The sequence below is a fragment of the Hypanus sabinus genome, unplaced genomic scaffold, assembly GCF_030144855.1.
Source record: "Hypanus sabinus isolate sHypSab1 unplaced genomic scaffold, sHypSab1.hap1 H_3, whole genome shotgun sequence".
Lineage (NCBI taxonomy): Eukaryota > Metazoa > Chordata > Chondrichthyes > Myliobatiformes > Dasyatidae > Hypanus > Hypanus sabinus.
Genome location: NW_026779044.1, coordinates 510,350 through 654,528, shown reverse-complemented (window position 1 = coordinate 654,528; position 144,179 = coordinate 510,350).

The following is a 144,179-nucleotide window of genomic DNA, read 5'->3' as shown; positions in this document are numbered from 1 at the left end:
ACCAATTTTTTGAGTGTGCTACCTATGCTCCAGAAGTTACTTTCAGTAACGTTACCTTCTCTACACATTGGAACTTTAGTCTTTCTAGAATTAAACCAAGTCAATGGCTGTTCCACTGTAAATGGTACCAGGTAGGTTCCTGAATTCAACTTGCATTGGAGTATTCCATGCCACCTAGCACTCTACATGCAATATCTATACAGTTCCACATCAGTCTGAGTAGTTATGTACAGAAACTTATCACAAAATGCATTGAATAGAAAGTAATGCATTCAACTCAAAGGAGTGTACAGTTCAATTTTGCTGATAAGTACTATGTGCTAACATGATGTAAACATTGTTAGCACACTAACCATATGATTTAGAGTTGTCTGCAACCAATTTTTTGAGTATGCTACCTATGCTCCAGAAGTTACTTTCAGTAACGTTACCTCATCTACACATTGGAACTTTAGTCTTTCTAGAATTAAACCAAGTCAATGGCTGTTCAACTGTAAATGGTACCAGGTAGGTTCCTGAATTCAACTTGCATTGTAGTATTCCATGCCACCTAGCACTCTACATGCAATATCTATACAGTTCCACATCAGTCTGAGTAGTTATGTAGAGAAACTTATCACAAAATGCATTGAATAGAAAGTAATGCATTCAACTCAAAGGAGTGTACAGTTCAATTTTGCTGATAAGTACTATGTGCTAACATGATGTAAACGTTGTTAGCACACTAACCATATGATTTAGAGTTGTCTGCAACCAATTTTATGAGTGTGCTACCTATGGTACTGAAGTTACTTTCAGTAGCATTACCTTCTCTAGTCATTGGAATTTTAGAGTTTACAGAATTAAACCAAGTCAATGGCTGTTCCACTGTAAATGGAACCAGGTAGGTTACTGAATTCAGCTTGCATTGGAGTATTCCATGGCACCTAGCACTCTACATGCAATATCTATACAGTTTCACATCAGTCTGAGTAATTATGTACAGAAACTTATCACAAAATGCATTGAATAGAAAGGTATGCATTCAACTTAAAGGAGTCCACAGTTCAATTTTGCTGAGAACAACTATGTGCTAACATGATGTAAACATTGTTAGCACACTAACCATATGATTTAGAGTTGTCTGCAACCAATTTTATGAGTGTGCTACCTATGCTCCAGAAGTTACTTTCAGTAACGTTACCTTCTCTACACATTGGAACTTTAGTCTTTCTAGAATTAAACCAAGTCAATGGCTGTTCCACTGTAAATGGTACCAGGTAGGTTCCTGAATTCAACTTGCATTGGAGTATTCCATGCCACCTAGCACTCTACATGCAATATCTATATAGTTCCACATTAGTCTGAGTAGTTATGTACAGAAACTTATCACAAAATGCATTGAATAGAAAGTAATGCATTCAACTCAAAGGAGTGTACAGTTCAATTTTGCTGATAAGTACTATGTGCTAACATGATGTAAACATTGTTAGCACACTAACCATATGATTTAGAGTTGTCTGCAACCAATTTTTTGAGTGTGCTACCTATGCTACTGAAGTTACTTTCAGTAGCATTACCTTCTCTACTCATTGGAACTTTGGACATTACAGAATTAAACCAAGTCAGTGGCTGTTCCACTGTAAATGGTACCAGGTATGTTACTGAATTCAACTTGCATTGGAGTATTCCATGCCATCTAGCACTCTACATGCAATATCTATACAGTTCCACATCAGTCTGAGTAGTTATGTACAGAAACCTATCACAAAATGCATTGAATAGAAAGTAATGCATTCAACTCAAAGGAGTGTACAGTTCAATTCTGCTGAGAACTACTATGTGCTAACATGATGTAAACATTGTTAGCACACTAACCATATGATTTAGAGTTGTCTGCAACCAATTTTTTGAGTGTGCTACCTATGCTCCAGAAGTTACTTTCAGTAACGTTACCTTCTCTACACATTGGAACTTTAGTCTTTCTAGAATTAAACCAAGTCAATGGCTGTTCCACTGTAAATGGTACCAGGTAGGTTACTGAATCAAGCTTGCATTGGAGTATTCCATGCCACCTAGCACTCTACATGCAATATCTATACAGTTCCACATCAGTCTGAGTAGTTATGTACAGAAACTTATCACAAAATGCATTGAATAGAAAGTAATGCATTCATCTCAAAGGAGTGTACAGTTCAATTTTGCTGTTAAGTACTATGTGCTAACATGATGTAAACATTGTTAGCACACTAACCATATGATTTAGAGTTGTCTGCAACCAATTTTTTGAGTGTGCTACCTATGCTACTGAAGTTACTTTCATGTAGCATTACCTTCTCTACTCAGTGGAACTTTGGACTTTACAGAATTAAACCATGTCAATGGCTGTTCCACTGTAAATGGTACCAGGTATGTTACTGAATTCAACTTGCATTGGAGTATTCCATGCCATCTAGCACTCTACATGCAATATCTATACAGTTCCACATCAGTCTGAGTAGTTATGTACAGAAACTTATCACAAAATGCATTGAATAGAAAGTAATGCATTCAACTCAAAGGAGTGTACAGTTCAATTTTGCTGAGAACTACTATGTGCTAACATGATGTAAACATTGTTAGCACACTAACCATATGATTTAGAGTTGTCTGCAACCAATTTTTTGAGCGTGCTACCTATTCTCCAGAAGTTACTTTCAGTAACGTTACCTTCTCTACACATTGGAACTTTAGTCTTTCTAGAATTAAACCAAGTCAATGGCTGTTCCACTGTAAAATGGTACCAGGTAGGTTACAGTATTCAGCTTGCATTGGAGTATTCCATGCCACCTAGCACTCTACATGCAATATCTATACAGTTCCACATCAGTCTGAGTAGTTATGTACAGAAACTTATCACAAAATGCATTGAATAGAAAGTAATGCATTCAACTGAAAGGAGTGTACAGTTCAATTTTGCTGATAAGTACTATGTGCTAACATGATGTAAACATTGTTAGCACACTAAAAATATGATTTAGAGTTGTCTGCAACCAATTTTATGAGTGTTCTACCTATGCTCCAGAAGTTACTTCAGTAACGTTACCTTCTCTACACATTGGAACTTTAGTCTTTCTAGAATTAAACCAAGTCAATGGCTGTACCACTGTAAAATGTACCAGGTAGGTTAGTGAATTCAACTTGCATTGGAGTATTCCATGCCACCTAGCACTCTACATGCAATATCTATACAGTTCCACATCAGTCTGAGTAGTTATGTACAGAAACTTATCACAAAATGCATTGAATAGAAAGTAATGCATTCAACTCAAAGGAGTGTACAGTTCAATTTTGCTGAGAACTACTATGTGCTAACATGATGTAAACATTGTTAGCTCACTAACTATATGATTTAGAGTTGTCTGCAACCAATTTTTTGAGTGTGCTACCTATGCTACTGAAGTTACTTTCAGTAGCATTACCTTCTCTACTCATTGGAACTTTGGACTTTACAGAATTAAACCAAGTCAATGGCTGTTCCACTGTAAATGGTACCAGGTATGTTACTGAATTCAACTTGCATTGGAGTATTCCATGGCACATAGCACTCTACATGCAATATCTATACAGTTCCACATCAGTCTGAGTAGTTATGTACAGAAACGTATCACAAAATGCATTGAATAGAAAGTAATGCATTCAACTCAAAGGAGTGTACAGTTCAATTCTGCTGAGAACTACTATGTGCTAACATGATGTAAACATTGTTAGCACACTAACCATATGATTTAGAGTTGTCTGCAACCAATTTTATGAGTGTGCTACCTATGCTCCAGAAGTTACTTTCAGTAACGTTACCTTCTCTACACATTGGAACTTTAGTCTTTCTAGAATTAAACCAAGTCAATGGCTGTTCCACTGTAAATGGTACCAGGTAGGTTACTGAATCAAGCTTGCATTGGAGTATTCCATGCCACCTAGCACTCTACATGCAATATCTATACAGTTCCACATCAGTCTGAGTAGTTATGTACAGAAACTTATCACAAAATGCATTGAATAGAAAGTAATGCATTCAACTCAAAGGAGTGTACAGTTCAATTTTGCTGATAAGTACTATGTACTAACATGATGCAAACATTGTTAGCACACTAACCATATGATTTAGAGTTGTCAGCAACCAATTTTTTGAGTGTGCTACCTATGCTACTGAAGTTACTTTCAGTAGCATTACCTTCTCTACTCAGTGGAACTTTGGACTTTACAGAATTAAACCAAGTCAATGGCTGTTCCACTGTAAATGGTACCAGGTATGTTACTGAATTCAACTTGCATTGGAGTATTCCATGCCATCTAGCACTCTACATGCAATATCTATACAGTTCCACATCAGTCTGAGTAGTTATGTACAGAAACTTATCACAAAATGCATTGAATAGAAAGTAATGCATTCAACTCAAAGGAGTGTACAGTTCAATTTTGCTGAGAACTACTATGCGCTAACATGATGTAAACATTGTTAGCACACTAACCATATGATTTAGAGTTGTCTGCAACCAATTTTTTGAGTGTGCTACCTATGCTCCAGAAGTTACTTCAGTAACGTTACCTTCTCTACACATTGGAACTTTAGTCTTTCTAGAATTAAACCAAGTCAATGGCTGTTCCACTGTAAAATGTACCAGGTAGGTTAGTGAATTCAACTTGCATTGGAGTATTCCATGCCACCTAGCACTCTACATGCAATATCTATACAGTTCCACATCAGTCTGAGTAGTTATGTACAGAAACTTATCACAAAATGCATTGAATAGAAAGTAATGCATTCAACTCAAAGGAGTGTACAGTTCAATTTTGCTGAGAACTACTATGTGCTAACATGATGTAAACATTGTTAGCACACTAACCATATGATTTAGAGTTGTCTGCAACCAATTTTTTGAGTGTGCTACCTATGCTACTGAAGTTACTTTCAGTAGCATTACGTTCTCTACTCATTGGAACTTTGGACTTTACAGAATTAAACGAAGTCAATGGCTGTTCCACTGTAAATGGTACCAGGTATGTTACTGAATTCAACTTGCATTGGAGTATTCCATGGCACCTAGCACTCTACATGCAATATCTATACAGTTTCACATCAGTCTGAGTAGTTATGTACAGAAACTTATCACAAAATGCATTGAATAGAAAGTAATGCATTCAACTCAAAGGAGTGTACAGTTCAATTCTGCGGAGAACTACTATGTGCTAACATGATGTAAACATTGTTAGCACACTAACCATCTGATTTAGAGTTGTCTGCAACCAATTTTTTGAGTGTGCTACCTATGCTCCAGAAGTTACTTTCAGTAACGTTACCTTCTCTACACATTGGAACTTTAGTCTTTCTAGAATTAAACCAAGTCAATGGCTGTTCCACTGTAAATGGTACAAGGTAGGTTACAGTATTCAGCTTGCATTGGAGTATTCCATGCCACCTAGCACTCTACATGCAATATCTATACAGTTCCACATCAGTCTGAGTAGTTATGTACAGAAACTTATCACAAAATGCATTGAATAGAAAGTAAGGCATTCAACTCAAAGGAGTGTACAGTTCAATTTTGCTGATAAGTACTATGTGCTAGCATGATGTAAACATTGTTAGCACACAAAACATATGATTTAGAGTTGTCTGCAACCAATTTTATGAGTGTGCTACCTATGCTCCAGAAGTTACTTCAGTAACGTTACCTTCTCAACACATTGGAACTTTAGTCTTTCTAGAATTAAACCAAGTCAATGGCTGTTCCACTGTAAAATGTACCAGGTAGGTTAGTGAATTCAACTTGCATTGGAGTATTCCATGCCACCTAGCACTCTACATGCAATATCTATACAGTTCCACATCAGTCTGAGTAGTTATGTACAGAAACCTATCACAAAATGCATTGAATAGAAAGTAATGCATTCAACTCAAAGGAGTGTACAGTGCAATTTTGCTGATAAGTACTATGTGCTAACATGATGTAAACATTGTTAGCACACTAAAAATATGATTTAGAGTTGTCTGCAACCAATTTTATGAGTGTTCTACCTATGCTCCAGAAGTTACTTCAGTAACGTTACCTTCTCTACACATTGGAACTTTAGTCTTTCTAGAATTAAACCAAGTCAATGGCTGTACCACTGTAAAATGTACCAGGTAGGTTAGTGAATTCAACTTGCATTGGAGTATTCCATGCCACCTAGCACTCTACATGCAATATCTATACAGTTCCACATCAGTCTGAGTAGTTATGTACAGAAACTTATCACAAAATGCATTGAATAGAAAGTAATGCATTCAACTCAAAGGAGTGTACAGTTCAATTTTGCTGAGAACTACTATGTGCTAACATGATGTAAACATTGTTAGCTCACTAACTATATGATTTAGAGTTGTCTGCAACCAATTTTTTGAGTGTGCTACCTATGCTACTGAAGTTACTTTCAGTAGCATTACCTTCTCTACTCATTGGAACTTTGGACTTTACAGAATTAAACCAAGTCAATGGCTGTTCCACTGTAAATGGTACCAGGTATGTTACTGAATTCAACTTGCATTGGAGTATTCCATGGCACATAGCACTCTACATGCAATATCTATACAGTTCCACATCAGTCTGAGTAGTTATGTACAGAAACGTATCACAAAATGCATTGAATAGAAAGTAATGCATTCAACTCAAAGGAGTGTACAGTTCAATTCTGCTGAGAACTACTATGTGCTAACATGATGTAAACATTGTTAGCACACTAACCATATGATTTAGAGTTGTCTGCAACCAATTTTATGAGTGTGCTACCTATGCTCCAGAAGTTACTTTCAGTAACGTTACCTTCTCTACACATTGGAACTTTAGTCTTTCTAGAATTAAACCAAGTCAATGGCTGTTCCACTGTAAATGGTACCAGGTAGGTTACTGAATCAAGCTTGCATTGGAGTATTCCATGCCACCTAGCACTCTACATGCAATATCTATACAGTTCCACATCAGTCTGAGTAGTTATGTACAGAAACTTATCACAAAATGCATTGAATAGAAAGTAATGCATTCAACTCAAAGGAGTGTACAGTTCAATTTTGCTGATAAGTACTATGTACTAACATGATGCAAACATTGTTAGCACACTAACCATATGATTTAGAGTTGTCAGCAACCAATTTTTTGAGTGTGCTACCTATGCTACTGAAGTTACTTTCAGTAGCATTACCTTCTCTACTCAGTGGAACTTTGGACTTTACAGAATTAAACCAAGTCAATGGCTGTTCCACTGTAAATGGTACCAGGTATGTTACTGAATTCAACTTGCATTGGAGTATTCCATGCCATCTAGCACTCTACATGCAATATCTATACAGTTCCACATCAGTCTGAGTAGTTATGTACAGAAACTTATCACAAAATGCATTGAATAGAAAGTAATGCATTCAACTCAAAGGAGTGTACAGTTCAATTTTGCTGAGAACTACTATGCGCTAACATGATGTAAACATTGTTAGCACACTAACCATATGATTTAGAGTTGTCTGCAACCAATTTTTTGAGTGTGCTACCTATGCTCCAGAAGTTACTTCAGTAACGTTACCTTCTCTACACATTGGAACTTTAGTCTTTCTAGAATTAAACCAAGTCAATGGCTGTTCCACTGTAAAATGTACCAGGTAGGTTAGTGAATTCAACTTGCATTGGAGTATTCCATGCCACCTAGCACTCTACATGCAATATCTATACAGTTTCACATCAGTCTGAGTAGTTATGTACAGAAACTTATCACAAAATGCATTGAATAGAAAGTAATGCATTCAACTCAAAGGAGTGTACAGTTCAATTCTGCGGAGAACTACTATGTGCTAACATGATGTAAACATTGTTAGCACACTAACCATCTGATTTAGAGTTGTCTGCAACCAATTTTTTGAGTGTGCTACCTATGCTCCAGAAGTTACTTTCAGTAACGTTACCTTCTCTACACATTGGAACTTTAGTCTTTCTAGAATTAAACCAAGTCAATGGCTGTTCCACTGTAAATGGTACAAGGTAGGTTACAGTATTCAGCTTGCATTGGAGTATTCCATGCCACCTAGCACTCTACATGCAATATCTATACAGTTCCACATCAGTCTGAGTAGTTATGTACAGAAACTTATCACAAAATGCATTGAATAGAAAGTAAGGCATTCAACTCAAAGGAGTGTACAGTTCAATTTTGCTGATAAGTACTATGTGCTAGCATGATGTAAACATTGTTAGCACACAAAACATATGATTTAGAGTTGTCTGCAACCAATTTTATGAGTGTGCTACCTATGCTCCAGAAGTTACTTCAGTAACGTTACCTTCTCAACACATTGGAACTTTAGTCTTTCTAGAATTAAACCAAGTCAATGGCTGTTCCACTGTAAAATGTACCAGGTAGGTTAGTGAATTCAACTTGCATTGGAGTATTCCATGCCACCTAGCACTCTACATGCAATATCTATACAGTTCCACATCAGTCTGAGTAGTTATGTACAGAAACCTATCACAAAATGCATTGAATAGAAAGTAATGCATTCAACTCAAAGGAGTGTACAGTTCAATTTTGCTGATAAGTACTATGTGCTAACATGATGTAAACGTTGTTAGCACACTAACCATATGATTTAGAGTTGTCTGCAACCAATTTTATGAGTGTGCTACCTATGCTACTGAAGTTACTTTCAGTAGCATTACCTTCTCTAGTCATTGGAATTTTAGAGTTTACAGAATTAAACCAAGTCAATGGCTGTTCCACTGTAAATGGTACCAGGTAGGTTACTGAATTCAGCTTGCATTGTAGTATTCCATGGCACCTAGCACTCTACATGCAATATCTATACAGTTTCACATCAGTCTGAGTAGTTATGTACAAGAACTTATCACAAAATGCATTGAATAGAAAGGTATGCATTCAACTTAAAGGAGTCCACAGTTCAATTTTGCTGAGAACAACTATGTGCTAACATGATGTAAACATTGTTAGCACACTAACCATATGATTTAGAGTTGTCTGCAACCAATTTTATGAGTGTGCTACCTATGCTCCAGAAGTTACTTTCAGTAACGTTACCTTCTCTACACATTGGAACTTTAGTCTTTCTAGAATTAAACCAAGTCAATGGCTGTTCCACTGTAAATGGTACCAGGTAGGTTCCTGAATTCAACTTGCATTGGAGTATTCCATGCCACCTAGCACTCTACATGCAATATCTATATAGTTCCACATCTGTCTAAGTAGTTATGTACAGAAACTTATCACAAAATGCATTGAATAGAAAGTAATGCATTCAACTCAAAGGAGTGTACAGTTCAATTTTGCTGATAAGTACTATATGCTAACATGATGTAAACATTGTTAGCACACTAACCATATGATTTAGAGTTGTCTGCAACCAATTTTTTGAGTGTGCTACCTATGCTACTGAAGTTACTTTCAGTAGCATTACCTTCTCTACTCATTGGAACTTTGGACTTTACAGAATTAAACCAAGTCAGTGGCTGTTCCACTGTAAATGGTACCAGGTATGTTACTGAATTCAACTTGCATTGGAGTATTCCATGCCATCTAGCACTCTACATGCAATATCTATACAGTTCCACATCAGTCTGAGTAGTTATGTACAGAAACTTATCACAAAATGCATTGAATAGAAAGTAATGCATTCAACTCAAAGGAGTGTACAGTTCAATTTTGCTGATAAGTACTATGTGCTAACATGATGTAAACGTTGTTAGCACACTAACCATATGATTTAGAGTTGTCTGCAACCAATTTTTTGAGTGTGCTACCTATGCTCCAGAAGTTACTTTCAGTAACGTTACCTTCTCTACACATTGGAACTTTAGTCTTTCTAGAATTAAACCAAGTCAATGGCTGTTCCACTGTAAATGGTACAAGGTAGGTTACAGTATTCAGCTTGCATCGGAGTATTCCATGCCACCTAGCACTCTACATGCAATATCTATACAGTTCCACATCAGTCTGAGTAGTTATGTACAGAAACTTATCACAAAATGCATTGAATAGAAAGTAATGCATTCAACTCAAAGGAGTGTACAGTTCAATTTTGCTGAGAACTACTATGTGCTAACATGATGTAAACATTGTTAGCACACTAACCATATGATTTAGAGTTGTCTGCAACCAATTTTTTGAGTGTGCTACCTATGCTCCAGAAGTTACTTTCAGTAACGTTACCTTCTCTACACATTGGAACTTTAGTCTTTCTAGAATTAAACCAAGTCAATGGCTGTTCCAGTGTAAATGGTACCAGGTAGGTTACAGTATTCAGCTTGCATTGGAGTATTCCATGCCACCTAGCACTCTACATGCAATATCTATACAGTTCCACATCAGTCTGAGTAGTTATGTACAGAAACTTATCACAAAATGCATTGAATAGAAAGTAAGGCATTCAACTCAAAGGAGTGTACAGTTCAATTTTGCTGATAAGTACTATGTGCTAGCATGATGTAAACATTGTTAGCACACTAAACATATGATTTAGAGTTGTCTGCAACCAATTTTATGAGTGTGCTACCTATGCTCCAGAAGTTACTTCAGTAACGTTACCTTCTCAACACATTGGAATTTTAGTCTTTCTAGAATTAAACCAAGTCAATGGCTGTTCCACTGTAAAATGTACCAGGTAGGTTAGTGAATTCAACTTGCATTGGAGTATTCCATGCCACCTAGCACTCTACATGCAATATCTATACAGTTCCACATCAGTCTGAGTAGTTTTGTACAGAAACCTATCACAAAATGCATTGAATAGAAAGTAATGCATTCAACTCAAAGGAGTGTACAGTTCAATTTTGCTGATAAGTACTATGTGCTAACATGATGTAAACGTTGTTAGCACACTAACCATATGATTTAGAGTTGTCTGCAACCAATTTTATGAGTGTGCTACCTATGCTACTGAAGTTACTTTCAGTAGCATTACCTTCTCTAGTCATTGGAATTTTAGAGTTTACAGAATTAAACCAAGTCAATGGCTGTTCCACTGTAAATGGTACCAGGTAGGTTCCTGAATTCAACTTGCATTGGAGTATTCCATGCCACCTAGCACTCTACATGGAATATCTATATAGTTCCACATCAGTCTAAGTAGTTATGTACAGAAACTTATCACAAAATGCATTGAATAGAAAGTAATGCATTCAACTCAAAGGAGTGTACAGTTCAATTTTGCTGATAAGTACTATATGCTAACATGATGTAAACATTGTTAGCACACTAACCATATGATTTAGAGTTGTCTGCAACCAATTTTTTGAGTGTGCTACCTATGCTACTGAAGTTACTTTCAGTAGCATTACCTTCTCTACTCATTGGAACTTTGGACTTTACAGAATTAAACCAAGTCAGTGGCTGTTCCACTGTAAATGGTACCAGGTATGTTACTGAATTCAACTTGCATTGGAGTATTCCATGCCATCTAGCACTCTACATGCAATATCTATACAGTTCCACATCAGTCTGAGTAGTTATGTACAGAAACTTATCACAAAATGCATTGAATAGAAAGTAATGCATTCAACTCAAAGGAGTGTACAGTTCAATTTTGCTGATAAGTACTATGTGCTAACATGATGTAAACGTTGTTAGCACACTAACCATATGATTTAGAGTTGTCTGCAACCAATTTTTTGAGTGTGCTACCTATGCTCCAGAAGGTACTTTCAGTAACGTTACCTTCTCTACACATTGGAACTTTAGTCTTTCTAGCATTAAACCAAGTCAATGGCTGTTCCACTGTAAATGGTACAAGGTAGGTTACAGTATTCAGCTTGCATCGGAGTATTCCATGCCACCTAGCACTCTACATGCAATATCTATACAGTTCCACATCAGTCTGAGTAGTTATGTACAGAAACTTATCACAAAATGCATTGAATAGAAAGTAATGCATTCAACTCAAAGGAGTGTACAGTTCAATTTTGCTGAGAACTACTATGTGCTAACATGATGTAAACATTGTTAGCACACTAACCATATGATTTAGAGTTGTCTGCAACCAATTTTTTGAGTGTGCTACCTATGCTCCAGAAGTTACTTTCAGTAACGTTACCTTCTCTACACATTGGAACTTTAGTCTTTCTAGAATTAAACCAAGTCAATGGCTGTTCCAGTGTAAATGGTACCAGGTAGGTTACAGTATTCAGCTTGCATTGGAGTATTCCATGCCACCTAGCACTCTACATGCAATATCTATACAGTTCCACATCAGTCTGAGTAGTTATGTACAGAAACTTATCACAAAATGCATTGAATAGAAAGTAAGGCATTCAACTCAAAGGAGTGTACAGTTCAATTTTGCTGATAAGTACTATGTGCTAGCATGATGTAAACATTGTTAGCACACTAAACATATGATTTAGAGTTGTCTGCAACCAATTTTATGAGTGTGCTACCTATGCTCCAGAAGTTACTTCAGTAACGTTACCTTCTCAACACATTGGAATTTTAGTCTTTCTAGAATTAAACCAAGTCAATGGCTGTTCCACTGTAAAATGTACCAGGTAGGTTAGTGAATTCAACTTGCATTGGAGTATTCCATGCCACCTAGCACTCTACATGCAATATCTATACAGTTCCACATCAGTCTGAGTAGTTTTGTACAGAAACCTATCACAAAATGCATTGAATAGAAAGTAATGCATTCAACTCAAAGGAGTGTACAGTTCAATTTTGCTGATAAGTACTATGTGCTAACATGATGTAAACGTTGTTAGCACACTAACCATATGATTTAGAGTTGTCTGCAAACAATTTTATGAGTGTGCTACCTATGCTACTGAAGTTACTTTCAGTAGCATTACCTTCTCTAGTCATTGGAATTTTAGAGTTTACAGAATTAAACCAAGTCAATGGCTGTTCCACTGTAAATGGTACCAGGTAGGTTACTGAATTCAGCTTGCATTGGAGTATTCCATGGCACCTAGCACTCTACATGCAATATCTATACAGTTTCACATCAGTCTGAGTAGTTATGTACAGAAACTTATCACAAAATGCATTGAATAGAAAGGTATGCATTCAACTTAAAGGAGTCCACATTTCAATTTTGCTGAGAACAACTATGTGCTAACATGATGTAAACATTGTTAGCACACTAATCATATGATTTAGAGTTGTCTGCAACCAATTTTATGAGTGTGCTACCTATGCTCCAGAAGTTACTTTCAGTAGCATTACCTTCTCTACTCATTGGAACTTTGGACTTTACAGAATTAAACCAAGTCAGTGGCTGTTCCACTGTAAATGGTACCAGGTATGTTACTGAATTCAACTTGCATTGGAGTATTCCATGCCATCTAGCACTCTACATGCAATATCTATACAGTTCCACATCAGTCTGAGTAGTTATGTACAGAAACTTATCACAAAATGCATTGAATAGAAAGTAATGCATTCAACTCAAAGGAGTGTACAGTTCAATTTTGCTGATAAGTACTATGTGCTAACATGATGTAAACGTTGTTAGCACACTAACCATATGATTTAGAGTTGTCTGCAACCAATTTTTTGAGTGTGCTACCTATGCTCCAGAAGTTACTTTCAGTAAAGTTACCTTCTCTACACTTTGGAACTTTAGTCTTTCTAGAATTAAACCAAGTCAATGGCTGTTCCACTGTAAATGGTACCAGGTAGGTTACTGAATCAAGCTTGCATTGGAGTATTCCATGCCACCTAGCAGTCTACATGCAATATCTATACAGTTCCACATCAGTCTGAGTAGTTATGTACAGAAACCTATCACAAAATGCATTGAATAGAAAGTAATGCATTCAACTCAAAGGAGTGTACAGTTCAATTTTGCTGATAAGTACTATGTGCTAACATGATGTAAACGTTGTTAGCACACTAACCATATGATTTAGAGTTGTCTGCAACCAATTTTATGAGTGTGCTACCTATGCTACTGAAGTTACTTTCAGTAGCATTACCTTCTCTAGTCATTGGAATTTTAGAGTTTACAGAATTAAACCAAGTCAATGGCTGTTCCACTGTAAATGGTACCAGGTAGGTTACTGAATTCAGCTTGCATTGGAGTATTCCATGGCACCTAGCACTCTACATGCAATATCTATACAGTTTCACATCAGTCTGAGTAGTTATGTACAGAAACTTATCACAAAATGCATTGAATAGAAAGGTATGCATTCAACTTAAAGGAGTCCACATTTCAATTTTGCTGAGAACAACTATGTGCTAACATGATGTAAACATTGTTAGCACACTAACCATATGATTTAGAGTTGTCTGCAACCAATTTTATGAGTGTGCTACCTATGCTCCAGAAGTTACTTTCAGTAGCATTACCTTCTCTACTCATTGGAACTTTGGACTTTACAGAATTAAACCAAGTCAGTGGCTGTTCCACTGTAAATGGTACCAGGTATGTTACTGAATTCAACTTGCATTGGAGTATTCCATGCCATCTAGCACTCTACATGCAATATCTATACAGTTCCACATCAGTCTGAGTAGTTATGTACAGAAACTTATCACAAAATGCATTGAATAGAAAGTAATGCATTCAACTCAAAGGAGTGTACAGTTCAATTTTGCTGATAAGTACTATGTGCTAACATGATGTAAACGTTGTTAGCACACTAACCATATGATTTAGAGTTGTCTGCAACCAATTTTTTGAGTGTGCTACCTATGCTCCAGAAGTTACTTTCAGTAACGTTACCTTCTCTACACTTTGGAACTTTAGTCTTTCTAGAATTAAACCAAGTCAATGGCTGTTCCACTGTAAATGGTACCAGGTAGGTTACTGAATCAAGCTTGCATTGGAGTATTCCATGCCACCTAGCACTCTACATGCAATATCTATACAGTTCCACATCAGTCTGAGTAGTTATGTACAGAAACCTATCACAAAATGCATTGAATAGAAAGTAATGCATTCAACTCAAAGGAGTGTACAGTTCAATTTTGCTGATAAGTACTATGTGCTAACATGATGTAAACGTTGTTAGCACACTAACCATATGATTTAGAGTTGTCTGCAACCAATTTTATGAGTGTGCTACCTATGCTACTGAAGTTACTTTCAGTAGCATTACCTTCTCTAGTCATTGGAATTTTAGAGTTTACAGAATTAAACCAAGTCAATGGCTGTTCCACTGTAAATGGTACCAGGTAGGTTACTGAATTCAGCTTGCATTGGAGTATTCCATGGCACCTAGCACTCTACATGCAATATCTATACAGTTTCACATCAGTCTGAGTAGTTATGTACAGAAACTTATCACAAAATGCATTGAATAGAAAGGTATGCATTCAACTTAAAGGAGTCCACAGTTCAATTTTGCTGAGAACAACTATGTGCTAACATGATGTAAACATTGTTAGCACACTAACCATATGATTTAGAGTTGTCTGCAACCAATTTTATGAGTGTGCTACCTATGCTCCAGAAGTTACTTTCAGTAACGTTACCTTCTCTACACATTGGAACTTTAGTCTTTCTAGAATTAAACCAAGTCAATGGCTGTTCCACTGTAAATGGTACCAGGTATGTTACTGAATTCAACTTGCATTGGAGTATTCCATGCCATCTAGCACTCTACATGCAATATCTATACAGTTCCACATCAGTCTGAGTAGTTATGTACAGAAACTTATCACAAAATGCATTGAATAGAAAGTAATGCATTCAACTCAAAGGAGTGTACAGTTCAATTTTGCTGATAAGTACTATGTGCTAACATGATGTAAACGTTGTTAGCACACTAACCATATGATTTAGAGTTGTCTGCAACCAATTTTTTGAGTGTGCTACCTATGCTCCAGAAGTTACTTTCAGTAACGTTACCTTCTCTACACTTTGGAACTTTAGTCTTTCTAGAATTAAACCAAGTCAATGGCTGTTCCACTGTAAATGGTACCAGGTAGGTTACTGAATCAAGCTTGCATTGGAGTATTCCATGCCACCTAGCACTCTACATGCAATATCTATACAGTTCCACATCAGTCTGAGTAGTTATGTACAGAAACTTATCACAAAATGCATTGAATAGAAAGTAATGCATTCAACTCAAAGGAGTGTACAGTTCAATTTTGCTGATAAGTACTATGTGCTAACATGATGTAAACATTGTTAGCACACTAACCATATGATTTAGAGTTGTCTGCAACCAATTTTTTGAGTGTGCTACCTATGCTACTGAAGTTACTTTCAGTAGCATTACCTTCTCGACTCATTGGAACTTTGGACTTTACAGAATTAAACCAAGTCAATGGCTGTTCCACTGTAAATGGTACCAGGTATGTTACTGAATTCAACTTGCATTGGAGTATTCCATGCCATCTAGCACTCTACATGCAATATCTATACAGTTCCACATCAGTCTGAGTAGTTATGTACAGAAACTTATCACAAAATGCATTGAATAGAAAGTAATGCATTCAACTCAAAGGAGTGTACAGTTCAATTTTGCTGATAAGTACTATGTGCTAACATGATGTAAACGTTGTTAGCACACTAACCATATGATTTAGAGTTGTCTGCAACCAATTTTTTGAGTGTGCTACCTATGCTCCAGAAGTTACTTTCAGTAACGTTACCTTCTCTACACTTTGGAACTTTAGTCTTTCTAGAATTAAACCAAGTCAATGGCTGTTCCACTGTAAATGGTACCAGGTAGGTTACTGAATTCAGCTTGCATTGGAGTATTCCATGGCACCTAGCACTCTACATGCAATATCTATACAGTTTCACATCAGTCTGAGTAGTTATGTACAGAAACTTATCACAAAATGCATTGAATAGAAAGGTATGCATTCAACTTAAAGGAGTCCACAGTTCAATTTTGCTGAGAACAACTATGTGCTAACATGATGTAAACATTGTTAGCACACTAACCATATGATTTAGAGTTGTCTGCAACCAATTTTATGTGTGTGCTACCTATGCTCCAGAAGTTACTTTCAGTAACGTTACCTTCTCTACACATTGGAACTTTAGTCTTTCTAGAATTAAACCAAGTCAATGGCTGTTCCACTGTAAATGGTACCAGGTAGGTTCCTGAATTCAACTTGCATTGGAGTATTCCATGGCACCTAGCACTCTACATGCAATATCTATACAGTTTCACATCAGTCTGAGTAGTTATGTACAGAAACTTATCACAAAATGCATTGAATAGAAAGGTATGCATTCAACTTAAAGGAGTCCACAGTTCAATTTTGCTGAGAACAACTATGTGCTAACATGATGTAAACATTGTTAGCACACTAACCATATGATTTAGAGTTGTCTGCAACCAATTTTATGAGTGTGCTACCTATGCTCCAGAAGTTACTTTCAGTAACGTTACCTTCTCTACACATTGGAACTTTAGTCTTTCTAGAATTAAACCAAGTCAATGGCTGTTCCACTGTAAATGGTACCAGGTAGGTTCCTGAATTCAACTTGCATTGGAGTATTCCATGCCACCTAGCACTCTACATGCAATATCTATATAGTTCCACATCAGTCTAAGTAGTTATGTACAGAAACTTATCACAAAATGCATTGAATAGAAAGTAATGCATTCAACTCAAAGGAGTGTACAGTTCAATTTTGCTGATAAGTACTATGTGCTAACATGATGTAAACATTGTTAGCACACTAACCATATGATTTAGAGTTGTCTGCAACCAATTTTTTGAGTGTGCTACCTATGCTACTGAAGTTACTTTCAGTAGCATTACCTTCTCTACTCATTGGAACTTTGGACTTTACAGAATTAAACCAAGTCAGTGGCTGTTCCACTGTAAATGGTACCAGGTATGTTACTGAATTCAACTTGCATTGGAGTATTCCATGCCATCTAGCACTCTACATGCAATATCTATACAGTTCCACATCAGTCTGAGTAGTTATGTATAGAAACTTATCACAAAATGCATTGAATAGAAAGTAATGCATTCAACTCAAAGGAGTGTACAGTTCAATTTTGCTGATAAGTACTATGTGCTAACATGATGTAAACGTTGTTAGCACACTAACCATATGATTTAGAGTTGTCTGCAACCAATTTTTTGAGTGTGCTACCTATGCTCCAGAAGTTACTTTCAGTAACGTTACCTTCTCTACACTTTGGAACTTTAGTCTTTCTAGAATTAAACCAAGTCAATGGCTGTTCCACTGTAAATGGTACCAGGTAGGTTACTGAATCAAGCTTGCATTGGAGTATTCCATGCCACCTAGCACTCTACATGCAATATCTATACAGTTCCACATCAGTCTGAGTAGTTATGTACAGAAACTTATCACAAAATGCATTGAATAGAAAGTAATGCATTCAACTCAAAGGAGTGTACAGTTCAATTTTGCTGATAAGTACTATGTGCTAACATGATGTAAACATTGTTAGCACACTAACCATATGATTTAGAGTTGTCTGCAACCAATTTTTTGAGTGTGCTACCTATGCTACTGAAGTTACTTTCAGTAGCATTACCTTCTCGACTCATTGGAACTTTGGACTTTACAGAATTAAACCAAGTCAATGGCTGTTCCACTGTAAATGGTACCAGGTATGTTACTGAATTCAACTTGCATTGGAGTATTCCATGCCATCTAGCACTCTACATGCAATATCTATACAGTTCCACATCAGTCTGAGTAGTTATGTACAGAAACTTATCACAAAATGCATTGAATAGAAAGTAATGCATTCAACTCAAAGGAGTGTACAGTTCAATTTTGCTGATAAGTACTATGTGCTAACATGATGTAAACGTTGTTAGCACACTAACCATATGATTTAGAGTTGTCTGCAACCAATTTTTTGAGTGTGCTACCTATGCTCCAGAAGTTACTTTCAGTAACGTTACCTTCTCTACACTTTGGAACTTTAGTCTTTCTAGAATTAAACCAAGTCAATGGCTGTTCCACTGTAAATGGTACCAGGTAGGTTACTGAATTCAGCTTGCATTGGAGTATTCCATGGCACCTAGCACTCTACATGCAATATCTATACAGTTTCACATCAGTCTGAGTAGTTATGTACAGAAACTTATCACAAAATGCATTGAATAGAAAGGTATGCATTCAACTTAAAGGAGTCCACAGTTCAATTTTGCTGAGAACAACTATGTGCTAACATGATGTAAACATTGTTAGCACACTAACCATATGATTTAGAGTTGTCTGCAACCAATTTTATGTGTGTGCTACCTATGCTCCAGAAGTTACTTTCAGTAACGTTACCTTCTCTACACATTGGAACTTTAGTCTTTCTAGAATTAAACCAAGTCAATGGCTGTTCCACTGTAAATGGTACCAGGTAGGTTCCTGAATTCAACTTGCATTGGAGTATTCCATGGCACCTAGCACTCTACATGCAATATCTATACAGTTTCACATCAGTCTGAGTAGTTATGTACAGAAACTTATCACAAAATGCATTGAATAGAAAGGTATGCATTCAACTTAAAGGAGTCCACAGTTCAATTTTGCTGAGAACAACTATGTGCTAACATGATGTAAACATTGTTAGCACACTAACCATATGATTTAGAGTTGTCTGCAACCAATTTTATGAGTGTGCTACCTATGCTCCAGAAGTTACTTTCAGTAACGTTACCTTCTCTACACATTGGAACTTTAGTCTTTCTAGAATTAAACCAAGTCAATGGCTGTTCCACTGTAAATGGTACCAGGTAGGTTCCTGAATTCAACTTGCATTGGAGTATTCCATGCCACCTAGCACTCTACATGCAATATCTATATAGTTCCACATCAGTCTAAGTAGTTATGTACAGAAACTTATCACAAAATGCATTGAATAGAAAGTAATGCATTCAACTCAAAGGAGTGTACAGTTCAATTTTGCTGATAAGTACTATGTGCTAACATGATGTAAACATTGTTAGCACACTAACCATATGATTTAGAGTTGTCTGCAACCAATTTTTTGAGTGTGCTACCTATGCTACTGAAGTTACTTTCAGTAGCATTACCTTCTCTACTCATTGGAACTTTGGACTTTACAGAATTAAACCAAGTCAGTGGCTGTTCCACTGTAAATGGTACCAGGTATGTTACTGAATTCAACTTGCATTGGAGTATTCCATGCCATCTAGCACTCTACATGCAATATCTATACAGTTCCACATCAGTCTGAGTAGTTATGTATAGAAACTTATCACAAAATGCATTGAATAGAAAGTAATGCATTCAACTCAAAGGAGTGTACAGTTCAATTTTGCTGATAAGTACTATGTGCTAACATGATGTAAACGTTGTTAGCACACTAACCATATGATTTAGAGTTGTCTGCAACCAATTTTTTGAGTGTGCTACCTATGCTCCAGAAGTTACTTTCAGTAACGTTACCTTCTCTACACTTTGGAACTTTAGTCTTTCTAGAATTAAACCAAGTCAATGGCTGTTCCACTGTAAATGGTACCAGGTAGGTTACTGAATCAAGCTTGCATTGGAGTATTCCATGCCACCTAGCACTCTACATGCAATATCTATACAGTTCCACATCAGTCTGAGTAGTTATGTACAGAAACTTATCACAAAATGCATTGAATAGAAAGTAATGCATTCAACTCAAAGGAGTGTACAGTTCAATTTTGCTGATAAGTACTATGTGCTAACATGATGTAAACATTGTTAGCACACTAACCATATGATTTAGAGTTGTCTGCAACCAATTTTTTGAGTGTGCTACCTATGCTACTGAAGTTACTTTCAGTAGCATTACCTTCTCGACTCATTGGAACTTTGGACTTTACAGAATTAAACCAAGTCAATGGCTGTTCCACTGTAAATGGTACCAGGTATGTTACTGAATTCAACTTGCATTGGAGTATTCCATGCCATCTAGCACTCTACATGCAATATCTATACAGTTCCACATCAGTCTGAGTAGTTATGTACAGAAACTTATCACAAAATGCATTGAATAGAAAGTAATGCATTCAACTCAAAGGAGTGTACAGTTCAATTTTGCTGATAAGTACTATGTGCTAACATGATGTAAACGTTGTTAGCACACTAACCATATGATTTAGAGTTGTCTGCAACCAATTTTTTGAGTGTGCTACCTATGCTCCAGAAGTTACTTTCAGTAACGTTACCTTCTCTACACTTTGGAACTTTAGTCTTTCTAGAATTAAACCAAGTCAATGGCTGTTCCACTGTAAATGGTACCAGGTAGGTTACTGAATTCAGCTTGCATTGGAGTATTCCATGGCACCTAGCACTCTACATGCAATATCTATACAGTTTCACATCAGTCTGAGTAGTTATGTACAGAAACTTATCACAAAATGCATTGAATAGAAAGGTATGCATTCAACTTAAAGGAGTCCACAGTTCAATTTTGCTGAGAACAACTATGTGCTAACATGATGTAAACATTGTTAGCACACTAACCATATGATTTAGAGTTGTCTGCAACCAATTTTATGTGTGTGCTACCTATGCTCCAGAAGTTACTTTCAGTAACGTTACCTTCTCTACACATTGGAACTTTAGTCTTTCTAGAATTAAACCAAGTCAATGGCTGTTCCACTGTAAATGGTACCAGGTAGGTTCCTGAATTCAACTTGCATTGGAGTATTCCATGGCACCTAGCACTCTACATGCAATATCTATACAGTTTCACATCAGTCTGAGTAGTTATGTACAGAAACTTATCACAAAATGCATTGAATAGAAAGGTATGCATTCAACTTAAAGGAGTCCACAGTTCAATTTTGCTGAGAACAACTATGTGCTAAAATGATGTAAACATTGTTAGCACACTAACCATATGATTTAGAGTTGTCTGCAACCAATTTTATGAGTGTGCTACCTATGCTCCAGAAGTTACTTTCAGTAACGTTACCTTCTCTACACATTGGAACTTTAGTCTTTCTAGAATTAAACCAAGTCAATGGCTGTTCCACTGTAAATGGTACCAGGTAGGTTCCTGAATTCAACTTGCATTGGAGTATTCCATGCCACCTAGCACTCTACATGCAATATCTATATAGTTCCACATCAGTCTAAGTAGTTATGTACAGAAACTTATCACAAAATGCATTGAATAGAAAGTAATGCATTCAACTCAAAGGAGTGTACAGTTCAATTTTGCTGATAAGTACTATGTGCTAACATGATGTAAACATTGTTAGCACACTAACCATATGATTTAGAGTTGTCTGCAACCAATTTTTTGAGTGTGCTACCTATGCTACTGAAGTTACTTTCAGTAGCATTACCTTCTCTACTCATTGGAACTTTGGACTTTACAGAATTAAACCAAGTCAGTGGCTGTTCCACTGTAAATGGTACCAGGTATGTTACTGAATTCAACTTGCATTGGAGTATTCCATGCCATCTAGCACTCTACATGCAATATCTATACAGTTCCACATCAGTCTGAGTAGTTATGTACAGAAACTTATCACAAAATGCATTGAATAGAAAGTAATGCATTCAACTCAAAGGAGTGTACAGTTCAATTTTGCTGATAAGTACTATGTGCTAACATGATGTAAACGTTGTTAGCACACTAACCATATGATTTAGAGTTGTCTGCAACCAATTTTTTGAGTGTGCTACCTATGCTCCAGAAGTTACTTTCAGTAACGTTACCTTCTCTACACTTTGGAACTTTAGTCTTTCTAGAATTAAACCAAGTCAATGGCTGTTCCACTGTAAATGGTACCAGGTAGGTTACTGAATCAAGCTTGCATTGGAGTATTCCATGCCACCTAGCACTCTACATGCAATATCTATACAGTTCCACATCAGTCTGAGTAGTTATGTACAGAAACTTATCACAAAATGCATTGAATAGAAAGTTATGCATTCAACTCAAAGGAGTGTACAGTTCAATTTTGCTGATAAGTACTATGTGCTAACATGATGTAAACATTGTTAGCACACTAACCATATGATTTAGAGTTGTCTGCAACCAATTTTTTGAGTGTGCTACCTATGCTACTGAAGTTACTTTCAGTAGCATTACCTTCTCGACTCATTGGAACTTTGGACTTTACAGAATTAAACCAAGTCAATGGCTGTTCCACTGTAAATGGTACCAGGTAGGTTACTGAATCAAGCTTGCATTGGAGTATTCCATGCCACCTAGCACTCTACATGCAATATCTATACAGTTCCACATCAGTCTGAGTAGTTATGTACAGAAACTTATCACAAGATGCATTGAATAGAAAGTAATGCATTCAACTCAAAGGAGTGTACAGTTCAATTTTGCTGATAAGTACTATGTGCTAACATGATGTAAACATTGTTAGCACACTAACCATATGATTTAGAGTTGTCTGCAACCAATTTTTTGAGTGTGCTACCTATGCTACTGAAGTTATTTTCAGTAGCATTACCTTCTCTACTCATTGGAACTTTGGACTTTACAGAATTAAACCAAGTCAGTGGCTGTTCCACTGTAAATGGTACCAGGTATGTTACTGAATTCAACTTGCATTGGAGTATTCCATGCCATCTAGCACTCTACATGCAATATCTATACAGTTCCACATCAGTCTGAGTAGTTATGTACAGAAACTTATCACAAGATGCATTGAATAGAAAGTAATGCATTCAACTCAAAGTAGTGTACAGTTCAATTTTGCTGATAAGTACTATGTGCTAACATGATGTAAACGTTGTTAGCACACTAACCATATGATTTAGAGTTGTCTGCAACCAATTTTTTGAGTGTGCTACCTATGCTCCAGAAGTTACTTTCAGTAACGTTACCTTCTCTACACTTTGGAACTTTAGTCTTTCTAGAATTAAACCAAGTCAATGGCTGTTCCACTGTAAATGGTACCAGGTAGGTTACTGAATCAAGCTTGCATTGGAGTATTCCATGCCACCTAGCCCTCTACATGCAATATCTATACAGTTCCACATCAGTCTGAGTAGTTATGTACAGAAACTTATCACAAAATGCATTGAATAGAAAGTAATGCATTCAACTCAAAGGAGTGTACAGTTCAATTTTGCTGATAAGTACTATGTGCTAACATGATGTAAACATTGTTAGCACACTAACCATATGATTTAGAGTTGTCTGCAACCAATTTTTTGAGTGTGCTACCTATGCTACTGAAGTTACTTTCAGTAGCATTACCTTCTCGACTCATTGGAACTTTGGACTTTACAGAATTAAACCAAGTCAATGGCTGTTCCACTGTAAATGGTACCAGGTAGGTTACTGAATCAAGCTTGCATTGGAGTATTCCATGCCACCTAGCACTCTACATGCAATATCTATACAGTTCCACATCAGTCTGAGTAGTTATGTACAGAAACCTATCACAAGATGCATTGAATAGAAAGTAATGCATTCAACTCAAAGGAGTGTACAGTTCAATTTTGCTGATAAGTACTATGTGCTAACATGATGTAAACATTGTTAGCACACTAACCATATGATTTAGAGTTGTCTGCAACCAATTTTTTGAGTGTGCTACCTATGCTACTGAAGTTATTTTCAGTAGCATTACCTTCTCTACTCATTGGAACTTTGGACTTTACAGAATTAAACCAAGTCAGTGGCTGTTCCACTGTAAATGGTACCAGGTATGTTACTGAATTCAACTTGCATTGGAGTATTCCATGCCATCTAGCACTCTACATGCAATATCTATACAGTTCCACATCAGTCTGAGTAGTTATGTACAGAAACTTATCACAAAATGCATTGAATAGAAAGTAATGCATTCAACTCAAAGGAGTGTACAGTTCAATTTTGCTGAGAACTACTATGTGCTAACATGATGTAAACATTGTTAGCACACTAACCATATGATTTAGAGTTGTCTGCAAACAATTTTTTGAGTGTGCTACCTATGCTCCAGAAGTTACTTTCAGTAACGTTACCTTCTCTACACATTGGAACTTTAGTCTTTCTAGAATTAAACCAAGTCAATGGCTGTTCCACTGTAAATGGTAGCAGGTAGGTTCCTGAATTCAACTTGCATTGGAGTATTCCATGCCATCTAGCACTCTACGTGCAATATCTATACAGTTCCACATCAGTCTGAGTAGTTATGTACAGAAACTTAAAACAAAATGCATTGAATAGAAAGTAATGCATTCAACTCAAAGGAGTGTACAGTTCAATTTTGCTGATAAGTACTATGTGCTAACATGATGTAAACGTTGCTAGCACACTAACCATATGATTTAGAGTTGTCTGCAACCAATTTTTTGAGTGTGCTACCTATGCTCCAGAAGTTACTTTCAGTAACGTTACATTCTCTACACTTTGGAACTTTAGTCTTTCTAGAATTAAACCAAGTCAATGGCTGTTCCACTGTAAATGGTACCAGGTAGGTTACTGAATCAAGCTTGCATTGGAGTATTCCATGCCACCTAGCACTCTACATGCAATATCTATACAGTTCCACATCAGTCTGAGTAGTTATGTACAGAAACTTATCACAAAATGCATTGAATAGAAAGTAATGCATTCAACTCAAAGGAGTGTACAGTTCAATTTTGCTGATAAGTACTATGTGCTAACATGATGTAAACATTGTTAGCACACTAACCATATGATTTAGAGTTGTCTGCAACCAATTTTTTGAGTGTGCTACCTATGCTACTGAAGTTACTTTCAGTAGCATTACCTTCTCGACTCATTGGAACTTTGGACTTTACAGAATTAAACCAAGTCAATGGCTGTTCCACTGTAAATGGTACCAGGTAGGTTCCTGAATTCAACTTGCATTGGAGTATTCCATGGCACCTAGCACTCTACATGCAATATCTATACAGTTTCACATCAGTCTGAGTAGTTATGTACAGAAACTTATCACAAAATGCATTGAATAGAAAGGTATGCATTCAACTTAAAGGAGTCCACAGTTCAATTTTGCTGAGAACAACTATGTGCTAACATGATGTAAACATTGTTAGCACACTAACCATATGATTTAGAGTTGTCTGCAACCAATTTTATGAGTGTGCTACCTATGCTCCAGAAGTTACTTTCAGTAACGTTACCTTCTCTACACATTGGAACTTTAGTCTTTCTAGAATTAAACCAAGTCAATGGCTGTTCCACTGTAAATGGTACCAGGTAGGTTCCTGAATTCAACTTGCATTGGAGTATTCCATGCCACCTAGCACTCTACATGCAATATCTATATAGTTCCACATCAGTCTAAGTAGTTATGTACAGAAACTTATCACAAAATGCATTGAATAGAAAGTAATGCATTCAACTCAAAGGAGTGTACAGTTCAATTTTGCTGATAAGTACTATGTGCTAACATGATGTAAACATTGTTAGCACACTAACCATATGATTTAGAGTTGTCTGCAACCAATTTTTTGAGTGTGCTACCTATGCTACTGAAGTTACTTTCAGTAGCATTACCTTCTCTACTCATTGGAACTTTGGACTTTACAGAATTAAACCAAGTCAGTGGCTGTTCCACTGTAAATGGTACCAGGTATGTTACTGAATTCAACTTGCATTGGAGTATTCCATGCCATCTAGCACTCTACATGCAATATCTATACAGTTCCACATCAGTCTGAGTAGTTATGTATAGAAACTTATCACAAAATGCATTGAATAGAAAGTAATGCATTCAACTCAAAGGAGTGTACAGTTCAATTTTGCTGATAAGTACTATGTGCTAACATGATGTAAACGTTGTTAGCACACTAACCATATGATTTAGAGTTGTCTGCAACCAATTTTTTGAGTGTGCTACCTATGCTCCAGAAGTTACTTTCAGTAACGTTACCTTCTCTACACTTTGGAACTTTAGTCTTTCTAGAATTAAACCAAGTCAATGGCTGTTCCACTGTAAATGGTACCAGGTAGGTTACTGAATCAAGCTTGCATTGGAGTATTCCATGCCACCTAGCACTCTACATGCAATATCTATACAGTTCCACATCAGTCTGAGTAGTTATGTACAGAAACTTATCACAAAATGCATTGAATAGAAAGTAATGCATTCAACTCAAAGGAGTGTACAGTTCAATTTTGCTGATAAGTACTATGTGCTAACATGATGTAAACATTGTTAGCACACTAACCATATGATTTAGAGTTGTCTGCAACCAATTTTTTGAGTGTGCTACCTATGCTACTGAAGTTACTTTCAGTAGCATTACCTTCTCGACTCATTGGAACTTTGGACTTTACAGAATTAAACCAAGTCAATGGCTGTTCCACTGTAAATGGTACCAGGTATGTTACTGAATTCAACTTGCATTGGAGTATTCCATGCCATCTAGCACTCTACATGCAATATCTATACAGTTCCACATCAGTCTGAGTAGTTATGTACAGAAACTTATCACAAAATGCATTGAATAGAAAGTAATGCATTCAACTCAAAGGAGTGTACAGTTCAAATTTGCTGATAAGTACTATGTGCTAACATGATGTAAACGTTGTTAGCACACTAACCATATGATTTAGAGTTGTCTGCAACCAATTTTTTGAGTGTGCTACCTATGCTCCAGAAGTTACTTTCAGTAACGTTACCTTCTCTACACTTTGGAACTTTAGTCTTTCTAGAATTAAACCAAGTCAATGGCTGTTCCACTGTAAATGGTACCAGGTAGGTTACTGAATTCAGCTTGCATTGGAGTATTCCATGGCACCTAGCACTCTACATGCAATATCTATACAGTTTCACATCAGTCTGAGTAGTTATGTACAGAAACTTATCACAAAATGCATTGAATAGAAAGGTATGCATTCAACTTAAAGGAGTCCACAGTTCAATTTTGCTGAGAACAACTATGTGCTAACATGATGTAAACATTGTTAGCACACTAACCATATGATTTAGAGTTGTCTGCAACCAATTTTATGTGTGTGCTACCTATGCTCCAGAAGTTACTTTCAGTAACGTTACCTTCTCTACACATTGGAACTTTAGTCTTTCTAGAATTAAACCAAGTCAATGGCTGTTCCACTGTAAATGGTACCAGGTAGGTTCCTGAATTCAACTTGCATTGGAGTATTCCATGGCACCTAGCACTCTACATGCAATATCTATACAGTTTCACATCAGTCTGAGTAGTTATGTACAGAAACTTATCACAAAATGCATTGAATAGAAAGGTATGCATTCAACTTAAAGGAGTCCACAGTTCAATTTTGCTGAGAACAACTATGTGCTAACATGATGTAAACATTGTTAGCACACTAACCATATGATTTAGAGTTGTCTGCAACCAATTTTATGAGTGTGCTACCTATGCTCCAGAAGTTACTTTCAGTAACGTTACCTTCTCTACACATTGGAACTTTAGTCTTTCTAGAATTAAACCAAGTCAATGGCTGTTCCACTGTAAATGGTACCAGGTAGGTTCCTGAATTCAACTTGCATTGGAGTATTCCATGCCACCTAGCACTCTACATGCAATATCTATATAGTTCCACATCAGTCTAAGTAGTTATGTACAGAAACTTATCACAAAATGCATTGAATAGAAAGTAATGCATTCAACTCAAAGGAGTGTACAGTTCAATTTTGCTGATAAGTACTATGTGCTAACATGATGTAAACATTGTTAGCACACTAACCATATGATTTAGAGTTGTCTGCAACCAATTTTTTGAGTGTGCTACCTATGCTACTGAAGTTACTTTCAGTAGCATTACCTTCTCTACTCATTGGAACTTTGGACTTTACAGAATTAAACCAAGTCAGTGGCTGTTCCACTGTAAATGGTACCAGGTATGTTACTGAATTCAACTTGCATTGGAGTATTCCATGCCATCTAGCACTCTACATGCAATATCTATACAGTTCCACATCAGTCTGAGTAGTTATGTACAGAAACTTATCACAAAATGCATTGAATAGAAAGTAATGCATTCAACTCAAAGGAGTGTACAGTTCAATTTTGCTGATAAGTACTATGTGCTAACATGATGTAAACGTTGTTAGCACACTAACCATATGATTTAGAGTTGTCTGCAACCAATTTTTTGAGTGTGCTACCTATGCTCCAGAAGTTACTTTCAGTAACGTTACCTTCTCTACACTTTGGAACTTTAGTCTTTCTAGAATTAAACCAAGTCAATGGCTGTTCCACTGTAAATGGTACCAGGTAGGTTACTGAATCAAGCTTGCATTGGAGTATTCCATGCCACCTAGCACTCTACATGCAATATCTATACAGTTCCACATCAGTCTGAGTAGTTATGTACAGAAACTTATCACAAAATGCATTGAATAGAAAGTTATGCATTCAACTCAAAGGAGTGTACAGTTCAATTTTGCTGATAAGTACTATGTGCTAACATGATGTAAACATTGTTAGCACACTAACCATATGATTTAGAGTTGTCTGCAACCAATTTTTTGAGTGTGCTACCTATGCTACTGAAGTTACTTTCAGTAGCATTACCTTCTCGACTCATTGGAACTTTGGACTTTACAGAATTAAACCAAGTCAATGGCTGTTCCACTGTAAATGGTACCAGGTAGGTTACTGAATCAAGCTTGCATTGGAGTATTCCATGCCACCTAGCACTCTACATGCAATATCTATACAGTTCCACATCAGTCTGAGTAGATATGTACAGAAACTTATCACAAGATGCATTGAATAGAAAGTAATGCATTCAACTCAAAGGAGTGTACAGTTCAATTTTGCTGATAAGTACTATGTGCTAACATGATGTAAACATTGTTAGCACACTAACCATATGATTTAGAGTTGTCTGCAACCAATTTTTTGAGTGTGCTACCTATGCTACTGAAGTTATTTTCAGTAGCATTACCTTCTCTACTCATTGGAACTTTGGACTTTACAGAATTAAACCAAGTCAGTGGCTGTTCCACTGTAAATGGTACCAGGTATGTTACTGAATTCAACTTGCATTGGAGTATTCCATGCCATCTAGCACTCTACATGCAATATCTATACAGTTCCACATCAGTCTGAGTAGTTATGTACAGAAACTTATCACAAGATGCATTGAATAGAAAGTAATGCATTCAACTCAAAGTAGTGTACAGTTCAATTTTGCTGATAAGTACTATGTGCTAACATGATGTAAACGTTGTTAGCACACTAACCATATGATTTAGAGTTGTCTGCAACCAATTTTTTGAGTGTGCTACCTATGCTCCAGAAGTTACTTTCAGTAACGTTACCTTCTCTACACTTTGGAACTTTAGTCTTTCTAGAATTAAACCAAGTCAATGGCTGTTCCACTGTAAATGGTACCAGGTAGGTTACTGAATCAAGCTTGCATTGGAGTATTCCATGCCACCTAGCCCTCTACATGCAATATCTATACAGTTCCACATCAGTCTGAGTAGTTATGTACAGAAACTTATCACAAAATGCATTGAATAGAAAGTAATGCATTCAACTCAAAGGAGTGTACAGTTCAATTTTGCTGATAAGTACTATGTGCTAACATGATGTAAACATTGTTAGCACACTAACCACATGATTTAGAGTTGTCTGCAACCAATTTTTTGAGTGTGCTACCTATGCTACTGAAGTTACTTTCAGTAGCATTACCTTCTCGACTCATTGGAACTTTGGACTTTACAGAATTAAACCAAGTCAATGGCTGTTCCACTGTAAATGGTACCAGGTAGGTTACTGAATCAAGCTTGCATTGGAGTATTCCATGCCACCAAGCACTCTACATGCAATATCTATACAGTTCCACATCAGTCTGAGTAGTTATGTACAGAAACCTATCACAAGATGCATTGAATAGAAAGTAATGCATTCAACTCAAAGGAGTGTACAGTTCAATTTTGCTGATAAGTACTATGTGCTAACATGATGTAAACATTGTTAGCACACTAACCATATGATTTAGAGTTGTCTGCAACCAATTTTTTGAGTGTGCTACCTATGCTACTGAAGTTATTTTCAGTAGCATTACCTTCTCTACTCATTGGAACTTTGGACTTTACAGAATTAAACCAAGTCAGTGGCTGTTCCACTGTAAATGGTACCAGGTATGTTACTGAATTCAACTTGCATTGGAGTATTCCATGCCATCTAGCACTCTACATGCAATATCTATACAGTTCCACATCAGTCTGAGTAGTTATGTACAGAAACTTATCACAAAATGCATTGAATAGAAAGTAATGCATTCAACTCAAAGGAGTGTACAGTTCAATTTTGCTGAGAACTACTATGTGCTAACATGATGTAAACATTGTTAGCACACTAACCATATGATTTAGAGTTGTCTGCAAACAATTTTTTGAGTGTGCTACCTATGCTCCAGAAGTTACTTTCAGTAACGTTACCTTCTCTACACATTGGAACTTTAGTCTTTCTAGAATTAAACCAAGTCAATGGCTGTTCCACTGTAAATGGTAGCAGGTAGGTTCCTGAATTCAACTTGCATTGGAGTATTCCATGCCATCTAGCACTCTACGTGCAATATCTATACAGTTCCACATCAGTCTGAGTAGTTATGTACAGAAACTTAAAACAAAATGCATTGAATAGAAAGTAATGCATTCAACTCAAAGGAGTGTACAGTTCAATTTTGCTGATAAGTACTATGTGCTAACATGATGTAAACGTTGCTAGCACACTAACCATATGATTTAGAGTTGTCTGCAACCAATTTTTTGAGTGTGCTACCTATGCTCCAGAAGTTACTTTCAGTAACGTTACATTCTCTACACTTTGGAACTTTAGTCTTTCTAGAATTAAACCAAGTCAATGGCTGTTCCACTGTAAATGGTACCAGGTAGGTTACTGAATCAAGCTTGCATTGGAGTATTCCATGCCACCTAGCACTCTACATGCAATATCTATACAGTTCCACATCAGTCTGAGTAGTTATGTACAGAAACTTATCACAAAATGCATTGAATAGAAAGTAATGCATTCAACTCAAAGGAGTGTACAGTTCAATTTTGCTGATAAGTACTATGTGCTAACATGATGTAAACATTGTTAGCACACTAACCATATGATTTAGAGTTGTCTGCAACCAATTTTTTGAGTGTGCTACCTATGCTACTGAAGTTACTTTCAGTAGCATTACCTTCTCGACTCATTGGAACTTTGGACTTTACAGAATTAAACCAAGTCAGTGGCTGTTCCACTGTAAATGGTACCAGGTAGGTTACTGAATCAAGTTTGCATTGGAGTATTCCATGCCACCTAGCACTCTACATGCAATATCTATACAGTTCCACATCAGTCTGAGTAGTTATGTACAGAAACTTATCACAAGATGCATTGAATAGAAAGTAATGCATTCAACTCAAAGGAGTGTACAGTTCAATTTTGCTGATAAGTACTATGTGCTAACATGATGTAAACATTGTTAGCACACTAACCATATGATTTAGAGTTGTCTGCAACCAATTTTTTGAGTGTGCTACCTATGCTACTGAAGTTACTTTCAGTAGCATTACCTTCTCGACTCATTGGAACTTTGGACTTTACAGAATTAAACCAAGTCAATGGCTGTTCCACTGTAAATGGTACCAGGTATGTTACTGAATTCAACTTGCATTGGAGTATTCCATGCCATCTAGCACTCTACATGCAATATCTATACAGTTCCACATCAGTCTGAGTAGTTATGTACAGAAACTTATCACAAAATGCATTGAATAGAAAGTAATGCATTCAACTCAAAGGAGTGTACAGTTCAATTTTGCTGATAAGTACTATGTGCTAACATGATGTAAACGTTGTTAGCACACTAACCATATGATTTAGAGTTGTCTGCAACCAATTTTTTGAGTGTGCTACCTATGCTCCAGAAGTTACTTTCAGTAACGTTACCTTCTCTACACTTTGGAACTTTAGTCTTTCTAGAATTAAACCAAGTCAATGGCTGTTCCACTGTAAATGGTACCAGGTAGGTTACTGAATTCAGCTTGCATTGGAGTATTCCATGGCACCTAGCACTCTACATGCAATATCTATACAGTTTCACATCAGTCTGAGTAGTTATGTACAGAAACTTATCACAAAATGCATTGAATAGAAAGGTATGCATTCAACTTAAAGGAGTCCACAGTTCAATTTTGCTGAGAACAACTATGTGCTAACATGATGTAAACATTGTTAGCACACTAACCATATGATTTAGAGTTGTCTGCAACCAATTTTATGTGTGTGCTACCTATGCTCCAGAAGTTACTTTCAGTAACGTTACCTTCTCTACACATTGGAACTTTAGTCTTTCTAGAATTAAACCAAGTCAATGGCTGTTCCACTGTAAATGGTACCAGGTAGGTTCCTGAATTCAACTTGCATTGGAGTATTCCATGGCACCTAGCACTCTACATGCAATATCTATACAGTTTCACATCAGTCTGAGTAGTTATGTACAGAAACTTATCACAAAATGCATTGAATAGAAAGGTATGCATTCAACTTAAAGGAGTCCACAGTTCAATTTTGCTGAGAACAACTATGTGCTAACATGATGTAAACATTGTTAGCACACTAACCATATGATTTAGAGTTGTCTGCAACCAATTTTATGAGTGTGCTACCTATGCTCCAGAAGTTACTTTCAGTAACGTTACCTTCTCTACACATTGGAACTTTAGTCTTTCTAGAATTAAACCAAGTCAATGGCTGTTCCACTGTAAATGGTACCAGGTAGGTTCCTGAATTCAACTTGCATTGGAGTATTCCATGCCACCTAGCACTCTACATGCAATATCTATATAGTTCCACATCAGTCTAAGTAGTTATGTACAGAAACTTATCACAAAATGCATTGAATAGAAAGTAATGCATTCAACTCAAAGGAGTGTACAGTTCAATTTTGCTGATAAGTACTATGTGCTAACATGATGTAAACATTGTTAGCACACTAACCATATGATTTAGAGTTGTCTGCAACCAATTTTTTGAGTGTGCTACCTATGCTACTGAAGTTACTTTCAGTAGCATTACCTTCTCTACTCATTGGAACTTTGGACTTTACAGAATTAAACCAAGTCAGTGGCTGTTCCACTGTAAATGGTACCAGGTATGTTACTGAATTCAACTTGCATTGGAGTATTCCATGCCATCTAGCACTCTACATGCAATATCTATACAGTTCCACATCAGTCTGAGTAGTTATGTATAGAAACTTATCACAAAATGCATTGAATAGAAAGTAATGCATTCAACTCAAAGGAGTGTACAGTTCAATTTTGCTGATAAGTACTATGTGCTAACATGATGTAAACGTTGTTAGCACACTAACCATATGATTTAGAGTTGTCTGCAACCAATTTTTTGAGTGTGCTACCTATGCTCCAGAAGTTACTTTCAGTAACGTTACCTTCTCTACACTTTGGAACTTTAGTCTTTCTAGAATTAAACCAAGTCAATGGCTGTTCCACTGTAAATGGTACCAGGTAGGTTACTGAATCAAGCTTGCATTGGAGTATTCCATGCCACCTAGCACTCTACATGCAATATCTATACAGTTCCACATCAGTCTGAGTAGTTATGTACAGAAACTTATCACAAAATGCATTGAATAGAAAGTAATGCATTCAACTCAAAGGAGTGTACAGTTCAATTTTGCTGATAAGTACTATGTGCTAACATGATGTAAACATTGTTAGCACACTAACCATATGATTTAGAGTTGTCTGCAACCAATTTTTTGAGTGTGCTACCTATGCTACTGAAGTTACTTTCAGTAGCATTACCTTCTCGACTCATTGGAACTTTGGACTTTACAGAATTAAACCAAGTCAATGGCTGTTCCACTGTAAATGGTACCAGGTATGTTACTGAATTCAACTTGCATTGGAGTATTCCATGCCATCTAGCACTCTACATGCAATATCTATACAGTTCCACATCAGTCTGAGTAGTTATGTACAGAAACTTATCACAAAATGCATTGAATAGAAAGTAATGCATTCAACTCAAAGGAGTGTACAGTTCAATTTTGCTGATAAGTACTATGTGCTAACATGATGTAAACGTTGTTAGCACACTAACCATATGATTTAGAGTTGTCTGCAACCAATTTTTTGAGTGTGCTACCTATGCTCCAGAAGTTACTTTCAGTAACGTTACCTTCTCTACACTTTGGAACTTTAGTCTTTCTAGAATTAAACCAAGTCAATGGCTGTTCCACTGTAAATGGTACCAGGTAGGTTACTGAATTCAGCTTGCATTGGAGTATTCCATGGCACCTAGCACTCTACATGCAATATCTATACAGTTTCACATCAGTCTGAGTAGTTATGTACAGAAACTTATCACAAAATGCATTGAATAGAAAGGTATGCATTCAACTTAAAGGAGTCCACAGTTCAATTTTGCTGAGAACAACTATGTGCTAACATGATGTAAACATTGTTAGCACACTAACCATATGATTTAGAGTTGTCTGCAACCAATTTTATGTGTGTGCTACCTATGCTCCAGAAGTTACTTTCAGTAACGTTACCTTCTCTACACATTGGAACTTTAGTCTTTCTAGAATTAAACCAAGTCAATGGCTGTTCCACTGTAAATGGTACCAGGTAGGTTCCTGAATTCAACTTGCATTGGAGTATTCCATGGCACCTAGCACTCTACATGCAATATCTATACAGTTTCACATCAGTCTGAGTAGTTATGTACAGAAACTTATCACAAAATGCATTGAATAGAAAGGTATGCATTCAACTTAAAGGAGTCCACAGTTCAATTTTGCTGAGAACAACTGTGCTAAAATGATGTAAACATTGTTAGCACACTAACCATATGATTTAGAGTTGTCTGCAACCAATTTTATGAGTGTGCTACCTATGCTCCAGAAGTTACTTTCAGTAACGTTACCTTCTCTACACATTGGAACTTTAGTCTTTCTAGAATTAAACCAAGTCAATGGCTGTTCCACTGTAAATGGTACCAGGTAGGTTCCTGAATTCAACTTGCATTGGAGTATTCCATGCCACCTAGCACTCTACATGCAATATCTATATAGTTCCACATCAGTCTAAGTAGTTATGTACAGAAACTTATCACAAAATGCATTGAATAGAAAGTAATGCATTCAACTCAAAGGAGTGTACAGTTCAATTTTGCTGATAAGTACTATGTGCTAACATGATGTAAACATTGTTAGCACACTAACCATATGATTTAGAGTTGTCTGCAACCAATTTTTTGAGTGTGCTACCTATGCTACTGAAGTTACTTTCAGTAGCATTACCTTCTCTACTCTTTGGAACTTTGGACTTTACAGAATTAAACCAAGTCAGTGGCTGTTCCACTGTAAATGGTACCAGGTATGTTACTGAATTCAACTTGCATTGGAGTATTCCATGCCATCTAGCACTCTACATGCAATATCTATACAGTTCCACATCAGTCTGAGTAGTTATGTACAGAAACTTATCACAAAATGCATTGAATAGAAAGTAATGCATTCAACTCAAAGGAGTGTACAGTTCAATTTTGCTGATAAGTACTATGTGCTAACATGATGTAAACGTTGTTAGCACACTAACCATATGATTTAGAGTTGTCTGCAACCAATTTTTTGAGTGTGCTACCTATGCTCCAGAAGTTACTTTCAGTAACGTTACCTTCTCTACACTTTGGAACTTTAGTCTTTCTAGAATTAAACCAAGTCAATGGCTGTTCCACTGTAAATGGTACCAGGTAGGTTACTGAATCAAGCTTGCATTGGAGTATTCCATGCCACCTAGCACTCTACATGCAATATCTATACAGTTCCACATCAGTCTGAGTAGTTATGTACAGAAACTTATCACAAAATGCATTGAATAGAAAGTTATGCATTCAACTCAAAGGAGTGTACAGTTCAATTTTGCTGATAAGTACTATGTGCTAACATGATGTAAACATTGTTAGCACACTAACCATATGATTTAGAGTTGTCTGCAACCAATTTTTTGAGTGTGCTACCTATGCTACTGAAGTTACTTTCAGTAGCATTACCTTCTCGACTCATTGGAACTTTGGACTTTACAGAATTAAACCAAGTCAATGGCTGTTCCACTGTAAATGGTACCAGGTAGGTTACTGAATCAAGCTTGCATTGGAGTATTCCATGCCACCTAGCACTCTACATGCAATATCTATACAGTTCCACATCAGTCTGAGTAGTTATGTACAGAAACTTATCACAAGATGCATTGAATAGAAAGTAATGCATTCAACTCAAAGGAGTGTACAGTTCAATTTTGCTGATAAGTACTATGTGCTAACATGATGTAAACATTGTTAGCACACTAACCATATGATTTAGAGTTGTCTGCAACCAATTTTTTGAGTGTGCTACCTATGCTACTGAAGTTATTTTCAGTAGCATTACCTTCTCTACTCATTGGAACTTTGGACTTTACAGAATTAAACCAAGTCAGTGGCTGTTCCACTGTAAATGGTACCAGGTATGTTACTGAATTCAACTTGCATTGGAGTATTCCATGCCATCTAGCACTCTACATGCAATATCTATACAGTTCCACATCAGTCTGAGTAGTTATGTACAGAAACTTATCACAAGATGCATTGAATAGAAAGTAATGCATTCAACTCAAAGTAGTGTACAGTTCAATTTTGCTGATAAGTACTATGTGCTAACATGATGTAAACGTTGTTAGCACACTAACCATATGATTTAGAGTTGTCTGCAACCAATTTTTTGAGTGTGCTACCTATGCTCCAGAAGTTACTTTCAGTAACGTTACCTTCTCTACACTTTGGAACTTTAGTCTTTCTAGAATTAAACCAAGTCAATGGCTGTTCCACTGTAAATGGTACCAGGTAGGTTACTGAATCAAGCTTGCATTGGAGTATTCCATGCCACCTAGCCCTCTACATGCAATATCTATACAGTTCCACATCAGTCTGAGTAGTTATGTACAGAAACTTATCACAAAATGCATTGAATAGAAAGTAATGCATTCAACTCAAAGGAGTGTACAGTTCAATTTTGCTGATAAGTACTATGTGCTAACATGATGTAAACATTGTTAGCACACTAACCATATGATTTAGAGTTGTCTGCAACCAATTTTTTGAGTGTGCTACCTATGCTACTGAAGTTACTTTCAGTAGCATTACCTTCTCGACTCATTGGAACTTTGGACTTTACAGAATTAAACCAAGTCAATGGCTGTTCCACTGTAAATGGTACCAGGTAGGTTACTGAATCAAGCTTGCATTGGAGTATTCCATGCCACCTAGCACTCTACATGCAATATCTATACAGTTCCACATCAGTCTGAGTAGTTATGTACAGAAACCTATCACAAGATGCATTGAATAGAAAGTAATGCATTCAACTCAAAGGAGTGTACAGTTCAATTTTGCTGATAAGTACTATGTGCTAACATGATGTAAACATTGTTAGCACACTAACCATATGATTTAGAGTTGTCTGCAACCAATTTTTTGAGTGTGCTACCTATGCTACTGAAGTTATTTTCAGTAGCATTACCTTCTCTACTCATTGGAACTTTGGACTTTACAGAATTAAACCAAGTCAGTGGCTGTTCCACTGTAAATGGTACCAGGTATGTTACTGAATTCAACTTGCATTGGAGTATTCCATGCCATCTAGCACTCTACATGCAATATCTATACAGTTCCACATCAGTCTGAGTAGTTATGTACAGAAACTTATCACAAAATGCATTGAATAGAAAGTAATGCATTCAACTCAAAGGAGTGTACAGTTCAATTTTGCTGAGAACTACTATGTGCTAACATGATGTAAACATTGTTAGCACACTAACCATATGATTTAGAGTTGTCTGCAAACAATTTTTTGAGTGTGCTACCTATGCTCCAGAAGTTACTTTCAGTAACGTTACCTTCTCTACACATTGGAACTTTAGTCTTTCTAGAATTAAACCAAGTCAATGGCTGTTCCACTGTAAATGGTAGCAGGTAGGTTCCTGAATTCAACTTGCATTGGAGTATTCCATGCCATCTAGCACTCTACGTGCAATATCTATACAGTTCCACATCAGTCTGAGTAGTTATGTACAGAAACTTAAAACAAAATGCATTGAATAGAAAGTAATGCATTCAACTCAAAGGAGTGTACAGTTCAATTTTGCTGATAAGTACTATGTGCTAACATGATGTAAACGTTGCTAGCACACTAACCATATGATTTAGAGTTGTCTGCAACCAATTTTTTGAGTGTGCTACCTATGCTCCAGAAGTTACTTTCAGTAACGTTACATTCTCTACACTTTGGAACTTTAGTCTTTCTAGAATTAAACCAAGTCAATGGCTGTTCCACTGTAAATGGTACCAGGTAGGTTACTGAATCAAGCTTGCATTGGAGTATTCCATGCCACCTAGCACTCTACATGCAATATCTATACAGTTCCACATCAGTCTGAGTAGTTATGTACAGAAACTTATCACAAAATGCATTGAATAGAAAGTAATGCATTCAACTCAAAGGAGTGTACAGTTCAATTTTGCTGATAAGTACTATGTGCTAACATGATGTAAACATTGTTAGCACACTAACCATATGATTTAGAGTTGTCTGCAACCAATTTTTTGAGTGTGCTACCTATGCTACTGAAGTTACTTTCAGTAGCATTACCTTCTCGACTCATTGGAACTTTGGACTTTACAGAATTAAACCAAGTCAATGGCTGTTCCACTGTAAATGGTACCAGGTAGGTTCCTGAATTCAACTTGCATTGGAGTATTCCATGGCACCTAGCACTCTACATGCAATATCTATACAGTTTCACATCAGTCTGAGTAGTTATGTACAGAAACTTATCACAAAATGCATTGAATAGAAAGGTATGCATTCAACTTAAAGGAGTCCACAGTTCAATTTTGCTGAGAACAACTATGTGCTAACATGATGTAAACATTGTTAGCACACTAACCATATGATTTAGAGTTGTCTGCAACCAATTTTATGAGTGTGCTACCTATGCTCCAGAAGTTACTTTCAGTAACGTTACCTTCTCTACACATTGGAACTTTAGTCTTTCTAGAATTAAACCAAGTCAATGGCTGTTCCACTGTAAATGGTACCAGGTAGGTTCCTGAATTCAACTTGCATTGGAGTATTCCATGCCACCTAGCACTCTACATGCAATATCTATATAGTTCCACATCAGTCTAAGTAGTTATGTACAGAAACTTATCACAAAATGCATTGAATAGAAAGTAATGCATTCAACTCAAAGGAGTGTACAGTTCAATTTTGCTGATAAGTACTATGTGCTAACATGATGTAAACATTGTTAGCACACTAACCATATGATTTAGAGTTGTCTGCAACCAATTTTTTGAGTGTGCTACCTATGCTACTGAAGTTACTTTCAGTAGCATTACCTTCTCTACTCATTGGAACTTTGGACTTTACAGAATTAAACCAAGTCAGTGGCTGTTCCACTGTAAATGGTACCAGGTATGTTACTGAATTCAACTTGCATTGGAGTATTCCATGCCATCTAGCACTCTACATGCAATATCTATACAGTTCCACATCAGTCTGAGTAGTTATGTATAGAAACTTATCACAAAATGCATTGAATAGAAAGTAATGCATTCAACTCAAAGGAGTGTACAGTTCAATTTTGCTGATAAGTACTATGTGCTAACATGATGTAAACGTTGTTAGCACACTAACCATATGATTTAGAGTTGTCTGCAACCAATTTTTTGAGTGTGCTACCTATGCTCCAGAAGTTACTTTCAGTAACGTTACCTTCTCTACACTTTGGAACTTTAGTCTTTCTAGAATTAAACCAAGTCAATGGCTGTTCCACTGTAAATGGTACCAGGTAGGTTACTGAATCAAGCTTGCATTGGAGTATTCCATGCCACCTAGCACTCTACATGCAATATCTATACAGTTCCACATCAGTCTGAGTAGTTATGTACAGAAACTTATCACAAAATGCATTGAATAGAAAGTAATGCATTCAACTCAAAGGAGTGTACAGTTCAATTTTGCTGATAAGTACTATGTGCTAACATGATGTAAACATTGTTAGCACACTAACCATATGATTTAGAGTTGTCTGCAACCAATTTTTTGAGTGTGCTACCTATGCTACTGAAGTTACTTTCAGTAGCATTACCTTCTCGACTCATTGGAACTTTGGACTTTACAGAATTAAACCAAGTCAATGGCTGTTCCACTGTAAATGGTACCAGGTATGTTACTGAATTCAACTTGCATTGGAGTATTCCATGCCATCTAGCACTCTACATGCAATATCTATACAGTTCCACATCAGTCTGAGTAGTTATGTACAGAAACTTATCACAAAATGCATTGAATAGAAAGTAATGCATTCAACTCAAAGGAGTGTACAGTTCAAATTTGCTGATAAGTACTATGTGCTAACATGATGTAAACGTTGTTAGCACACTAACCATATGATTTAGAGTTGTCTGCAACCAATTTTTTGAGTGTGCTACCTATGCTCCAGAAGTTACTTTCAGTAACGTTACCTTCTCTACACTTTGGAACTTTAGTCTTTCTAGAATTAAACCAAGTCAATGGCTGTTCCACTGTAAATGGTACCAGGTAGGTTACTGAATTCAGCTTGCATTGGAGTATTCCATGGCACCTAGCACTCTACATGCAATATCTATACAGTTTCACATCAGTCTGAGTAGTTATGTACAGAAACTTATCACAAAATGCATTGAATAGAAAGGTATGCATTCAACTTAAAGGAGTCCACAGTTCAATTTTGCTGAGAACAACTATGTGCTAACATGATGTAAACATTGTTAGCACACTAACCATATGATTTAGAGTTGTCTGCAACCAATTTTATGTGTGTGCTACCTATGCTCCAGAAGTTACTTTCAGTAACGTTACCTTCTCTACACATTGGAACTTTAGTCTTTCTAGAATTAAACCAAGTCAATGGCTGTTCCACTGTAAATGGTACCAGGTAGGTTCCTGAATTCAACTTGCATTGGAGTATTCCATGGCACCTAGCACTCTACATGCAATATCTATACAGTTTCACATCAGTCTGAGTAGTTATGTACAGAAACTTATCACAAAATGCATTGAATAGAAAGGTATGCATTCAACTTAAAGGAGTCCACAGTTCAATTTTGCTGAGAACAACTATGTGCTAACATGATGTAAACATTGTTAGCACACTAACCATATGATTTAGAGTTGTCTGCAACCAATTTTATGAGTGTGCTACCTATGCTCCAGAAGTTACTTTCAGTAACGTTACCTTCTCTACACATTGGAACTTTAGTCTTTCTAGAATTAAACCAAGTCAATGGCTGTTCCACTGTAAATGGTACCAGGTAGGTTCCTGAATTCAACTTGCATTGGAGTATTCCATGCCACCTAGCACTCTACATGCAATATCTATATAGTTCCACATCAGTCTAAGTAGTTATGTACAGAAACTTATCACAAAATGCATTGAATAGAAAGTAATGCATTCAACTCAAAGGAGTGTACAGTTCAATTTTGCTGATAAGTACTATGTGCTAACATGATGTAAACATTGTTAGCACACTAACCATATGATTTAGAGTTGTCTGCAACCAATTTTTTGAGTGTGCTACCTATGCTACTGAAGTTACTTTCAGTAGCATTACCTTCTCTACTCATTGGAACTTTGGACTTTACAGAATTAAACCAAGTCAGTGGCTGTTCCACTGTAAATGGTACCAGGTATGTTACTGAATTCAACTTGCATTGGAGTATTCCATGCCATCTAGCACTCTACATGCAATATCTATACAGTTCCACATCAGTCTGAGTAGTTATGTACAGAAACTTATCACAAAATGCATTGAATAGAAAGTAATGCATTCAACTCAAAGGAGTGTACAGTTCAATTTTGCTGATAAGTACTATGTGCTAACATGATGTAAACGTTGTTAGCACACTAACCATATGATTTAGAGTTGTCTGCAACCAATTTTTTGAGTGTGCTACCTATGCTCCAGAAGTTACTTTCAGTAACGTTACCTTCTCTACACTTTGGAACTTTAGTCTTTCTAGAATTAAACCAAGTCAATGGCTGTTCCACTGTAAATGGTACCAGGTAGGTTACTGAATCAAGCTTGCATTGGAGTATTCCATGCCACCTAGCACTCTACATGCAATATCTATACAGTTCCACATCAGTCTGAGTAGTTATGTACAGAAACTTATCACAAAATGCATTGAATAGAAAGTTATGCATTCAACTCAAAGGAGTGTACAGTTCAATTTTGCTGATAAGTACTATGTGCTAACATGATGTAAACATTGTTAGCACACTAACCATATGATTTAGAGTTGTCTGCAACCAATTTTTTGAGTGTGCTACCTATGCTACTGAAGTTACTTTCAGTAGCATTACCTTCTCGACTCATTGGAACTTTGGACTTTACAGAATTAAACCAAGTCAATGGCTGTTCCACTGTAAATGGTACCAGGTAGGTTACTGAATCAAGCTTGCATTGGAGTATTCCATGCCACCTAGCACTCTACATGCAATATCTATACAGTTCCACATCAGTCTGAGTAGATATGTACAGAAACTTATCACAAGATGCATTGAATAGAAAGTAATGCATTCAACTCAAAGGAGTGTACAGTTCAATTTTGCTGATAAGTACTATGTGCTAACATGATGTAAACATTGTTAGCACACTAACCATATGATTTAGAGTTGTCTGCAACCAATTTTTTGAGTGTGCTACCTATGCTACTGAAGTTATTTTCAGTAGCATTACCTTCTCTACTCATTGGAACTTTGGACTTTACAGAATTAAACCAAGTCAGTGGCTGTTCCACTGTAAATGGTACCAGGTATGTTACTGAATTCAACTTGCATTGGAGTATTCCATGCCATCTAGCACTCTACATGCAATATCTATACAGTTCCACATCAGTCTGAGTAGTTATGTACAGAAACTTATCACAAGATGCATTGAATAGAAAGTAATGCATTCAACTCAAAGTAGTGTACAGTTCAATTTTGCTGATAAGTACTATGTGCTAACATGATGTAAACGTTGTTAGCACACTAACCATATGATTTAGAGTTGTCTGCAACCAATTTTTTGAGTGTGCTACCTATGCTCCAGAAGTTACTTTCAGTAACGTTACCTTCTCTACACTTTGGAACTTTAGTCTTTCTAGAATTAAACCAAGTCAATGGCTGTTCCACTGTAAATGGTACCAGGTAGGTTACTGAATCAAGCTTGCATTGGAGTATTCCATGCCACCTAGCCCTCTACATGCAATATCTATACAGTTCCACATCAGTCTGAGTAGTTATGTACAGAAACTTATCACAAAATGCATTGAATAGAAAGTAATGCATTCAACTCAAAGGAGTGTACAGTTCAATTTTGCTGATAAGTACTATGTGCTAACATGATGTAAACATTGTTAGCACACTAACCATATGATTTAGAGTTGTCTGCAACCAATTTTTTGAGTGTGCTACCTATGCTACTGAAGTTACTTTCAGTAGCATTACCTTCTCGACTCATTGGAACTTTGGACTTTACAGAATTAAACCAAGTCAATGGCTGTTCCACTGTAAATGGTACCAGGTAGGTTACTGAATCAAGCTTGCATTGGAGTATTCCATGCCACCTAGCACTCTACATGCAATATCTATACAGTTCCACATCAGTCTGAGTAGTTATGTACAGAAACCTATCACAAGATGCATTGAATAGAAAGTAATGCATTCAACTCAAAGGAGTGTACAGTTCAGTTTTGCTGATAAGTACTATGTGCTAACATGATGTAAACATTGTTAGCACACTAACCATATGATTTAGAGTTGTCTGCAACCAATTTTTTGAGTGTGCTACCTATGCTACTGAAGTTATTTTCAGTAGCATTACCTTCTCTACTCATTGGAACTTTGGACTTTACAGAATTAAACCAAGTCAGTGGCTGTTCCACTGTAAATGGTACCAGGTATGTTACTGAATTCAACTTGCATTGGAGTATTCCATGCCATCTAGCACTCTACATGCAATATCTATACAGTTCCACATCAGTCTGAGTAGTTATGTACAGAAACTTATCACAAAATGCATTGAATAGAAAGTAATGCATTCAACTCAAAGGAGTGTACAGTTCAATTTTGCTGAGAACTACTATGTGCTAACATGATGTAAACATTGTTAGCACACTAACCATATGATTTAGAGTTGTCTGCAAACAATTTTTTGAGTGTGCTACCTATGCTCCAGAAGTTACTTTCAGTAACGTTACCTTCTCTACACATTGGAACTTTAGTCTTTCTAGAATTAAACCAAGTCAATGGCTGTTCCACTGTAAATGGTAGCAGGTAGGTTCCTGAATTCAACTTGCATTGGAGTATTCCATGCCATCTAGCACTCTACGTGCAATATCTATACAGTTCCACATCAGTCTGAGTAGTTATGTACAGAAACTTAAAACAAAATGCATTGAATAGAAAGTAATGCATTCAACTCAAAGGAGTGTACAGTTCAATTTTGCTGATAAGTACTATGTGCTAACATGATGTAAACGTTGCTAGCACACTAACCATATGATTTAGAGTTGTCTGCAACCAATTTTTTGAGTGTGCTACCTATGCTCCAGAAGTTACTTTCAGTAACGTTACATTCTCTACACTTTGGAACTTTAGTCTTTCTAGAATTAAACCAAGTCAATGGCTGTTCCACTGTAAATGGTACCATGTAGGTTACTGAATCAAGCTTGCATTGGAGTATTCCATGCCACCTAGCACTCTACATGCAATATCTATACAGTTCCACATCAGTCTGAGTAGTTATGTACAGAAACTTATCACAAAATGCATTGAATAGAAAGTAATGCATTCAACTCAAAGGAGTGTACAGTTCAATTTTGCTGATAAGTACTATGTGCTAACATGATGTAAACATTGTTAGCACACTAACCATATGATTTAGAGTTGTCTGCAACCAATTTTTTGAGTGTGCTACCTATGCTACTGAAGTTACTTTCAGTAGCATTACCTTCTCGACTCATTGGAACTTTGGACTTTACAGAATTAAACCAAGTCAGTGGCTGTTCCACTGTAAATGGTACCAGGTAGGTTACTGAATCAAGTTTGCATTGGAGTATTCCATGCCACCTAGCACTCTACATGCAATATCTATACAGTTCCACATCAGTCTGAGTAGTTATGTACAGAAACTTATCACAAGATGCATTGAATAGAAAGTAATGCATTCAACTCAAAGGAGTGTACAGTTCAATTTTGCTGATAAGTACTATGTGCTAACATGATGTAAACATTGTTAGCACACTAACCATATGATTTAGAGTTGTCTGCAACCAATTTTTTGAGTGTGCTACCTATGCTACTGAAGTTATTTTCAGTAGCATTACCTTCTCTACACTTTGGAACTTTAGTCTTTCTAGAATTAAACCAAGTCAATGGCTGTTCCACTGTAAATGGTACCAGGTAGGTTACTGAATCAAGCTTGCATTGGAGTATTCCATGCCACCTAGCACTCTACATGCAATATCTATACAGTTCCACATCAGTCTGAGTAGTTATGTACAGAAACTTATCACAAAATGCATTGAATAGAAAGTAATGCATTCAACTCAAAGGAGTGTACAGTTCAATTTTGCTGATAAGTACTATGTGCTAACATGATGTAAACATTGTTAGCACACTAACCATATGATTTAGAGTTGTCTGCAACCAATTTTTTGAGTGTGCTACCTATGCTACTGAAGTTACTTTCAGTAGCATTACCTTCTCGACTCATTGGAACTTTGGACTTTACAGAATTAAACCAAGTCAATGGCTGTTCCACTGTAAATGGTACCAGGTATGTTACTGAATTCAACTTGCATTGGAGTATTCCATGCCATCTAGCACTCTACATGCAATATCTATACAGTTCCACATCAGTCTGAGTAGTTATGTACAGAAACTTATCACAAAATGCATTGAATAGAAAGTAATGCATTCAACTCAAAGGAGTGTACAGTTCAATTTTGCTGAGAACTACTATGTGCTAACATGATGTAAACATTGTTAGCACACTAACCATATGATTTAGAGTTGTCTGCAACCAATTTTTTGAGTGTGCTACCTATGCTCCAGAAGTTACTTTCAGTAACGTTACCTTCTCTACACATTGGAACTTTAGTCTTTCTAGAATTAAACCAAGTCAATGGCTGTTCCACTGTAAATGGTACCAGGTAGGTTCCTGAATTCAACTTGCATTGGAGTATTCCATGCCACCTAGCACTCTACATGCAATATCTATACAGTTCCACATCAGTCTGAGTAGTTATGTACAGAAACTTATCACAAAATACATTGAATAGAAAGTAATGCATTCAACTCAAAGGAGTGTACAGTTCAATTTTGCTGATAAGTACTATGTGCTAACATGATGTAAACATTGTTAGCACACTAACCATATGATTTAGAGTTGTCTGCAACCAATTTTTTGAGTGTGCTACCTATGCTCCAGAAGTTACTTTCAGTAACGTTACCTCATCTACACATTGGAACTTTAGTCTTTCTAGAATTAAACCAAGTCAATGGCTGTTCCACTGTAAATGGTACCAGGTAGGTTCCTGAATTCAACTTGCATTGTAGTATTCCATGCCACCTAGCACTCTACATGCAATATCTATACAGTTCCACATCAGTCTGAGTAGTTATGTAGAGAAACTTATCACAAAATGCATTGAATAGAAAGTAATGCATTCAACTCAAAGGAGTGTACAGTTCAATTTTGCTGATAAGTACTATGTGCTAACATGATGTAAACGTTGTTAGCACACTAACCATATGATTTAGAGTTGTCTGCAACCAATTTTATGAGTGTGCTACCTATGCTACTGAAGTTACTTTCAGTAGCATTACCTTCTCTAGTCATTGGAATTTTAGAGTTTACAGAATTAAACCAAGTCAGTGGCTGTTCCACTGTAAATGGTACCAGGTATGTTACTGAATTCAACTTGCATTGGAGTATTCCATGCCATCTAGCACTCTACATGCAATATCTATACAGTTCCACATCAGTCTGAGTAGTTATGTACAGAAACTTATCACAAAATGCATTGAATAGAAAGTAATGCATTCAACTCAAAGGAGTGTACAGTTCAATTTTGCTGATAAGTACTATGTGCTAACATGATGTAAACGTTGTTAGCACACTAACCATATGATTTAGAGTTGTCTGCAACCAATTTTTTGAGTGTGCTACCTATGCCACTGAAGTTATTTTCAGTAGCATTACCTTCTCTACTCATTGGAACTTTGGACTTTACAGAATTAAACCAAGTCAGTGGCTGTTCCACTGTAAATGGTACCAGGTATGTTACTGAATTCAACTTGCATTGGAGTATTCCATGCCATCTAGCACTCTACATGCAATATCTATACAGTTCCACATCAGTCTGAGTAGTTATGTACAGAAACTTATCACAAAATGCATTGAATAGAAAGTAATGCATTCAACTCAAAGGAGTGTACAGTTCAATTTTGCTGAGAACTACTATGTGCTAACATGATGTAAACGTTGTTAGCACACTAACCATATGATTTAGAGTTGTCTGCAACCAATTTTTTGAGTGTGCTACCTATGCTCCAGAAGTTACTTTCAGTAACGTTACCTTCTCTACACTTTGGAACTTTAGTCTTTCTAGAATTAAACCAAGTCAATGGCTGTTCCACTGTAAATGGTACCAGGTAGGTTACTGAATTCAGCTTGCATTGGAGTATTCCATGGCACCTAGCACTCTACATGCAATATCTATACAGTTTCACATCAGTCTGAGTAGTTATGTACAGAAACTTATCAGAAAATGCATTGAATAGAAAGGTATGCATTCAACTTAAAGGAGTCCACAGTTCAATTTTGCTGAGAACAACTATGTGCTAACATGATGTAAACATTGTTAGCACACTAACCATATGATTTAGAGTTGTCTGCAACCAATTTTATGAGTGTGCTACCTATGCTCCAGAAGTTACTTTCAGTAACGTTAACTTCTCTACACATTGGAACTTTAGTCTTTCTAGAATTAAACCAAGTCAATGGCTGTTCCACTGTAAATGGTACCAGGTAGGTTCCTGAATTCAACTTGCATTGGAGTATTCCATGGCACCTAGCACTCTACATGCAATATCTATACAGTTTCACATCAGTCTGAGTAGTTATGTACAGAAACTTATCACAAAATGCATTGAATAGAAAGGTATGCATTCAACTTAAAGGAGTCCACAGTTCAATTTTGCTGAGAACAACTATGTGCTAACATGATGTAAACATTGTTAGCACACTAACCATATGATTTAGAGTTGTCTGCAACCAATTTTATGAGTGTGCTACCTATGCTCCAGAAGTTACTTTCAGTAACGTTACCTTCTCTACACATTGGAACTTTAGTCTTTCTAGAATTAAACCAAGTCAATGGCTGTTCCACTGTAAATGGTACCAGGTAGGTTCCTGAATTCAACTTGCATTGGAGTATTCCATGCCACCTAGCACTCTACATGCAATATCTATATAGTTCCACATCAGTCTAAGTAGTTATGTACAGAAACTTATCACAAAATGCATTGAATAGAAAGTAATGCATTCAACTCAAAGGAGTGTACAGTTCAATTTTGCTGATAAGTACTATGTGCTAACATGATGTAAACATTGTTAGCACACTAACCATATGATTTAGAGTTGTCTGCAACCAATTTTTTGAGTGTGCTACCTATGCTACTGAAGTTACTTTCAGTAGCATTACCTTCTCTACTCATTGGAACTTTGGACTTTACAGAATTAAACCAAGTCAGTGGCTGTTCCACTGTAAATGGTACCAGGTATGTTACTGAATTCAACTTGCATTGGAGTATTCCATGCCATCTAGCACTCTACATGCAATATCTATACAGTTCCACATCAGTCTGAGTAGTTATGTACAGAAACTTATCACAAAATGCATTGAATAGAAAGTAATGCATTCAACTCAAAGGAGTGTACAGTTCAATTTTGCTGATAAGTACTATGTGCTAACATGATGTAAACGTTGTTAGCACACTAACCATATGATTTAGAGTTGTCTGCAACCAATTTTTTGAGTGTGCTACCTATGCTCCAGAAGTTACTTTCAGTAACGTTACCTTCTCTACACTTTGGAACTTTAGTCTTTCTAGAATTAAACCAAGTCAATGGCTGTTCCACTGTAAATGGTACCAGGTAGGTTACTGAATCAAGCTTGCATTGGAGTATTCCATGCCACCTAGCACTCTACATGCAATATCTATACAGTTCCACATCAGTCTGAGTAGTTATGTACAGAAACTTATCACAAAATGCATTGAATAGAAAGTTATGCATTCAACTCAAAGGAGTGTACAGTTCAATTTTGCTGATAAGTACTATGTGCTAACATGATGTAAACATTGTTAGCACACTAACCATATGATTTAGAGTTGTCTGCAACCAATTTTTTGAGTGTGCTACCTATGCTACTGAAGTTACTTTCAGTAGCATTACCTTCTCGACTCATTGGAACTTTGGACTTTACAGAATTAAACCAAGTCAATGGCTGTTCCACTGTAAATGGTACCAGGTAGGTTACTGAATCAAGCTTGCATTGGAGTATTCCATGCCACCTAGCACTCTACATGCAATATCTATACAGTTCCACATCAGTCTGAGTAGTTATGTACAGAAACTTATCACAAGATGCATTGAATAGAAAGTAATGCATTCAACTCAAAGGAGTGTACAGTTCAATTTTGCTGATAAGTACTATGTGCTAACATGATGTAAACATTGTTAGCACACTAACCATATGATTTAGAGTTGTCTGCAACCAATTTTTTGAGTGTGCTACCTATGCTACTGAAGTTATTTTCAGTAGCATTACCTTCTCTACTCATTGGAACTTTGGACTTTACAGAATTAAACCAAGTCAGTGGCTGTTCCACTGTAAATGGTACCAGGTATGTTACTGAATTCAACTTGCATTGGAGTATTCCATGCCATCTAGCACTCTACATGCAATATCTATACAGTTCCACATCAGTCTGAGTAGTTATGTACAGAAACTTATCACAAAATGCATTGAATAGAAAGTAATGCATTCAACTCAAAGTAGTGTACAGTTCAATTTTGCTGATAAGTACTATGTGCTAACATGATGTAAACGTTGTTAGCACACTAACCATATGATTTAGAGTTGTCTGCAACCAATTTTTTGAGTGTGCTACCTATGCTCCAGAAGTTACTTTCAGTAACGTTACCTTCTCTACACTTTGGAACTTTAGTCTTTCTAGAATTAAACCAAGTCAATGGCTGTTCCACTGTAAATGGTACCAGGTAGGTTACTGAATCAAGCTTGCATTGGAGTATTCCATGCCACCTAGCCCTCTACATGCAATATCTATACAGTTCCACATCAGTCTGAGTAGTTATGTACAGAAACTTATCACAAAATGCATTGAATAGAAAGTAATGCATTCAACTCAAAGGAGTGTACAGTTCAATTTTGCTGATAAGTACTATGTGCTAACATGATGTAAACATTGTTAGCACACTAACCATATGATTTAGAGTTGTCTGCAACCAATTTTTTGAGTGTGCTACCTATGCTACTGAAGTTATTTTCAGTAGCATTACCTTCTCTACTCATTGGAACTTTGGACTTTACAGAATTAAACCAAGTCAGTGGCTGTTCCACTGTAAATGGTACCAGGTATGTTACTGAATTCAACTTGCATTGGAGTATTCCATGCCATCTAGCACTCTACATGCAATATCTATACAGTTCCACATCAGTCTGAGTAGTTATGTACAGAAACTTATCACAAAATGCATTGAATAGAAAGTAATGCATTCAACTCAAAGGAGTGTACAGTTCAATTTTGCTGAGAACTACTATGTGCTAACATGATGTAAACATTGTTAGCACACTAACCATATGATTTAGAGTTGTCTGCAAACAATTTTTTGAGTGTGCTACCTATGCTCCAGAAGTTACTTTCAGTAACGTTACCTTCTCTACACATTGGAACTTTAGTCTTTCTAGAATTATACCAAGTCAATGGCTGTTCCACTGTAAATGGTAGCCGGTAGGTTCCTGAATTCAACTTGCATTGGAGTATTCCATGCCATCTAGCACTCTACGTGCAATATCTATACAGTTCCACATCAGTCTGAGTAGTTATGTACAGAAACTTAAAACAAAATGCATTGAATAGAAAGTAATGCATTCAACTCAAAGGAGTGTACAGTTCAATTTTGCTGATAAGTACTATGTGCTAACATGATGTAAACGTTGCTAGCACACTAACCATATGATTTAGAGTTGTCTGCAACCAATTTTTTGAGTGTGCTACCTATGCTCCAGAAGTTACTTTCAGTAACGTTACATTCTCTACACTTTGGAACTTTAGTCTTTCTAGAATTAAACCAAGTCAATGGCTGTTCCACTGTAAATGGTACCAGGTAGGTTACTGAATCAAGCTTGCATTGGAGTATTCCATGCCACCTAGCACTCTACATGCAATATCTATACAGTTCCACATCAGTCTGAGTAGTTATGTACAGAAACTTATCACAAAATGCATTGAATAGAAAGTAATGCATTCAACTCAAAGGAGTGTACAGTTCAATTTTGCTGATAAGTACTATGTGCTAACATGATGTAAACATTGTTAGCACACTAACCATATGATTTAGAGTTGTCTGCAACCAATTTTTTGAGTGTGCTACCTATGCTACTGAAGTTACTTTCAGTAGCATTACCTTCTCGACTCATTGGAACTTTGGACTTTACAGAATTAAACCAAGTCAGTGGCTGTTCCACTGTAAATGGTACCAGGTAGGTTACTGAATCAAGTTTGCATTGGAGTATTCCATGCCACCTAGCACTCTACATGCAATATCTATACAGTTCCACATCAGTCTGAGTAGTTATGTACAGAAACTTATCACAAGATGCATTGAATAGAAAGTAATGCATTCAACTCAAAGGAGTGTACAGTTCAATTTTGCTGATAAGTACTATGTGCTAACATGATGTAAACATTGTTAGCACACTAACCATATGATTTAGAGTTGTCTGCAACCAATTTTTTGAGTGTGCTACCTATGCTACTGAAGTTATTTTCAGTAGCATTACCTTCTCTACACTTTGGAACTTTAGTCTTTCTAGAATTAAACCAAGTCAATGGCTGTTCCACTGTAAATGGTACCAGGTAGGTTACTGAATCAAGCTTGCATTGGAGTATTCCATGCCACCTAGCACTCTACATGCAATATCTATACAGTTCCACATCAGTCTGAGTAGTTATGTACAGAAACTTATCACAAAATGCAGTGAATAGAAAGTAATGCATTCAACTCAAAGGAGTGTACAGTTCAATTTTGCTGATAAGTACTATGTGCTAACATGATGTAAACATTGTTAGCACACTAACCATATGATTTAGAGTTGTCTGCAACCAATTTTTTGAGTGTGCTACCTATGCTACTGAAGTTACTTTCAGTAGCATTACCTTCTCGACTCATTGGAACTTTGGACTTTACAGAATTAAACCAAGTCAATGGCTGTTCCACTGTAAATGGTACCAGGTAGGTTACTGAATCAAGCTTGCATTGGAGTATTCCATGCCACCTAGCACTCTACATGCAATATCTATACAGTTCCACATCAGTCTGAGTAGTTATGTACAGAAACTTATCACAAGATGCATTGAATAGAAAGTAATGCATTCAACTCAAAGGAGTGTACAGTTCAATTTTGCTGATAAGTACTATGTGCTAACATGATGTAAACATTGTTAGCACACTAACCATATGATTTAGAGTTGTCTGCAACCAATTTTTTGAGTGTGCTACCTATGCTACTGAAGTTATTTTCAGTAGCATTACCTTCTCTACTCATTGGAACTTTGGACTTTACAGAATTAAACCAAGTCAGTGGCTGTTCCACTGTAAATGGTACCAGGTATGTTACTGAATTCAACTTGCATTGGAGTATTCCATGCCATCTAGCACTCTACATGCAATATCTATACAGTTCCACATCAGTCTGAGTAGTTATGTACAGAAACTTATCACAAAATGCATTGAATAGAAAGTAATGCATTCAACTCAAAGGAGTGTACAGTTCAATTTTGCTGAGAACTACTATGTGCTAACATGATGTAAACATTGTTAGCACACTAACCATATGATTTAGAGTTGTCTGCAACCAATTTTTTGAGTGTGCTACCTATGCTCCAGAAGTTACTTTCAGTAACGTTACCTTCTCTACACATTGGAACTTTAGTCTTTCTAGAATTAAACCAAGTCAATGGCTGTTCCACTGTAAATGGTACCAGGTAGGTTCCTGAATTCAACTTGCATTGGAGTATTCCATGCCACCTAGCACTCTACATGCAATATCTATACAGTTCCACATCAGTCTGAGTAGTTATGTACAGAAACTTATCACAAAATGCATTGAATAGAAAGTAATGCATTCAACTCAAAGGAGTGTACAGTTCAATTTTGCTGATAAGTACTATGTGCTAACATGATGTAAACATTGTTAGCACACTAACCATATGATTTAGAGTTGTCTGCAACCAATTTTTTGAGTGTGCTACCTATGCTCCAGAAGTTACTTTCAGTAACGTTACCTCATCTACACATTGGAACTTTAGTCTTTCTAGAATTAAACCAAGTCAATGGCTGTTCCACTGTAAATGGTACCAGGTAGGTTCCTGAATTCAACTTGCATTGTAGTATTCCATGCCACCTAGCACTCTACATGCAATATCTATACAGTTCCACATCAGTCTGAGTAGTTATGTAGAGAAACTTATCACAAAATGCATTGAATAGAAAGTAATGCATTCAACTCAAAGGAGTGTACAGTTCAATTTTGCTGATAAGTACTATGTGCTAACATGATGTAAACGTTGTTAGCACACTAACCATATGATTTAGAGTTGTCTGCAACCAATTTTATGAGTGTGCTACCTATGCTACTGAAGTTACTTTCAGTAGCATTACCTTCTCTAGTCATTGGAATTTTAGAGTTTACAGAATTAAACCAAGTCAGTGGCTGTTCCACTGTAAATGGTACCAGGTATGTTACTGAATTCAACTTGCATTGGAGTATTCCATGCCATCTAGCACTCTACATGCAATATCTATACAGTTCCACATCAGTCTGAGTAGTTATGTACAGAAACTTATCACAAAATGCATTGAATAGAAAGTAATGCATTCAACTCAAAGGAGTGTACAGTTCAATTTTGCAGATAAGTACTATGTGCTAACATGATGTAAACGTTGTTAGCACACTAACCATATCATTTAGAGTTGTCTGCAACCAATTTTTTGAGTGTGCTACCTATGCTACTGAAGTTACTTTCAGTAGCATTACCTTCTCGACTCATTGGAACTTTGGACTTTACAGAATTAAACCAAGTCAATGGCTGTTCCACTGTAAATGGTACCAGGTAGGTTACTGAATCAAGCTTGCATTGGAGTATTCCATGCCACCTAGCACTCTACATGCAATATCTATACAGTTCCACATCAGTCTGAGTAGTTATGTACAGAAACTTATCACAAGATGCATTGAATAGAAAGTAATGCATTCAACTCAAAGGAGTGTACAGTTCAATTTTGCTGATAAGTACTATGTGCTAACATGATGTAAACATTGTTAGCACACTACCCATATGATTTAGAGTTGTCTGCAACCAATTTTTTGAGTGTGCTACCTATGCTACTGAAGTTATTTTCAGTAGCATTACCTTCTCTACTCATTGGAACTTTGGACTTTACAGAATTAAACCAAGTCAGTGGCTGTTCCACTGTAAATGGTACCAGGTATGTTACTGAATTCAACTTGCATTGGAGTATTCCATGCCATCTAGCACTCTACATGCAATATCTATACAGTTCCACATCAGTCTGAGTAGTTATGTACAGAAACTTATCACAAAATGCATTGAATAGAAAGTAATGCATTCAACTCAAAGGAGTGTACAGTTCAATTTTGCTGAGAACTACTATGTGCTAACATGATGTAAACATTGTTAGCACACTAACCATATGATTTAGAGTTGTCTGCAACCAATTTTTTGAGTGTGCTACCTATGCTCCAGAAGTTACTTTCAGTAACGTTACCTTCTCTACACATTGGAACTTTAGTCTTTCTAGAATTAAACCAAGTCAATGGCTGTTCCACTGTAAATGGTACCAGGTAGGTTCCTGAATTCAACTTGCATTGGAGTATTCCATGCCACCTAGCACTCTACATGCAATATCTATACAGTTCCACATCAGTCTGAGTAGTTATGTACAGAAACTTATCACAAAATGCATTGAATAGAAAGTAATGCATTCAACTCAAAGGAGTGTACAGTTCAATTTTGCTGATAAGTACTATGTGCTAACATGATGTAAACATTGTTAGCACACTAACCATATGATTTAGAGTTGTCTGCAACCAATTTTTTGAGTGTGCTACCTATGCTCCAGAAGTTACTTTCAGTAACGTTACCTCATCTACACATTGGAACTTTAGTCTTTCTAGAATTAAACCAAGTCAATGGCTGTTCCACTGTAAATGGTACCAGGTAGGTTCCTGAATTCAACTTGCATTGTAGTATTCCATGCCACCTAGCACTCTACATGCAATATCTATACAGTTCCACATCAGTCTGAGTAGTTATGTACAGAAACTTATCACAAGATGCATTGAATAGAAAGTAATGCATTCAACTCAAAGGAGTGTACAGTTCAATTTTGCTGATAAGTACTATGTGCTAACATGATGTAAACATTGTTAGCACACTAACCATATGATTTAGAGTTGTCTGCAACCAATTTTTTGAGTGTGCTACCTATGCTACTGAAGTTATTTTCAGTAGCATTACCTTCTCTACTCATTGGAACTTTGGACTTTACAGAATTAAACCAAGTCAGTGGCTGTTCCACTGTAAATGGTACCAGGTATGTTACTGATTTCAACTTGCATTGGTGTATTCCATGCCATCTAGCACTCTACATGCAATATCTATACAGTTCCACATCAGTCTGAGTAGTTATGTACAGAAACTTATCACAAAATGCATTGAATAGAAAGTAATGCATTCAACTCAAAGGAGTGTACAGTTCAATTTTGCTGAGAACTACTATGTGCTAACATGATGTAAACATTGTTAGCACACTAACCATATGATTTAGAGTTGTCTGCAAACAATTTTTTGAGTGTGCTACCTATGCTCCAGAAGTTACTTTCAGTAACGTTACCTTCTCTACACATTGGAACTTTAGTCTTTCTAGAATTAAACCAAGTCAATGGCTGTTCCACTGTAAATGGTACCAGGTAGGTTCCTGAATTCAACTTGCATTGGAGTATTCCATGCCATCTAGCACTCTACGTGCAATATCTATACAGTTCCACATCAGTCTGAGTAGTTATGTACAGAAACTTAAAACAAAATGCATTGAATAGAAAGTAATGCATTCAACTCAAAGGAGTGTACAGTTCAATTTTGCTGATAAGTACTATGTGCTAACATGATGTAAACGTTGCTAGCACACTAACCATATGATTTAGAGTTGTCTGCAACCAATTTTTTGAGTGTGCTACCTATGCTCCAGAAGTTACTTTCAGTAACGTTACATTCTCTACACTTTGGAACTTTAGTCTTTCTAGAATTAAACCAAGTCAATGGCTGTTCCACTGTAAATGGTACCAGGTAGGTTACTGAATCAAGCTTGCATTGGAGTATTCCATGCCACCTAGCACTCTACATGCAATATCTATACAGTTCCACATCAGTCTGAGTAGTTATGTACAGAAACTTATCACAAAATGCATTGAATAGAAAGTAATGCATTCAACTCAAAGGAGTGTACAGTTCAATTTTGCTGATAAGTACTATGTGCTAACATGATGTAAACATTGTTAGCACACTAACCATATGATTTAGAGTTGTCTGCAACCAATTTTTTGAGTGTGCTACCTATGCTACTGAAGTTACTTTCAGTAGCATTACCTTCTCGACTCATTGGAACTTTGGACTTTACAGAATTAAACCAAGTCAGTGGCTGTTCCACTGTAAATGGTACCAGGTAGGTTACTGAATCAAGTTTGCATTGGAGTATTCCATGCCACCTAGCACTCTACATGCAATATCTATACAGTTCCACATCAGTCTGAGTAGTTATGTACAGAAACTTATCACAAAATGCATTGAATAGAAAGTAATGCATTCAACTCAAAGGAGTGTACAGTTCAATTTTGCTGATAAGTACTATGTGCTAACATGATGTAAACATTGTTAGCACACTAACCATATGATTTAGAGTTGTCTGCAACCAATTTTTTGAGTGTGCTACCTATGCTACTGAAGTTACTTTCAGTAGCATTACCTTCTCGACTCATTGGAACTTTGGACTTTACAGAATTAAACCAAGTCAATGGCTGTTCCACTGTAAATGGTACCAGGTAGGTTACTGAATCAAGCTTGCATTGGAGTATTCCATGCCACCTAGCACTCTACATGCAATATCTATACAGTTCCACATCAGTCTGAGTAGTTATGTACAGAAACTTATCACAAGATGCATTGAATAGAAAGTAATGCATTCAACTCAAAGGAGTGTACAGTTCAATTTTGCTGATAAGTACTATGTGCTAACATGATGTAAACATTGTTAGCACACTAACCATATGATTTAGAGTTGTCTGCAACCAATTTTTTGAGTGTGCTACCTATGCTACTGAAGTTATTTTCAGTAGCATTACCTTCTCTACTCATTGGAACTTTGGACTTTACAGAATTAAACCAAGTCAGTGGCTGTTCCACTGTAAATGGTACCAGGTATGTTACTGAATTCAACTTGCATTGGAGTATTCCATGCCATCTAGCACTCTACATGCAATATCTATACAGTTCCACATCAGTCTGAGTAGTTATGTACAGAAACTTATCACAAAATGCATTGAATAGAAAGTAATGCATTCAACTCAAAGGAGTGTACAGTTCAATTTTGCTGAGAACTACTATGTGCTAACATGATGTAAACATTGTTAGCACACTAACCATATGATTTAGAGTTGTCTGCAACCAATTTTTTGAGTGTGCTACCTATGCTCCAGAAGTTACTTTCAGTAACGTTACCTTCTCTACACATTGGAACTTTAGTCTTTCTAGAATTAAACCAAGTCAATGGCTGTTCCACTGTAAATGGTACCAGGTAGGTTCCTGAATTCAACTTGCATTGGAGTATTCCATGCCACCTAGCACTCTACATGCAATATCTATACAGTTCCACATCAGTCTGAGTAGTTATGTACAGAAACTTATCACAAAATGCATTGAATAGAAAGTAATGCATTCAACTCAAAGGAGTGTACAGTTCAATTTTGCTGATAAGTACTATGTGCTAACATGATGTAAACATTGTTAGCACACTAACCATATGATTTAGAGTTGTCTGCAACCAATTTTTTGAGTGTGCTACCTATGCTACTGAAGTTACTTTCAGTAGCATTACCTTCTCGACTCATTGGAACTTTGGACTTTACAGAATTAAACCAAGTCAGTGGCTGTTCCACTGTAAATGGTACCAGGTAGGTTACTGAATCAAGTTTGCATTGGAGTATTCCATGCCACCTAGCACTCTACATGCAATATCTATACAGTTCCACATCAGTCTGAGTAGTTATGTACAGAAACTTATCACAAGATGCATTGAATAGAAAGTAATGCATTCAACTCAAAGGAGTGTACAGTTCAATTTTGCTGATAAGTACTATGTGCTAACATGATGTAAACATTGTTAGCACACTAACCATATGATTTAGAGTTGTCTGCAACCAATTTTTTGAGTGTGCTACCTATGCTACTGAAGTTATTTTCAGTAGCATTACCTTCTCTACACTTTGGAACTTTAGTCTTTCTAGAATTAAACCAAGTCAATGGCTGTTCCACTGTAAATGGTACCAGGTAGGTTACTGAATCAAGCTTGCATTGGAGTATTCCATGCCACCTAGCACTCTACATGCAATATCTATACAGTTCCACATCAGTCTGAGTAGTTATGTACAGAAACTTATCACAAAATGCATTGAATAGAAAGTAATGCATTCAACTCAAAGGAGTGTACAGTTCAATTTTGCTGATAAGTACTATGTGCTAACATGATGTAAACATTGTTAGCACACTAACCATATGATTTAGAGTTGTCTGCAACCAATTTTTTGAGTGTGCTACCTATGCTACTGAAGTTACTTTCAGTAGCATTACCTTCTCGACTCATTGGAACTTTGGACTTTACAGAATTAAACCAAGTCAATGGCTGTTCCACTGTAAATGGTACCAGGTAGGTTACTGAATCAAGCTTGCATTGGAGTATTCCATGCCACCTAGCACTCTACATGCAATATCTATACAGTTCCACATCAGTCTGAGTAGTTATGTACAGAAACTTATCACAAGATGCATTGAATAGAAAGTAATGCATTCAACTCAAAGGAGTGTACAGTTCAATTTTGCTGATAAGTACTATGTGCTAACATGATGTAAACATTGTTAGCACACTAACCATATGATTTAGAGTTGTCTGCAACCAATTTTTTGAGTGTGCTACCTATGCTACTGAAGTTATTTTCAGTAGCATTACCTTCTCTACTCATTGGAACTTTGGACTTTACAGAATTAAACCAAGTCAGTGGCTGTTCCACTGTAAATGGTACCAGGTATGTTACTGAATTCAACTTGCATTGGAGTATTCCATGCCATCTAGCACTCTACATGCAATATCTATACAGTTCCACATCAGTCTGAGTAGTTATGTACAGAAACTTATCACAAAATGCATTGAATAGAAAGTAATGCATTCAACTCAAAGGAGTGTACAGTTCAATTTTGCTGAGAACTACTATGTGCTAACATGATGTAAACATTGTTAGCACACTAACCATATGATTTAGAGTTGTCTGCAACCAATTTTTTGAGTGTGCTACCTATGCTCCAGAAGTTACTTTCAGTAACGTTACCTTCTCTACACATTGGAACTTTAGTCTTTCTAGAATTAAACCAAGTCAATGGCTGTTCCACTGTAAATGGTACCAGGTAGGTTCCTGAATTCAACTTGCATTGGAGTATTCCATGCCACCTAGCACTCTACATGCAATATCTATACAGTTCCACATCAGTCTGAGTAGTTATGTACAGAAACTTATCACAAAATGCATTGAATAGAAAGTAATGCATTCAACTCAAAGGAGTGTACAGTTCAATTTTGCTGATAAGTACTATGTGCTAACATGATGTAAACATTGTTAGCACACTAACCATATGATTTAGAGTTGTCTGCAACCAATTTTTTGAGTGTGCTACCTATGCTCCAGAAGTTACTTTCAGTAACGTTACCTCATCTACACATTGGAACTTTAGTCTTTCTAGAATTAAACCAAGTCAATGGCTGTTCCACTGTAAATGGTACCAGGTAGGTTCCTGAATTCAACTTGCATTGTAGTATTCCATGCCACCTAGCACTCTACATGCAATATCTATACAGTTCCACATCAGTCTGAGTAGTTATGTAGAGAAACTTATCACAAAATGCATTGAATAGAAAGTAATGCATTCAACTCAAAGGAGTGTACAGTTCAATTTTGCTGATAAGTACTATGTGCTAACATGATGTAAACGTTGTTAGCACACTAACCATATGATTTAGAGTTGTCTGCAACCAATTTTATGAGTGTGCTACCTATGCTACTGAAGTTACTTTCAGTAGCATTACCTTCTCTAGTCATTGGAATTTTAGAGTTTACAGAATTAAACCAAGTCAGTGGCTGTTCCACTGTAAATGGTACCAGGTATGTTACTGAATTCAACTTGCATTGGAGTATTCCATGCCATCTAGCACTCTACATGCAATATCTATACAGTTCCACATCAGTCTGAGTAGTTATGTACAGAAACTTATCACAAAATGCATTGAATAGAAAGTAATGCATTCAACTCAAAGGAGTGTACAGTTCAATTTTGCTGATAAGTACTATGTGCTAACATGATGTAAACGTTGTTAGCACACTAACCATATGATTTAGAGTTGTCTGCAACCAATTTTTTGAGTGTGCTACCTATGCTACTGAAGTTACTTTCAGTAGCATTACCTTCTCGACTCATTGGAACTTTGGACTTTACAGAATTAAACCAAGTCAATGGCTGTTCCACTGTAAATGGTACCAGGTAGGTTACTGAATCAAGCTTGCATTGGAGTATTCCATGCCACCTAGCACTCTACATGCAATATCTATACAGTTCCACATCAGTCTGAGTAGTTATGTACAGAAACTTATCACAAGATGCATTGAATAGAAAGTAATGCATTCAACTCAAAGGAGTGTACAGTTCAATTTTGCTGATAAGTACTATGTGCTAACATGATGTAAACATTGTTAGCACACTACCCATATGATTTAGAGTTGTCTGCAACCAATTTTTTGAGTGTGCTACCTATGCTACTGAAGTTATTTTCAGTAGCATTACCTTCTCTACTCATTGGAACTTTGGACTTTACAGAATTAAACCAAGTCAGTGGCTGTTCCACTGTAAATGGTACCAGGTATGTTACTGAATTCAACTTGCATTGGAGTATTCCATGCCATCTAGCACTCTACATGCAATATCTATACAGTTCCACATCAGTCTGAGTAGTTATGTACAGAAACTTATCACAAAATGCATTGAATAGAAAGTAATGCATTCAACTCAAAGGAGTGTACAGTTCAATTTTGCTGAGAACTACTATGTGCTAACATGATGTAAACATTGTTAGCACACTAACCATATGATTTAGAGTTGTCTGCAACCAATTTTTTGAGTGTGCTACCTATGCTACTGAAGTTACTTTCAGTAGCATTACCTTCTCGACTCATTGGAACTTTAGTCTTTCTAGAATTAAACCAAGTCAATGGCTGTTCCACTGTAAATGGTAGCAGGTAGGTTCCTGAATTCAACTTGCATTGGAGTATTCCATGCCATCTAGCACTCTACGTGCAATATCTATACAGTTCCACATCAGTCTGAGTAGTTATGTACAGAAACTTAAAACAAAATGCATTGAATAGAAAGTAATGCATTCAACTCAAAGGAGTGTACAGTTCAATTTTGCTGATAAGTACTATGTGCTAACATGATGTAAACGTTGCTAGCACACTAACCATATGATTTAGAGTTGTCTGCAACCAATTTTTTGAGTGTGCTACCTATGCTCCAGAAGTTACTTTCAGTAACGTTACATTCTCTACACTTTGGAACTTTAGTCTTTCTAGAATTAAACCAAGTCAATGGCTGTTCCACTGTAAATGGTACCAGGTAGGTTACTGAATCAAGCTTGCATTGGAGTATTCCATGCCACCTAGCACTCTACATGCAATATCTATACAGTTCCACATCAGTCTGAGTAGTTATGTACAGAAACTTATCACAAAATGCATTGAATAGAAAGTAATGCATTCAACTCAAAGGAGTGTACAGTTCAATTTTGCTGATAAGTACTATGTGCTAACATGATGTAAACATTGTTAGCACACTAACCATATGATTTAGAGTTGTCTGCAACCAATTTTTTGAGTGTGCTACCTATGCTACTGAAGTTACTTTCAGTAGCATTACCTTCTCGACTCATTGGAACTTTGGACTTTACAGAATTAAACCAAGTCAGTGGCTGTTCCACTGTAAATGGTACCAGGTAGGTTACTGAATCAAGTTTGCATTGGAGTATTCCATGCCACCTAGCACTCTACATGCAATATCTATACAGTTCCACATCAGTCTGAGTAGTTATGTACAGAAACTTATCACAAGATGCATTGAATAGAAAGTAATGCATTCAACTCAAAGGAGTGTACAGTTCAATTTTGCTGATAAGTACTATGTGCTAACATGATGTAAACATTGTTAGCACACTAACCATATGATTTAGAGTTGTCTGCAAACAATTTTTTGAGTGTGCTACCTATGCTACTGAAGTTATTTTCAGTAGCATTACCTTCTCTACACTTTGGAACTTTAGTCTTTCTAGAATTAAACCAAGTCAATGGCTGTTCCACTGTAAATGGTACCAGGTAGGTTACTGAATCAAGCTTGCATTGGAGTATTCCATGCCACCTAGCACTCTACATGCAATATCTATACAGTTCCACATCAGTCTGAGTAGTTATGTACAGAAACTTATCACAAAATGCATTGAATAGAAAGTAATGCATTCAACTCAAAGGAGTGTACAGTTCAATTTTGCTGATAAGTACTATGTGCTAACATGATGTAAACATTGTTAGCACACTAACCATATGATTTAGAGTTGTCTGCAACCAATTTTTTGAGTGTGCTACCTATGCTACTGAAGTTACTTTCAGTAGCATTACCTTCTCGACTCATTGGAACTTTGGACTTTACAGAATTAAACCAAGTCAATGGCTGTTCCACTGTAAATGGTACCAGGTAGGTTACTGAATCAAGCTTGCATTGGAGTATTCCATGCCACCTAGCACTCTACATGCAATATCTATACAGTTCCACATCAGTCTGAGTAGTTATGTACAGAAACTTATCACAAGATGCATTGAATAGAAAGTAATGCATTCAACTCAAAGGAGTGTACAGTTCAATTTTGCTGATAAGTACTATGTGCTAACATGATGTAAACATTGTTAGCACACTAACCATATGATTTAGAGTTGTCTGCAACCAATTTTTTGAGTGTGCTACCTATGCTACTGAAGTTACTTTCAGTAGCATTACCTTCTCGACTCATTGGAACTTTGGACTTTACAGAATTAAACCAAGTCAGTGGCTGTTCCACTGTAAATGGTACCAGGTATGTTACTGAATTCAACTTGCATTGGAGTATTCCATGCCATCTAGCACTCTACATGCAATATCTATACAGTTCCACATCAGTCTGAGTAGTTATGTACAGAAACTTATCACAAAATGCATTGAATAGAAAGTAATGCATTCAACTCAAAGGAGTGTACAGTTCAATTTTGCTGAGAACTACTATGTGCTAACATGATGTAAACATTGTTAGCACACTAACCATATGATTTAGAGTTGTCTGCAACCAATTTTTTGAGTGTGCTACCTATGCTCCAGAAGTTACTTTCAGTAACGTTACCTTCTCTACACATTGGAACTTTAGTCTTTCTAGAATTAAACCAAGTCAATGGCTGTTCCACTGTAAATGGTACCAGGTAGGTTCCTGAATTCAACTTGCATTGGAGTATTCCATGCCACCTAGCACTCTACATGCAATATCTATACAGTTCCACATCAGTCTGAGTAGTTATGTACAGAAACTTATCACAAAATGCATTGAATAGAAAGTAATGCATTCAACTCAAAGGAGTGTACAGTTCAATTTTGCTGATAAGTACTATGTGCTAACATGATGTAAACATTGTTAGCACACTAACCATATGATTTAGAGTTGTCTGCAACCAATTTTTTGAGTGTGCTACCGATGCTACTGAAGTTATTTTCAGTAGCATTACCTTCTCTACTCATTGGAACTTTGGACTTTACAGAATTAAACCAAGTCAGTGGCTGTTCCACTGTAAATGGTACCAGGTATGTTACTGAATTCAACTTGCATTGGAGTATTCCATGCCATCTAGCACTCTACATGCAATATCTATACAGTTCCACATCAGTCTGAGTAGTTATGTACACAAACTTATCACAAAATGCATTGAATAGAAAGTAATGCATTCAACTCAAAGGAGTGTACAGTTCAATTTTGCTGAGAACTACTATGTGCTAACATGATGTAAACATTGTTAGCACACTAACCATATGATTTAGAGTTGTCTGCAACCAATTTTTTGAGTGTGCTACCTATGCTCCAGAAGTTACTTTCAGTAACGTTACCTTCTCTACACATTGGAACTTTAGTCTTTCTAGAATTAAACCAAGTCAATGGCTGTTCCACTGTAAATGGTACCAGGTAGGTTCCTGAATTCAACTTGCATTGGAGTATTCCATGCCACCTAGCACTCTACATGCAATATCTATACAGTTCCACATCAGTCTGAGTAGTTATGTACAGAAACTTATCACAAAATGCATTGAATAGAAAGTAATGCATTCAACTCAAAGGAGTGTACAGTTCAATTTTGCTGATAAGTACTATGTGCTAACATGATGTAAACATTGTTAGCACACTAACCATATGATTTAGAGTTGTCTGCAACCAATTTTTTGAGTGTGCTACCTATGCTCCAGAAGTTACTTTCAGTAACGTTACATTCTCTACACTTTGGAACTTTAGTCTTTCTAGAATTAAACCAAGTCAATGGCTGATCCACTGTAAATGGTACCAGGTAGGTTACTGAATCAAGCTTGCATTGGAGTATTCCATGCCACCTAGCACTCTACATGCAATATCTATACAGTTCCACATCAGTCTGAGTAGTTATGTACAGAAACTTATCACAAAATGCATTGAATAGAAAGTAATGCATTCAACTCAAAGGAGTGTACAGTTCAATTTTGCTGATAAGTACTATGTGCTAACATGATGTAAACATTGTTAGCACACTAACCATATGATTTAGAGTTGTCTGCAACCAATTTTTTGAGTGTGCTACCTATGCTACTGAAGTTACTTTCAGTAGCATTACCTTCTCGACTCATTGGAACTTTGGACTTTACAGAATTAAACCAAGTCAGTGGCTGTTCCACTGTAAATGGTACCAGGTAGGTTACTGAATCAAGTTTGCATTGGAGTATTCCATGCCACCTAGCACTCTACATGCAATATCTATACAGTTCCACATCAGTCTGAGTAGTTATGTACAGAAACTTATCACAAGATGCATTGAATAGAAAGTAATGCATTCAACTCAAAGGAGTGTACAGTTCAATTTTGCTGATAAGTACTATGTGCTAACATGATGTAAACATTGTTAGCACACTAACCATATGATTTAGAGTTGTCTGCAACCAATTTTTTGAGTGTGCTACCTATGCTACTGAAGTTATTTTCAGTAGCATTACCTTCTCTACACTTTGGAACTTTAGTCTTTCTAGAATTAAACCAAGTCAATGGCTGTTCCACTGTAAATGGTACCAGGTAGGTTACTGAATCAAGCTTGCATTGGAGTATTCCATGCCACCTAGCACTCTACATGCAATATCTATACAGTTCCACATCAGTCTGAGTAGTTATGTACAGAAACTTATCACAAAATGCATTGAATAGAAAGTAATGCATTCAACTCAAAGGAGTGTACAGTTCAATTTTGCTGATAAGTACTATGTGCTAACATGATGTAAACATTGTTAGCACACTAACCATATGATTTAGAGTTGTCTGCAACCAATTTTTTGAGTGTGCTACCTATGCTACTGAAGTTACTTTCAGTAGCATTACCTTCTCGACTAATTGGAACTTTGGACTTTACAGAATTAAACCAAGTCAATGGCTGTTCCACTGTAAATGGTACCAGGTAGGTTACTGAATCAAGCTTGCATTGGAGTATTCCATGCCACCTAGCACTCTACATGCAATATCTATACAGTTCCACATCAGTCTGAGTAGTTATGTACAGAAACTTATCACAAGATGCATTGAATAGAAAGTAATGCATTCAACTCAAAGGAGTGTTTAGTTCAATTTTGCTGATAAGTACTATGTGCTAACATGATGTAAACATTGTTAGCACACTAACCATATGATTTAGAGTTGTCTGCAACCAATTTTTTGAGTGTGCTACCGATGCTACTGAAGTTATTTTCAGTAGCATTACCTTCTCTACTCATTGGAACTTTGGACTTTACAGAATTAAACCAAGTCAGTGGCTGTTCCACTGTAAATGGTACCAGGTATGTTACTGAATTCAACTTGCATTGGAGTATTCCATGCCATCTAGCACTCTACATGCAATATCTATACAGTTCCACATCAGTCTGAGTAGTTATGTACAGAAACTTATCACAAAATGCATTGAATAGAAAGTAATGCATTCAACTCAAAGGAGTGTACAGTTCAATTTTGCTGAGAACTACTATGTGCTAACATGATGTAAACATTGTTAGCACACTAACCATATGATTTAGAGTTGTCTGCAACCAATTTTTTGAGTGTGCTACCTATGCTCCAGAAGTTACTTTCAGTAACGTTACCTTCTCTACACATTGGAACTTTAGTCTTTCTAGAATTAAACCAAGTCAATGGCTGTTCCACTGTAAATGGTACCAGGTAGGTTCCTGAATTCAACTTGCATTGGAGTATTCCATGCCACCTAGCACTCTACATGCAATATCTATACAGTTCCACATCAGTCTGAGTAGTTATGTACAGAAACTTATCACAAAATGCATTGAATAGAAAGTAATGCATTCAACTCAAAGGAGTGTACAGTTCAATTTTGCTGATAAGTACTATGTGCTAACATGATGTAAACATTGTTAGCACACTAACCATATGATTTAGAGTTGTCTGCAACCAATTTTTTGAGTGTGCTACCTATGCTCCAGAAGTTACTTTCAGTAACGTTACCTCATCTACACATTGGAACTTTAGTCTTTCTAGAATTAAACCAAGTCAATGGCTGTTCCACTGTAAATGGTACCAGGTAGGTTCCTGAATTCAACTTGCATTGTAGTATTCCATGCCACCTAGCACTCTACATGCAATATCTATACAGTTCCACATCAGTCTGAGTAGTTATCTAGAGAAACTTATCACAAAATGCATTGAATAGAAAGTAATGCATTCAACTCAAAGGAGTGTACAGTTCAATTTTGCTGATAAGTACTATGTGCTAACATGATGTAAACGTTGTTAGCACACTAACCATATGATTTAGAGTTGTCTGCAACCAATTTTATGAGTGTGCTACCTATGCTACTGAAGTTACTTTCAGTAGCATTACCTTCTCTAGTCATTGGAATTTTAGAGTTTACAGAATTAAACCAAGTCAGTGGCTGTTCCACTGTAAATGGTACCAGGTATGTTACTGAATTCAACTTGCATTGGAGTATTCCATGCCATCTAGCACTCTACATGCAATATCTATACAGTTCCACATCAGTCTGAGTAGTTATGTACAGAAACTTATCACAAAATGCATTGAATAGAAAGTAATGCATTCAACTGAAAGGAGTGTACAGTTCAATTTTGCTGATAAGTACTATGTGCTAACATGATGTAAACGTTGTTAGCACACTAACCATATGATTTAGAGTTGTCTGCAACCAATTTTTTGAGTGTGCTACCTATGCTACTGAAGTTACTTTCAGTAGCATTACCTTCTCGACTCATTGGAACTTTGGACTTTACAGAATTAAACCAAGTCAATGGCTGTTCCACTGTAAATGGTACCAGGTAGGTTACTGAATCAAGCTTGCATTGGAGTATTCCATGCCACCTAGCACTCTACATGCAATATCTATACAGTTCCACATCAGTCTGAGTAGTTATGTACAGAAACTTATCACAAGATGCATTGAATAGAAAGTAATGCATTCAACTCAAAGGAGTGTACAGTTCAATTTTGCTGATAAGTACTATGTGCTAACATGATGTAAACATTGTTAGCACACTACCCATATGATTTAGAGTTGTCTGCAACCAATTTTTTGAGTGTGCTACCTATGCTACTGAAGTTATTTTCAGTAGCATTACCTTCTCTACTCATTGGAACTTTGGACTTTACAGAATTAAACCAAGTCAGTGGCTGTTCCACTGTAAATGGTACCAGGTATGTTACTGAATTCAACTTGCATTGGAGTATTCCATGCCATCTAGCACTCTACATGCAATATCTATACAGTTCCACATCAGTCTGAGTAGTTATGTACACAAACTTATCACAAAATGCATTGAATAGAAAGTAATGCATTCAACTCAAAGGAGTGTACAGTTCAATTTTGCTGAGAACTACTATGTGCTAACATGATGTAAACATTGTTAGCACACTAACCATATCATTTAGAGTTGTCTGCAACCAATTTTTTGAGTGTGCTACCTATGCTCCAGAAGTTACTTTCAGTAACGTTACCTTCTCTACACATTGGAACTTTAGTCTTTCTAGAATTAAACCAAGTCAATGGCTGTTCCACTGTAAATGGTACCAGGTAGGTTCCTGAATTCAACTTGCATTGGAGTATTCCATGCCACCTAGCACTCTACATGCAATATCTATACAGTTCCACATCAGTCTGAGTAGTTATGTACAGAAACTTATCACAGAATGCATTGAATAGAAAGTAATGCATTCAACTCAAAGGAGTGTACAGTTCAATTTTGCTGATAAGTACTATGTGCTAACATGATGTAAACATTGTTAGCACACTAACCATATGATTTAGAGTTGTCTGCAACCAATTTTTTGAGTGTGCTACCTATGCTCCAGAAGTTACTTTCAGTAACGTTACCTCATCTACACATTGGAACTTTAGTCTTTCTAGAATTAAACCAAGTCAATGGCTGTTCCACTGTAAATGGTACCAGGTAGGTTCCTGAATTCAACTTGCATTGTAGTATTCCATGCCACCTAGCACTCTACATGCAATATCTATACAGTTCCACATCAGTCTTAGTTATGTAGAGAAACTTATCACAAAATGCATTGAATAGAAAGTAATGCATTCAACTCAAAGGAGTGTACAGTTCAATTTTGCTGATAAGTACTATGTGCTAACATGATGTAAACATTGTTAGCACACTAACCATATGAATTAGAGTTGTCTGCAACCAATTTTTTGAGTGTGCTACCTATGCTACTGAAGTTACTTTCAGTAGCATTACCTTCTCTACATTGGAATTTTAGACTTTACAGAATTAAACCAAGTCAATGGCTGTTCCACTGTAAATGGTACCAGGTAGGTTACGGAATTCAGCTTGCATTGGAGTATTCCATGGCACCTAGCACTCTACATGCAATATCTATACAGTTCCACATCAGTCTGAGTAGTTATGTACAGAAACTTATCACAAAATGCATTGAATAGAAAGTAATGCATTCAACTCAAAGGAGTGTACAGTTCAATTTTGCTGAGAACTACTATGTGCTAACATGATGTAAACATTGTTAGCACACTAACCATATGATTTAGAGTTGTCTGCAACCAATTTTTTGAGTGTGCTACCTATGCTACTGAAGTTATTTTCAGTAGCATTACCTTCTCTACACTTTGGAACTTTAGTCTTTCTAGAATTAAAGCAAGTCAATGGCTGTTCCACTGTAAATGGTACCAGGTAGGTTACTGAATCAAGCTTGCATTGGAGTATTCCATGCCACCTAGCACTCTACATGCAATATCTATACAGTTCCACATCAGTCTGAGTAGTTATGTACAGAAACTTATCACAAAATGCATTGAATAGAAAGTAATGCATTCAACTCAAAGGAGTGTACAGTTCAATTTTGCTGATAAGTACTATGTGCTAACATGATGTAAACATTGTTAGCACACTAACCATATGATTTAGAGTTGTCTGCAACCAATTTTTTGAGTGTGCTACCTATGCTACTGAAGTTACTTTCAGTAGCATTACCTTCTCGACTCATTGGAACTTTGGACTTTACAGAATTAAACCAAGTCAATGGCTGTTCCACTGTAAATGGTACCAGGTAGGTTACTGAATCAAGCTTGCATTGGAGTATTCCATGCCACCTAGCACTCTACATGCAATATCTATACAGTTCCACATCAGTCTGAGTAGTTATGTACAGAAACTTATCACAAGATGCATTGAATAGAAAGTAATGCATTCAACTCAAAGGAGTGTACAGTTCAATTTTGCTGATAAGTACTATGTGCTAACATGATGTAAACATTGTTAGCACACTAACCATATGATTTAGAGTTGTCTGCAACCAATTTTTTGAGTGTGCTACCTATGCTCCAGAAGTTACTTTCAGTAACGTTACCTTCTCTACACATTGGAACTTTAGTCTTTCTAGAATTAAACCAAGTCAATGGCTGTTCCACTGTAAATGGTACCAGGTAGGTTCCTGAATTCAACTTGCATTGGAGTATTCCATGCCACCTAGCACTCTACATGCAATATCTATACAGTTCCACATCAGTCTGAGTAGTTATGTACAGAAACTTATCACAAAATGCATTGAATAGAAAGTAATGCATTCAACTCAAAGGAGTGTACAGTTCAATTTTGCTGATAAGTACTATGTGCTAACATGATGTAAACATTGTTAGCACACTAACCATATGATTTAGAGTTGTCTGCAACCAATTTTTTGAGTGTGCTACCTATGCTCCAGAAGTTACTTTCAGTAACGTTACCTCATCTACACATTGGAACTTTAGTCTTTCTAGAATTAAACCAAGTCAATGGCTGTTCCACTGTAAATGGTACCAGGTAGGTTCCTGAATTCAACTTGCATTGTAGTATTCCATGCCACCTAGCACTCTACATGCAATATCTATACAGTTCCACATCAGTCTGAGTAGTTATGTAGAGAAACTTATCACAAAATGCATTGAATAGAAAGTAATGCATTCAACTCAAAGGAGTGTACAGTTCAATTTTGCTGATAAGTACTATGTGCTAACATGATGTAAACGTTGTTAGCACACTAACCATATGATTTAGAGTTGTCTGCAACCAATTTTATGAGTGTGCTACCTATGCTACTGAAGTTACTTTCAGTAGCATTACCTTCTCTAGTCATTGGAATTTTAGAGTTTACAGAATTAAACCAAGTCAGTGGCTGTTCCACTGTAAATGGTACCAGGTATGTTACTGAATTCAACTTGCATTGGAGTATTCCATGCCATCTAGCACTCTACATGCAATATCTATACAGTTCCACATCAGTCTGAGTAGTTATGTACAGAAACTTATCACAAAATGCATTGAATAGAAAGTAATGCATTCAACTCAAAGGAGTGTACAGTTCAATTTTGCTGATAAGTACTATGTGCTAACATGATGTAAACGTTGTTAGCACACTAACCATATGATTTAGAGTTGTCTGCAACCAATTTTTTGAGTGTGCTACCTATGCTACTGAAGTTACTTTCAGTAGCATTACCTTCTCGACTCATTGGAACTTTGGACTTTACAGAATTAAACCAAGTCAATGGCTGTTCCACTGTAAATGGTACCAGGTAGGTTACTGAATCAAGCTTGCATTGGAGTATTCCATGCCACCTAGCACTCTACATGCAATATCTATACAGTTCCACATCAGTCTGAGTAGTTATGTACAGAAACTTATCACAAGATGCATTGAATAGAAAGTAATGCATTCAACTCAAAGGAGTGTACAGTTCAATTTTGCTGATAAGTACTGTGTGCTAACATGATGTAAACATTGTTAGCACACTACCCATATGATTTAGAGTTGTCTGCAACCAATTTTTTGAGTGTGCTACCTATGCTACTGAAGTTATTTTCAGTAGCATTACCTTCTCTACTCATTGGAACTTTGGACTTTACAGAATTAAACCAAGTCAGTGGCTGTTCCACTGTAAATGGTACCAGGTATGTTACTGAATTCAACTTGCATTGGAGTATTCCATGCCATCTAGCACTCTACATGCAATATCTATACAGTTCCACATCAGTCTGAGTAGTTATGTACAGAAACTTATCACAAAATGCATTGAATAGAAAGTAATGCATTCAACTCAAAGGAGTGTACAGTTCAATTTTGCTGAGAACTACTATGTGCTAACATGATGTAAACATTGTTAGCACACTAACCATATCATTTAGAGTTGTCTGCAACCAATTTTTTGAGTGTGCTACCTATGCTCCAGAAGTTACTTTCAGTAACGTTACCTTCTCTACACATTGGAACTTTAGTCTTTCTAGAATTAAACCAAGTCAATGGCTGTTCCACTGTAAATGGTACCAGGTAGGTTCCTGAATTCAACTTGCATTGGAGTATTCCATGCCACCTAGCACTCTACATGCAATATCTATACAGTTCCACATCAGTCTGAGTAGTTATGTACAGAAACTTATCACAAAATGCATTGAATAGAAAGTAATGCATTCAACTCAAAGGAGTGTACAGTTCAATTTTGCTGATAAGTACTATGTGCTAACATGATGTAAACATTGTTAGCACACTAACCATATGATTTAGAGTTGTCTGCAACCAATTTTTTGAGTGTGCTACCTATGCTCCAGAAGTTACTTTCAGTAACGTTACCTCATCTACACATTGGAACTTTAGTCTTTCTAGAATTAAACCAAGTCAATGGCTGTTCCACTGTAAATGGTACCAGGTAGGTTACAGTATTCAGCTTGCATTGGAGTATTCCATGCCACCTAGCACTCTACATGCAATATCTATACAGTTCCACATCAGTCTGAGTAGTTATGTACAGAAACTTATCACAAAATGCATTGAATAGAAAGTAATGCATTCAACTCAAAGGAGTGTACAGTTCAATTTTGCTGATAAGTACTATGTGCTAACATGATGTAAACATTGTTAGCACACTAACCATATGATTTAGAGTTGTCTGCAACCAATTTTTTGAGTGTGCTACCTATGCTACTGAAGTTACTTTCAGTAGCATTACCTTCTCTACTCATTGGAATTTTAGAGTTTACAGAATTAAACCAAGTCAATGGCTGTTCCACTGTAAATGGTACCAGGTAGGTTACTGAATTCAGATTGCATTGGAGTATTCCATGGCACCTAGCACTCTACATGCAATATCTATACAGTTCCACATCAGTCTGAGTAGTTATGTACAGAAACTTATCACAAAATGCATTGAATAGAAAGTAATGCATTCAACTCAAAGGAGTGTACAGTTCAATTCTGCTGAGAACTACTATGTGCTAACATGATGTAAACATTGTTAGCACACTAACCATATGATTTAGAGTTGTCTGCAACCAATTTTTTGAGTGTGCTACCTATGCTCCAGAAGTTACTTTCAGTAACGTTACCTTCTCTACACATTGGAACTTTAGTCCTTCTAGAATTAAACCAAGTCAATGGCTGTTCCACTGTAAATGGTACCAGGTAGGTTACTGAATCAAGCTTGCATTGGAGTATTCCATGCCACCTAGCACTCTACATGCAATATCTATACAGTTCCACATCAGTCTGAGTAGTTATGTACAGAAACTTATCACAAAATGCATTGAATAGAAAGTAATGCATTCAACTCAAAGGAGTGTACAGTTCAATTCTGCTGAGAACTACTATGTGCTAACATGATGTAAACATTGTTAGCACACTAACCATATGATTTAGAGTTGTCTGCAACCAACTTTATGAGTGCGCTACCTATGCTCCAGAAGTTACTTTCAATAACGTTACCTTCTCTACACATTGGAACTTTAGTCTTTCTAGATATAACCAAGTCAATGGCTGTTCCACTGTAAATGGTACCAGGTAGGTTACTGAATCAAGCTTGCATTGGAGTATTGCATGCCACCTAGCACTCTACATGCAATATCTATTCAGTTCCACATCAGTCTGAGTAGTTATGTACACAAACTTATCACAAAATGCATTGAATAGAAAGTAATGCATTCAACTCAAAGGAGTGTACAGTTCAATTTTGCTGAGAACAACTATGTGCTAACATGATGTAAACATTGTTAGCACACTAACCATATGATTTAGAGTTGTCTGCAACCAATTTTATGAGTGTGCTACCTATGCTCCAGAAGTTACTTTCAGTAACGTTACCTTCTCTACACATTGGAACTTTAGTCTTTCTAGAATTAAACCAAGTCAATGGCTGTTCCACTGTAAATGGTACCAGGTAGGTTCCTGAATTCAACTTGCATTGGAGTATTCCATGCCACCTAGCACTCTACATGCAATATCTATACAGTTCCACATCAGTCTGAGTAGTTATGTACAGAAACTTATCACAAAATGCATTGAATAGAAAGTAATGCATTCAACTCAAAGGAGTGTACAGTTCAATTTTGCTGATAAGTACTATGTGCTAACATGATGTAAACGTTGTTAGCTCACTAACCATATGATTTAGAGTTGTCTGCAACCAATTTTTTGAGTGTGCTACCTATGCTACTGAAGTTACTTTCAGTAGCATTACCTTCTCTAGTCATTGGAATTTTAGAGTTTACAGAATTAAACCAAGTCAATGGCTGTTCCACTGTAAATGGTACCAGGTAGGTTACTGAATTCAGCTTGCATTGGAGTATTCCATGGCACCTAGCACTCTACATGCAATATCTATACAGTTTCACATCAGTCTGAGTAGTTATGTACAGAAACTTATCACAAAATGCATTGAATAGAAAGTAATGCATTCAACTCAAAGGAGTGTACAGTTCAATTCTGCTGAGAACTACTATGTGCTAACATGATGTAAACATTGTTAGCACACTAACCATATGATTTAGAGTTGTCTGCATCCAATTTTTTGAGTGTGCTACCTATGCTCCAGAAGTTACTTTCAGTAACGTTACCTTCTCTACACATTGGAACTTTAGTCTTTCTAGAATAAAACCAAGTCAATGGCTGTTCCACTGTAAATGGTACCAGGTAGGTTACTGAATCAAGCTTGCATTGGAGTATTCCATGCCACCTAGCACTCTACATGCAATATCTATACAGTTCCAATCAGTCTGAGTAGTTATGTACAGAAACTTATCACAAAATGCATTGAATAGAAAGTAATGCATTCAACTCAAAGGAGTGTACAGTTCAATTCTGCTGAGAACTACTATGTGCTAACATGATGTAAACATTGTTAGCACACTAACCATATGATTTAGAGTTGTCTGCAACCAATTTTTTGAGTGTGCTACCTATGCTCCAGAAGTTACTTTCAGTAACGTTACCTTCTCTACACATTGGAACTTTAGTCTTTCTAGAATTAAACCAAGTCAATGGCTGTTCCACTGTAAATGGTACCAGGTAGGTTACTGAATCAAGCTTGCATTGGAGTATTCCATGCCACCTAGCACTCTACATGCAATATCTATACAGTTCCAATCAGTCTGAGTAGTTATGTACAGAAACTTATCACAAAATGCATTGAATAGAAAGTAATGCATTCAACTCAAAGGAGTGTACAGTTCAATTTTGCTGATAAGTACTATGTGCTAACATGATGTAAACATTGTTAGCACACTAACCATATGATTTAGAGTTGTCTGCAACCAATTTTTTGAGTGTGCTACCTATGCTACTGAAGTTACTTTCAGTAGCATTACCTTCTCTACTCATTGGAACTTTGGACTTTACAGAATTAAACCAAGTCAATGGCTGTTCCACTGTAAATGGTACCAGGTATGTTACTGAATTCAACTTGCATTGGAGTATTCCATGCCATCTAGCACTCTACATGCAATATCTATACAGTTCCACATCAGTCTGAGTAGTTATGTACAGAAACTTATCACAAAATGCATTGAATAGAAAGTAATGCATTCAACTCAAAGGAGTGTACAGTTCAATTTTGCTGAGAACTACTATGTGCTAACATGATGTAAACATTGTTAGCACACTAACCATATGATTTAGAGTTGTCTGCAACCAATTTTTTGAGTGTGCTACCTATGCTCCAGAAGTTACTTTCAGTAACGTTACCTTCTCTACACATTGGAACTTTAGTCTTTCTAGAATTAAACCAAGTCAATGGCTGTTCCACTGTAAATGGTACCAGGTAGGTTACAGTATTCAGCTTGCATTGGAGTATTCCATGCCACCTAGCACTCTACATGCAATATCTATACAGTTCCACATCAGTCTGAGTAGTTATGTACAGAAACTTATCACAAAATGCATTGAATAGAAAGTAATGCATTCAACTCAAAGGAGTGTACAGTTCAATTTTGCTGATAAGTACTATGTGCTAACATGATGTAAACATTGTTAGCACACTAAACATATGATTTAGAGTTGTCTGCAACCAATTTTATGAGTGTGCTACCTATGCTCCAGAAGTTACTTCAGTAACGTTAACTTCTCTACACATTGGAACTTTAGTCTTTCTAGAATTAAACCAAGTCAATGGCTGTTCCACTGTAAAATGTACCAGGTAGGTTACTGAATCAAGCTTGCATTGGAGTATTCCATGCCACCTAGCACTCTACATGCAATATCTATACAGTTCCACATCAGTCTGAGTAGTTATGTACACAAACTTATCACAAAATGCATTGAATAGAAAGTAATGCATTCAACTCAAAGGAGTCTACAGTTCAATTTTGCTGAGAACAACTATGTGCTAACATGATGTAAACATTGTTAGCACACTAAACATATGATTTAGAGTTGTCTGCAACCAATTTTTTCAGTGTGCTACCTATGCCCCAGAAGTTACTTTCAGTAACGTTACCTTCTCTACACATTGAAACTTCAGTCTTTCTAGAATTAAACGAAGTCAATGGCTGTTCCACTGTAAATGGTACCAGGTAGGTTACAGTATTCAGCTTGCATTGGAGTATTCCATGCCACCTAGCACTCTACATGCAATAACTATACAGTTCCACATCAGTCTGAGTAGTTATGTACAGAAACTTATCACAAAATGCATTGAATAGAAAGTAATGCATTCAACTCAAAGGAGTGTACAGTTCAATTTTGCTGATAAGTACTATGTGCTAACATGATGTAAACATTGTTAGCACACTAACCATATGATTTAGAGTTGTCTGCAACCAATTTTTTGAGTGTGCTACCTATGCTACTGAAGTTACTTTCAGTAGTATTACCTTCTCTACTCATTGGAACTTTGGACTTTACAGAATTAAACCAAGTCAATGGCTGTTCCACTGTAAATGGTACCAGGTAGGTTACTGAATTCAGCTTGCATTGGAGCATTCCATGGCACCTAGCACTCTACATGATATATCTATACAGTTCCACATCAGTCTGAGTAGTTATGTACAGAAACTTATCACAAAATGCATTGAATAGAAAGTAATGCATTCAACTCAAAGGAGTGTACAGTTCAATTCTGCTGAGAACTACTATGTGCTAACATGATGTAAACATTGTTAGCACACTAACCATATGATTTAGAGTTGTCTGCAACCAATTTTTTGAGTGTGCTACCTATGCTCCAGAAGTTACTTTCAGTAACGTAACCTTCTCTACACATTGGAACTTTAGTCTTTCTAGAATTAAACCAAGTCAATGGCTGTTCCACTGTAAAAGGTACCAGGTAGGTTACTGAATCAAGCTTGCATTGGAGTATTCCATGCCACCTAGCACTCTACATGCAATATCTATACAGTTCCACATCAGTCTGAGTAGTTATGTACACAAACTTATCACAAAATGCATTGAATAGAAAGTAATGCATTCAACTCAAAGGAGTGTACAGTTCAATTCTGCTGAGAACTACTATGTGCTAACATGATGTAAACATTGTTAGCACACTAACCATATGATTTAGAGTTGTCTGCAACCAATTTTTTGAGTGTGCTACCTATGCTCCAGAAGTTACTTTCAGTAACGTAACCTTCTCTACACATTGGAACTTTAGTCTTTCTAGAATTAAACCAAGTCAATGGCTGTTCCACTGTAAAAGGTACCAGTTAGGTTACTGAATCAAGCTTGCTTTGGAGTATTCCATGCCACCTACCACTCTACATGCAATATCTATACAGTTCCACATCAGTCTGAGTAGTTATGTACACAAACTTATCACAAAATGCATTGAATAGAAAGTAATGCATTCAACTCAAAGGAGTCTACAGTTCAATTTTGCTGAGAACAACTATGTGCTAACATGATGTAAACATTGTTAGCACACTAAACATATGATTTAGAGTTGTCTGCAAACAATTTTATGAGTGTGCTACCTATGCTCCAGAATTTACTTTCAGTAACGTTACCTTCTCTACACATTGGAACTTTAGTCTTTCCAGAATTAAACCAAGTCAATGGCTGTTCCACTGTAAATGGTACCAGGTAGGTTCCTGAATTCAACTTGCATTGGAGTATTCCATGCCACCTAGCACTCTACATGCAATATCTATACAGTTCCACATCAGTCTGAGTAGTTATGTACAGAAACTTATCACAAAATGCATTGAATAGAAAGTAATGCATTCAACTCAAAGGAGTGTACAGTTCAATTTTGCTGATAAGTACTATGTGCTAACATGATGTAAACATTGTTAGCACACTAACCATATGAATTAGAGTTGTCTGCAACCAATTTTTTGAGTGTGCTACCTATGCTACTGAAGTTACTTTCAGTAGCATTACCTTCTCTACATTGGAATTTTAGACTTTACAGAATTAAACCAAGTCAATGGCTGTTCCACTGTAAATGGTACCAGGTAGGTTACGGAATTCAGCTTGCATTGGAGTATTCCATGGCACCTAGCACTCTACATGCAATATCTATACAGTTCCACATCAGTCTGAGTAGTTATGTACACAAACTTATCACAAAATGCATTGAATAGAAAGTAATGCATTCAACTCAAAGGAGTGTACAGTTCAATTTTGCTGATACGTGCTATGTGCTAACATGATGTAAACATTGTTAGCACACTAACCATATGCTTTAGAGTTGTCTGCAACCAATTTTTTGAGTGTGCTACCTATGCTACTGAAGTTACTTTCAGTAGCATTACCTTCTCTACTCATTGGAATTTTAGACTTTACAGAATTAAACCAAGTCAATGGCTGTTCCACTGTAAATGGTACCAGGAATGTTACTGAATTAAACTTGCATTGGAGTATTCCATGCCATCTAGCACTCTACATGCAATATCTATACAGTTCCACATCCGTCTGAGTAGTTATGTACAGAAACTTATCACAAAATGCATTGAATAGAAAGTAATGCATTCAACTCAAAGGAGTGTACAGTTCAATTTTGCTGAGAACTACTATGTGCTAACATGATGTAAACATTGTTAGCACACTAACCATATGATTTAGAGTTGTCTGCAACCAATTTTTTGAGTGTGCTACCTATGCTCCAGAAGTTACTTTCAGTAACGTTACCTTCTCTACACATTGGAACTTTAGTCTTTCTAGAATTAAACCAAGTCAATGGCTGTTCCACTGTAAATGGTACCAGGTAGGTTACAGTATTCAGCTTGCATTGGAGTATTCCATGCCACCTAGCACTCTACATGCAATATCTATACAGTTCCACATCAGTCTGAGTAGTTATGTACAGAAACTTATCACAAAATGCATTGAATAGAAAGTAATGCATTCAACTCAAAGGAGTGTACAGTTCAATTTTGCTGATAAGTACTATGTGCTAACATGATGTAAACATTGTTAGCACACTAAACATATGATTTAGAGTTGTCTGCAACCAATTTTATGAGTGTGCTACCTATGCTCCAGAAGTTACTTCAGTAACGTTAACTTCTCTACACATTGGAACTTTAGTCTTTCTAGAATTAAACCAAGTCAATGGCTGTTCCACTGTAAAATGTACCAGGTAGGTTACTGAATCAAGCTTGCATTGGAGTATTCCATGCCACCTAGCACTCTACATGCAATATCTATACAGTTCCACATCAGTCTGAGTAGTTATGTACAGAAACTTATCACAAAATGCATTGAATAGAAAGTAATGCATTCAACTCAAAGGAGTCTACAGTTCAATTTTGCTGAGAACAACTATGTGCTAACATGATGTAAACATTGTTAGCACACTAAACATATGATTTAGAGTTGTCTGCAACCAATTTTTTCAGTGTGCTACCTATGCCCCAGAAGTTACTTTCAGTAACGTTACCTTCTCTACACATTGAAACTTCAGTCTTTCTAGAATTAAACCAAGTCAATGGCTGTTCCACTGTAAATGGTACCAGGTAGGTTACAGTATTCAGCTTGCATTGGAGTATTCCATGCCACCTAGCACTCTACATGCAATAACTATACAGTTCCACATCAGTCTGAGTAGTTATGTACAGAAACTTATCACAAAATGCATTGAATAGAAAGTAATGCATTCAACTCAAAGGAGTGTACAGTTCAATTTTGCTGATAAGTACTATGTGCTAACATGATGTAAACATTGTTAGCACACTAACCATATGAATTAGAGTTGTCTGCAACCAATTTTTTGAGTGTGCTACCTATGCTACTGAAGTTACTTTCAGTAGCATTACCTTCTCTACATTGGAATTTTAGACTTTACAGAATTAAACCAAGTCAATGGCTGTTCCACTGTAAATGGTACCAGGTAGGTTACGGAATTCAGCTTGCATTGGAGTATTCCATGGCACCTAGCACTCTACATGCAATATCTATACAGTTCCACATCAGTCTGAGTAGTTATGTACACAAACTTATCACAAAATGCATTGAATAGAAAGTAATGCATTCAACTCAAAGGAGTGTACAGTTCAATTTTGCTGATACGTGCTATGTGCTAACATGATGTAAACATTGTTAGCACACTAACCATATGCTTTAGAGTTGTCTGCAACCAATTTTTTGAGTGTGCTACCTATGCTACTGAAGTTACTTTCAGTAGCATTACCTTCTCTACTCATTGGAATTTTAGACTTTACAGAATTAAACCAAGTCAATGGCTGTTCCACTGTAAATGGTACCAGGAATGTTACTGAATTAAACTTGCATTGGAGTATTCCATGCCATCTAGCACTCTACATGCAATATCTATACAGTTCCACATCCGTCTGAGTAGTTATGTACAGAAACTTATCACAAAATGCATTGAATAGAAAGTAATGCATTCAACTCAAAGGAGTGTACAGTTCAATTTTGCTGAGAACTACTATGTGCTAACATGATGTAAACATTGTTAGCACACTAACCATATGATTTAGAGTTGTCTGCAACCAATTTTTTGAGTGTGCTACCTATGCTCCAGAAGTTACTTTCAGTAACGTTACCTTCTCTACACATTGGAACTTTAGTCTTTCTAGAATTAAACCAAGTCAATGGCTGTTCCACTGTAAATGGTACCAGTTAGGTTACAGTATTCAGCTTGCATTGGAGTATTCCATGCCACCTAGCACTCTACATGCAATGACTATACAGTTCCACATCAGTCTGAGTAGTTATGTACAGAAACTTATCACAAAATGCATTGAATAGAAAGTAATGCATTCAACTCAAAGGAGTGTACAGTTCAATTTTGCTGATAAGTACTATGTGCTAACATGATGTAAACATTGTTAGCACACTAACCATATGATTTAGAGTTGTCTGCAACCAATTTTTTGAGTGTGCTACCTATGCTACTGAAGTTACTTTCAGTAGTATTACCTTCTCTACTCATTGGAACTTTGGACTTTACAGAATTAAACCAAGTCAATGGCTGTTCCACTGTAAATGGTACCAGGTAGGTTACTGAATTCAGCTTGCATTGGAGCATTCCATGGCACCTAGCACTCTACATGCAATATCTATACAGTTCCACATCAGTCTGAGTAGTTATGTACAGAAACTTATCACAAAATGCATTGAATAGAAAGTAATGCATTCAACTCAAAGGAGTGTACAGTTCAATTCTGCTGAGAACTACTATGTGCTAACATGATGTAAACATTGTTAGCACACTAACCATATGATTTAGAGTTGTCTGCAACCAATTTTTTGAGTGTGCTACCTATGCTCCAGAAGTTACTTTCAGTAACGTAACCTTCTCTACACATTGGAACTTTAGTCTTTCTAGAATTAAACCAAGTCAATGGCTGTTCCACTGTAAAAGGTACCAGGTAGGTTACTGAATCAAGCTTGCATTGGAGTATTCCATGCCACCTAGCACTCTACAAGCAATATCTATACAGTTCCACATCAGTCTGAGTAGTTATGTACACAAACTTATCACAAAATGCATTGAATAGAAAGTAATGCATTCAACTCAAAGGAGTCTACAGTTCAATTTTGCTGAGAACAACTATGTGCTAACATGATGTAAACATTGTTAGCACACTAACCATATGATTTAGAGTTGTCTGCAACCAATTTTTTGAGTGTGCTACCTATGCTACTGAAGTTACTTTCAGTAGCATTACCTTCTCTACTCATTGGAACTTTGGACTTTACAGAATTAAACCAAGTCAATGGCTGTTCCACTGTAAATGGTACCAGGTATGTTACTGAATTCAACTTGCATTGGAGTATTCCATGCCATCTAGCACTCTACATGCAATATCTATACAGTTCCACATCAGTCTGAGTAGTTATGTACAGAAACTTATCACAAAATGCATTGAATAGAAAGTAATGCATTCAACTCAAAGGAGTGTACAGTTCAATTCTGCTGAGAACTACTATGTGCTAACATGATGTAAACATTGTTAGCACACTAACCATATGATTTAGAGTTGTCTGCAACCAATTTTTTGAGTGTGCTACCTATGCTCCAGAAGTTACTTTCAGTAACGTAACCTTCTCTACACATTGGAACTTTAGTCTTTCTAGAATTAAACCAAGTCAATGGCTGTTCCACTGTAAAAGGTACCAGTTAGGTTACTGAATCAAGCTTGCTTTGGAGTATTCCATGCCACCTACCACTCTACATGCAATATCTATACAGTTCCACATCAGTCTGAGTAGTTATGTACACAAACTTATCACAAAATGCATTGAATAGAAAGTAATGCATTCAACTCAAAGGAGTCTACAGTTCAATTTTGCTGAGAACAACTATGTGCTAACATGATGTAAACATTGTTAGCACACTAAACATATGATTTAGAGTTGTCTGCAAACAATTTTATGAGTGTGCTACCTATGCTCCAGAATTTACTTTCAGTAACGTTACCTTCTCTACACATTGGAACTTTAGTCTTTCCAGAATTAAACCAAGTCAATGGCTGTTCCACTGTAAATGGTACCAGGTAGGTTCCTGAATTCAACTTGCATTGGAGTATTCCATGCCACCTAGCACTCTACATGCAATATCTATACAGTTCCACATCAGTCTGAGTAGTTATGTACAGAAACTTATCACAAAATGCATTGAATAGAAAGTAATGCATTCAACTCAAAGGAGTGTACAGTTCAATTTTGCTGATAAGTACTATGTGCTAACATGATGTAAACATTGTTAGCACACTAACCATATGAATTAGAGTTGTCTGCAACCAATTTTTTGAGTGTGCTACCTATGCTACTGAAGTTACTTTCAGTAGCATTACCTTCTCTACATTGGAATTTTAGACTTTACAGAATTAAACCAAGTCAATGGCTGTTCCACTGTAAATGGTACCAGGTAGGTTACGGAATTCAGCTTGCATTGGAGTATTCCATGGCACCTAGCACTCTACATGCAATATCTATACAGTTCCACATCAGTCTGAGTAGTTATGTACACAAACTTATCACAAAATGCATTGAATAGAAAGTAATGCATTCAACTCAAAGGAGTGTACAGTTCAATTTTGCTGATACGTGCTATGTGCTAACATGATGTAAACATTGTTAGCACACTAACCATATTCTTTAGAGTTGTCTGCAACCAATTTTTTGAGTGTGCTACCTATGCTACTGAAGTTACTTTCAGTAGCATTACCTTCTCTACTCATTGGAATTTTAGACTTTACAGAATTAAACCAAGTCAATGGCTGTTCCACTGTAAATGGTACCAGGAATGTTACTGAATTAAACTTGCATTGGAGTATTCCATGCCATCTAGCACTCTACATGCAATATCTATACAGTTCCACATCCGTCTGAGTAGTTATGTACAGAAACTTATCACAAAATGCATTGAATAGAAAGTAATGCATTCAACTCAAAGGAGTGTACAGTTCAATTTTGCTGAGAACTACTATGTGCTAACATGATGTAAACATTGTTAGCACACTAACCATATGATTTAGAGTTGTCTGCAACCAATTTTTTGAGTGTGCTACCTATGCTCCAGAAGTTACTTTCAGTAACGTTACCTTCTCTACACATTGGAACTTTAGTCTTTCTAGAATTAAACCAAGTCAATGGCTGTTCCACTGTAAATGGTACCAGGTAGGTTACAGTATTCAGCTTGCATTGGAGTATTCCATGCCACCTAGCACTCTACATGCAATATCTATACAGTTCCACATCAGTCTGAGTAGTTATGTACAGAAACTTATCACAAAATGCATTGAATAGAAAGTAATGCATTCAACTCAAAGGAGTGTACAGTTCAATTTTGCTGATAAGTACTATGTGCTAACATGATGTAAACATTGTTAGCACACTAAACATATGATTTAGAGTTGTCTGCAACCAATTTTATGAGTGTGCTACCTATGCTCCAGAAGTTACTTCAGTAACGTTAACTTCTCTACACATTGGAACTTTAGTCTTTCTAGAATTAAACCAAGTCAATGGCTGTTCCACTGTAAAATGTACCAGGTAGGTTACTGAATCAAGCTTGCATTGGAGTATTCCATGCCACCTAGCACTCTACATGAAATATCTATACAGTTCCACATCAGTCTGAGTAGTTATGTACAGAAACTTATCACAAAATGCATTGAATAGAAAGTAATGCATTCAACTCAAAGGAGTCTACAGTTCAATTTTGCTGAGAACAACTATGTGCTAACATGATGTAAACATTGTTAGCACACTAAACATATGATTTAGAGTTGTCTGCAACCAATTTTTTCAGTGTGCTACCTATGCCACAGAAGTTACTTTCAGTAACGTTACCTTCTCTACACATTGAAACTTCAGTCTTTCTAGAATTAAACCAAGTCAATGGCTGTTCCACTGTAAATGGTACCAGGTAGGTTACAGTATTCAGCTTGCATTGGAGTATTCCATGCCACCTAGCACTCTACATGCAATAACTATACAGTTCCACATCAGTCTGAGTAGTTATGTACAGAAACTTATCACAAAATGCATTGAATAGAAAGTAATGCATTCAACTCAAAGGAGTGTACAGTTCAATTTTGCTGATAAGTACTATGTGCTAACATGATGTAAACATTGTTAGCACACTAACCATATGAATTAGAGTTGTCTGCAACCAATTTTTTGAGTGTGCTACCTATGCTACTGAAGTTACTTTCAGTAGCATTACCTTCTCTACATTGGAATTTTAGACTTTACAGAATTAAACCAAGTCAATGGCTGTTCCACTGTAAATGGTACCAGGTAGGTTACGGAATTCAGCTTGCATTGGAGTATTCCATGGCACCTAGCACTCTACATGCAATATCTATACAGTTCCACATCAGTCTGAGTAGTTATGTACACAAACTTATCACAAAATGCATTGAATAGAAAGTAATGCATTCAACTCAAAGGAGTGTACAGTTCAATTTTGCTGATACGTGCTATGTGCTAACATGATGTAAACATTGTTAGCACACTAACCATATGCTTTAGAGTTGTCTGCAACCAATTTTTTGAGTGTGCTACCTATGCTACTGAAGTTACTTTCAGTAGCATTACCTTCTCTACTCATTGGAATTTTAGACTTTACAGAATTAAACCAAGTCAATGGCTGTTCCACTGTAAATGGTACCAGGAATGTTACTGAATTAAACTTGCATTGGAGTATTCCATGCCATCTAGCACTCTACATGCAATATCTATACAGTTCCACATCCGTCTGAGTAGTTATGTACAGAAACTTATCACAAAATGCATTGAATAGAAAGTAATGCATTCAACTCAAAGGAGTGTACAGTTCAATTTTGCTGAGAACTACTATGTGCTAACATGATGTAAACATTGTTAGCACACTAACCATATGATTTAGAGTTGTCTGCAACCAATTTTTTGAGTGTGCTACCTATGCTCCAGAAGTTACTTTCAGTAACGTTACCTTCTCTACACATTGGAACTTTAGTCTTTCTAGAATTAAACCAAGTCAATGGCTGTTCCACTGTAAATGGTACCAGGTAGGTTACAGTATTCAGCTTGCATTGGAGTATTCCATGCCACCTAGCACTCTACATGCAATATCTATACAGTTCCACATCAGTCTGTGTAGTTATGTACAGAAACTTATCACAAAATGCATTGAATAGAAAGTAATGCATTCAACTCAAAGGAGTGTACAGTTCAATTTTGCTGATAAGTACTATGTGCTAACATGATGTAAACATTGTTAGCACACTAAACATATGATTTAGAGTTGTCTGCAACCAATTTTATGAGTGTGCTACCTATGCTCCAGAAGTTACTTCAGTAACTTTAACTTCTCTACACATTGGAACTTTAGTCTTTCTAGAATTAAACCAAGTCAATGGCTGTTCCACTGTAAAATGTACCAGGTAGGTTACTGAATCAAGCTTGCATTGGAGTATTCCATGCCACCTAGCACTCTACATGCAATATCTATACAGTTCCACATCAGTCTGAGTAGTTATGTACAGAAACTTATCACAAAATGCATTGAATAGAAAGTAATGCATTCAACTCAAAGGAGTGTACAGTTCAATTTTGCTGATAAGTACTATGTGCTAACATGATGTAAACATTGATAGCACACTAACCATATGATTTAGAGTTGTCTGCAACCAATTTTTTGAGTGTGCTACCTATGCTACTGAAGTTACTTTCAGTAGTATTACCTTCTCTACTCATTGGAACTTTGGACTTTACAGAATTAAACCAAGTCAATGGCTGTTCCACTGTAAATGGTACCAGGTAGGTTACTGAATTCAGCTTGCATTGGAGCATTCCATGGCACCTAGCACTCTACATGCAATATCTATACAGTTCCACATCAGTCTGAGTAGTTATGTACAGAACCTTATCACAAAATGCATTGAATAGAAAGTAATGCATTCAACTCAAAGGAGTGTACAGTTCAATTCTGCTGAGAACTACTATGTGCTAACATGATGTAAACATTGTTAGCACACTAACCATATGATTTAGAGTTGTCTGCAACCAATTTTTTGAGTGTGCTACCTATGCTCCAGAAGTTACTTTCAGTAACGTAACCTTCTCTACACATTGGAACTTTAGTCTTTCTAGAATTAAACCAAGTCAATGGCTGTTCCACTGTAAAAGGTACCAGGTAGGTTACTGAATCAAGCTTGCATTGGAGTATTCCATGCCACCTAGCACTCTACATTCAATATCTATACAGTTCCACATCAGTCTGAGTAGTTATGTACACAAACTTATCACAAAATGCATTGAATAGAAAGTAATGCATTCAACTCAAAGGAGTCTACAGTTCAATTTTGCTGAGAACAACTATGTGCTAACATGATGTAAACATTGTTAGCACACTAACCATATGATTTAGAGTTGTCTGCAACCAATTTTTTGAGTGTGCTACCTATGCTACTGAAGTTACTTTCAGTAGCATTACCTTCTGTACTCATTGGAACTTTGGACTTTACAGAATTAAACCAAGTCAATGGCTGTTCCACTGTAAATGGTACCAGGTATGTTACTGAATTCAACTTGCATTGGAGTATTCCATGCCATCTAGCACTCTACATGCAATATCTATACAGTTCCACATCAGTCTGAGTAGTTATGTACAGAAACTTATCACAAAATGCATTGAATAGAAAGTAATGCATTCAACTCAAAGGAGTGTACAGTTCAATTCTGCTGAGAACTACTATGTGCTAACATGATGTAAACATTGTTAGCACACTAACCATATGATTTAGAGTTGTCTGCAACCAATTTTTTGAGTGTGCTACCTATGCTCCAGAAGTTACTTTCAGTAACGTAACCTTCTCTACACATTGGAACTTTAGTCTTTCTAGAATTAAACCAAGTCAATGGCTGTTCCACTGTAAAAGGTACCAGTTAGGTTACTGAATCAAGCTTGCTTTGGAGTATTCCATGCCACCTACCACTCTACATGCAATATCTATACAGTTCCACATCAGTCTGAGTAGTTATGTACACAAACTTATCACAAAATGCATTGAATAGAAAGTAATGCATTCAACTCAAAGGAGTCTACAGTTCAATTTTGCTGAGAACAACTATGTGCTAACATGATGTAAACATTGTTAGCACACTAAACATATGATTTAGAGTTGTCTGCAAACAATTTTATGAGTGTGCTACCTATGCTCCAGAAGTTACTTTCAGTAACGTTACCTTCTCTACACATTGGAACTTTAGTCTTTCCAGAATTAAACCAAGTCAATGGCTGTTCCACTGTAAATGGTACCAGGTAGGTTACGGAATTCAGCTTGCATTGGAGTATTCCATGGCACCTAGCACTCTACATGCAATATCTATACAGTTCCACATCAGTCTGAGTAGTTATGTACAGAAACTTATCACAAAATGCATTGAATAGAAAGTAATGCATTCAACTCAAAGGAGTGTACAGTTCAATTTTGCTGATAAGTACTATGTGCTAACATGATGTAAACATTGTTAGCACACTAACCATATGAATTAGAGTTGTCTGCAACCAATTTTTTGAGTGTGCTACCTATGCTACTGAAGTTACTTTCAGTAGCATTACCTTCTCTACATTGGAATTTTAGACTTTACAGAATTAAACCAAGTCAATGGCTGTTCCACTGTAAATGGTACCAGGAATGTTACTGAATTAAACTTGCATTGGAGTATTCCATGCCATCTAGCACTCTACATGCAATATCTATACAGTTCCACATCCGTCTGAGTAGTTATGTACAGAAACTTATCACAAAATGCATTGAATAGAAAGTAATGCATTCAACTCAAAGGAGTGTACAGTTCAATTTTGCTGAGAACTACTATGTGCTAACATGATGTAAACATTGTTAGCACACTAACCATATGATTTAGAGTTGTCTGCAACCAATTTTTTGAGTGTGCTACCTATGCTACTGAAGTTACTTTCAGTAGCATTACCTTCTCTACTCATTGGAATTTTAGAATTTACAGAATTAAACCAAGTCAATGGCTGTTCCACTGTGAATGGTACCAGGTAGGTTACTGAATCAAGCTTGCATTGGAGTATTCCATGCCACCTAGCACTCTACATGCAATATCTATACAGTTCCACATCAGTCTGAGTAGTTATGTACAGAAACTTATCACAAAATGCATTGAATAGAAAGTAATGCATTCAACTCAAAGGAGTGTACAGTTCAATTTTGCTGAGAACTACTATGTGCTAACATGATGTAAACATTGTTAGCACACTAACCATATGATTTAGAGTTGTCTGCAACCAATTTTTTGAGTGTGCTACCTATGCTCCAGAAGTTACTTTCAGTAACGTTACCTTCTCTACACATTGGAACTTTAGTCTTTCTAGAATTAAACCAAGTCAATGGCTGTTCCACTGTAAATGGTACCAGGTAGGGTCATGAATTCAACTTGCATTGGAGTATTCCATGCCACCCAGCACTCTACATGCAATATCTATACAGTTCCACATCAGTCTGAGTAGTTATGTACAGAAACTTATCACAAAATGCATTGAATAGAAAGTAATGCATTCAACTCAAAGGAGTGTACAGTTCAATTTTGCTGATAAGTACTATGTGCTAACATAATGTAAACATTGTTAGCACACTAACCATATGATTTAGAGTTGTCTGCAACCAATTTTTTGAGTGTGCTACCTATGCTACTGAAGTTACTTTCAGTAGCATTACCTGCTCTACATTGGAATTTTAGACTTTACAGAATTAAACCAAGTCAATGGCTGTTCCACTGTAAATGGTACCAGGTAGGTTACTGAATTCAGCTTGCATTGGAGTATTCCATGGCACCTAGCACTCTACATGCAATATCTATACAGTTCCACATCCGTCTGAGTAGTTATGTACAGAAACTTATCACAAAATGCATTGAATAGAAAGTAATGCATTCAACTCAAAGGAGTGTACAGTTCAATTTTGCTGAGAACTACTATGTGCTAACATTGTGTAAACATTGTTAGCACACTAACCATATGATTTAGAGTTGTCTGCAACCAATTTTTTGAGTGTGCTACCTATGCTCCAGAAGTTACTTTCAGTAACGTTACCTTCTCTACACATTGGAACTTTAGTCTTTCTAGAATTAAACCAAGTCAATGGCTGTTCCACTGTAAATGGTACCAGGTAGGTTACGGAATTCAGCTTGCATTGGAGTATTCCATGGCACCTAGCACTCTACATGCAATATCTATACAGTTCCACATCAGTCTGAGTAGTTATGTACAGAAACTTATCACAAAATGCATTGAATAGAAAGTAATGCATTCAACTCAAAGGAGTGTACAGTTCAATTTTGCTGAGAACTACTATGTGCTAACATGATGTAAACATTGTTAGCACACTAACCATATGATTTAGAGTTGTCTGCAACCAATTTTTTGAGTGTGCTACCTATGCTACTGAAGTTACTTTCAGTAGCATTACGTTCTCTACTCATTGGAACTTTGGACTTTGCAGAATTAAACCAAGTCAATGGCTGTTCCACTGTAAATGGTACCAGGTATGTTACTGAATTCAACTTGCATTGGAGTATTCCATGCCATCTAGCACTCTACATGCAATATCTATACAGTTCCACATCAGTCTGAGTAGTTATGTACACAAACTTATCACAAAATGCATTGAAGAGAAAGTAATGCATTCAACTCAAAGGAGTCTACAGTTCAGTTTTGCTGAGAACAACTATGTGCTAACATGATGTAAACATTGTTAGCACACTAACCATATGATTTAGAGTTGTCTGCAACCAATTTTATGAGTGTGCTACCTATGCTCCAGAAGTTACTTTCAGTAACGTTACCTTCTCTACACATTGGAACTTTAGTCTTTCTAGAATTAAACCAAGTCAATGGCTGTTCCACTGTAAATGGAACCAGGTAGGTTCCTGAATTCAACTTGCATTGGAGTATTCCATGCCACCTAGCACTCTACATGCAATATCTATACAGTTCCACATCAGTCTGAGTAGTTATGTACAGAAACTTATCACAAAATGCATTGAATAGAAAGTAATGCATTCAACTCAAAGGAGTGTACAGTTCAATTTTGCTGATAAGTACTATGTGCTAACATGATGTAAACATTTTTAGCACACTAACCATAAGATTTAGAGTTGTCTGCAAACAATTTTTGGAGTGTACTACCTATGCTACTGAAGTTACTTTCAGTAGCATTACCTTCTCTACTCATTGGAATTTTACACTTTACAGAATTAAACCAAGTCAATGGCTGTTCCACTGTAAATGGTACCAGGTAGGTTACTGAATTAAGCTTGCATTGGAGTATTCCATGGCACCTAGCACTCTACATGCAATATCTATACAGTTCCACATCAGTCTGAGTAGTTATGTACACAAACATCACAAAATGCGTTGAATAGAAAAGTAATGCATTCAACTCAAAGGAGTGTACAGTTCAATTTTGCTGTGAACAACTATGTGCTAACATGATGTAAACATTGTTAGCACACTAACCATATGATTTAGAGTTGTCTGCAACCAATTTTATGAGTGTGCTACCTATGCTCCAGAAGTTACTTCAGTAACGTTACCTTCTCTACACATTGGAACTTTAGTCTTTCTAGAATTAAACCAAGTCAATGGCTGTTCCACTGTAAATGGTACCAGGTAGGTTACGGAATTCAGCTTGCATTGGAGTATTCCATGGCACCTAGCACTCTACATGCAATATCTATACAGTTCCACATCAGTCTGAGTAGTTATGTACACAAACTTATCACAAAATGCATTGAATAGAAAGTAATGCATTCAACTCAAAGGAGTGTACAGTTCAATTTTGCTGATACGTGCTATGTGCTAACATGATGTAAACATTGTTAGCACACTAACCATATGCTTTAGAGTTGTCTGCAACCAATTTTTTGAGTGTGCTACCTATGCTACTGAAGTTACTTTCAGTAGCATTACCTTCTCTACTCATTGGAATTTTAGACTTTACAGAATTAAACCAAGTCAATGGCTGTTCCACTGTAAATGGTACCAGGTATGTTACTGAATTAAACTTGCATTGGAGTATTCCATGCCATCTAGCACTCTACATGCAATATCTATACAGTTCCACATCAGTCTGAGTAGTTATGTACAGAAACTTATCACAAAATGCATTGAATAGAAAGTAATGCATTCAACTCAAAGGAGTGTACAGTTCAATTTTGCTGAGAACTACTATGTGCTAAGATGATGTAAACATTGTTAGCACACTAACCATATGATTTAGAGTTGTCTGCAACCAATTTTTTGAGTGTGCTACCTATGCTCCAGAAGTTACTTTCAGTAACGTTACCTTCTCTACACATTGGAACTTTAGTCTTTCTAGAATTAAACCAAGTCAATGGCTGTTCCACTGTAAATGGTACCAGGTAGGTTCCTGAATTCAACTTGCATTGGAGTATTCCATGCCACCTAGCACTCTACATGCAATATCTATACAGTTCCACATCAGTCTGAGTAGTTATGTACAGAAACTTATCACAAAATGCATTGAATAGAAAGTAATGCATTCAACTCAAAGGAGTCTACAGTTCAATTTTGCTGAGAACAACTATGTGCTAACATGATGTAAACATTGTTAGCACACTAACCATATGATTTAGAGTTGTCTGCTACCAATTTTATGAGTGTGCTACCTATGCTCCAGAAGTTACTTTCAGTAACGTTACCTTCTCTACACATTGGAACTTTAGTCTTTCCAGAATTAAACCAAGTCAATGGCTGTTCCACTGTAAATGGTACCAGGTAGGTTCCTGAATTCAACTTGCATTGGAGTATTCCATGCCACCTAGCACTCTACATGCAATATCTATACAGTTCCACATCAGTCTGAGTAGTTATGTACGGAAACTTATCACAAAATGCATTGAATAGAAAGTAATGCATTCAACTCAAAGGAGTGTACAGTTCAATTTTGCTGATAAGTACTATGTGCTAACATGATGTAAACATTGTTAGCACACTAACCATATGATTTAGAGTTGTCTGCAACCAATTTTTTGAGTGTGCTACCTATGCTACTGAAGTTACTTTCAGTAGCATTACCTTCTCTACATTGGAATTTTAGACTTTACAGAATTAAACCAAGTCAATGGCTGTTCCACTGTAAATGGTACCAGGTAGGTTACGGAATTCAGCTTGCATTGGAGTATTCCATGGCACCTAGCACTCTACATGCAATATCTATACAGTTCCACATCAGTCTGAGTAGTTATGTACACAAACTTATCACAAAATGCATTGAATAGAAAGTAATGCATTCAACTCAAAGGAGTGTACAGTTCAATTTTGCTGATACGTGCTATGTGCTAACATGATGTAAACATTGTTAGCACACTAACCATATGCTTTAGAGTTGTCTGCAACCAATTTTTTGAGTGTGCTACCTATGCTACTGAAGTTACTTTCAGTAGCATTACCTTCTCTACTCATTGGAATTTTAGACTTTACAGAATTAAACCAATTCAATGGCTGTTCCACTGTAAATGGTACCAGGTATGTTACTGAATTCAACTTGCATTGGAGTATTCCATGCCATCTAGCACTCTACATGTAATATCTATACAGTTCCACATCAGTCTGAGTAGTTATGTACAGAAACTTATCACAAAATGCATTGAATAGAAAGTAATGCATTCAACTCAAAGGAGTGTACAGTTCAATTTTGCTGAGAACTACTATGTGCTAACATAATGTAAACATTGTTAGCACACTAACCATATGATTTAGAGTTGTCTGCAACCAATTTTTTGAGTGTGCTACCTATGCTACTGAAGTTACTTTCAGTAGCATTACCTGCTCTACATTGGAATTTTAGACTTTACAGAATTAAACCAAGTCAATGGCTGTTCCACTGTAAATGGTACCAGGTAGGTTACTGAATTCAGCTTGCATTGGAGTATTCCATGGCACCTAGCACTCTACATGCAATATCTATACAGTTCCACATCAGTCTGAGTAGTTATGTACAGAAACTTATCACAAAATGCATTGAATAGAAAGTAATGCATTCAACTCAAAGGAGTGTACAGTTCAATTTTGCTGAGAACTACTATGTGCTAACATTGTGTAAACATTGTTAGCACACTAACCATATGCTTTAGAGTTGTCTGCAACCAATTTTTTGAGTGTGCTACCTATGCTACTGAAGTTACTTTCAGTAGCATTACCTTCTCTACTCATTGGAATTTTAGACTTTACAGAATTAAACCAAGTCAATGGCTGTTCCACTGTAAATGGTACCAGGTATGTTACTGAATTAAACTTGCATTGGAGTATTCCATGCCATCTAGCACTCTACATGCAATATCTATACAGTTCCACATCAGTCTGAGTAGTTATGTACAGAAACTTATCACAAAATGCATTGAATAGAAAGTAATGCATTCAACTCAAAGGAGTGTACAGTTCAATTTTGCTGAGAACTACTATGTGCTAAGATGATGTAAACATTGTTAGCACACTAACCATATGATTTAGAGTTGTCTGCAACCAATTTTTTGAGTGTGCTACCTATGCTCCAGAAGTTACTTTCAGTAACGTTACCTTCTCTACACATTGGAACTTTAGTCTTTCTAGAATTAAACCAAGTCAATGGCTGTTCCACTGTAAATGGTACCAGGTAGGTTCCTGAATTCAACTTGCATTGGAGTATTCCATGCCACCTAGCACTCTACATGCAATATCTATACAGTTCCACATCAGTCTGAGTAGTTATGTACAGAAACTTATCACAAAATGCATTGAATAGAAAGTAATGCATTCAACTCAAAGGAGTCTACAGTTCAATTTTGCTGAGAACAACTATGTGCTAACATGATGTAAACATTGTTAGCACACTAACCATATGATTTAGAGTTGTCTGCTACCAATTTTATGAGTGTGCTACCTATGCTCCAGAAGTTACTTTCAGTAACGTTACCTTCTCTACACATTGGAACTTTAGTCTTTCCAGAATTAAACCAAGTCAATGGCTGTTCCACTGTAAATGGTACCAGGTAGGTTCCTGAATTCAACTTGCATTGGAGTATTCCATGCCACCTAGCACTCTACATGCAATATCTATACAGTTCCACATCAGTCTGAGTAGTTATGTACGGAAACTTATCACAAAATGCATTGAATAGAAAGTAATGCATTCAACTCAAAGGAGTGTACAGTTCAATTTTGCTGATAAGTACTATGTGCTAACATGATGTAAACATTGTTAGCACACTAACCATATGATTTAGAGTTGTCTGCAACCAATTTTTTGAGTGTGCTACCTATGCTACTGAAGTTACTTTCAGTAGCATTACCTTCTCTACATTGGAATTTTAGACTTTACAGAATTAAACCAAGTCAATGGCTGTTCCACTGTAAATGGTACCAGGTAGGTTACGGAATTCAGCTTGCATTGGAGTATTCCATGGCACCTAGCACTCTACATGCAATATCTATACAGTTCCACATCAGTCTGAGTAGTTATGTACACAAACTTATCACAAAATGCATTGAATAGAAAGTAATGCATTCAACTCAAAGGAGTGTACAGTTCAATTTTGCTGATACGTGCTATGTGCTAACATGATGTAAACATTGTTAGCACACTAACCATATGCTTTAGAGTTGTCTGCAACCAATTTTTTGAGTGTGCTACCTATGCTACTGAAGTTACTTTCAGTAGCATTACCTTCTCTACTCATTGGAATTTTAGACTTTACAGAATTAAACCAATTCAATGGCTGTTCCACTGTAAATGGTACCAGGTATGTTACTGAATTCAACTTGCATTGGAGTATTCCATGCCATCTAGCACTCTACATGTAATATCTATACAGTTCCACATCAGTCTGAGTAGTTATGTACAGAAACTTATCACAAAATGCATTGAATAGAAAGTAATGCATTCAACTCAAAGGAGTGTACAGTTCAATTTTGCTGAGAACTACTATGTGCTAACATAATGTAAACATTGTTAGCACACTAACCATATGATTTAGAGTTGTCTGCAACCAATTTTTTGAGTGTGCTACCTATGCTACTGAAGTTACTTTCAGTAGCATTACCTGCTCTACATTGGAATTTTAGACTTTACAGAATTAAACCAAGTCAATGGCTGTTCCACTGTAAATGGTACCAGGTAGGTTACTGAATTCAGCTTGCATTGGAGTATTCCATGGCACCTAGCACTCTACATGCAATATCTATACAGTTCCACATCAGTCTGAGTAGTTATGTACAGAAACTTATCACAAAATGCATTGAATAGAAAGTAATGCATTCAACTCAAAGGAGTGTACAGTTCAATTTTGCTGAGAACTACTATGTGCTAACATTGTGTAAACATTGTTAGCACACTAACCATATGATTTAGAGTTGTCTGCAACCAATTTTTTGAGTGTGCTACCTATGCTCCAGAAGTTACTTTCAGTAACGTTACCTTCTCTACACATTGGAACTTTAGTCTTTCTAGAATTAAACCAAGTCAATGGCTGTTCCACTGTAAATGGTACCAGGTAGGTTACGGAATTCAGCTTGCATTGGAGTATTCCATGGCACCTAGCACTCTACATGCAATATCTATACAGTTCCACATCAGTCTGAGTAGTTATGTACAGAAACTTATCACAAAATGCATTGAATAGAAAGTAATGCATTCAACTCAAAGGAGTGTACAGTTCAATTTTGCTGAGAACTACTATGTGCTAACATGATGTAAACATTGTTAGCACACTAACCATATGATTTAGAGTTGTCTGCAACCAATTTTTTGAGTGTGCTACCTATGCTACTGAAGTTACTTTCAGTAGCATTACGTTCTCTACTCATTGGAACTTTGGACTTTGCAGAATTAAACCAAGTCAATGGCTGTTCCACTGTAAATGGTACCAGGTATGTTACTGAATTCAACTTGCATTGGAGTATTCCATGCCATCTAGCACTCTACATGCAATATCTATACAGTTCCACATCAGTCTGAGTAGTTATGTACACAAACTTATCACAAAATGCATTGAAGAGAAAGTAATGCATTCAACTCAAAGGAGTCTACAGTTCAGTTTTGCTGAGAACAACTATGTGCTAACATGATGTAAACATTGTTAGCACACTAACCATATGATTTAGAGTTGTCTGCAACCAATTTTATGAGTGTGCTACCTATGCTCCAGAAGTTACTTTCAGTAACGTTACCTTCTCTACACATTGGAACTTTAGTCTTTCTAGAATTAAACCAAGTCAATGGCTGTTCCACTGTAAATGGAACCAGGTAGGTTCCTGAATTCAACTTGCATTGGAGTATTCCATGCCACCTAGCACTCTACATGCAATATCTATACAGTTCCACATCAGTCTGAGTAGTTATGTACAGAAACTTATCACAAAATGCATTGAATAGAAAGTAATGCATTCAACTCAAAGGAGTGTACAGTTCAATTTTGCTGATAAGTACTATGTGCTAACATGATGTAAACATTTTTAGCACACTAACCATATGATTTAGAGTTGTCTGCAAACAATTTTTTGAGTGTACTACCTATGCTACTGAAGTTACTTTCAGTAGCATTACCTTCTCTACTCATTGGAATTTTACACTTTACAGAATTAAACCAAGTCAATGGCTGTTCCACTGTAAATGGTACCAGGTAGGTTACTGAATTAAGCTTGCATTGGAGTATTCCATGGCACCTAGCACTCTACATGCAATATCTATACAGTTCCACATCAGTCTGAGTAGTTATGTACACAAACATCACAAAATGCGTTGAATAGAAAAGTAATGCATTCAACTCAAAGGAGTGTACAGTTCAATTTTGCTGAGAACAACTATGTGCTAACATGATGTAAACATTGTTAGCACACTAACCATATGATTTAGAGTTGTCTGCAACCAATTTTATGAGTGTGCTACCTATGCTCCAGAAGTTACTTCAGTAACGTTACCTTCTCTACACATTGGAACTTTAGTCTTTCTAGAATTAAACCAAGTCAATGGCTGTTCCACTGTAAATGGTACCAGGTAGGTTACGGAATTCAGCTTGCATTGGAGTATTCCATGGCACCTAGCACTCTACATGCAATATCTATACAGTTCCACATCAGTCTGAGTAGTTATGTACACAAACTTATCACAAAATGCATTGAATAGAAAGTAATGCATTCAACTCAAAGGAGTGTACAGTTCAATTTTGCTGATACGTGCTATGTGCTAACATGATGTAAACATTGTTAGCACACTAACCATATGCTTTAGAGTTGTCTGCAACCAATTTTTTGAGTGTGCTACCTATGCTACTGAAGTTACTTTCAGTAGCATTACCTTCTCTACTCATTGGAATTTTAGACTTTACAGAATTAAACCAAGTCAATGGCTGTTCCACTGTAAATGGTACCAGGTATGTTACTGAATTAAACTTGCATTGGAGTATTCCATGCCATCTAGCACTCTACATGCAATATCTATACAGTTCCACATCAGTCTGAGTAGTTATGTACAGAAACTTATCACAAAATGCATTGAATAGAAAGTAATGCATTCAACTCAAAGGAGTGTACAGTTCAATTTTGCTGAGAACTACTATGTGCTAACATGATGTAAACATTGTTAGCACACTAACCATATGATTTAGAGTTGTCTGCAACCAATTTTTTGAGTGTGCTACCTATGCTCCAGAAGTTACTTTCAGTAACGTTACCTTCTCTACACATTGGAACTTTAGTCTTTCTAGAATTAAACCAAGTCAATGGCTGTTCCACTGTAAATGGTACTAGGTAGGTTCCTGAATTCAACTTGCATTGGAGTATTCCATGCCACCTAGCACTCTACATGCAATATCTATACAGTTCCACATCAGTCTGAGTAGTTATGTACAGAAACTTATCACAAAATGCATTGAATAGAAAGTAATGCATTCAACTCAAAGGAGTCTACAGTTCAATTTTGCTGAGAACAACTATGTGCTAACATGATGTAAACATTGTTAGCACACTAACCATATGATTTAGAGTTGTCTGCTACCAATTTTATGAGTGTGCTACCTATGCTCCAGAAGTTACTTTCAGTAACGTTACCTTCTCTACACATTGGAACTTTAGTCTTTCCAGAATTAAACCAAGTCAATGGCTGTTCCACTGTAAATGGTACCAGGTAGGTTCCTGAATTCAACTTGCATTGGAGTATTCCATGCCACCTAGCACTCTACATGCAATATCTATACAGTTCCACATCAGTCTGAGTAGTTATGTACAGAAACTTATCACAAAATGCATTGAATAGAAAGTAATGCATTCAACTCAAAGGAGTGTACAGTTCAATTTTGCTGATAAGTACTATGTGCTAACATGATGTAAACATTGTTAGCACACTAACCATATGATTTAGAGTTGTCTGCAACCAATTTTTTGAGTGTGCTACCTATGCTACTGAAGTTACTTTCAGTAGCATTACCTTCTCTACATTGGAATTTTAGACTTTACAGAATTAAACCAAGTCAATGGCTGTTCCACTGTAAATGGTATCAGGTAGGTTACGGAATTCAGCTTGCATTGGAGTATTCCATGGCACCTAGCACTCTACATGCAATATCTATACAGTTCCACATCAGTCTGAGTAGTTATGTACACAAACTTATCACAAAATGCATTGAATAGAAAGTAATGCATTCAACTCAAAGGAGTGTACAGTTCAATTTTGCTGATACGTGCTATGTGCTAACATGATGTAAACATTGTTAGCACACTAACCATATGCTTTAGAGTTGTCTGCAACCAATTTTTTGAGTGTGCTACCTATGCTACTGAAGTTACTTTCAGTAGCATTACCTTCTCTACTCATTGGAATTTTAGACTTTACAGAATTAAACCAATTCAATGGCTGTTCCACTGTAAATGGTACCAGGTATGTTACTGAATTAAACTTGCATTGGAGTATTCCATGCCATCTAGCACTCTACATGTAATATCTATACAGTTCCACATCAGTCTGAGTAGTTATGTACAGAAACTTATCACAAAATGCATTGAATAGAAAGTAATGCATTCAACTCAAAGGAGTGTACAGTTCAATTTTGCTGAGAACTACTATGTGCTAACATGATGTAAACATTGTTAGCACACTAACCATATGATTTAGAGTTGTCTGCAACCAATTTTTTGAGTGTGCTACCTATGCTCCAGAAGTTACTTTCAGTAACGTTACCTTCTCTACACATTGGAACTTTAGTCTTTCTAGAATTAAACCAAGTCAATGGCTGTTCCACTGTAAATGGTACCAGGTAGGTTCCTGAATTCAACTTGCATTGGAGTATTCCATGCCACCTAGCACTCTACATGCAATATCTATACAGTTCCACATCAGTCTGAGTAGTTATGTACAGAAACTTATCACAAAATGCATTGAATAGAAAGTAATGCATTCAACTCAAAGGAGTCTACAGTTCAATTTTGCTGAGAACAACTATGTGCTAACATGATGTAAACATTGTTAGCACACTAACCATATGATTTAGAGTTGTCTGCAACCAATTTTATGAGTGTGCTACCTATGCTCCAGAAGTTACTTTCAGTAACGTTACCTTCTCTACACATTGGAACTTTAGTCTTTCCAGAATTAAACCAAGTCAATGGCTCTTCCACTGTAAATGGTACCAGGTAGGTTCCTGAATTCAACTTGCATTGGAGTATTCCATGCCACCTAGCACTCTACATGCAATATCTATACAGTTCCACATCAGTCTGAGTAGTTATGTACAGAAACTTATCACAAAATGCATTGAATAGAAAGTAATGCATTCAACTCAAAGGAGTGTACAGTTCAATTTTGCTGATAAGTACTATGTGCTAACATGATGTAAACATTGTTAGCACACTAACCATATGATTTAGAGTTGTCTGCAACCAATTTTTTGAGTGTGCTACCTATGCTACTGAAGTTACTTTCAGTAGCATTACCTTCTCTACATTGGAATTTTAGACTTTACAGAATTAAACCAAGTCAATGGCTGTTCCACTGTAAATGGTACCAGGTAGGTTACGGAATTCAGCTTGCATTGGAGTATTCCATGGCACCTAGCACTCTACATGCAATATCTATACAGTTCCACATCAGTCTGAGTAGTTATGTACACAAACTTATCACAAAATGCATTGAATAGAAAGTAATGCATTCAACTCAAAGGAGTGTACAGTTCAATTTTGCTGATACGTGCTATGTGCTAACATGATGTAAACATTGTTAGCACACTAACCATATGCTTTAGAGTTGTCTGCAACCAATTTTTTGAGTGTGCTACCTATGCTACTGAAGTTACTTTCAGTAGCATTACCTTCTCTACTCATTGGAATTTTAGACTTTACAGAATTAAACCAAGTCAATGGCTGTTCCACTGTAAATGGTACCAGGTATGTTACTGAATTAAACTTGCATTGGAGTATTCCATGCCATCTAGCACTCTACATGCAATATCTATACAGTTCCACATCCGTCTGAGTAGTTATGTACAGAAACTTATCACAAAATGCATTGAATAGAAAGTAATGCATTCAACTCAAAGGAGTGTACAGTTCAATTTTGCTGAGAACTACTATGTGCTAACATGATGTAAACATTGTTAGCACACTAACCATATGATTTAGAGTTGTCTGCAACCAATTTTTTGAGTGTGCTACCTATGCTACTGAAGTTACTTTCAGTAGCATTACCTTCTCTACTCATTGGAATTTTAGAGTTTACAGAATTAAACCAAGTCAATGGCTGTTCCACTGTGAATGGTACCAGGTAGGTTACTGAATCAAGCTTGCATTGGAGTATTCCATGCCACCTAGCACTCTACATGCAATATCTATACAGTTCCACATCAGTCTGAGTAGTTATGTACAGAAACTTATCACAAAATGCATTGAATAGAAAGTAATGCATTCAACTCAAAGGAGTCTACAGTTCAATTTTGCTGAGAACAACTATGTGCTAACATGATGTAAACATTGTTAGCACACTAACCATATGATTTAGAGTTGTCTGCAACCAATTTTATGAGTGTGCTACCTATGCTCCAGAAGTTACTTTCAGTAACGTTACCTTCTCTACACATTGGAACTTTAGTCTTTCCAGAATTAAACCAAGTCAATGGCTGTTCCACTGTAAATGGTACCAGGTAGGGTCCTGAATTCAACTTGCATTGGAGTATTCCATGCCACCCAGCACTCTACATGCAATATCTATACAGTTCCACATCAGTCTGAGTAGTTATGTACAGAAACTTATCACAAAATGCATTGAATAGAAAGTAATGCATTCAACTCAAAGGAGTGTACAGTTCAATTTTGCTGATAAGTACTATGTGCTAACATGATGTAAACATTGTTAGCACACTAACCATATGATTTAGAGTTGTCTGCAACCAATTTTTTGAGTGTGCTACCTATGCCAATGGCTGTTCCACTGTAAATGGTACCAGGTAGGTTACGGTATTCAGATTGCATTGGAGTATTCCATGGCACCTAGCACTCTACATGCAATATCTATACAGTTCCACATCAGTCTGAGTAGTTATGTACAGAAACTTATCACAAAATGCATTGAATAGAAAGTAATGCATTCAACTCAAAGGAGTGTACAGTTCAATTTTGCTGAGAACTACTATGTGCTAACATGATGTAAACATTGTTAGCACACTAACCATATGATTTAGCGTTGTCTGCAAACAATTTTTTGAGTGTACTACCTATGCTACTGAAGTTACTTTCAGTAGCATTACCTTCTCTACTCATTGGAATTTTACACTTTACAGAATTAAACCAAGTCAAAGGCTGTTCCACTGTAAATGGTACCAGGTAGGTTACTGAATTAAGCTTGCATTGGAGTATTCCATGGCACCTAGCACTCCACATGCAATATCTATACAGTTCCACATCAGTCTGAGTAGTTATGTACACAAACTTATCACAAAATGCGTTGAATAGAAAAGTAATGCATTCAACTCAAAGGAGTGTACAGTTCAATTTTGCTGAGAACAACTATGTGCTAACATGATGTAAACATTGTTAGCACACTAACCATATGATTTAGAGTTGTCTGCAACCAATTTTATGAGTGTGCTACCTATGCTCCAGAAGTTACTTCAGTAACGTTAGCTTCTCTACACATTGGAACTTTAGTCTTTCTAGAATTAAACCAAGTCAATGGATGTTCCACTGTAAATGGTACCTGGTAGGTTAGTGAATTCAACTTGCATTGGGGTATTCCATGCCACCTAGCACTCTACATGCAATATCTATACAGTTCCACATCAGTCTGAGTAGTTATGTACAGAAACTTATCACAAAATGCATTGAATAGAAAGTAATGCATTCAACTCAAAGGAGTCTACAGTTCAATTTTGCTGAGAACAACTATGTGCTAACATGATGTAAACATTGTTAGCACACTAACCATATGATTTAGAGTTGTCTGCAACCAATTGTTTGAGTGTGCTACCTATGCTACTGAAGTTACTTTCAGCAGCATTACCTTATCTACTCATTGGAACTTTGGACTTTACAGAATTAAACCAAGTCAATGGCTGTTCCACTGTAAATGGTACCAGGTAGGTTACTGAATTCAACTTGCATTGGAGTATTCCATGCCACCTAGCACTCTACATGCAATATCTATACAGTTCCACATCAGTCTGAGTAGTTATGTACACAAACTTATCACAAAATGCATTGAATAGAAAGTAATGCATTGAACTCAAAGGAGTGTACAGTTCAATTTTGCTGATAAGTACTATGTGCTAACATGATGTAAACATTGTTAGCACACTAACCATATGATTTAGAGTTGTCTGCAACCAATTTTATGAGTGTGCTACCTATGCTCCAGAAGTTACTTTCAGTAACGTTACCTTCTCTACACATTGGAACTTTAGTCTTTCTAGAATTAAACCAAGTCAATGGCTGTTCCACTGTAAATGGAACCAGGTAGGTTCCTGAATTCAACTTGCATTGGAGTATTCCATGCAACCTAGCACTCTACATGCAATATCTATACAGTTCCACATCAGTCTGAGTAGTTATGTACAGAAACTTATCACAAAATGCATTGAATACAAAGTAATGCATTCAACTCAAAGGAGTGTACAGTTCAATTTTGCTGAGAACTACTATGTGCTAACATGATGTAAACATTGTTAGCACACTAACCATATGATTTAGAGTTGTCTGCAACCAATTTTATGAGTGTGCTACCTATGCTCCAGAAGTTACTTTCAGTAACGTTACCTTCTCTACACATTGGAACTTTAGTCTTTCTATAATTAAACCAAGACAATGTCTGTTCCACTGTAAAATGTACCAGGTAGGTTAGTGAATTCAACTTGCATTGGAGTATTCCATGCCATCTAGCACTCTACATGCAATATCTATACAGTTCCACATCAGTCTGAGTAGTTATGTACACAAACTTATCACAAAATGCATTGAATAGAAAGTAATGCATTCAACTCAAAGGAGTGTACAGTTCAATTCTGCTGAGAACTACTATGTGCTAACATGATGTAAACATTGTTAGCACACTAACCATATGATTTAGAGTTGTCTGCAACCAATTTTGTGAGTGTGCTACCTATGCTACTGAAGTTACTTTCAGTAGCATTACCTTCTCTACTCATTGGAATTTTAGAGTTTACAGAATTAAACCAAGTCAATGGCTGTTCCACTGTAAATGGTACGAGGTAGGTTACTGAATTCAGCTTGCATTGGAGTATTCCATGGCACCTAGCACTCTACATGCAATATCTATACAGTTCCACATCAGTCTGAGTAGTTATGTACAGAAACTTATCACAAAATGCATTGAATAGAAAGTAATGCATTCAACTCAAAGGAGTGTACAGTTCAATTTTGCTGAGAACTACTATGTGCTAACATGATGTAAACATTGTTAGCACACTAACCATATGATTTAGAGTTGTCTGCAACCAATTTTTTGAGTGTGCTACCTATGCTACTGAAGTTACTTTCAGTAGCATTACGTTCTCTACTCATTGGAACTTTGGACTTTGCAGAATTAAACCAAGTCAATGGCTGTTCCACTGTAAATGGTACCAGGTATGTTACTGAATTCAACTTGCATTGGAGTATTCCATGCCATCTAGCACTCTACATGCAATATCTATACAGTTCCACATCAGTCTGAGTAGTTATGTACAGAAACTTATCACAAAATGCATTGAATAGAAAGTAATGCATTCAACTCAAAGGAGTGTACAGTTCAATTTTGCTGATAAGTACTATGTGCTAACATGATGTAAACATTGTTAGCACACTAACCATATGATTTAGAGTTGTCTGCAACCAATTTTTTGAGTGTGCTACCTATGCCAATGGCTGTTCCACTGTAAATGGTACCAGGTAGGTTACGGTATTCAGATTGCATTGGAGTATTCCATGGCACCTAGCACTCTACATGCAATATCTATACAGTTCCACATCAGTCTGAGTAGTTATGTACAGAAACTTATCACAAAATGCATTGAATAGAAAGTAATGCATTCAACTCAAAGGAGTGTACAGTTCAATTTTGCTGAGAACTACTATGTGCTAACATGATGTAAACATTGTTAGCACACTAACCATATGATTTAGCGTTGTCTGCAAACAATTTTTTGAGTGTACTACCTATGCTACTGAAGTTACTTTCAGTAGCATTACCTTCTCTACTCATTGGAATTTTACACTTTACAGAATTAAACCAAGTCAAAGGCTGTTCCACTGTAAATGGTACCAGGTAGGTTACTGAATTAAGCTTGCATTGGAGTATTCCATGGCACCTAGCACTCCACATGCAATATCTATACAGTTCCACATCAGTCTGAGTAGTTATGTACACAAACTTATCACAAAATGCGTTGAATAGAAAAGTAATGCATTCAACTCAAAGGAGTGTACAGTTCAATTTTGCTGAGAACAACTATGTGCTAACATGATGTAAACATTGTTAGCACACTAACCATATGATTTAGAGTTGTCTGCAACCAATTTTATGAGTGTGCTACCTATGCTCCAGAAGTTACTTCAGTAACGTTAGCTTCTCTACACATTGGAACTTTAGTCTTTCTAGAATTAAACCAAGTCAATGGATGTTCCACTGTAAATGGTACCTGGTAGGTTAGTGAATTCAACTTGCATTGGGGTATTCCATGCCACCTAGCACTCTACATGCAATATCTATACAGTTCCACATCAGTCTGAGTAGTTATGTACAGAAACTTATCACAAAATGCATTGAATAGAAAGTAATGCATTCAACTCAAAGGAGTCTACAGTTCAATTTTGCTGAGAACAACTATGTGCTAACATGATGTAAACATTGTTAGCACACTAACCATATGATTTAGAGTTGTCTGCAACCAATTGTTTGAGTGTGCTACCTATGCTACTGAAGTTACTTTCAGCAGCATTACCTTATCTACTCATTGGAACTTTGGACTTTACAGAATTAAACCAAGTCAATGGCTGTTCCACTGTAAATGGTACCAGGTAGGTTACTGAATTCAACTTGCATTGGAGTATTCCATGCCACCTAGCACTCTACATGCAATATCTATACAGTTCCACATCAGTCTGAGTAGTTATGTACACAAACTTATCACAAAATGCATTGAATAGAAAGTAATGCATTGAACTCAAAGGAGTGTACAGTTCAATTTTGCTGATAAGTACTATGTGCTAACATGATGTAAACATTGTTAGCACACTAACCATATGATTTAGAGTTGTCTGCAACCAATTTTATGAGTGTGCTACCTATGCTCCAGAAGTTACTTTCAGTAACGTTACCTTCTCTACACATTGGAACTTTAGTCTTTCTAGAATTAAACCAAGTCAATGGCTGTTCCACTGTAAATGGAACCAGGTAGGTTCCTGAATTCAACTTGCATTGGAGTATTCCATGCAACCTAGCACTCTACATGCAATATCTATACAGTTCCACATCAGTCTGAGTAGTTATGTACAGAAACTTATCACAAAATGCATTGAATACAAAGTAATGCATTCAACTCAAAGGAGTGTACAGTTCAATTTTGCTGAGAACTACTATGTGCTAACATGATGTAAACATTGTTAGCACACTAACCATATGATTTAGAGTTGTCTGCAACCAATTTTATGAGTGTGCTACCTATGCTCCAGAAGTTACTTTCAGTAACGTTACCTTCTCTACACATTGGAACTTTAGTCTTTCTATAATTAAACCAAGACAATGTCTGTTCCACTGTAAAATGTACCAGGTAGGTTAGTGAATTCAACTTGCATTGGAGTATTCCATGCCATCTAGCACTCTACATGCAATATCTATACAGTTCCACATCAGTCTGAGTAGTTATGTACACAAACTTATCACAAAATGCATTGAATAGAAAGTAATGCATTCAACTCAAAGGAGTGTACAGTTCAATTCTGCTGAGAACTACTATGTGCTAACATGATGTAAACATTGTTAGCACACTAACCATATGATTTAGAGTTGTCTGCAACCAATTTTGTGAGTGTGCTACCTATGCTACTGAAGTTACTTTCAGTAGCATTACCTTCTCTACTCATTGGAATTTTAGAGTTTACAGAATTAAACCAAGTCAATGGCTGTTCCACTGTAAATGGTACGAGGTAGGTTACTGAATTCAGCTTGCATTGGAGTATTCCATGGCACCTAGCACTCTACATGCAATATCTATACAGTTCCACATCAGTCTGAGTAGTTATGTACAGAAACTTATCACAAAATGCATTGAATAGAAAGTAATGCATTCAACTCAAAGGAGTGTACAGTTCAATTTTGCTGAGAACTACTATGTGCTAACATGATGTAAACATTGTTAGCACACTAACCATATGATTTAGAGTTGTCTGCAACCAATTTTTTGAGTGTGCTACCTATGCTACTGAAGTTACTTTCAGTAGCATTACGTTCTCTACTCATTGGAACTTTGGACTTTGCAGAATTAAACCAAGTCAATGGCTGTTCCACTGTAAATGGTACCAGGTATGTTACTGAATTCAACTTGCATTGGAGTATTCCATGCCATCTAGCACTCTACATGCAATATCTATACAGTTCCACATCAGTCTGAGTAGTTATGTAAAGAAACGTATCACAAAATGCATTGAATGGAAAGTAATGCATTCAACTCAAAGGAGTGTACAGTTCAATTTTGCTGAGAACTACTATGTGCTAACATGATGTAAACATTGTTAGCACACTAACCATATGATTTAGAGTTGTCTGCAACCAATTTTATTAGTGTGCTACCTATGCTCCAGAAGTTACTTTCAGTAAAGTTACCTTCTCTACACATTGGAACTTTAGTCTTTCTAGAATTAAACCAAGTCAATGGCTGTTCCACTGTAAATGGTACCAGGTAGGTTCCTGAATTCAACTTGCATTGGAGTATTCCATGCCACCTAGTACTCTACATGCAATATCTATACAGTTCCACATCAGTCTGAGTAGTTATGTACAGAAACTTATCACAAAATGCATTGAATAGAAAGTAATGCATTCAACTCAAAGGAGTGTATAGTTCAATTTTGCTGATAAGTACTATGTGCTAACATGATGTAAACATTTTTAGCACACTAACCATATGATTTAGAGTTGTCTGCAAACAATTTTTTGAGTGTACTACCTATGCTACTGAAGTTACTTTCAGTAGCATTACCTTCTCTACTCATTGGAATTTTACACTTTACAGAATTAAACCAAGTCAATGGCTGTTCCACTGTAAATGGTACCAGGTAGGTTACTGAATTAAGCTTGCATTGGAGTATTCCATGGCACCTAGCACTCCACATGCAATATCTATACAGTTACACATCAGTCTGAGTAGTTATGTACACAAACTTATCACAAAATGCGTTGAATAGAAAAGTAATGGATTCAACTCAAAGGAGTGTACAGTTCAATTTTGCTGAGAACAACTATGTGCTAACATGATGTAAACATTGTTAGCACACTAACCATATGATTTAGAGTTGTCTGCAACCAATTTTATGAGTGTGCTACCTATGCTCCAGAAGTTACTTCAGTAACGTTACCTTCTCTACACATTGGAACTTTAGTCTTTCTAGAATTAAACCAAGTCAATGGATGTTCCACTGTAAATGGTACCTGGTAGGTTAGTGAATTCAACTTGCATTGGGGTATTCCATGCCACCTAGCACTCTACATGCAATATCTATACAGTTCCACATCAGTCTGAGTAGTTATGTACAGAAACTTATCACAAAATGCATTGAATAGAAAGTAATGCATTCAACTCAAAGGAGTCTACAGTTCAATTTTGCTGAGAACAACTATGTGCTAACATGATGTAAACATTGTTAGCACACTAACCATATGATTTAGAGTTGTCTGCAACCAATTTTATGAGTGTGCTACCTATGCTACTGAAGTTACTTTCAGCAGCATTACCTTATCTACTCATTGGAACTTTGGACTTTACAGAATTATACCAAGTCAATGGCTGTTCCACTGTAAATGGTACCAGGTAGGTTACTGAATTCAACTTGCATTGGAGTATTCCATGCCACCTAGCACTCTACATGCAATATCTATACAGTTCCACATCAGTCTGAGTAGTTATGTACACAAACTTATCACAAAATGCATTGAATAGAAAGTAATGCATTGAACTCAAAGGAGTGTACAGTTCAATTTTGCTGATAAGTACTATGTGCTAACATGATGTAAACATTGTTAGCACACTAACCATATGATTTAGAGTTGTCTGCAACCAATTTTATGAGTGTGCTACCTATGCTCCAGAAGTTACTTTCAGTAACGTTACCTTCTCTACACATTGGAACTTTAGTCTTTCTAGAATTAAACCAAGTCAATGGCTGTTCCACTGTAAATGGAACCAGGTAGGTTCCTGAATTCAACTTGCATTGGAGTATTCCATGCAACCTAGCACTCTACATGCAATATCTATACAGTTCCACATCAGTCTGAGTAGTTATGTACAGAAACTTATCACAAAATGCATTGAATAGAAAGTAATGCATTCAAATCAAAGGAGTATACAGTTCAATTTTGCTGATAAGTACTATGTGCTAACATGATGTAAACATTGTTAGCACATTAACCATATGATTTAGAGTTGTCTGCAACCATATTTATGAGTGTGCTACCTATGCTCCAGAAGTTACTTCAGTAACGTTACCTTCTCTACACATTGGAACTTTAGTCTTTCTAGAATTAAACCAAGTCAATGGCTGTTCCTTTGTAAATGGTACCAGGTAGGTTACTGAATTCAACTTGCATTGGAGTATTCCATGCCACCTAGCACTCTACATGCAATATCTATACAGTTCAACATCAGTCTTAGTTATGTACAGAAACTTATCACAAAATGCATTGAATAGAAAGTAATGCATTCAACTCAAAGGAGTGTACAGTTCAATTTTGCTGAGAACTACTATGTGCTAACATGATGTAAACATTGTTAGCACACTAACCATATGATTTAGATTTGTCTGCAACCAATTTTTTGAGTGTGCTACCTATGCTACTGAAGTTACTTTCAGTAGCATTACCTTCTCTACTCATTGGAATTTTAGACTTTACAGAATTAAACCAAGTCAATGGCTGTTCCACTGTAAATGGTACCAGGTATGTTACTGAATTCAACTTGCATTGGAGTATTCCATGCAACCTTGCACTCTACATGCAATATCTATACAGTTCCACATCAGTCTGAGTAGTTATGTACAGAAACTTATCACAAAATGCATTGAATAGAAAGTAATGCATTCAACTCAAAGGAGTGTACAGTTCAATTTTGCTGAGAACTACTATGTGCTAACATGATGTAAACATTGTTAGCACACTAACCATATGATTTAGAGTTGTCTGCAACCAATTGTTTGAGTGTGCTACCTATGCTACTGAAGTTACTTTCAGCAGCATTACCTTATCTACTCATTGGAACTTTGGACTTTACAGAATTAAACCAAGTCAATGGCTGTTCCACTGTAAATGGTACCAGGTAGGTTACTGAATTAAGCTTGCATTGGAGTATTCCATGGCACCTAGCACTCCACATGCAATATCTATACAGTTCCACATCAGTCTGAGTAGTATGTACACAAACTTATCACAAAATGCGTTGAATAGAAAAGTAATGCATTCAACTCAAAGGAGTGTACAGTTCAATTTTGCTGAGAACAACTATGTGCTAACATGATGTAAACATTGTTAGCACACTAACCATATGATTTAGAGTTGTCTGCAACCAATTTTATGAGTGTGCTACCTATGCTCCAGAAGTTACTTCAGTAACGTTACCTTCTCTACAGATTGGAACTTTAGTCTTTCTAGAATTAAACCAAGTCAATGGATGTTCCACTGTAAATGGTACCTGGTAGGTTAGTGAATTCAACTTCCATTGGGGTATTCCATGCCACCTAGCACTCTACATGCAATATCTATACAGTTCCACATCAGTCTGAGTAGTTATGTACAGAAACTTATCACAAAATGCATTGAATAGAAAGTAATGCATTCAACTCAAAGTTGTCTACAGTTCAATTTTGCTGAGAACAACTATGTGCTAACATGATGTAAACATTGTTAGCACACTAACCATATGATTTAGAGTTGTCTGCAACCAATTTTTTGAGTGTGCTACCTATGCTACTGAAGTTACTTTCAGTAACGTTACCTTCTCTACACATTGGAACTTTAGTCTTTCTAGAATTAAACCAAGTCAATGGCTGTTCCACTGTAAATGGAACCAGGTAGGTTACGGAATTCAACTTGCATTGGAGTATTCCATGCAACCTAGCACTCTACATGCAATATCTATACAGTTCCACATCAGTCTGAGTAGTTATGTACAGAAACTTATCACAAAATGCATTGAATAGAAAGTAATGCATTCAACTCAAAGGAGTGTACAGTTCAATTTTGCTGAGAACTACTATGTGCTAACATGATGTAAACATTGTTAGCACACTACCCATATGATTTAGAGTTGTCTGCAACCAATTGTTTGAGTGTGCTACCTATGCTACTGAAGTTACTTTCAGCAGCATTACCTTATCTACTCATTGGAACTTTGGACTTTACAGAATTAAACCAAGTCAATGGCTGTTCCACTGTAAATGGTACCAGGTAGGTTACTGAATTCAACTTGCATTGGAGTATTCCATGCCACCTAGCACTCTACATGCAATATCTATACAGTTCCACATCAGTCTGAGTAGTTATGTACACAAACTTATCACAAAATGCATTGAATAGAAAGTAATGCATTGAACTCAAAGGAGTGTACAGTTCAATTTTGCTGATAAGTACTATCTGCTAACATGATGTAAACATTGTTAGCACACTAACCATATGATTTAGAGTTGTCTGCAACCAATTTTATGAGTGTGCTACCTATGCTCCAGAAGTTACTTTCAGTAACGTTACCTTCTCTACACATTGGAACTTTAGTCTTTCTAGAATTAAACCAAGTCAATGGCTGTTCCACTGTAAATGGAACCAGGTAGGTTCCTGAATTCAACTTGCATTGGAGTATTCCATGCAACCTAGCACTCTACATGCAATATCTATACAGTTCCACATCAGTCTGAGTAGTTATGTACAGAAACATCACAAAATGCATTGAATAGAAAGTAATGCATTCAAATCAAAGGAGTATACAGTTCAATTTTGCTGATAAGTACTATGTGCTAACATGATGTAAACATTGTTAGCACACTAACCATATGATTTAGAGTTGTCTGCAACCATATTTATGAGTGTGCTACCTATGCTCCAGAAGTTACTTCAGTAACGTTACCTTCTCTACACATTGGAACTTTAGTCTTTCTAGAATTAAACCAAGTCAATGGGTGTTCCTTTGTAAATGGTACCAGGTAGGTTACTGAATTCAACTTGCATTGGAGTATTCCATGCCACCTAGCACTCTACATGCAATATCTATACTGTTCAACATCAGTCTTAGTTATGTACAGAAACTTATCACAAAATGCATTGAATAGAAAGTAATGCATTCAACTCAAAGGAGTGTACAGTTCAATTTTGCTGAGAACTACTATGTGCTAACATGATGTAAACATTGTTAGCACACTAACCATATGATTTAGAGTTGTCTGCAACCAATTTTTTGAGTGTGCTACCTATGCTACTGAAGTTACTTTCAGTAGCATTACCTTCTCTACTCATTGGAATTTTAGACTTTACAGAATTAACCAAGTCAATGGCTGTTCCACTGTAAATGGTACCAGGTATGTTACTGAATTCAACTTGCATTGGAGTATTCCATGCCATCTAGCACTCTACATGCAATATCTATACAGTTCCACATCAGTCTGAGTAGTTATGTACAGAAACTTATCACAAAATGCATTGAATAGAAAGTAATGCATTCAACTCAAAGGAGTGTACAGTTCAATTTTGCTGATAAGTACTATCTGCTAACATGATGTAAACATTGTTAGCACACTAACCATATGATTTAGAGTTGTCTGCAACCAATTTTATGAGTGTGCTACCTATGCTCCAGAAGTTACTTCAGTAACGTTACCTTCTCTACACATTGGAAATTTAGTCTTTCTAGAATTATAACAAGTCAATGGCTGTTCCACTGTAAAATGTACCAGGTAGGTTAGTGAATTCAACTTGCATTGGAGTATTCCATGCCACCTAGCACTCGACATGCAATATCTATACAGTTCCACATCAGTCTGAGTAGTTATGTACAGAAACTTATCACAAAATGCATTGAATAGAAAGTAATGCATTCAACTCAAAGGAGTGTACAGTTCAATTTTGCTGAGAACTACTATGTGCTAACATGATGTAAACATTGTTAGCACACTAACCATATGATTTAGAGTTGTCTGCAACCAATTTTTTGAGTGTGCTACCTATGCTACTGAAGTTACTTTCAGTAGCATTTCGTTCTCTACTCATTGGAACTTTGGACTTTGCAGAATTAAACCAAGTCAATGGCTGTTCCACTGTAAATGGAACCAGGTAGGTTCCTGAATTCAACTTGCATTGGAGTATTCCATGCCACCTAGCACTCTACATGCAATATCTATACAGTTCCACATCAGTCTGAGTAGTTATGTACAGAAACTTATCACAAAATGCATTGAATACAAAGTAATGCATTCAACTCAAAGGAGTCTACAGTTCAATTTTGCTGAGAACAACTATGTGCTAACATGATGTAAACATTGTTAGCACACTAACCATATGATTTAGAGTTGTCTGCAACTAATTTTATGAGTGTGCTACCTATGCTCCAGAAGTTACTTTCAGTAAAGTTACCTTCTCTACACATTGGAACTTTAGTCTTTCTAGAATTAAACCAAGTCAATGGCTGTTCCACTGTAAATGGAACCAGGTAGGTTACGGAATTCAACTTGCATTGGAGTATTCCATGCAACCTAGCACTCTACATGCAATATCTATACAGTTCCACATCAGTCTGAGTAGTTATGTACAGAAACTTATCACAAAATGCATTGAATAGAAAGTAATGCATTCAACTCAAAGGAGTGTACAGTTCAATTTTGCTGAGAACTACTATGTGCTAACATGATGTAAACATTGTTAGCACACTAACCATATGATTTAGAGTTGTCTGCAACCAATTGTTTGAGTGTGCTACCTATGCTACTGAAGTTACTTTCAGTAGCATTACCTTCTCTACTCATTGGAATTTTAGACTTTACAGAATTAAACCAAGTCAATGGCTGTTCCACTGTAAATGGTACCAGGTATGTTACTGAATTAAACTTGCATTGGAGTATTCCATGCCATCTAGCACTCTACATGCAATATCTATACAGTTCCACATCAGTCTGAGTAGTTATGTACAGAAACTTATCACAAAATGCATTGAATAGAAAGTAATGCATTCAACTCAAAGGAGTGTACAGTTCAATTTTGCTGAGAACTACTATGTGCTAACATGATGTAAACATTGTTAGCACACTAACCATATGATTTAGAGTTGTCTGCAACCAATTTTTTGAGTGTGCTACCTATGCTCCAGAAGTTACTTTCAGTAACGTTACCTTCTCTACACATTGGAACTTTAGTCTTTCTAGAATTAAACCAAGTCAATGGCTGTTCCACTGTAAATGGTACCAGGTAGGTTCCTGAATTCAACTTGCATTGGAGTATTCCATGCCACCTAGCACTCTACATGCAATATCTATACAGTTCCACATCAGTCTGAGTAGTTATGTACAGAAACTTATCACAAAATGCATTGAATAGAAAGTAATGCATTCAACTCAAAGGAGTCTACAGTTCAATTTTGCTGAGAACAACTATGTGCTAACATGATGTAAACATTGTTAGCACACTAACCATATGATTTAGAGTTGTCTGCTACCAATTTTATGAGTGTGCTACCTATGCTACTGAAGTTACTTTCAGTAGCATTACCTTCTCTACATTGGAATTTTAGACTTTACAGAATTAAACCAAGTCAATGGCTGTTCCACTGTAAATGGTACCAGGTAGGTTACGGAATTCAGCTTGCATTGGAGTATTCCATGGCACCTAGCACTCTACATGCAATATCTATACAGTTCCACATCAGTCTGAGTAGTTATGTACACAAACTTATCACAAAATGCATTGAATAGAAAGTAATGCATTCAACTCAAAGGAGTGTACAGTTCAATTTTGCTGATACGTGCTATGTGCTAACATGATGTAAACATTGTTAGCACACTAACCATATGCTTTAGAGTTGTCTGCAACCAATTTTTTGAGTGTGCTACCTATGCTACTGAAGTTACTTTCAGTAGCATTACCTTCTCTACTCATTGGAATTTTAGACTTTACAGAATTAAACCAATTCAATGGCTGTTCCACTGTAAATGGTACCAGGTATGTTACTGAATTAAACTTGCATTGGAGTATTCCATGCCATCTAGCACTCTACATGTAATATCTATACAGTTCCACATCAGTCTGAGTAGTTATGTACAGAAACTTATCACAAAATGCATTGAATAGAAAGTAATGCATTCAACTCAAAGGAGTGTACAGTTCAATTTTGCTGAGAACTACTATGTGCTAACATGATGTAAACATTGTTAGCACACTAACCATATGATTTAGAGTTGTCTGCAACCAATTTTTTGAGTGTGCTACCTATGCTCCAGAAGTTACTTTCAGTAAAGTTACCTTCTCTACACATTGGAACTTTAGTCTTTCTAGAATTAAACCAAGTCAATGGCTGTTCCACTGTAAATGGAACCAGGTAGGTTACGGAATTCAACTTGCATTGGAGTATTCCATGCAACCTAGCACTCTACATGCAATATCTATACAGTTCCACATCAGTCTGAGTAGTTATGTACAGAAACTTATCACAAAATGCATTGAATAGAAAGTAATGCATTCAACTCAAAGGAGTGTACAGTTCAATTTTGCTGAGAACTACTATGTGCTAACATGATGTAAACATTGTTAGCACACTAACCATATGATTTAGAGTTGTCTGCAACCAATTGTTTGAGTGTGCTACCTATGCTACTGAAGTTACTTTCAGTAGCATTACCTTCTCTACTCATTGGAATTTTAGACTTTACAGAATTAAACCAAGTCAATGGCTGTTCCACTGTAAATGGTACCAGGTATGTTACTGAATTAAACTTGCATTGGAGTATTCCATGCCATCTAGCACTCTACATGCAATATCTATACAGTTCCACATCAGTCTGAGTAGTTATGTACAGAAACTTATCACAAAATGCATTGAATAGAAAGTAATGCATTCAACTCAAAGGAGTGTACAGTTCAATTTTGCTGAGAACTACTATGTGCTAACATGATGTAAACATTGTTAGCACACTAACCATATGATTTAGAGTTGTCTGCAACCAATTTTTTGAGTGTGCTACCTATGCTCCAGAAGTTACTTTCAGTAACGTTACCTTCTCTACACATTGGAACTTTAGTCTTTCTAGAATTAAACCAAGTCAATGGCTGTTCCACTGTAAATGGTACCAGGTAGGTTCCTGAATTCAACTTGCATTGGAGTATTCCATGCCACCTAGCACTCTACATGCAATATCTATACAGTTCCACATCAGTCTGAGTAGTTATGTACAGAAACTTATCACAAAATGCATTGAATAGAAAGTAATGCATTCAACTCAAAGGAGTCTACAGTTCAATTTTGCTGAGAACAACTATGTGCTAACATGATGTAAACATTGTTAGCACACTAACCATATGATTTAGAGTTGTCTGCTACCAATTTTATGAGTGTGCTACCTATGCTACTGAAGTTACTTTCAGTAGCATTACCTTCTCTACATTGGAATTTTAGACTTTACAGAATTAAACCAAGTCAATGGCTGTTCCACTGTAAATGGTACCAGGTAGGTTACGGAATTCAGCTTGCATTGGAGTATTCCATGGCACCTAGCACTCTACATGCAATATCTATACAGTTCCACATCAGTCTGAGTAGTTATGTACACAAACTTATCACAAAATGCATTGAATAGAAAGTAATGCATTCAACTCAAAGGAGTGTACAGTTCAATTTTGCTGATACGTGCTATGTGCTAACATGATGTAAACATTGTTAGCACACTAACCATATGCTTTAGAGTTGTCTGCAACCAATTTTTTGAGTGTGCTACTTATGCTACTGAAGTTACTTTCAGTAGCATTACCTTCTCTACTCATTGGAATTTTAGACTTTACAGAATTAAACCAATTCAATGGCTGTTCCACTGTAAATGGTACCAGGTATGTTACTGAATTAAACTTGCATTGGAGTATTCCATGCCATCTAGCACTCTACATGTAATATCTATACAGTTCCACATCAGTCTGAGTAGTTATGTACAGAAACTTATCACAAAATGCATTGAATAGAAAGTAATGCATTCAACTCAAAGGAGTGTACAGTTCAATTTTGCTGAGAACTACTATGTGCTAACATGATGTAAACATTGTTAGCACACTAACCATATGATTTAGAGTTGTCTGCAACCAATTTTTTGAGTGTGCTACCTATGCTCCAGAAGTTACTTTCAGTAAAGTTACCTTCTCTACACATTGGAACTTTAGTCTTTCTAGAATTAAACCAAGTCAATGGCTGTTCCACTGTAAATGGTACCAGGTAGGTTCCTGAATTCAACTTGCATTGGAGTATTCCATGCCACCTAGTACTCTACATGCAATATCTATACAGTTCCACATCAGTCTGAGTAGTTATGTACAGAAACTTATCACAAAATGCATTGAATAGAAAGTAATGCATTCAACTCAAAGGAGTGTACAGTTCAATTTTGCTGAGAACTACTATGTGCTAACATGATGTAAACATTGTTAGCACACTAACCATATGATTTAGAGTTGTCTGCAACCAATTTTTTGAGTGTGCTACCTATGCTACTGAAGTTACTTTCAGTAGCATTACCTTCTCTACTCATTGGAATTTTAGAGTTTACAGAATTAAACCAAGTCAATGGCTGTTCCACTGTGAATGGTACCAGGTAGGTTACTGAATCAAGCTTGCATTGGAGTATTCCATGCCACCTAGCACTCTACATGCAATATCTATACAGTTCCACATCAGTCTGAGTAGTTATGTACAGAAACTTATCACAAAATGCATTGAATAGAAAGTAATGCATTCAACTCAAAGGAGTGTACAGTTCAATTTTGCTGAGAACTACTATGTGCTAACATGATGTAAACATTGTTAGCACACTAACCATATGATTTAGAGTTGTCTGCAACCAATTTTTTGAGTGTGCTACCTATGCTCCAGAAGTTACTTTCAGTAACGTTACCTTCTCTACACATTGGAACTTTAGTCTTTCTAGAATTAAACCAAGTCAATGGCTGTTCCACTGTAAATGGTACCAGGTAGGTTCCTGAATTCAACTTGCATTGGAGTATTCCATACCACCTAGCACTCTACATGCAATATCAATACAGTTCCACATCAGTCTGAGTAGTTATGTACAGAAACTTATCACAAAATGCATTGAATAGAAAGTAATGCATTCAACTCAAAGGAGTGCACAGTTCAATTTTGCTGAGAACTACTATGTGCTAACATGATGTAAACATTGTTAGCACACTAACCATATGATTTAGCGTTGTCTGCAAACAATTTTTTGAGTGTACTACCTATGCTACTGAAGTTACTTTCAGTAGCATTACCTTCTCTACTCATTGGAATTTTACACTTTACAGAATTAAACCAAGTCAATGGCTGTTCCACTGTAAATGGTACCAGGTAGGTTACTGAATTAAGCTTGCATTGGAGTATTCCATGGCACCTAGCACTCCACATGCAATATCTATACAGTTCCACATCAGTCTGAGTAGTTATGTACACAAACTTATCACAAAATGCGTTGAATAGAAAAGTAATGCATTCAACTCAAAGGAGTGTACAGTTCAATTTTGCTGAGAACAACTATGTGCTAACATGATGTAAACATTGTTAGCACACTAACCATATGATTTAGAGTTGTCTGCAACCAATTTTATGAGTGTGCTACCTATGCTCCAGAAGTTACTTCAGTAACGTTAGCTTCTCTACACATTGGAACTTTAGTCTTTCTAGAATTAAACCAAGTCAATGGATGTTCCACTGTAAATGGTACCTGGTAGGTTAGTGAATTCAACTTGCATTGGGGTATTCCATGCCACCTAGCACTCTACATGCAATATCTATACAGTTCCACATCAGTCTGAGTAGTTATGTACAGAAACTTATCACAAAATGCATTGAATAGAAAGTAATGCATTCAACTCAAAGGAGTGCACAGTTCAATTTTGCTGAGAACTACTATGTGCTAACATGATGTAAACATTGTTAGCACACTAACCATATGATTTAGCGTTGTCTGCAAACAATTTTTTGAGTGTACTACCTATGCTACTGAAGTTACTTTCAGTAGCATTACCTTCTCTACTCATTGGAATTTTACACTTTACAGAATTAAACCAAGTCAATGGCTGTTCCACTGTAAATGGTACCAGGTAGGTTACTGAATTAAGCTTGCATTGGAGTATTCCATGGCACCTAGCACTCCACATGCAATATCTATACAGTTCCACATCAGTCTGAGTAGTTATGTACACAAACTTATCACAAAATGCGTTGAATAGAAAAGTAATGCATTCAACTCAAAGGAGTGTACAGTTCAATTTTGCTGAGAACAACTATGTGCTAACATGATGTAAACATTGTTAGCACACTAACCATATGATTTAGAGTTGTCTGCAACCAATTTTATGAGTGTGCTACCTATGCTCCAGAAGTTACTTCAGTAACGTTAGCTTCTCTACACATTGGAACTTTAGTCTTTCTAGAATTAAACCAAGTCAATGGATGTTCCACTGTAAATGGTACCTGGTAGGTTAGTGAATTCAACTTGCATTGGGGTATTCCATGCCACCTAGCACTCTACATGCAATATCTATACAGTTCCACATCAGTCTGAGTAGTTATGTACAGAAACTTATCACAAAATGCATTGAATAGAAAGTAATGCATTCAACTCAAAGGAGTCTACAGTTCAATTTTGCTGAGAACAACTATGTGCTAACATGATGTAAACATTGTTAGCACACTAACCATATGATTTAGAGTTGTCTGCAACCAATTGTTTGAGTGTGCTACCTATGCTACTGAAGTTACTTTCAGCAGCATTACCTTATCTACTCATTGGAACTTTGGACTTTACAGAATTAAACCAAGTCAATGGCTGTTCCACTGTAAATGGTACCAGCTAGGTTACTGAATTCAACTTGCATTGGAGTATTCCATGCCACCTAGCACTCTACATGCAATATCTATACAGTTCCACATCAGTCTGAGTAGTTATGTACACAAACTTATCACAAAATGCATTGAATAGAAAGTAATGCATTGAACTCAAAGGAGTGTACAGTTCAATTTTGCTGATAAGTACTATGTGCTAACATGATGTAAACATTGTTAGCACACTAACCATATGATTTAGAGTTGTCTGCAACCAATTTTATGAGTGTGCTACCTATGCTCCAGAAGTTACTTTCAGTAACGTTACCTTCTCTACACATTGGAACTTTAGTCTTTCTAGAATTAAACCAAGTCAATGGCTGTTCCACTGTAAATGGAACCAGGTAGGTTCCTGAATTCAACTTGCATTGGAGTATTCCATGCAACCTAGCACTCTACATGCAATATCTATACAGTTCCACATCAGTCTGAGTAGTTATGTACAGAAACTTATCACAAAATGCATTGAATACAAAGTAATGCATTCAACTCAAAGGAGTGTACAGTTCAATTTTGCTGAGAACTACTATGTGCTAACATGATGTAAACATTGTTAGCACACTAACCATATGATTTAGAGTTGTCTGCAACCAATTTTATGAGTGTGCTACCTATGCTCCAGAAGTTACTTTCAGTAACGTTACCTTCTCTACACATTGGAACTTTAGTCGTTCTATAATTAAACCAAGACAATGTCTGTTCCACTGTAAAATGTACCAGGTAGGTTAGTGAATTCAACTTGCATTGGAGTATTCCATGCCATCTAGCACTCTACATGCAATATCTATACAGTTCCACATCAGTCTGAGTAGTTATGTACACAAACTTATCACAAAATGCATTGAATAGAAAGTAATGCATTCAACTCAAAGGAGTGTACAGTTCAATTCTGCTGAGAACTACTATGTGCTAACATGATGTAAACATTGTTAGCACACTAACCATATGATTTAGAGTTGTCTGCAACGAATTTTGTGAGTGTGCTACCTATGCTACTGAAGTTACTTTCAGTAGCATTACCTTCTCTACTCATTGGAATTTTAGAGTTTACAGAATTAAACCAAGTCAATGGCTGTTCCACTGTAAATGGTACGAGGTAGGTTACTGAATTCAGCTTGCATTGGAGTATTCCATGGCACCTAGCACTCTACATGCAATATCTATACAGTTCCACATCAGTCTGAGTAGTTATGTACAGAAACTTATCACAAAATGCATTGAATAGAAAGTAATGCATTCAACTCAAAGGAGTGTACAGTTCAATTTTGCTGAGAACTACTATGTGCTAACATGATGTAAACATTGTTAGCACACTAACCATATGATTTAGAGTTGTCTGCAACCAATTTTTTGAGTGTGCTACCTATGCTACTGAAGTTACTTTCAGTAGCATTACGTTCTCTACTCATTGGAACTTTGGACTTTGCAGAATTAAACCAAGTCAATGGCTGTTCCACTGTAAATGGTACCAGGTATGTTACTGAATTCAACTTGCATTGGAGTATTCCATGCCATCTAGCACTCTACATGCAATATCTATACAGTTCCACATCAGTCTGAGTAGTTATGTAAAGAAACGTATCACAAAATGCATTGAATGGAAAGTAATGCATTCAACTCAAAGGAGTGTACAGTTCAATTTTGCTGAGAACTACTATGTGCTAACATGATGTAAACATTGTTAGCACACTAACCATATGATTTAGAGTTGTCTGCAACCAATTTTATTAGTGTGCTACCTATGCTCCAGAAGTTACTTTCAGTAAAGTTACCTTCTCTACACATTGGAACTTTAGTCTTTCTAGAATTAAACCAAGTCAATGGCTGTTCCACTGTAAATGGTACCAGGTAGGTTCCTGAATTCAACTTGCATTGGAGTATTCCATGCCACCTAGTACTCTACATGCAATATCTATACAGTTCCACATCAGTCTGAGTAGTTATGTACAGAAACTTATCACAAAATGCATTGAATAGAAAGTAATGCATTCAACTCAAAGGAGTGTACAGTTCAATTTTGCTGATAAGTACTATGTGCTAACATGATGTAAACATTTTTAGCACACTAACCATATGATTTAGAGTTGTCTGCAAACAATTTTTTGAGTGTACTACCTATGCTACTGAAGTTACTTTCAGTAGCATTACCTTCTCTACTCATTGGAATTTTACACTTTACAGAATTAAACCAAGTCAATGGCTGTTCCACTGTAAATGGTACCAGGTAGGTTACTGAATTAAGCTTGCATTGGAGTATTCCATGGCACCTAGCACTCCACATGCAATATCTATACAGTTACACATCAGTCTGAGTAGTTATGTACACAAACTTATCACAAAATGCGTTGAATAGAAAAGTAATGCATTCAACTCAAAGGAGTGTACAGTTCAATTTTGCTGAGAACAACTATGTGCTAACATGATGTAAACATTGTTAGCACACTAACCATATGATTTAGAGTTGTCTGCAACCAATTTTATGAGTGTGCTACCTATGCTCCAGAAGTTACTTCAGTAACGTTACCTTCTCTACACATTGGAACTTTAGTCTTTCTAGAATTAAACCAAGTCAATGGATGTTCCACTGTAAATGGTACCTGGTAGGTTAGTGAATTCAACTTGCATTGGGGTATTCCATGCCACCTAGCACTCTACATGCAATATCTATACAGTTCCACATCAGTCTGAGTAGTTATGTACAGAAACTTATCACAAAATGCATTGAATAGAAAGTAATGCATTCAACTCAAAGGAGTCTACAGTTCAATTTTGCTGAGAACAACTATGTGCTAACATGATGTAAACATTGTTAGCACACTAACCATATGATTTAGAGTTGTCTGCAACCAATTTTATGAGTGTGCTACCTATGCTACTGAAGTTACTTTCAGCAGCATTACCTTATCTACTCATTGGAACTTTGGACTTTACAGAATTATACCAAGTCAATGGCTGTTCCACTGTAAATGGTACCAGGTAGGTTACTGAATTCAACTTGCATTGGAGTATTCCATGCCACCTAGCACTCTACATGCAATATCTATACAGTTCCACATCAGTCTGAGTAGTTATGTACACAAACTTATCACAAAATGCATTGAATAGAAAGTAATGCATTGAACTCAAAGGAGTGTACAGTTCAATTTTGCTGATAAGTACTATGTGCTAACATGATGTAAACATTGTTAGCACACTAACCATATGATTTAGAGTTGTCTGCAACCAATTTTATGAGTGTGCTACCTATGCTCCAGAAGTTACTTTCAGTAACGTTACCTTCTCTACACATTGGAACTTTAGTCTTTCTAGAATTAAACCAAGTCAATGGCTGTTCCACTGTAAATGGAACCAGGTAGGTTCCTGAATTCAACTTGCATTGGAGTATTCCATGCAACCTAGCACTCTACATGCAATATCTATACAGTTCCACATCAGTCTGAGTAGTTATGTACAGAAACTTATCACAAAATGCATTGAATAGAAAGTAATGCATTCAAATCAAAGGAGTATACAGTTCAATTTTGCTGATAAGTACTATGTGCTAACATGATGTAAACATTGTTAGCACATTAACCATATGATTTAGAGTTGTCTGCAACCATATTTATGAGTGTGCTACCTATGCTCCAGAAGTTACTTCAGTAACGTTACCTTCTCTACACATTGGAACTTTAGTCTTTCTAGAATTAAACCAAGTCAATGGCTGTTCCTTTGTAAATGGTACCAGGTAGGTTACTGAATTCAACTTGCATTGGAGTATTCCATGCCACCTAGCACTCTACATGCAATATCTATACAGTTCAACATCAGTCTTAGTTATGTACAGAAACTTATCACAAAATGCATTGAATAGAAAGTAATGCATTCAACTCAAAGGAGTGTACAGTTCAATTTTGCTGAGAACTACTATGTGCTAACATGATGTAAACATTGTTAGCACACTAACCATATGATTTAGAGTTGTCTGCAACCAATTTTTTGAGTGTGCTACCTATGCTACTGAAGTTACTTTCAGTAGCATTACCTTCTCTACTCATTGGAATTTTAGACTTTACAGAATTAAACCAAGTCAATGGCTGTTCCACTGTAAATGGTACCAGGTATGTTACTGAATTCAACTTGCATTGGAGTATTCCATGCCATCTAGCACTCTACATGCAATATCTATACAGTTCCACATCAGTCTGAGTAGTTATGTACAGAAACTTATCACAAAATGCATTGAATAGAAAGTAATGCATTCAACTCAAAGGAGTGTACAGTTCAATTCTGCTGAGAACTACTATCTGCTAACATGATGTAAACATTGTTAGCACACTAACCATATGATTTAGAGTTGTCTGCAACCAATTTTATGAGTGTGCTACCTATGCTCCAGAAGTTACTTCAGTAACGTTACCTTCTCTACACATTGGAAATTTAGTCTTTCTAGAATTAAACCAAGTCAATGGCTGTTCCACTGTAAAATGTACCAGGTAGGTTAGTGAATTCAACTTGCATTGGAGTATTCCATGCCACCTAGCACTCTACATGCAATATCTATACAGTTCCACATCAGTCTGAGTAGTTATGTACAGAAACTTATCACAAAATGCATTGAATAGAAAGTAATGCATTCAACTCAAAGGAGTGTACAGTTCAATTTTGCTGAGAACTACTATGTGCTAACATGATGTAAACATTGTTAGCACACTAACCATATGATTTAGAGTTGTCTGCAACCAATTTTTTGAGTGTGCTACCTATGCTACTGAAGTTACTTTCAGTAGCATTACGTTCTCTACTCATTGGAACTTTGGACTTTGCAGAATTAAACCAAGTCAATGGCTGTTCCACTGTAAATGGAACCAGGTAGGTTCCTGAATTCAACTTGCATTGGAGTATTCCATGCCACCTAGCACTCTACATGCAATATCTATACAGTTCCACATCAGTCTGAGTAGTTATGTACAGAAACTTATCACAAAATGCATTGAATACAAAGTAATGCATTCAACTCAAAGGAGTGTACAGTTCAATTTTGCTGAGAACTACTATGTGCTAACATGATGTAAACATTGTTAGCACACTAACCATATGATTTAGAGTTGTCTGCAACCAATTTTATGAGTGTGCTACCTATGCTCCAGAAGTTACTTTCAGTAACGTTACCTTCTCTACACATTGGAACTTTAGTCGTTCTATAATTAAACCAAGACAATGTCTGTTCCACTGTAAAATGTACCAGGTAGGTTAGTGAATTCAACTTGCATTGGAGTATTCCATGCCATCTAGCACTCTACATGCAATATCTATACAGTTCCACATCAGTCTGAGTAGTTATGTACACAAACTTATCACAAAATGCATTGAATAGAAAGTAATGCATTCAACTCAAAGGAGTGTACAGTTCAATTCTGCTGAGAACTACTATGTGCTAACATGATGTAAACATTGTTAGCACACTAACCATATGATTTAGAGTTGTCTGCAACGAATTTTGTGAGTGTGCTACCTATGCTACTGAAGTTACTTTCAGTAGCATTACCTTCTCTACTCATTGGAATTTTAGAGTTTACAGAATTAAACCAAGTCAATGGCTGTTCCACTGTAAATGGTACGAGGTAGGTTACTGAATTCAGCTTGCATTGGAGTATTCCATGGCACCTAGCACTCTACATGCAATATCTATACAGTTCCACATCAGTCTGAGTAGTTATGTACAGAAACTTATCACAAAATGCATTGAATAGAAAGTAATGCATTCAACTCAAAGGAGTGTACAGTTCAATTTTGCTGAGAACTACTATGTGCTAACATGATGTAAACATTGTTAGCACACTAACCATATGATTTAGAGTTGTCTGCAACCAATTTTTTGAGTGTGCTACCTATGCTACTGAAGTTACTTTCAGTAGCATTACGTTCTCTACTCATTGGAACTTTGGACTTTGCAGAATTAAACCAAGTCAATGGCTGTTCCACTGTAAATGGTACCAGGTATGTTACTGAATTCAACTTGCATTGGAGTATTCCATGCCATCTAGCACTCTACATGCAATATCTATACAGTTCCACATCAGTCTGAGTAGTTATGTAAAGAAACGTATCACAAAATGCATTGAATGGAAAGTAATGCATTCAACTCAAAGGAGTGTACAGTTCAATTTTGCTGAGAACTACTATGTGCTAACATGATGTAAACATTGTTAGCACACTAACCATATGATTTAGAGTTGTCTGCAACCAATTTTATTAGTGTGCTACCTATGCTCCAGAAGTTACTTTCAGTAAAGTTACCTTCTCTACACATTGGAACTTTAGTCTTTCTAGAATTAAACCAAGTCAATGGCTGTTCCACTGTAAATGGTACCAGGTAGGTTCCTGAATTCAACTTGCATTGGAGTATTCCATGCCACCTAGTACTCTACATGCAATATCTATACAGTTCCACATCAGTCTGAGTAGTTATGTACAGAAACTTATCACAAAATGCATTGAATAGAAAGTAATGCATTCAACTCAAAGGAGTGTACAGTTCAATTTTGCTGATAAGTACTATGTGCTAACATGATGTAAACATTTTTAGCACACTAACCATATGATTTAGAGTTGTCTGCAAACAATTTTTTGAGTGTACTACCTATGCTACTGAAGTTACTTTCAGTAGCATTACCTTCTCTACTCATTGGAATTTTACACTTTACAGAATTAAACCAAGTCAATGGCTGTTCCACTGTAAATGGTACCAGGTAGGTTACTGAATTAAGCTTGCATTGGAGTATTCCATGGCACCTAGCACTCCACATGCAATATCTATACAGTTACACATCAGTCTGAGTAGTTATGTACACAAACTTATCACAAAATGCGTTGAATAGAAAAGTAATGCATTCAACTCAAAGGAGTGTACAGTTCAATTTTGCTGAGAACAACTATGTGCTAACATGATGTAAACATTGTTAGCACACTAACCATATGATTTAGAGTTGTCTGCAACCAATTTTATGAGTGTGCTACCTATGCTCCAGAAGTTACTTCAGTAACGTTACCTTCTCTACACATTGGAACTTTAGTCTTTCTAGAATTAAACCAAGTCAATGGATGTTCCACTGTAAATGGTACCTGGTAGGTTAGTGAATTCAACTTGCATTGGGGTATTCCATGCCACCTAGCACTCTACATGCAATATCTATACAGTTCCACATCAGTCTGAGTAGTTATGTACAGAAACTTATCACAAAATGCATTGAATAGAAAGTAATGCATTCAACTCAAAGGAGTCTACAGTTCAATTTTGCTGAGAACAACTATGTGCTAACATGATGTAAACATTGTTAGCACACTAACCATATGATTTAGAGTTGTCTGCAACCAATTTTATGAGTGTGCTACCTATGCTACTGAAGTTACTTTCAGCAGCATTACCTTATCTACTCATTGGAACTTTGGACTTTACAGAATTATACCAAGTCAATGGCTGTTCCACTGTAAATGGTACCAGGTAGGTTACTGAATTCAACTTGCATTGGAGTATTCCATGCCACCTAGCACTCTACATGCAATATCTATACAGTTCCACATCAGTCTGAGTAGTTATGTACACAAACTTATCACAAAATGCATTGAATAGAAAGTAATGCATTGAACTCAAAGGAGTGTACAGTTCAATTTTGCTGATAAGTACTATGTGCTAACATGATGTAAACATTGTTAGCACACTAACCATATGATTTAGAGTTGTCTGCAACCAATTTTATGAGTGTGCTACCTATGCTCCAGAAGTTACTTTCAGTAACGTTACCTTCTCTACACATTGGAACTTTAGTCTTTCTAGAATTAAACCAAGTCAATGGCTGTTCCACTGTAAATGGAACCAGGTAGGTTCCTGAATTCAACTTGCATTGGAGTATTCCATGCAACCTAGCACTCTACATGCAATATCTATACAGTTCCACATCAGTCTGAGTAGTTATGTACAGAAACTTATCACAAAATGCATTGAATAGAAAGTAATGCATTCAAATCAAAGGAGTATACAGTTCAATTTTGCTGATAAGTACTATGTGCTAACATGATGTAAACATTGTTAGCACATTAACCATATGATTTAGAGTTGTCTGCAACCATATTTATGAGTGTGCTACCTATGCTCCAGAAGTTACTTCAGTAACGTTACCTTCTCTACACATTGGAACTTTAGTCTTTCTAGAATTAAACCAAGTCAATGGCTGTTCCTTTGTAAATGGTACCAGGTAGGTTACTGAATTCAACTTGCATTGGAGTATTCCATGCCACCTAGCACTCTACATGCAATATCTATACAGTTCAACATCAGTCTTAGTTATGTACAGAAACTTATCACAAAATGCATTGAATAGAAAGTAATGCATTCAACTCAAAGGAGTGTACAGTTCAATTTTGCTGAGAACTACTATGTGCTAACATGATGTAAACATTGTTAGCACACTAACCATATGATTTAGAGTTGTCTGCAACCAATTTTTTGAGTGTGCTACCTATGCTACTGAAGTTACTTTCAGTAGCATTACCTTCTCTACTCATTGGAATTTTAGACTTTACAGAATTAAACCAAGTCAATGGCTGTTCCACTGTAAATGGTACCAGGTATGTTACTGAATTCAACTTGCATTGGAGTATTCCATGCCATCTAGCACTCTACATGCAATATCTATACAGTTCCACATCAGTCTGAGTAGTTATGTACAGAAACTTATCACAAAATGCATTGAATAGAAAGTAATGCATTCAACTCAAAGGAGTGTACAGTTCAATTCTGCTGAGAACTACTATCTGCTAACATGATGTAAACATTGTTAGCACACTAACCATATGATTTAGAGTTGTCTGCAACCAATTTTATGAGTGTGCTACCTATGCTCCAGAAGTTACTTCAGTAACGTTACCTTCTCTACACATTGGAAATTTAGTCTTTCTAGAATTAAACCAAGTCAATGGCTGTTCCACTGTAAAATGTACCAGGTAGGTTAGTGAATTCAACTTGCATTGGAGTATTCCATGCCACCTAGCACTCTACATGCAATATCTATACAGTTCCACATCAGTCTGAGTAGTTATGTACAGAAACTTATCACAAAATGCATTGAATAGAAAGTAATGCATTCAACTCAAAGGAGTGTACAGTTCAATTTTGCTGAGAACTACTATGTGCTAACATGATGTAAACATTGTTAGCACACTAACCATATGATTTAGAGTTGTCTGCAACCAATTTTTTGAGTGTGCTACCTATGCTACTGAAGTTACTTTCAGTAGCATTACGTTCTCTACTCATTGGAACTTTGGACTTTGCAGAATTAAACCAAGTCAATGGCTGTTCCACTGTAAATGGAACCAGGTAGGTTCCTGAATTCAACTTGCATTGGAGTATTCCATGCCACCTAGCACTCTACATGCAATATCTATACAGTTCCACATCAGTCTGAGTAGTTATGTACAGAAACTTATCACAAAATGCATTGAATGCAAAGTAATGCATTCAACTCAAAGGAGTCTACAGTTCAATTTTGCTGAGAACAACTATGTGCTAACATGATGTAAACATTGTTAGCACACTAACCATATGATTTAGAGTTGTCTGCAACCAATTTTATGAGTGTGCTACCTATGCTCCAGAAGTTACTTTCAGTAACGTTACCTTCTCTACACATTGGAACTTTAGTCTTTCTAGAATTAAACCAAGTCAATGGCTGTTCCACTGTAAATGGAACCAGGTAGGTTACGGAATTCAACTTGCATTGGAGTATTCCATGCAACCTAGCACTCTACATGCAATATCTATACAGTTCCACATCAGTCTGAGTAGTTATGTACAGAAACTTATCACAAAATGCATTGAATAGAAAGTAATGCATTCAACTCAAAGGAGTGTACAGTTCAATTTTGCTGAGAACTACTATGTGCTAACATGATGTAAACATTGTTAGCACACTAACCATATGATTTAGAGTTGTCTGCAACCAATTGTTTGAGTGTGCTACCTATGCTACTGAAGTTACTTTCAGCAGCATTACCTTATCTACTCATTGGAACTTTGGACTTTACAGAATTAAACCAAGTCAATGGCTGTTCCACTGTAAATGGTACCAGGTAGGTTACTGATTTAAGCTTGCATTGGAGTATTCCATGGCACCTAGCACTCCACATGCAATATCTATACAGTTCCACATCAGTCTGAGTAGTATGTACACAAACCTATCACAAAATGCGTTGAATAGAAAAGTAATGCATTCAACTCAAAGGAGTGTACAGTTCAATTTTGCTGAGAACAACTATGTGCTAACATGATGTAAACATTGTTAGCACACTAACCATATGATTTAGAGTTGTCTGCAACCAATTTTATGAGTGTGCTACCTATGCTCCAGAAGTTACTTTCAGTAACGTTACCTTCTCTACACATTGGAACTTTAGTCTTTCTAGAATTAAACCAAGTCAATGGCTGTTCCACTGTAAATGGAACCAGGTAGGTTACGGAATTCAACTTGCATTGGAGTATTCCATGCAACCTAGCACTCTACATGCAATATCTATACAGTTCCACATCAGTCTGAGTAGTTATGTACAGAAACTTATCACAAAATGCATTGAATAGAAAGTAATGCATTCAACTCAAAGGAGTGTACAGTTCAATTTTGCTGAGAACTACTATGTGCTAACATGATGTAAACATTGTTAGCACACTAACCATATGATTTAGAGTTGTCTGCAACCAATTTTATGAGTGTGCTACCTATGCTACTGAAGTTACTTTCAGCAGCATTACCTTATCTACTCATTGGAACTTTGGACTTTACAGAATTATACCAAGTCAATGGCTGTTCCACTGTAAATGGTACCAGGTAGGTTACTGAATTCAACTTGCATTGGAGTATTCCATGCCACCTAGCACTCTACATGCAATATCTATACAGTTCCACATCAGTCTGAGTAGTTATGTACACAAACTTATCACAAAATGCATTGAATAGAAAGTAATGCATTGAACTCAAAGGAGTGTACAGTTCAATTTTGCTGATAAGTACTATGTGCTAACATGATGTAAACATTGTTAGCACACTAACCATATGATTTAGAGTTGTCTGCAACCAATTTTATGAGTGTGCTACCTATGCTCCAGAAGTTACTTTCAGTAACGTTACCTTCTCTACACATTGGAACTTTAGTCTTTCTAGAATTAAACCAAGTCAATGGCTGTTCCACTGTAAATGGAACCAGGTAGGTTCCTGAATTCAACTTGCATTGGAGTATTCCATGCAACCTAGCACTCTACATGCAATATCTATACAGTTCCACATCAGTCTGAGTAGTTATGTACAGAAACTTATCACAAAATGCATTGAATAGAAAGTAATGCATTCAAATCAAAGGAGTATACAGTTCAATTTTGCTGATAAGTACTATGTGCTAACATGATGTAAACATTGTTAGCACATTAACCATATGATTTAGAGTTGTCTGCAACCATATTTATGAGTGTGCTACCTATGCTCCAGAAGTTACTTCAGTAACGTTACCTTCTCTACACATTGGAACTTTAGTCTTTCTAGAATTAAACCAAGTCAATGGCTGTTCCTTTGTAAATGGTACCAGGTAGGTTACTGAATTCAACTTGCATTGGAGTATTCCATGCCACCTAGCACTCTACATGCAATATCTATACAGTTCAACATCAGTCTTAGTTATGTACAGAAACTTATCACAAAATGCATTGAATAGAAAGTAATGCATTCAACTCAAAGGAGTGTACAGTTCAATTTTGCTGAGAACTACTATGTGCTAACATGATGTAAACATTGTTAGCACACTAACCATATGATTTAGAGTTGTCTGCAACCAATTTTTTGAGTGTGCTACCTATGCTACTGAAGTTACTTTCAGTAGCATTACCTTCTCTACTCATTGGAATTTTAGACTTTACAGAATTAAACCAAGTCAATGGCTGTTCCACTGTAAATGGTACCAGGTATGTTACTGAATTCAACTTGCATTGGAGTATTCCATGCCATCTAGCACTCTACATGCAATATCTATACAGTTCCACATCAGTCTGAGTAGTTATGTACAGAAACTTATCACAAAATGCATTGAATAGAAAGTAATGCATTCAACTCAAAGGAGTGTACAGTTCAATTCTGCTGAGAACTACTATCTGCTAACATGATGTAAACATTGTTAGCACACTAACCATATGATTTAGAGTTGTCTGCAACCAATTTTATGAGTGTGCTACCTATGCTCCAGAAGTTACTTCAGTAACGTTACCTTCTCTACACATTGGAAATTTAGTCTTTCTAGAATTAAACCAAGTCAATGGCTGTTCCACTGTAAAATGTACCAGGTAGGTTAGTGAATTCAACTTGCATTGGAGTATTCCATGCCACCTAGCACTCTACATGCAATATCTATACAGTTCCACATCAGTCTGAGTAGTTATGTACAGAAACTTATCACAAAATGCATTGAATAGAAAGTAATGCATTCAACTCAAAGGAGTGTACAGTTCAATTTTGCTGAGAACTACTATGTGCTAACATGATGTAAACATTGTTAGCACACTAACCATATGATTTAGAGTTGTCTGCAACCAATTTTTTGAGTGTGCTACCTATGCTACTGAAGTTACTTTCAGTAGCATTACGTTCTCTACTCATTGGAACTTTGGACTTTGCAGAATTAAACCAAGTCAATGGCTGTTCCACTGTAAATGGAACCAGGTAGGTTCCTGAATTCAACTTGCATTGGAGTATTCCATGCCACCTAGCACTCTACATGCAATATCTATACAGTTCCACATCAGTCTGAGTAGTTATGTACAGAAACTTATCACAAAATGCATTGAATACAAAGTAATGCATTCAACTCAAAGGAGTGTACAGTTCAATTTTGCTGAGAACTACTATGTGCTAACATGATGTAAACATTGTTAGCACACTAACCATATGATTTAGAGTTGTCTGCAACCAATTTTATGAGTGTGCTACCTATGCTCCAGAAGTTACTTTCAGTAACGTTACCTTCTCTACACATTGGAACTTTAGTCGTTCTATAATTAAACCAAGACAATGTCTGTTCCACTGTAAAATGTACCAGGTAGGTTAGTGAATTCAACTTGCATTGGAGTATTCCATGCCATCTAGCACTCTACATGCAATATCTATACAGTTCCACATCAGTCTGAGTAGTTATGTACACAAACTTATCACAAAATGCATTGAATAGAAAGTAATGCATTCAACTCAAAGGAGTGTACAGTTCAATTCTGCTGAGAACTACTATGTGCTAACATGATGTAAACATTGTTAGCACACTAACCATATGATTTAGAGTTGTCTGCAACGAATTTTGTGAGTGTGCTACCTATGCTACTGAAGTTACTTTCAGTAGCATTACCTTCTCTACTCATTGGAATTTTAGAGTTTACAGAATTAAACCAAGTCAATGGCTGTTCCACTGTAAATGGTACGAGGTAGGTTACTGAATTCAGCTTGCATTGGAGTATTCCATGGCACCTAGCACTCTACATGCAATATCTATACAGTTCCACATCAGTCTGAGTAGTTATGTACAGAAACTTATCACAAAATGCATTGAATAGAAAGTAATGCATTCAACTCAAAGGAGTGTACAGTTCAATTTTGCTGAGAACTACTATGTGCTAACATGATGTAAACATTGTTAGCACACTAACCATATGATTTAGAGTTGTCTGCAACCAATTTTTTGAGTGTGCTACCTATGCTACTGAAGTTACTTTCAGTAGCATTACGTTCTCTACTCATTGGAACTTTGGACTTTGCAGAATTAAACCAAGTCAATGGCTGTTCCACTGTAAATGGTACCAGGTATGTTACTGAATTCAACTTGCATTGGAGTATTCCATGCCATCTAGCACTCTACATGCAATATCTATACAGTTCCACATCAGTCTGAGTAGTTATGTAAAGAAACGTATCACAAAATGCATTGAATGGAAAGTAATGCATTCAACTCAAAGGAGTGTACAGTTCAATTTTGCTGAGAACTACTATGTGCTAACATGATGTAAACATTGTTAGCACACTAACCATATGATTTAGAGTTGTCTGCAACCAATTTTATTAGTGTGCTACCTATGCTCCAGAAGTTACTTTCAGTAAAGTTACCTTCTCTACACATTGGAACTTTAGTCTTTCTAGAATTAAACCAAGTCAATGGCTGTTCCACTGTAAATGGTACCAGGTAGGTTCCTGAATTCAACTTGCATTGGAGTATTCCATGCCACCTAGTACTCTACATGCAATATCTATACAGTTCCACATCAGTCTGAGTAGTTATGTACAGAAACTTATCACAAAATGCATTGAATAGAAAGTAATGCATTCAACTCAAAGGAGTGTACAGTTCAATTTTGCTGATAAGTACTATGTGCTAACATGATGTAAACATTTTTAGCACACTAACCATATGATTTAGAGTTGTCTGCAAACAATTTTTTGAGTGTACTACCTATGCTACTGAAGTTACTTTCAGTAGCATTACCTTCTCTACTCATTGGAATTTTACACTTTACAGAATTAAACCAAGTCAATGGCTGTTCCACTGTAAATGGTACCAGGTAGGTTACTGAATTAAGCTTGCATTGGAGTATTCCATGGCACCTAGCACTCCACATGCAATATCTATACAGTTACACATCAGTCTGAGTAGTTATGTACACAAACTTATCACAAAATGCGTTGAATAGAAAAGTAATGCATTCAACTCAAAGGAGTGTACAGTTCAATTTTGCTGAGAACAACTATGTGCTAACATGATGTAAACATTGTTAGCACACTAACCATATGATTTAGAGTTGTCTGCAACCAATTTTATGAGTGTGCTACCTATGCTCCAGAAGTTACTTCAGTAACGTTACCTTCTCTACACATTGGAACTTTAGTCTTTCTAGAATTAAACCAAGTCAATGGATGTTCCACTGTAAATGGTACCTGGTAGGTTAGTGAATTCAACTTGCATTGGGGTATTCCATGCCACCTAGCACTCTACATGCAATATCTATACAGTTCCACATCAGTCTGAGTAGTTATGTACAGAAACTTATCACAAAATGCATTGAATAGAAAGTAATGCATTCAACTCAAAGGAGTCTACAGTTCAATTTTGCTGAGAACAACTATGTGCTAACATGATGTAAACATTGTTAGCACACTAACCATATGATTTAGAGTTGTCTGCAACCAATTTTATGAGTGTGCTACCTATGCTACTGAAGTTACTTTCAGCAGCATTACCTTATCTACTCATTGGAACTTTGGACTTTACAGAATTATACCAAGTCAATGGCTGTTCCACTGTAAATGGTACCAGGTAGGTTACTGAATTCAACTTGCATTGGAGTATTCCATGCCACCTAGCACTCTACATGCAATATCTATACAGTTCCACATCAGTCTGAGTAGTTATGTACACAAACTTATCACAAAATGCATTGAATAGAAAGTAATGCATTGAACTCAAAGGAGTGTACAGTTCAATTTTGCTGATAAGTACTATGTGCTAACATGATGTAAACATTGTTAGCACACTAACCATATGATTTAGAGTTGTCTGCAACCAATTTTATGAGTGTGCTACCTATGCTCCAGAAGTTACTTTCAGTAACGTTACCTTCTCTACACATTGGAACTTTAGTCTTTCTAGAATTAAACCAAGTCAATGGCTGTTCCACTGTAAATGGAACCAGGTAGGTTCCTGAATTCAACTTGCATTGGAGTATTCCATGCAACCTAGCACTCTACATGCAATATCTATACAGTTCCACATCAGTCTGAGTAGTTATGTACAGAAACTTATCACAAAATGCATTGAATAGAAAGTAATGCATTCAAATCAAAGGAGTATACAGTTCAATTTTGCTGATAAGTACTATGTGCTAACATGATGTAAACATTGTTAGCACATTAACCATATGATTTAGAGTTGTCTGCAACCATATTTATGAGTGTGCTACCTATGCTCCAGAAGTTACTTCAGTAACGTTACCTTCTCTACACATTGGAACTTTAGTCTTTCTAGAATTAAACCAAGTCAATGGCTGTTCCTTTGTAAATGGTACCAGGTAGGTTACTGAATTCAACTTGCATTGGAGTATTCCATGCCACCTAGCACTCTACATGCAATATCTATACAGTTCAACATCAGTCTTAGTTATGTACAGAAACTTATCACAAAATGCATTGAATAGAAAGTAATGCATTCAACTCAAAGGAGTGTACAGTTCAATTTTGCTGAGAACTACTATGTGCTAACATGATGTAAACATTGTTAGCACACTAACCATATGATTTAGAGTTGTCTGCAACCAATTTTTTGAGTGTGCTACCTATGCTACTGAAGTTACTTTCAGTAGCATTACCTTCTCTACTCATTGGAATTTTAGACTTTACAGAATTAAACCAAGTCAATGGCTGTTCCACTGTAAATGGTACCAGGTATGTTACTGAATTCAACTTGCATTGGAGTATTCCATGCCATCTAGCACTCTACATGCAATATCTATACAGTTCCACATCAGTCTGAGTAGTTATGTACAGAAACTTATCACAAAATGCATTGAATAGAAAGTAATGCATTCAACTCAAAGGAGTGTACAGTTCAATTCTGCTGAGAACTACTATCTGCTAACATGATGTAAACATTGTTAGCACACTAACCATATGATTTAGAGTTGTCTGCAACCAATTTTATGAGTGTGCTACCTATGCTCCAGAAGTTACTTCAGTAACGTTACCTTCTCTACACATTGGAAATTTAGTCTTTCTAGAATTAAACCAAGTCAATGGCTGTTCCACTGTAAAATGTACCAGGTAGGTTAGTGAATTCAACTTGCATTGGAGTATTCCATGCCACCTAGCACTCTACATGCAATATCTATACAGTTCCACATCAGTCTGAGTAGTTATGTACAGAAACTTATCACAAAATGCATTGAATAGAAAGTAATGCATTCAACTCAAAGGAGTGTACAGTTCAATTTTGCTGAGAACTACTATGTGCTAACATGATGTAAACATTGTTAGCACACTAACCATATGATTTAGAGTTGTCTGCAACCAATTTTTTGAGTGTGCTACCTATGCTACTGAAGTTACTTTCAGTAGCATTACGTTCTCTACTCATTGGAACTTTGGACTTTGCAGAATTAAACCAAGTCAATGGCTGTTCCACTGTAAATGGAACCAGGTAGGTTCCTGAATTCAACTTGCATTGGAGTATTCCATGCCACCTAGCACTCTACATGCAATATCTATACAGTTCCACATCAGTCTGAGTAGTTATGTACAGAAACTTATCACAAAATGCATTGAATGCAAAGTAATGCATTCAACTCAAAGGAGTCTACAGTTCAATTTTGCTGAGAACAACTATGTGCTAACATGATGTAAACATTGTTAGCACACTAACCATATGATTTAGAGTTGTCTGCAACCAATTTTATGAGTGTGCTACCTATGCTCCAGAAGTTACTTTCAGTAACGTTACCTTCTCTACACATTGGAACTTTAGTCTTTCTAGAATTAAACCAAGTCAATGGCTGTTCCACTGTAAATGGAACCAGGTAGGTTACGGAATTCAACTTGCATTGGAGTATTCCATGCAACCTAGCACTCTACATGCAATATCTATACAGTTCCACATCAGTCTGAGTAGTTATGTACAGAAACTTATCACAAAATGCATTGAATAGAAAGTAATGCATTCAACTCAAAGGAGTGTACAGTTCAATTTTGCTGAGAACTACTATGTGCTAACATGATGTAAACATTGTTAGCACACTAACCATATGATTTAGAGTTGTCTGCAACCAATTGTTTGAGTGTGCTACCTATGCTACTGAAGTTACTTTCAGCAGCATTACCTTATCTACTCATTGGAACTTTGGACTTTACAGAATTAAACCAAGTCAATGGCTGTTCCACTGTAAATGGTACCAGGTAGGTTACTGATTTAAGCTTGCATTGGAGTATTCCATGGCACCTAGCACTCCACATGCAATATCTATACAGTTCCACATCAGTCTGAGTAGTATGTACACAAACCTATCACAAAATGCGTTGAATAGAAAAGTAATGCATTCAACTCAAAGGAGTGTACAGTTCAATTTTGCTGAGAACAACTATGTGCTAACATGATGTAAACATTGTTAGCACACTAACCATATGATTTAGAGTTGTCTGCAACCAATTTTATGAGTGTGCTACCTATGCTCCAGAAGTTACTTCAGTAACGTTACCTTCTCTACAGATTGGAACTTTAGTCTTTCTAGAATTAAACCAAGTCAATGGATGTTCCACTGTAAATGGTACCTGGTAGGTTAGTGAATTCAACTTGCATTGGGGTATTCCATGCCACCTAGCACTCTACATGCAATATCTATACAGTTCCACATCAGTCTGAGTAGTTATGTACAGAAACTTATCACAAAATGCATTGAATAGAAAGTAATGCATTCAACTCAAAGGAGTCTACAGTTCAATTTTGCTGAGAACAACTATGTGCTAACATGATGTAAACATTGTTAGCACACTAACCATATGATTTAGAGTTGTCTGCAACCAATTTTATGAGTGTGCTACCTATGCTCCAGAAGTTACTTTCAGTAACGTTACCTTCTCTACACATTGGAACTTTAGTCTTTCTAGAATTAAACCAAGTCAATGGCTGTTCCACTGTAAATGGAACCAGGTAGGTTACGGAATTCAACTTGCATTGGAGTATTCCATGCAACCTAGCACTCTACATGCAATATCTATACAGTTCCACATCAGTCTGAGTAGTTATGTACAGAAACTTATCACAAAATGCATTGAATAGAAAGTAATGCATTCAACTCAAAGGAGTGTACAGTTCAATTTTGCTGAGAACTACTATGTGCTAACATGATGTAAACATTGTTAGCACACTAACCATATGATTTAGAGTTGTCTGCAACCAATTGTTTGAGTGTGCTACCTATGCTACTGAAGTTACTTTCAGCAGCATTACCTTATCTACTCATTGGAACTTTGGACTTTACAGAATTAAACCAAGTCAATGGCTGTTCCACTGTAAATGGTACCAGGTAGGTTACTGATTTAAGCTTGCATTGGAGTATTCCATGGCACCTAGCACTCCACATGCAATATCTATACAGTTCCACATCAGTCTGAGTAGTATGTACACAAACCTATCACAAAATGCGTTGAATAGAAAAGTAATGCATTCAACTCAAAGGAGTGTACAGTTCAATTTTGCTGAGAACAACTATGTGCTAACATGATGTAAACATTGTTAGCACACTAACCATATGATTTAGAGTTGTCTGCAACCAATTTTATGAGTGTGCTACCTATGCTCCAGAAGTTACTTCAGTAACGTTACCTTCTCTACAGATTGGAACTTTAGTCTTTCTAGAATTAAACCAAGTCAATGGATGTTCCACTGTAAATGGTACCTGGTAGGTTAGTGAATTCAACTTGCATTGGGGTATTCCATGCCACCTAGCACTCTACATGCAATATCTATACAGTTCCACATCAGTCTGAGTAGTTATGTACAGAAACTTATCACAAAATGCATTGAATAGAAAGTAATGCATTCAACTCAAAGGAGTCTACAGTTCAATTTTGCTGAGAACAACTATGTGCTAACATGATGTAAACATTGTTAGCACACTAACCATATGATTTAGAGTTGTCTGCAACCAATTTTATGAGTGTGCTACCTATGCTCCAGAAGTTACTTTCAGTAACGTTACCTTCTCTACACATTGGAACTTTAGTCTTTCTAGAATTAAACCAAGTCAATGGCTGTTCCACTGTAAATGGAACCAGGTAGGTTACGGAATTCAACTTGCATTGGAGTATTCCATGCAACCTAGCACTCTACATGCAATATCTATACAGTTCCACATCAGTCTGAGTAGTTATGTACAGAAACTTATCACAAAATGCATTGAATAGAAAGTAATGCATTCAACTCAAAGGAGTGTACAGTTCAATTTTGCTGAGAACTACTATGTGCTAACATGATGTAAACATTGTTAGCACACTAACCATATGATTTAGAGTTGTCTGCAACCAATTGTTTGAGTGTGCTACCTATGCTACTGAAGTTACTTTCAGCAGCATTACCTTATCTACTCATTGGAACTTTGGACTTTACAGAATTAAACCAAGTCAATGGCTGTTCCACTGTAAATGGTACCAGGTAGGTTACTGAATTCAACTTGCATTGGAGTATTCCATGCCACCTAGCACTCTACATGCAATATCTATACAGTTCCACATCAGTCTGAGTAGTTATGTACACAAACTTATCACAAAATTCATTGAATAGAAAGTAATGCATTGAACTCAAAGGAGTGTACAGTTCAATTTTGCTGATAAGTACTATGTGCTAACATGATGTAAACATTGTTAGCACACTAACCATATGATTTAGAGTTGTCTGCAACCAATTGTTTGAGTGTGCTACCTATGCTACTGAAGTTACTTTCAGCAGCATTACCTTATCTACTCATTGGAACTTTGGACTTTACAGAATTAAACCAAGTCAATGGCTGTTCCACTGTAAATGGTACCAGGTAGGTTACTGAATTCAACTTGCATTGGAGTATTCCATGCCACCTAGCACTCTACATGCAATATCTATACAGTTCAACATCAGTCTTAGTTATGTACAGAAACTTATCACAAAATGCATTGAATAGAAAGTAATGCATTCAACTCAAAGGAGTGTACAGTTCAATTTTGCTGAGAACTACTATGTGCTAACATGATGTAAACATTGTTAGCACACTAACCATATGATTTAGAGTTGTCTGCAACCAATTTTTTGAGTGTGCTACCTATGCTACTGAAGTTACTTTCAGTAGCATTACCTTCTCTACTCATTGGAATTTTAGACTTTACAGAATTAAACCAAGTCAATGGCTGTTCCACTGTAAATGGTACCAGGTATGTTACTGAATTCAACTTGCATTGGAGTATTCCATGCCATCTAGCACTCTACATGCAATATCTATACAGTTCCACATCAGTCTGAGTAGTTATGTACAGAAACTTATCACAAAATGCATTGAATAGAAAGTAATGCATTCAACTCAAAGGAGTGTACAGTTCAATTCTGCTGAGAACTACTATCTGCTAACATGATGTAAACATTGTTAGCACACTAACCATATGATTTAGAGTTGTCTGCAACCAATTTTATGAGTGTGCTACCTATGCTCCAGAAGTTACTTCAGTAACGTTACCTTCTCTACACATTGGAAATTTAGTCTTTCTAGAATTAAACCAAGTCAATGGCTGTTCCACTGTAAAATGTACCAGGTAGGTTAGTGAATTCAACTTGCATTGGAGTATTCCATGCCACCTAGCACTCTACATGCAATATCTATACAGTTCCACATCAGTCTGAGTAGTTATGTACAGAAACTTATCACAAAATGCATTGAATAGAAAGTAATGCATTCAACTCAAAGGAGTGTACAGTTCAATTTTGCTGAGAACTACTATGTGCTAACATGATGTAAACATTGTTAGCACACTAACCATATGATTTAGAGTTGTCTGCAACCAATTTTTTGAGTGTGCTACCTATGCTACT